Raw genomic sequence first — 144,179 nt, 5'->3', positions numbered from 1 at the left:
AGCCAGGTTCTGTGTCCATGTTGTCTTGCTAGGTTCTCCAGATTCTCCAGCCAGGTTCTGTAGCCATGTTCCCTCGCTAGGTTCTCCAGCCAGGTTCTGTGGCCATGTTCCCTCGCTAGGTTCTCCAGCCAGGTTCAGTCACCAGGTTCTAGTCAGGTTCTCTTGCCAATTTCTGTAGTCAGGTTCAGTCCAGGATCTTTTGCCATGTTCTCTCGCTAGGTTCTGTCTCTAGGTTCTGAGGACAGTTTCTGTCCAGGATCTTTTGCCATTTTCTCTCCAGCGAAGTTCTTCTGTCTCTAGAGAACGTTCTGTGTAGGTTCTGTGCCTAGGTTCTGTCTCTCCCCCCCTTTTTTATTTTTTAAATCAGCAGCCACCTCTCGGATTGGGTTGTTTAAGACTCAGAAGAAGACTGGCAAGCAATGATAGTGAGCATAGCTATAAACATAGTGGATGGAGCGCACAAGGAGCCCCGTTCCTGTAGAAGGTTGCCGGCCTCTTCAGTCAAGGGATTTCAGCTGTCCTCAAGTGGGTGATTTGGTTGTCCTTGTTGATCTGGTTAGCGGGCGGCATCAATGGCGACGGGCTTCCCAGATCGTCAGCATGTTGAAGGGCTGGATCATGGGTCCACCAGGGCCGTGCTTGATGGTGGTGTCGGTGTCTGGGTAGGAGTCAGCTGTGCCCTCTGGGTCGGCTGATATGGATGATACCGGGAAGGAAGAGGAGGAGGCAAAGATGGAGGGTGGTGTGACATAAGGTTGGATTAGACGGTCTGGAATCCACACAGGTGAGCCTGCATCCTGTGGAAATATACAAGCATATCCTCTCCCCCAGTTTAAAAGTACATCAGGTCCCTCCCAGGCCCCTGTAAGTAAGTCTTTCCATTTGACGAAATAAGTGAGTTTCTGCTAAATGAAAGTTTCTTTTGCTGATTTACTCAGAGTCCTCGGACTTGGCTGAGAGAGTAGCTTCCACTTCTTGCTTTTCTACCATCTTGGGCCTCAGTTGTTAATTTCTTCAGCTGACCCAATGTTGGCACCTCAGTCCCTTGCATAGCCTTTCTTTTCTTCTTTTTTCCACTTTTCTGTCATCGGGGCAACTCTAAGTCTTTGGAACAATGGGACAAGGAGCTTCTCTGGGTCCATTGTGGTGACTCACGTAATGCATTTACTCAATCCAAAGCAGGCATTAAAAAGAAAAACTCCAAATGCTCTCTTGTATCCATTTTAAGAGTAGGATTGGTGCTTTCCACTATTACCTGAGTCCTGATCTATCACCCCAGAGAAAGCTTGCCAATCCTGCACTTTCCCGGGGTGGAAAGGCTGCAGTGGGGTTAAGGATAAGGCTCCTTGGGCCTACCTTCTCCCATGCCTTTACATTTGCCTTTCCTTCCTCAGAAAAGCATGGACATACTTCTTGTATAAAACGTTCCGTCTGACTGGGCGTAACCTTAACTCCTCTGCTAGCAAGCATGTGTGTTAAAAGATCAATACAGAGTCTTTTTTCTTTAGACTCAGTATGGCACATCTTCTCAATCTAAAGATCTATACAGAGTCTTCTTTCTTTGGACTCAGTATGGCACATCTTCTCAATCTAAGTTCTGTACTATCCACCTTCTTACCCTACTTATCCTCTATAGGGGGGTCTGCAGCACCCTGGTGGAATCCTATCCGTCCTGAGTGTGGGGGTTCTCAAAGGGAGGGGGCTTACCTAGGGGAATCCTGTTCCAGGGGTTCCCAAAGGTGTGGACAGAGTCAGCGAAGACTATCCACCCTCTTCCTAAGGTGGAGTCCTATCCGTCCCAAGTGCGGGGCACTTACCTAGGGGTCCCTGTTTGGGCGCCATATGCTGGGGTCCAACCCCAGCAGGTCCAGGGGTTCCCCAAGGTGTGGATGGAGTCGGTGAAGAAGGAATGACATGGAGGCAGCGTTCAGGTGATCATCATAGCCAGGTTCTCTAGCCAGGTTCTATCCAGGTTCTCTAGCCAGGATCTCTAGCCAGGATCTCCAGCCAAGTTCTGTCTAGGATCTCCAGCCAGGTTCTGTAGCCATGTTCTCTCCATTCCTTGCCCCTTACACTTATATTTATTAACTCCCTGAGGCAGCAAGAAATGATAACCAGGCCCCAAGTAACAGCCACAAGGAATGGGTTTTGTTAAGCTGAAGATAACATGATGCCGTAAGTTGTGTTTCGGCTCCTGAGCCCTAAAGTGGAACAACCCCGGCCACATCCCCATGAAACCACATTGAGGGATGCCGAAGCTGACCTCAAGACCCGAAATAATGATTTACCGCCTTTACCTCACTCTTCACCAATCAGTTTTACCTACCACCCCCAAATCCCTTACTCATAATGATTTAAAATTTCTGCTCTATAAAGCCTCTTGTCTCTAAATTGTCAGAGAGTTCAGGTTTTTACAGCACAAGCCAACTGTTCTCTATTGTGTAGCACTAGATAATAAACAGTACTTTCTTTCACTGCACCCCCATGTCAGCATAATTGGTTATCTGCAGTGACAGATGGATAAACTCTGCTCGGTTACAATAGAGACAGAAGTTAGCACCTTGGACTGCCATCAGAAGTAAATATGAGAACTGAGGACATTATAGTTCACAGTTGTTAGATGCTCCACATGGTCAATGCCTAAAAGCAATCAAGCTGCCATGTCTGGCATTACTAAACTTTTGGATGATTTTCAGAACTATGCTTAAGAATAATGACTAGTATGCTCACTTTTAGTGATAGAAGCTAACATTTAAAAAGAAATTTTTATAATGGCTGAGATTTCCTTGAAAATAATTCAGATTAAAAAGTGGTGGGAGGTATATGGAATGATAGTGTCAGAATGTTGGCTACTGTGAAAGCTAGTGATGGATAGATGGAATTGTATTATTATTATTTTTTTTGCTTTTGTATTTATTTGAAACTTTCTAAAGTAAGATATAAATGAGATGTAAAAATATTAAGAATAACTAAGTAAAAAGAATAGTGCCTAGTATAAACATAGATGCAAAAATCCTCAACAAAGTATTAGCAAACCAAATTCAGCAATACATTAAAAAGAACTTACACCATAAATAAATTCAGTAAAGTGTCAGGATTAAATGGGACTTATTCCTGGGATGCAAGGTTGGTACACTATCTATAAATCAATTAACCTGATTCACCACATAAATAAAATGAAAATAATATGAATCATATCAATAGATCCAGCATCCATTTATGATAAAAACTCTCAAGAAAGTGGAAATAGAGGGAACGTGCCGCAACATTATAAAGTCCATATATGACAAACCCACAGCTAACATCATACTCAACAGGGAAAAACTAAAAGTGTTTTCCTTAATATCAAGAACAAGACAGGGATGTCCACCTTCACCACTCTTATTCAACTTAGTACTGGAAGTCCTGACCATAGCAATCAGACAATAAGAAAAAGTAAAATGCATCTAAATGGAAAAGGAAGAAGAAAAATTATCATTATTTGCAAATGACATGATACTGTTTAGAGAGAACCCTAAAGATTCCACCAAGAAACTACCAGAACTGATAAGTGAATTCAGTAAAGAAGCAGGATACAAAATAAATATCCAGAAATCAGTTGAGTTTTTATACACCAATAATGAACTATAAGAAAGGGAAACTAATGAAAATGATCTCATATATAACTGCATAAAAAATTAAAATGCCCAAGAATAAATTTAACCAAGTAGGTAAAAGATCTGTACTCAGAAAAGTATAAGACACTGAAGGAAAAAACTGAAGAAGATACAAATAAATGGAAGCATATACCTTGTTCATGGATAGGAATAATTAATATCCTTAAAATTTCCATACTATCCAAAGCAATCTATAGATTCAATGCAATTCCTATCAAAATACCAGTGGCATTTTTTACAGAACTAGGAAAAATAATCTTAAAATTTATATGGAACCACAGTAGACCACAAATAGCCACAGCAATCTTGAGAAAAAATAACAAAGATGGAGGTATCACACTACCTGATAACAAACTGTACTATAAGGCTATAGTAATCAAAACAGCATGGTACTGTCATAAATACAGCCATATAGATCAATGAAACAGAAAAGAGACTCCAGGAATTAACCTACACAGTAGGGGATGTGTAGGGAGGCAGCCAATCAATGATTCTCTCTCATCGTTGATGTTTCCATTTCTCTCTCTCCCTCTGCCTTCCTCTCTGAAATCAATAACAATATATTCTTAAAAAAATAAAAGCTTTTGCACAGCAAAGAAAACCACCAACATTTTTGGCTTTTTTTTTTTTAGAAAGGGAGGAAGAGGGTGGGGGAGAAAGAGAAACATCAATGTGAGAGTGAAACATGGATCAATGCCTCCTGCACACCTTCTAGCAGGGATTGAGCCCCAAAACTCCGGCATGTGCCCTGACCAAGAATCGAACCAGTAACCTTTTGGTGCACAGGATGACGCCCAACCAACGGAGCCAAACCAGCCAGGGCTGCAGGGTTTCGAATAGAGAAATAAAGTGGTAATATGACTTACGGGTTTTTTGATTTGTTTTTCATTTTAGAGAGAAGAGAGAGAGAGAGAGAGAGAGAGAGAGAGAGAGAGAGAGAGAGAAAGAAACATTGATCGGTTGCCTTCTGCATGTGCCCTGACTGGGTACTGAACCCGGGTATGTGCCTGACCAGGAATCAAACCCACCACCTTCTGGTACATGGGATGATGCTCCAAATGAACCACACCGCCACACCAGCCAGGGCTTGTCTTATGTTTTAAATATGAATCACTCTGGCTACTGTGTTGAGAAAAGACTGTAGGTGGAAAAACTAGAAACAGGAAATAGGGATACCAGTTATGTGCTATTGCAATAATCTAGGTGACAGTTGATATTAGTTTGGAACAGGATAGTGAAAAATGGTTGGATTTGGAGTATATATTCTAATATATATTCCACAAAGCGGAGTGGAACACCCCGAGCTGCTGCCCTCAGGCGGGAAGCTGGTGGGGGTGGAGTATGGATGAAGGGGCCTCAGAGCTGGATTTGCAGTAGATATTCTAATACTCATTTTAAGTATTAGAAGCATTCCTAAAAAGTTGTGTATATAACTGATTCATATTTGAAATCTATCAGAATAATTTATTATTTTGGAGAAATATACAATAAATCTATAAGAAATAAACTTTTAAAATAATCTATTCATTATTCCCTAATTTCAGTTTTTGGTGCCATTGTTTAAATATGTTAGAGTTTTCTAAAAGCACAATACACCAGATTTTACATAAAACATAAGATCCATTTATTTATTTTCTTTTTCCTATCTTTATTGGGGTATGATGGACAAATAAAAATTATATTTAGTTTGTATAACATAATTTTATATATGTACCGAGGCCTGAGGCACGAAGCTTCGTGCATGGGTGGGGGTACCTCAGTCTGGTCTGCGCCCTCTGGGGATGTCCGACTGCCAGTTTAGAGGTTAGAAAGAAACTTTATGAGAGAAAAAAAAAAACGAAACAAAATAGAGGCCACTCCAAGCAAGGGTGGGTTCTGAGGAGCTAGGATTAACTTTCTGCATGAAGATTCGCCAGGCCAGGGAAGAGGGAAGGAAGGAGTGAGTGTGTGTGTGTGTGTGTGTGTGTGTGTGTGTGAGAGAGAGAGAGAGAGAGAGAGAGAGAGAGAGAGAGAAAGACCCCCAAACACTCCAGACTCTTGTGTTCTAAAGCACAAAACTTTGCTTTCCCCACTTTTATCGCATGTCCAAACATTTACCATTGTGTACTTCAAGCAATATATAGTAGGGAAGGAGAATGCAGGCTTAAAGCAAAGGGTGGGGTTGTCAGAAGTGAGTATCTCCTCTCGTCCCCCCGCTAAAGCTCCTCGGGGGCCTGTCTCTTTGCAAATCCACATTTATCTCTTGGCATGAGGGAGGTTAGGGAGTGCAGCACTATCCTGGGAGGGGAAGGTCACGGGGACTGCATCCATGGCGCTCGCCCCAAGTTTCATTTCCTCACACTCCCAGGTCACTTTCCACCCCACCACTGATCCAGTTAATGGGGTCGGATGTCTGCAGCTGGATGCTTCCAGGCGGAGAGAATGCTGGGGGCTGGGTGGTCCAGCTCTGAGGCCCCTGCATCCATACCCCACCCCCACCAGCTTCCCGCCTGCAGGCAGCAGCTCAGAGTGTTCCACTCTGCTTTGTGCCAGACTCAATCCGACTGGGTATGGGGAGAGCTCTCCTGCTCTCTGGCCAGGCTTGCTGTCCTGGGCTGCTGGGGCAACCCAGGATGCCAAGCCTTCCCTCCTGCTCTCCGGAGGAATAAAATATGTCAATTTGCATATTCCCTCCTTATTGGCTGTGGGCACCGCCATCTTTATTGCAGAGTGATAGTTAATTTGCATATTACTCTTTTATTGGATAGGATAGTATATATGTATATATTGTGAAGTGATTACCATAATGAAGTTAATTAACATATTTGTCACCTCACATAGTTTACTGTTTGTTTGTTGTTATAGGTTGTTTTGTTTTTGTGTTGAGAACACTTAAAATCTACTCTCTTAGCAAATTTCCAGTATAAAATATAGTATGGTTAACTATAGTCAACATACTGTACATTAGATCTCCAGAAATTACTCAACTTAACTGGAAGTTTATACCCTCCACCAACATCTCCCCATGTCCCCCATCCCTCAGTCCCCAACCTCTGGCAAACACTCTTCTACTCTCTGGTTAATTATATTCTACATATAACTAAGATCATAAAGTATGTTTTTCTTTGGCTTATTTCACTTAGCAGTATCTTCCAGGTTCATCCATGTTGTCAGAAATGGCAGTATTTTTTCTTTTTGTGGCTGAATAATATTCCATTGTATATATGCACAACATTTTCTTTATTCATTCTTCTGTTGGCAGACATTTAAGTTATTTCCATATCTTGGCTATTGTGAATAATGCCTCAGTGAACATGGGAATGCAGATAGCTCTTTGAGATAGTGATTTTATTTCCTTTGGATATTTTCCCAGAAGGGAGATTGCTGGACCATATGGTATTTATATTTTTAATTTTTTGAGGACTTTCTTTGTTTTCATACTGGCTGTACCAATGTAATATACTTTTAATTTTGTCAATACCTCTTAAAGATAAGGGATACTTTTTTGAATGGAATTAAAGAAGTCTATTCTCAATGGCACAGTATCAATTCAAGTATATTCATGTTTTATGTCAGATGACACAGAGAGAGTATGGCTGGCTGCTTGGGCTATACCTTGCAAGATATCTCTACTGGGTTTCCCTGCTATCTGAAAGTAGAGTGTTCCTATGTAACCTTTTATAAGCCCAAATGACATAAAGGGAAGAAGCAATTAGCTTTAACTAATTTGTGAGCACAGGTACTCACAGACACAGTTGAAATCTATGGTGACTGAGTGTAGATCCCAAGAAGGAGCTTCACCGCCTGCCATGCTAGCTGTTCAAGGTTTGCGCTGCCTCTATAAAAGCTTGCTGCATTGATCAGACAGTCAAACCTCAGAGGGAAGGTAGGAGCGGGTGGGGGTAAGGGGGGGGAGATCAACCAAAGGACTTATATGCAAGCATATAGGCCTAACCAATGGACATGGACCACAGGGGGGTGAGCACGTGAGTGGGGGAATGGGGGGGAATGTGGGGATAAGGACACATATGTAATAACTTAATCAATAATTTTTTTTTAAAAAAAGCTTGCTGCAAAATAAACACTGAAAGCTAGTTTTCCTTTTTTTCAAAAAAGCGAAAAACCTCTTTGGATTTCTTTAGGATAGCAAAATCCAGATATTAATGTGGATCTTTCATAAAAGCTGAAGTGGCAAAAGGCAAACTTTTGAAAAGCAGGGGATACCTATATAGGGCATGTGTGTGTGTGTGTGTGTGGGGGGGGTATGGTGTGTCACAATGCATACAAGTCTACTTATCAGGGATTCGATAGGCAATGTTTACAATGAAAATTTTGCTAGATAAAAGTCTCCTTTGGTATAAAGAAATTATCAAAAATAATTCAACTGAATTATCTTAATGGGCTATGTAATCTGATTGTAATAATCAGATGCATCCATTGCTTCTATAGAGATGGAGCTGTCAAGAAGAATGAGATCCTCCAATCCTTTCAATGGCATGGCACTGGAGAAATGGACATATTGCTGTACTCTGAATCCCTTACTTTATATAAGGTATCAAAACTTTTTCCATTTCAATTTTTTCTCGTGAAAGACATGTTTAAACGTCTTTGATTATAGTATATTGTTATCTTTAAAATTGACACCTTCTTTTAAAGGGGTTGCTTCTGAATTAAGGAGCCCCTAGTCCAGTGGTCGGCAAACTGCGGCTCGTGAGCCACATGCGGCTCTTTGGCCCCTTGAGTGTGGCTCTTCCACAAAATACCACGTGCAGGTGCGCACGTACAGTGCGACTGAAACTTCGTGGCCCATGTGCAGAAGTCGGTATTTTGTGGAAGAGCCACACTCAAGGGGCCAAAGAGCCGCATGTGGTTCGCGAGCCGCAGTTTGCCGACCACTGCCCTAGTCCAATTGTCAACATGCTCAGAATCCATCTTTTACATGGGCTATTTTCCTGAGAATATTTTCCCAAGTGATTGATTTTATCCATTAGATTTTCTTTTAAAATTTCCCATTTAGACAGTAATATTTCTGATTTCACCTAAAATTTGTGGGGTGTACTGTATTTGGAACTTACAGTTCTGTTTACTGAGTACAGTTCACATGGCGACATATGTATTTTTAAAATTTATATAATGCATTTCAAACCACTCAAGGATTAAGGCTTTTATATTCTTTTTTAAAAATATTTTGTTGATTTTTTTTACAGAGAGAAAGGAAAAGGGATAGAGAGTTAGAAACATGGATGAGCTGCCTCCTGCACACCCCCCACCAGGGATGTGCCCACAACCAAGGTACATGCCCCTGACCGGGATCGAACCCGGGACCCTTCAGTCCACAGGCCGACGCTCCATCCACTGAGCCAAACCGGTCAGGGCAAGACTTTCACATTCTTAATTTTAGCTAAGTACATCCTAAATGTCTGCCAGGTCTTACCCACGCTAAGGTATATTAAACAAACCTGTTGCTCTGGGATTAGTCACATCTCACTGACTTCACTCACTGATTAACAGGGCCGAGTAAAGGTCAGTTGTTTCCAAACAGGGCAATGAAGTATTTTCATGCATTTAACTGATTTCTCAAATTGTAATATGAAACCTGCCAAGAAAGAATTATAAGTGGGAACCAAAACAGATTTCTTTAGTTTCAACCCACGACATTAAATCTTGTCATACCTCAATTTAGTTATTCCCTTAATGCTGAAAGGATAACCAAAAATATTAGAAGTCTTGAAGTTAAAAATACAACTACTTTATAGCCCTCTAAAATAAAGAACACAAAACAAAATGGCCATTTGGGAACATCAATAGAAGTTCTTTCCCATATTCCTTTATTGATATTCCTATGATTACAACTTACATAAAGTGCTTATATTTTGAGAGACAATTTTAGATTTCCAAGTGCTCTAAGTTTTACCTTTTCTATACTATAACTACTAGTTATATTTTATAATACTTAAAAAATTATTTTGCTGCAGATTTTAAGAAATTGGTTAGTTTTTAAAACTATAGATTGTACCAATAATATGTTCCTAAAGGTGTAGAATGGCTTAAACTTGTTTTGAAGTTCAGAAACTGAACATTGCTTAAGTACTGTGGCTGACCCATTATGTTTTAATGTGCAAGCCTTTTAATGATGAATTTCTGAAGCACTCTGTGGGAGTTACCATGGACACTAAGAGGCACTCCAATGCCAAATCAGATGGATAGAAAAACAGTTCTTTTAATATATGTTTTAGGTATCTGCAGACTTCCAGAACTGGCTATGTGACAAATAAATCGGACTTCGCCTTCATTTATCAGAGTTTTTCTGACAGCATTTCAGCTACACATTTATGTTTCATTCTCTTCTGCACTCTGCCTCAGTCCATATTTTATCTTCATGAAAGACCTTACAATGAGGACACATAATTGCCTAAATGTTAGTTAGCCCTGAAAATAAGGCCTGTATTCAGGATTGGACTGGCAGATAAGGAGAGATTTGCTCAGTGTGTCTCCTATGCAGGGAAGCCCTACCTATTAAATCTTGGGGGGAAAGACTTATTTCTGCCTACACCCTTTTGTTTGGTAAGTGTAACCTTGCATGCATTCTTGTTGTATTTTTGTGGTTGTTGCTATGCATACTCTAAAATAATGAATTTAAAATCTATTGATGTTCTGCGGGGCGGGGGAGAGGGGTGAGCGGAACTTCTTTGATAGGGATTCATTATGGCATCCAGTTGTTAGACTTATCAAGCCTATTCAGTTATGAAGAGATTTGATATACTGAGGGAATATCATTATTCTATTATTGCTATAAAATGTATTTTACTTTATTTACTTTAATTAAATGTTACGGAATGAGTTTGGGGCAAACTAGGATTTTCTCTCTACTTATTACACAATAATTACTCATTTTCATTTTCGTCAACTATTTCTCAAATATTTAAGTACATTTATAATCATGCATTACAATTTTGCTTCTGTAATAGTGTTCTAAATCTGCTCTAAGATGTTGAACTAACAAAGGTCCTGTCAAAAATGTATGTCTTTCCACAGTCTAGTCATGTAATTATTTTTACCTTTGGAAAAACTAAAATTTTATTACTATTAGGCCTATACAATTGAAATTCATTCCATTTCTATGAATGCTCTATGTCTCTTTGAGAGATCAAGCCACTAAATATACATAATTCAGCAGTGTTATATAACATTATTCTTTGTCTTACCATATCAATTACCTTTATTTAGGCTACATGTTCAGAATTTCGCCTATATTGGCAAGACTACTGTTTGTTTTTATCTCTATAGCAAACGCCCAACAGATACATTAGGAAAATAGGCAGACAGCTGGTAAACAGACTCATTCCCTGCCTCAGGGCTGAAAAAGCAATTCATCAAGTCCATCTTTCCCTAGATCTTTTCACATCACCACTATTTCCAAATCTTCTCCTTTTGCCCTCTAAGGATTTGAGCACATCTAATATATAAAAGAAGCTGAAACCAAACTTGTACTTTATCAGTTTTTATGTTAGTTGTCTGGGTTTTCTTTTACTCAATTCTGTAGCATGCTTCTTTGCTTTTTATTGGTTCTTCTTTTTATTTTTTAGCATACAACTCTAATTTCAAAGACTATTGTTATGAAGGTTGTAAACAAGATATTAAAATTTTTTTTTTTAAATCCTCACCCACAAACATGCTTAGAGAGCGGGGTGGGGGGGAGAGAGAGAGAGAGAGAGAGAGAGAGAGAGAGAGAGAGAGAGAGAGAACACCCATCAATGTGAGAGAGAAACATTGATCAGTTGCCTTCTATACGTGCTCCATCTGGGAACTGAACCTGAAACCCAGGTATGTGCCCTGACAGGGAATCGAACCAGCAACCTTTCGGTGCACAGAAATACGCTCAACCAACTGAGCCACTTCACCCTGGCTGTAAACAATATATATTCTAAACACAGATACATATCAGCATTAATTTCAATGCAATAGTAGAATTTTTCAAATAACATTTTTATTAATCTTTTTGGTTTGGATGAAATCAGAATCACAGTTAGAGAAATACAAATAATGTTGAAATTATTACCATGTGCTGAGGCAAGTGGCAATCTCATGGAAGGACAAAAGCCAGGGTCAGTGGTGACCAGCCACAACTGTAAATTACATTAGAGTAGGAAGATACTCCAGAGCCAAGAGCAACAAGGCATCATGATAATAATGACAGACACTATTTGTGGACACTCACTATGTTTCAGGCATTATACTTATTATATACTAGAGACCTGGTGCATGAAATTTGTGCATTGGAGGGGGGGGGACACTCAGCCTGGCTTGTGCCCTCTTGGAGTCTGGGACCCCTCACTCCTTACTGCGGGAGAAGCTCCCGCCACCGCTGCTGCGCTCCCCAGCTATGAGCCTGGCTTCTGGCTGAGTGGCACTTCCCCTGTGGGAGCTTACTGACCGCCAGGGGGCAGCTCCTGTCTTGAGTGTCTGCCCACTGGTAGTCAGTGCATATCATAGTGACTGGTCATTCTGGTCATTCCACTGTAATGGTCGCTTAGGCTTTTATTTATAGATTTATACCTTTTAGTACTAACAACAGTGGCATAGATATATGCCAGAGTCCCCATTTTATGGTATAATTATTCAATCAACACATATTAACTGTAATAATGGCATGCCAGGCTCTAGGGATATCATGGTAAACAGGATTCTTGTTCTCATGGAGGTTCTGAGTGATGAGCCACTTACTGAGTCTTAGAAAGGTTGTATAAGTAGCTCAAGACCAGTCTGCATGGCTCCACACCTACATAGTTACCTTCTACTTTATATTAAAGGTGGCTGTGAGGTAGTAATCAGAAAACAGGTGGTAGTCATAGTCATAGGAAACTTTGTGCCAGAGATCAAAGTCAGTTGGACACTAGGTAAGTAAGTAGGGTTCCCGAACATTGCTGCTGAAAGTCAGAGCAAGAGACTGTTCTGTTTATTAAGGAAATTATTAGAAAATAAAGTAATCATAGGGCGGGGGGGGGGGAATGGACACATATGTAATACCCTTTGTAATACTTTAAGCAATAAAATAAAATAAAAAAGAAAATAAAGTAATCAAGTGGGATGAATGCATTTTATCATATACCATATCATTATTAGAGTTCAGTGGCTCACAAAAGAGATATAAAACAATACAAACAAATGGATAACAAATCTGAACATTCTCAGTGTTCTTTGCAGGCCCTTTTTCTCCTCTGGTAGCTTAATTATTCATTTTCACAGGGGTTTGTCATAGATTCTCTTCTCACTTAATATATAGGTGGCCTTCTGTATTGGTGGATTTCACATCCGTGTATTCAACCAACTGTGGATCAAAAATATTCAGGGGGAAAAAAATCCCATAAAGTTCCAAAAAGCAAAACTTGAATTTGCCACCTGCGAAGCACTATGCTGAATCCATGCTAATGAAGTGATGTGTAGGCATACTTTGCTTTAGCCTATATATAGATACAGGCTATATACAAATACTGTTATCCTATCTAATAAAGAGGTAATATGCTAATTGATGCTCATGCCATTGCAAAGATGACGGTGTCCACAGCCAATAAGGAGGGAATATGCTAATTGACCGCCCCACCCTCAAAGAGGTCGGTGCCCACAGCCACAAATGGTGGCACCCAGTCCCCACAGCCCCACCAGGGCACCTGCCTCTGGAGTCCCCCAATACCCTCAGCTTCCCAGCCACCCAGGGCTGGCCGGAGGTGCAGGCAAGCCTTGGATGGCAGTTGCCCAGCTGCCCAGGGCCGCCCGAGGCGCAGGTAACCAAGGTCAGCTGAGGCTTGTGCTGCCAGCAGTGGCAGCAGCAGAGGTGTGATGGGGCGTCACCTTCCCCTGATCGCTGGGTTGCCTCCCGCCCCTGAGGGCTCCTAGACTGTGAGAAGGGGCAGGCTGGGCTGAAGGAACCCCCCTCCAGTGCATGAATTTTCATGCACCGGGCCTTTAGTTTTATATAAGGGACTTGAGCATCTGTGGGGCCCTGAAAGCAATGTCTCAGAGATATTGAGAGATGACTCTACTCTCCTTGGGTAATTTTATTAATTCACATAGTTTTTATCTCTCTGGCTCAGCTCCCTCTCCTGCTTCACATACCCAGCTGCTTTCTGTATATGCACATCTGGATACCTTATAGGATGCTCAAATTCTCCATGTTCAAACTCATCATGTCCTTCTTCTCTGAATAAAGCCTACTGCCACCATTTGCCTCTCTCAATGAGTGGTGCTACCATCTATCCAGCTGCTCAATCTACAAATCTGAGAATCATCCTTGACTCCTGACTTTCCTTAACACTTAAATCTAATCTATCACCAAATTGTATCAATGTTAACTTGTAATTATTTCTCAAATAATTTACTTGTCTTCATCTCCAATAGCCTCTCACTAATCTAAGCAATATTGTCTTTCTTCTGAAGTATTGATAAAAAGCCTTTTGTCACTGGCCTCCAGGCCTCTAGTCTTGCCTCCTCTCCAACACTTTCTCTGCACTGAAAAATGTTTTTTTTTGGTTGGGTTGGGTTTTTTTGTATACTGAAAATTTTATATCTTTTTTTCTGAAAACCCTTCAATGATTTCACAATGCCTTTGGGATAAAATCCAAACTCTTTATTATAATCTATCTAGCCCAGAGAGATTTGGACTCTAATACCATCTCAGTCTCATTTTGTGTCTCTTTGCACCTTTGCTCTAGCCATTCTGAACCACCTTCATTTCCTTGAATGAAAATGCTATCTCTTGCATCCTACCCTTTTCACAAGTTTTTCCTTCTCTTTGCCTTGCTGACTTCTGCTGATTGTTGAGCTCTCAGGTGTAGATATTATCTCCTCCAGAGAGCTTTCTCTGACTCCCAAGTCCAGTTAGGTTCCCCTTTCTATGTTCCCTTAATCCAGGGGTGGGCAAACTTTTTGACTCGAGGGCCACAATGGGTTCTTAGACTGGACCGGAGGGCCGGAACAAAAGCATGGATGGAGTGTTTGTGTGAACTAATATAAATTCAAAGTAAACATCATTACATAAAAGGGTATGGTCTTTTTTTTTTTTTTTTTTTTTTTTTTTTTAGTTTTAGTCATTTCAAAAGGGCTGGATCCAGCCCGCAGGCCATAGTTTGCCCACGGCTGCCTTAACCCCTTATATTTCCTCCATTATATCAGTTACCTCTCTATAATTGTACTTTTACCCTTTCCCCTTACAACACTATAAATTCCATGAAGGCAAGAACATGGCTGCCTGTTGACCAGTGTGTCTCTACAACCTAGCAATGTTCAGCATATAGTAATTTACAAACAAATGCTTAAAAAAGGAAAGGTTAAAGAGATCAGGATTTTCGAATTTGGAGGACTTTGCATAATCTTAATGGTTTGAAACTTATTGTATAAATTAATCAAATGTGCTAGCTAGAAGGGACTCAAGAAATTACTTTGTTCAACCTCCCACTCAATGTAAGAATCCCCACTACATTATCCTTTAAAGAGAGCCTTCTATCCTCTCTAGGGGTGGAGAATTCACTATTTTGCAAGATAGTTACTCTTATTGATGGCTATGTCTTGTTATTTAAAAAAAATCTTCCTCATTGGAACATTTTCCTGCTGTAACTTTCATCCATAGTTTTTCTGCCTTCTTGAGCAACACAAAATTAATCTTTTCCTTTTGTCATTTAAGAATCCTTCCAAATAGTTTAAGGCCATTATTATGTACTTTTTAAATCATTAGTTCTCAAGCTTTAATGTGTAACAGAATTGCCTAGGGAGCGTGTTAAAAATGTAGATTTCCTGGTCCCATACCCAAAGATTGATTCAATAGGTCAGGAATGGAACTCAGGAATCTAAATTGTAATAAGAAACCCAGATAGCCCATGGACTGAGTGCCAAGAAACAATGCCTAGAAAAAAATATTTTTAAATTGTCCCAATTAACGGTGTCCAAAAGACTTGATCTTCAAAGTCACTGGATATTTGTGTTTATTCTCTTCAAGTGTAGCCCCTGTGCTGGATTCAAATATTCAAATGTATTTGGACTAATAAAAAGTAGAGTGAAGATATTATCTTCTTTAACATGCTTTATGTACTTCTATTGAAATTGTACATAGTTGTTGACAACAAATTTTAGTAGATGTGTCACATTATTGAGTGTGGTTTTGTTAACTAAAACCTGTTAGGGCAGGGATGAATTACAGGGAATGGATGAGCCAAATGTCACAGATAAGAAAGAAAAAGACGGAATGGGATGAGATGATAGTAGATGATGCCATATCCTGAAGAGGGGTAGCAGTATATAGTATTTCCACCAAAGGTGGCACACAGACTTCTCAATAATTCCAGTTCCCCTCTTCCATAGCCCATGAAATCTCTCACTGCCAGCCATTTGCGAGAGCTGCTGCTCATTGTCACCTACTGATCCTTTCTCTGAAGTCAGCAAATTAACAATCTGCTTTGCCCCTGATTAGAAAGATGGTAGATCTGCTTAATCCACCATAAGAATCAGCATTCTGTAATCAGCCCTGCCACACCAGAAGGAGCTGGAACCTTGGCCCACTTCTTTGGAAACATTCTTGATGTCTAACAGACTACTGAGGGTACCTTGGCATATTTGTGGAAGATGAGCTAAAACTCTAAAAATAGCTGTGAGCACAATTCTCCCACATGCATACAATTTGAATAGGTTTGGCAAGATGCTTTTAAGCTATAAAAGTGTCATAGAATGTTATGAATTGGCTTTACATGCTTCAATGCACCCGGTGTACAGATTAGCACTTTCTGTTATGATACCCAGGCTCTGCGCCCTCTGCTCTAAACAGCAGGAAAACTTTATGAGCCATAAAACCTTTCTTGGTTTTGGCCTTAGGGCAGTAAGCAGTGAAATTTAGTTGCTCACAAGGCTGGACTCTGTGGCTCCCACAAATCAGGGAAGGGGGGGGCAGTCACATTGAATGAAATTAGTTGTTAATGTCTTCAGATGGAACTGTAAGTCTGAGAAGGGACCCAGGGTTGCAAATCATAAATGTAGAACATGGCAGCTTTGGGCTGAATGCAAGGATGGAAAGACAATTCCTAACTATGATGTAGAGAGAATGGAGTTTAGAATGTGATTCTGAGAAAAAAGGATCTTTATATTGCAGATGTTAGGATTAAAGTATTTCAATTTTCACGCACATAAATGTGTGCCTCAAAGGGGTTGGGACCAGACTCTATAAAGTGGTACTCAGGAGCCAAATATAAGGTGGTGAACATGAGGCTAATGTGGTGTTCACCTTTGTATTCCTCTAACCATGGAACAAAATATGTTTTCATGTAATTATACACCCACTTTTAATACTGGGAAAGGGTAGCCCCCTTACCCCAAAAAGTGGCCCAGAGGGAGACAGGCTTCCTGAAGGGAAAGAAGCACAAAAGGGACTTACTGCACACTCAGGACAAAGGTAATATTATCAGTGCTGGGACCTTTGAGCACTACAGGAGGAAACATGCGTGTGGTGGGATTGGCTCCAGGCACACAAGCGAAGGGGAAGAGGGTTGGATGCGAAGCCACAAAGCTACTTGGGTTCTTCCCTCTCGTTTGTCCTTTTCTGCTTCTGCAGCGTGATCTCCAGGTCCCTCTGCTTGCAGGTAGCAGCAGAAAGCCAGCCACGTTAGCACATCCCTTACCTGAGCTGCTCTGCTTTTTCATAGTCTTCTGTTGGGTGACCTTGTGCTGGTTATCACAAGTAATGGCCACAGAAGTGGCACAGAAACAAAACATTTTTAAAATACATATATGTTTATTGATTTCAGAGAGGAAGGGGGAGGAAGAGAGAGAACTATCAATGATGAGAGAGAATCATTGATTGGCTGCCTCCTGCACGCCCCGCACGGGCGATTGAGCCCGCAACCCAGGCATGTACCCTGACTGGGAATTGAACTGTGACCTCCTGGTTTATAGGTCAACGTTGAACCACTGAGCCATGCTGGCCGGGCCAAAATACTTTTGAGTATCTACTGTCTACCAGAACACTGATATAAATTTGACACAGTCCCTGCCTTTTAGGAATTTATATCTTCTACCTTACACCCGTTAGAGTGGCCATTATCAATAAGACAAGCAATAGCAAGTGTTGGAGAAGTTGTGGAAAAAAGGAAACCCTTTTTCACTGCTGATAAGAATGTAGACTGGTACAACCACTAAGGAAAGCAGTCTGGCGATTCCTCAAAAAATTAAGAATAGAGCTACAATATGACCCAGCAATCCCACTCCTGGGTATATACCCGAAAACTCAGAATCATGTATTTGCAAAGATACATGCAGCCCAATATTCATTGCAACATTATTCATGGTGGCCAAGACATGAAACAACCAAAGTGTCCTGCGATAGAGGACTGGACAAAGAAGATGTGGTACATGTACACAATGGAATGCTACTCAGCCATAAGAAAGGATGAAATAGTGCCATTTGCAACAACATGGATGGACCTTGAGAACATTATACTAAGTGAAATAAGTTAGACAGAAAAAGCTAAGAGCCATATTATTTCACTCATATGTGGGTTATAAAACCGAAAGTTATGAACACAAAGAGCAGTGTGATGGCTGCCAGAGGGAAGGGGGTAAGGGGAGAAGGAGGTGCTGATATAAGGTGACAGGAAAAGATTTGACTTTGGGTGGTGGGCACATGATGTAATATACAGACCTTGTAACATAGAAACCCACACATGAAACCTACATGTTCATGTTGAGCAATGTCACCCCAATCGATTTAATAAATAAAATAAATTCATATCTTAGTGAGAGGAAACAAGACAAAAAGGTGATAATATATTGTAAAATTAATGTGATAGTGATGAGCACAGAGGGTTTTGAGAACAAAGTGAACTGGAGGGAAGCCAACTGAAGATGAGCTAAAGGAAGGCTTTTTGAAAAAGTGATGCCTACACTGAATCCCAAAGGATGAGTAGTAGTTACCCAGACTGCTTGAGGAGGTCAATTCTGTCAAGAGGAACAGCATGGTATGTGGCAGGAAATGTAAGTAATTCTGTATGGCAGACTAGAGCATGAAGTATGAAGCAAGTAAGTGGTGAGAGATGAGACTAGAGAAATAGGCAGGAACCAAACCCTGAAAGGTCCTATACGCCTTGCTAAGGCAGCTGAACTTTCTTCTGTAGGCAATAGGGAAGTTGGTAAGTGACCATTTTTGATAAATCGTGCTGGCAGCAGCATGGAGGATAGAAAAGACTAGATACAAGACCAGAAGCATAAAGACTATGCAGGAGGCTGTAATAGTCCAAGAGAGAGATGACTAGGGTCCGAACAAAGGGGATGCATTAGAAATGGCAGGAAGGGGATGAGATTGAGTTTGTGACCATTGAGGAAGAATTTTGTTATTGTCCTTGTTTTGTTTTGATCCAAGACTGACTTTGACCTTGAGGTCAAAGTGGTTGGCAGTAGAAAGAGGGTAATGAGATGGTGTGATGAGGCATCATAAAGCTTATTTTAGATCAGACATTTGTTGAAAATGATCTTTTAAAAATACTCTTTTCTGCTCAGCTTGCAGGAGTAACCATTTGCTGGAGATTGCTTGCTTAGCTTGTTGAGCGTTAATAACTCATGTGGTTTAGCCTGCTCTAGGCAATTGTGCAGTGAGAATAAAGCAAGTTAGGGTCAGAATGAGGAAGAAGAGCTCTGCCAGCTGTCTCCTTTTCCTCTCTCCAAAAGCACAAATACCCTCTAAGCAATCCCACTAAAAAAGAAGCTTTCTGTTCCAGAAATCTGTTTACTTTGCAAAGGAACAGTCCAGAAGACCATATGAACTATAATTGATGATAATATTTAGTTCCGTAAGCACAAGAACAGGAAGAAGAAATAACTAGAATAAATGTTAAATTATTAGGGCCTAATACAGGGAATTAAGCTTTTTAACATTACAGATTGATATATCCATGTAAAAATGAATCTTGTGTAAAAAGAAAATCAGGATAAATGGTATATCAGATTATGAAATAAGGTTATGATAGAACACAATTATACAAAGCACATCCATGAAACTGAATTCAGAATTCTTAATACTGAATAAATTAATCAGGAAGAATTAGGTGATATATTATGCTTGAATAAGAATAGAGAAGAGATCTCAGGCTTAGATTACATAAATGTAACTGCAATTATTCTTAAATATGGATGTGAAAGGAGACTTAAATGTTAAATTAGCACTAGATGTCAATCAAATGTCAAGGAAATAAGGAATAAAACTAGCAATGTGAGGGAAATAAATGTCTAATCTGTTTCCAAGTCCTGTTGAGTCCTCCTATAAAATCTTTCTTAAACCCTTGGCTGGTTTGGTTCAGTGGATAGAGTGCCAGCCTGCGGATTGAAGGGTCCCAGGTTCAATTCCACTCAAGGGCACAGGCCAGGTTGTGGGCTCCATCCCAGTAGGGAGCATGCAGAAGGCAGCCAATCAATGATTCTCTGTCATCATTGATGTTTCTATCTCTCCCTTCCTCTCTGAAATAAATAAAAATATATTTTAAAAAATCTTTCTTAAATTTGTCTCCTAAACATTTGCAGTACCTCCATCTTAGTCTACCATAACAGTTTATTCCCCCACCCCGTCACAGATTCCCCCAGCTTAAACTCAAAGAACATAATGACACCAGATCCTTTTTGAGAAATTTGTTTAATGAATCCAATCGAATCACCTCTTTCTGACTTCAAGACCATCCATAACCCAGTGCCATCTTACCTATACAAGCTTATTTTCCATTCCCCCTAACAGACCACATTTGCTCTGGTTAGGCCATGCTGAATACTATCTCCAAAGCACTACATGCTCATCTCTGTCTTTGCCCTCCTTAAGGTATCATATCCTTTCTGCTCTGTCTGTGCCATTAGCCTTCAAGGCTCAGATTGAGTTCCAACCCATCCAAAAGATTTTTCTTTAACTCTCTTACTTCTCTGATTTCACAATACAATTGTAAATGGAATAACACACTCTGTAGATAATTAAATTATTTTGTAAGTATTTATTAAATGGAAGTCTTGTTTCTTCAAATATGTTGTAAACCCATTGAAGGGATATAATTCAATATTACCTCAATTATTTCAATGGGTCTAGCCCCGTGGATGGCAAACTGCGGCTCGCGAGCCACATGCGGCTCTTTGGCCCCTTGAGTGGGGCTCTTCCTAAGCCTTAGGAGTACCCTAATTAAGTTAATAACAATGTACCTACCTATATAGTTTAAGTTTAAAAAATTTGGCTCTCAAAAGAAATTTAAGTCGTTGTACTGTTGATATTTGGCTCTGTTGACTAATGAGTTTGCTGACCACTGGTAGACCATTTTATTCTAACATTTTGACCCATTTTGATAGAGTAGATATTTGGACCTAAGGACATGTTGAATTCTTGTTTGTATGTACAAACATTTGATTCAGAATTACATTTCACTGACTATTTTTATTGAGAAAGCATATTAAGAGTGAATTCAACTGACCCAATTTAATCTTCAAAGCAATTTCCTAGTAAATGCTATGGAAACATTTAAATGTTTTCTGTATTAATGTTTATTTTACTGAAATTTTAATCATAAACTAACTTTTCCATGTTCATCTTACAATGAATATCACATTTTTATAGAGGTATAAGTAACATATAATAAACTTCAAACATTGAAAGTATACAATGTGATAAATTTTGGCATATGTATACACCCATGCAACCATCACCACAATTAAGATAGTGAATATACCCATCAGCCCCCAACCCTAACCTTAACCTTAACCCTAACTCTCTTTCAATGTTCCCACTGCCATATGCCCCCCAGAAAAGCACTAGTCTGCTTTCTGTTTGTATAGATTAGTTTGCATTTTTAAGAGTTTTACGTGAATGAAATCATATATTATGTACTCTTTTTTTCTGGCTTTTTTCACTCAATGTATTTATTTTGAAATTCATTTACATTGTTATGTTGTATCAATAGTTCAATCCTTTAATTATTTAAAGGTACTACATTGTATGGACATAATACAATGTTTCTTTGTCCATTCTCCTATTGATGGACACTTAAGTAGTTTCAGTTTTTAAATATTCATGGTTAAGTATTTGCATGTATATAAGTTGTCATTTCTTTTGAGTAAATACAGTAAGTCCTCACTTAACACTGTCAATAGGTTCTTGGAAACTGCCACTTTAAGCAAAATGAAGTATAAAGAAACCAATTTTACCATAGGGTAATTGATATAAATGAGAGTTAAGTTCCTACAGCATATTTCTGACCCCCAAAACATCATCAAATTTCTAAATAAAGACCCCAAACACTTTTAATATTAAATATTGAAATAAATGTGAGCTATACATACATTTAAGAAAAATTAGCAAAAACAAGTAAGAATTACTTTCTAACCCGCTGGTTCCAGCTCAGAGTGATGGGTAGCTAGAACCTCTCCCAGTAGCTCAGGGTAAAAGGCAGGACCCACCTTAGACAGGATAACAGAGCACATCATACACACACATGGCAGATTATAATTGTAGATCACGCAGGGAGAACAAAGGATAACATATTTAACTGCAGCAGTGTTTGACTATATTCTGCACAGTGAGAAAACCTGAAGTCATTTTCAAGGTCCACCATTTCTTACTTCTTTTCCGTCGGGTCAAGTTTCTAAGCTTTCTAAATCTCCATTTTCCGGCTAATAATAAGAAAATAGGATTCCACTGAGTCTCCTATCTACTTACTCCAGGACTTCTGTGAGGATCAAATGAGATGAGGCATGGGAAAACACTTCACAGACATTTGCTTAAAGTGTAAAATGTTTCCACCTGTCTATAAAGCAAGTCGTGTTCCTGGGCTGAAGAAACTGCAAGGAGTCTAGTCACTAGAGCAGTGGTTCTCAACCTTGGCTGCACATTACCTGGGAATCTTTTTAAAATCCTGATTTCTGGGCCTCATCCTCCGGAAGTTCTGTTTCTTTGTTATGGGGTGGGGCCACAAATTAGTAACAAAGAAACAGAATTTCTGGAGGATGATGCCCAGAAATCAGGATTTTAAAAAGATTCCCAGGTGATTCTAATGTGCAGCCAACGTTGAGAACCACTGCACTAGAGAGAGGAAGCTGGGTGTTGCTACGGGACGTGACGTCATTACCCAGTACCCACAACCACCATTCCTGGGCTGGGTGCCACATTTTGCTCCATGGCAGCATCGGCTGCGATTTGGTGGGGTGTCGATTCAGTGGGGTGTTGCTTCAGTGGGGTGTTGCTTAGGGGTAGTGGCAGGGCCAGGGTCCCATTTGGGGGAAGCCAAGTGTTGCTTTGTCGGCACAAGGTCCACGCTGCTGTTTCTCTGTAAATGGCCAGTGAGCATCACGGCAGCTCCTGCGTTGAGTGTCTGCCCCCTGGTGGTCAGTGCACGTCATAGTGACCAGTTGGATGGGCAGAGGGACACTTAACATATTAGCCTTATATACCAGTATATATAGATTCCTTTCCTAATGTTTTCTTTTTTTAAATTTGATTTTATTTACTTATTTATTGCTAATCCTCATCTGAGGATATCTTTTCATTGACTTTTAGAGAGAGTGGAAGAAAGGGGAGAGATAGAGAAACACTGATGTGAGAGAGACACATTGATTGGTTGCCTCCTACATGGCAGGGGATCAAGCCTGCAACCGAGGTGCCCTTGACCAGAATCAAACCCAGGACCCTACTTTGGGCTGATGCTCTATAGACTGAGCCAATCTGGCTAGGGTCCTTTCCTAATATTTTCTCTAATGAATTTAGTTTCCCTTCTCATCCCTCTTGATTCTGGAAGTTCTCAATTAATACTTGAATTGATTTTTGATCTAAGAAAGATGAGGTACAACATTCCTTTCTGACACCAGTGGGTTTAAATAATTGTACTTTACTTACTAATTCATTCAAGTGTCTGATTCTCAGTTTTGTTCATTCTGTGGGTCATGCATACGGCAAATGTAATTTCTTGCAACATATTCATTTTCATTAACCCGTGTGGCCACGAAGCAATTTTGACAAATTGTAATTGTTTCCTGTATTTCTTTTTCTGAAGTAGAGTCTATGACAGATAAACATTTGTGGAGATTTCACTAAGACAATTAGATTGTTGACAGATTGTTCAAATGGAAATGAATGTAAAACAGATGCATAGGATATTCAAATTAATTATAACTGAATATCTTCAAGCATTCTGATAATTTTGCTGGGTAATTTTACTGGCTATTAGTGAAAAGATTTCAGTAACTCTGGAGATGGTGGGGTGGCAGTGGCTTGCATAGTTAGGCTCAGGTTCTGAGAATGGACTCCTAAAATCCAAGATTGATTAGCTTCATATGACCAGTGTTATACCTTTAGAATTCCACCTAAAACCAAAACCTGTATTTCAAAAATGAACTTTAAGGTTGTTTCATGATCAAAGAGTTTTCCACCAGCTATACTTAAGATATTTTGGCGATCTTGGCACAACCTCAAAGAATGATGGAACAGAATGCGGAGAACTTTTCCAAGTTGTGTAAGGCGGCAGTTTGGCTGGGACCCCCACACACACTGAAAAGAGAGGCTTCCTTGAAAACATTTGAAAAGTCTTTTCTTATTTTGGAATTCTAAATTATGGCAACAATGCACAAGGGCTCAAAACTCAGTGCACTTCTTCTGCGCTGAGATTCCTCCCCAAATGATCCCCAATCATTTAACCAGTCAACGATTCCTGAGGCACTTGTGGTAAGCGTTTCCATAAGGCGCCTGTCCTAAAAGCTGTTTCAATATATTCTGAAACGAGCTCCTTTCACCCCATCTAATATATTTGCCTTTGTTTCGCAGGAAGAAAAAGGTGAAGCAACTTAGGGATTTGGGGACATACGGCCAAATGACCTACAGTTAAGCTGGTGTCGCTTCGCAAGATTTTGGTACCCAAAGCAACGGAACCGGGATTTAGCATCCTTCCTCTGATCACACATTTCTTAAAGCAAGCGTTCTTTCTGCACGTTTCAACATCCTCAGTTCCCTACCCAACACCTCCTCCAAGCCCGCCCCCCGGTTCCTTCCCACTCTACCTCGCCCCCCCACCCCGCCCCCAGCATGCGCATGCGTCCTAAGAACCCCCTACACTCACGGCAGAAGCTGAGAGTATTGTCGGGGGCTATTCTCTCTCCCAGGAACATGGCGGCGAGTCAGGGAGGTGGTGGTAACAGTGGGGGCGGCGGTGGTGGTGGAGGTGGAAGTAGCGGTGGTTGTGGCGCTGCCGGAGGAGGCGGTGGAGCCGGAGGGGGAGGCGGCGGCGGCGGGACCGTGGTGCTGCCCATCCCGGTACCGACTCTTTTCGGGCAGCCTTTCCCCAACGGGCCGCAGTGGAACCCGGGGAGCTTGCAGCCTCAACACACCGCGAGGAGCCTGGACCGGGCCCTGGAGGAGGCGGGCAACTCCGGCATCCTGAGCCTCAGTGGCAGGAAACTCCGAGACTTCCCGGGCAGCGGCTACGACCTGACGGACACCACCCAAGCAGGTGACAGGACGGGACTGTGGGGCGGCGAGGGAAAGCGGGGCTAGGAGCGAGGAGGTGGGGAGAATGGGTGGCTGCGTGGCTGCGTTGTTGGACTCTGCTGGTCTGGGCGGGTGCACGGGGAGGCGATACCGACACAGTCCGAGCAGCTTGTGAATGTGGGGGGCAGAGAAGGGAATAGGGGAGGGGGAGGAATGCTGCTTGAAGGATGTATGAAACCGGGTGTTATGTGGGGGGTGAAAGAGCGTTATTGTAAAGCGAGTTTCCCTAGTAAGGGGTGGGGAGGGAGGTATTGACACCTTCCTTAATGCACTTCTTCCAACTCTCCTGGATGGTCCCATCTTTCCAGGAGTGGGGGAGAAGAGACAATACATAAAATCATAATCTATACATATTCCTTAAAGGCATACGTGCCTGCAAGAATGGTATATCCCTTTTCCTAGTACAGCAGCAGTATTGCCACGGTTTTTGTGTTCTTATTTTGTGTTTTGTTCGTCTTAGAATATGCTTGCCTTCTTGTCACGTATACCTTAAAGACCGACATTTTTCATTTTTCCTGGTGGTGAGAAGGTAATGGTGCTTAAATTAGTATTTGCTGCAAATTAAATCATTAATCACATGTCTAGTTACCAGGGGCAAGAATCCTTGTTTCATGTTAGTCTTAATTTTTATAGCAGAAATAGCCAAAAATTTTAAGGACATTTTTGAGAAACAATGAACTCCATTCTTTATGGAGATGTGGGTTAATGGCTTATCGTTTTAGATGAAAAATTGGCTATTGTAATGTTCTTCATATACTTACTCTCTGGTACTCTTTGTTGTGGATTGCATTTTTTGTTATGAATGCACTCTCTTTCCCCTCTGCCTTATAAACCAATGCTGAATATTTTAGGTGTGTTTGGATGTAATGAAAGGGTTTTTTGCTTTTCATAATCTTTAAATTTGTTATTTATGTCTTTTTTCATCTGCTTTGCTGAAAGAGATCATGGACAAAATTACTTTAATAGTGTAGCAATTTTGCAACAATGTAGTAAGTAAATGCACCCATAATGAGAAGTAATAAATGGCTTCTTATTTTCATAACAAGATTTCAGTGTATTCAGTCTCTGGCTGTTAAATCAAAGTATGTGTTTGGAGAAAGGTAGGGAGAGGAGGACAACCTAAAACTGAATTATTCCACCCAATTATTCTTTTAGGAATTACCCTAAGAACTATAAATGTGTAATTGATCACTGATTCTGTATTTTGGAAAGCATGTTTGAGTATTTCCTCCTTCACTCCGAACAGATTTCCTAAACAGTATGTTCACATATTCATGGATACATTCGCAAGATATTATACTACTTGGTATGTTCTTCAAAGGCTTCAAGATAAATGGTTTCAAACTGTCATTATTGGGATATATTGTTTTTTTTATAACCTTTAAAGGATCTCTCTGTATGTATAAGTTTAAGCATCTTAGCTTGGCATTCAGGGCTTTCTTTTACTGTCTGGCTCCAATTTACTATTGCAACTTTACCTCCCCCAAAGCTCCTACATAGAACCCTCTGTTCCAACTAGGTTAACTCCCTGCCCCTCAAATATTTCTGCCTCATCTTTGTACAAGGTCATCCACATGCTTGGGATTTACTTCCTTTCTCCACCTATTTAATTTTGTTCAAGGCCCAGCTTTTCCAAGAAACTGTCTCCAACTCCCTTAGTACATAGCAATCTCCTGTTTCTTTGAATTCTCATGGTATTTATTGTCTTTACCATTTACTTGCTAGTACTGGCTTTATTTTCTTTTTATGTTTGTATCTTGCTGTCTCTGAGGAGATGACGAGCTCTTTAAAGGTAGGGAGTAAGTCATATACTTGGCTAGTCTTGTCATTATATATTGCTTATGTTGTACTTGATAATATTTTTCATAAATATGAATATCGTGTGATTATAATTGTTGGCTTTTAAGCCCTTCAGTTGGTTTTCTGAGGCAGGCATTAACAGAAACCAGAACCATATTTGTTCTTGGTAAAGCATTCATTTATCATGAACTTTATCAGGGTCTAGAGCAGTGGTTCTCAACCTTCCTAATGCCGCGACCCTTTAATACAGTTCCTCATGTTGTGGTGACCCCCAATTTCATTGTTACAAATTGAACATAATTAAAGCATAGTGATTAATCACAAAAACAGTATGTAATTATATATGTGTTTTCTGATGGTCTTAGGCGACCCCTGTGAAAGGGTTGTTGGACCCCCCGAGGGGTCGCGACCCACAGATTGAGAACCGCTAGTCTAGAGTAACACAGGACTTTTTGAGATAATTCTACTTCATTTTACTTTTTTTTCCAGGTGAATGTATGTTCCTTGTGGGAACACTTCAGAATTTAGATGAGAAATCTGTGAATGGCTCATTTGCCATCTTTTTGATAAAATTCAGCCATGAACTATTTAGGGGCAGTATTTTAGTGTGTAAGGAGATTAGTATGTGTTATATATAAGTGAAAGGTGAAAGTAGGTATAGTGGAACAGAAGAAAAATAGAGCATGTTTGAGATTTTACATACATACGCACGCATATACACACAAACACATATACATAGATGCATTGAATATCCTTTGTTTGATTAGCAGTTGTTTGTTGATATTGCTATAATTAAAATGACTCTCAGTGGGATAATGGTTCAGAACCAAACTGCTTAGACTACCATATAATGGTTTATTGGATTGGGAAGAGCCTGGAAAAAGGAAAAATAGGAAGCTATTCTGTTAATGTAGGTGTGAGGTGGTGAGAATCTGGGTTAAAACAAAATTAGATAAGAAGAGTACATTGATAAATTTTCAAAGGAAGCAGGGAAGGCTTTTTGCATTATTTTGCTGTTCCTTACATATACATAAGATGAAATAGGCCAGTGGTTCTCCACCTTGGCTGCACATTAAAACCACAAGGGAGTGTTTTTCTTAAACAAAACAAAACTATCCCTGGGCCCCACCCCAAACCAATTAAATCAGAATCTCTGGGGCCAAGAGACTTTTAGAAAAAGTCTTCCTAGTGCTTCTAATTTGCAATCAAATAACTCTAAATAGCTTACTTTTTAAGGCACTCAAGATGCATTTATTGTTTGAATGACTGAGAACTGATTAAAGTTTACTGACAAACCTAAAGCCAGTAGTTAAGAGGGTCAAAATCCAAAGTAGTAACTAAGTGTTTTAGAAGTTCTAAATATTCTTTTAAATTGACTTGTGTGAATCAGAGACTCATTTTTTAAAAATCATATGGTGTCTCTAGTGAATAAAAACTTCCCAGGAAGCTATAGTTTCTTCAGTTCCCACACATTACTCTGGTTTACATTTAATACTGTTTGGTAAGTTTGCATTAAGAAAATAGTGCCCCCCAAATATGTAGCAGCAAAATCTTGTTTTCTCTATTAATAGTCTTGCTATGATGGAAAATGGACAGTAGAAGCAGTTGGCATAGTTGATCTTCTGTGTCTTTTTACCTCTCTACATTTCTGGTGCTTGTTTTCCTTCACCTGCCCTCTCCCTCCTGCTGCCTTTCTTGTTCCTTTTTCCCTCTTCAGCTTCACTCCGCTTCCTTTCCTGGGTTGGAGCTCAAAGCCAACTAATTATTGCAGCCCTTCCAGGAGATTAACATTTAAAAGAAGAGTTTGCTAATTTCCTTGAGTCTCGAATTGATGGTTTGTGCTTGCGACCTTTTTGAAAAGATCTGCCTGCCTGACACGTTTTGATTAAAATCATCACCCCTCTAAAGACATAAAAACAGGTGTCAGTAAGTTGATAACTCATTTTAGGAAAGTAGCTGACTCTTGTAATGTCCCATCTTTGATGACCTATAGGTAGGCTTGGCAAGACAAAGGGAAATTGCCTAGAACTTTTTCGTCTGTCTGGATACTGTGATAATCTGTTGGCTTTAAGAAAACTTGATAATGATTTTAGTGGCTACCCTAAGTCATATTTGACTTTGTCACCCATGCTACAAATAAGTCTGAGCCTACTTGCAGCTGCTCCCTCTGCTTTTTCATACCTCTTTATATCCATAAACAATAGGTCTGTGAAACAGATTTATGAAGTCTTACATACATCTGATTGTGCTGTGTCCTGATTAATCACATGTTTTCCTGTAAACCAAGAGTCAACTCTAGTATTTCCTACATGTGCTGGTTCACCTCTTCAACTGTGGGGCATGGTGCATTGTATCAGGTTGTAAAATGGAGCCAGATAAACTTTGCAGCATCTGATTTTTTTTTAAATGGACTATTATTTTTTTTTAGAGAGGTTTTATGTTCACAGCAAGATTGAGCAGAAAGTACGAGTTTCTACACATGCATAGCCTTCCCCATTATCAAATCCCCCACCACATGGACACATTTGTTATAATTTATGAACCCACATTGACACATCATTATCACCCAAAGTCCCTGGTTTACATTAGGGCTCACTCTTGGTGTTGGACATTTTGTGGGTTTGAACAAATATATAATAACATGTATTCGCCATTAAGTGTTGTATGGAAGAGTTTAACTGCCCTCAAAACCCTCCGTGCTTTTCCTGTTTATCCCACCTCCACCCCTCCCCCCCAATTCCTGGCAACCACTTATCTTTTTATTTTGCAACATTTGATTTTGTTACATAGGTGAAGGCCCTCTCAGTGCATTCAGTGGAATGAGTTTGTGATTTTGTGGCCTGATTCAAATATCTGTTTTGTTTTATGTAAGAAATGTCTCCCTGAAAAATTGAATGTGAAGCACATTTTTGACAATTGACTCACATTTTTAAAATATATTTTTATTGATTTTAGAGAAGAAAGGAGAGGAAGAGAGAGATAGAAACATCAGTGATGAGAGATAATCTTTCATCAGCTGCCTCCTGCACGCCCCCCACTGGGGGATCAAGCCCGCAACCCGAGCATGTGCCTTGTCTGGAATCGAACCTGGGACCCTTCCTGCGGGACCCAGTCTGCAGGCTGACGCTCTATCCACTGAGCCAAACTGGCGGATATTGATTCACATTTTAATTGCTCTATATTGACTTTGAGTTACTGGACCTTGTAGTTATTTATTTTATTCAGTGATGAATTCTTCTATAGCATAAACAGTTACCTTTTAATTTCTTCCTTTTGCAAGTTAAAAATGTTATCTTAAATTGGAGGGCACGTTTCTCATTAAAATAATAGCGTTTATATGGTTCTTTATAAATTTTGAAGCAATTTCATATATATTATCCTATTGTATCCTAATAACCCTGTGAGCTTGGCAGAGTACAAAGTACTCCTTGCTGAGAGAAGTTAAGTGATTTGCCCAAAGTTAAATGGCTAGGGTATGGCAGAGTGTGGGTCAGCAGCTAGATTTTTCCAACTCTAGCACTCACTATTTCCATTGTAACACATTTTCTCCTTATAGCAAAGCTATTAAACACTATGCTAATAAATAGCTTATTTTTTTCTGAAAAAATAAGTGCTTGTTGAACTTCATAGGTTATATAGTTTTGTTTGTGTACAATATTTTTTGTTTTGTGTGTGGTGTTTGCATAGCTTGTCTTCATGTCTCTCTTTCTGATGATTTTAGAATAGACTCATTAAGCAAGCATTTGTCGAACTCCAACTTTGGAAACATGATTGTGGTCAATAGAAAAGAAAGACATGGTTTTTGTCCTTGGTGTTATAAAATCGTTGAATGTGTTCAGTTATATGTGTCAGGATTAAAAAAGAATTATGTAACAGTATTTAAGATTGTACACTTTTACAAAGTATACAATAAGTGATGTGGAACTGTGGCATAAGGCTTAATTTTATTGGGGGTTAAGTTAGTTTGAGAAAGCTTCCTGTAAAGTTAGGTATTTCCTGACTCTTGAGGTAAACAATCAGTATGGGGTCAAGTTTTGATTAGGCAGGAGGGACAGTTGCAGAATTTCAGGGGAGAAGTTGCATGGTGGATACAGAGTTGACAATGACATTGTGCGTTGAGGGAAGATGTTAACTAAGGCTTGTTCTGTGTTTTCTCAAACACACTCAGAGGCTGAGAGGTGGGAACTGGTGGAGAGTTCAGTGTTAGAATGCAAGAGGAGGAGGGAGGGACCTTCTTTTGAGTACATGGGAAGCAAGGACCGGATGGGGAGCTGTTAGCTATGAAAGAGAGGAGTAACCTGACTTTTGCAAACATGAAGGTGAAGGTAGATGTCTGGGGTCACTAATGCCTTACGTTTTAATCTTCAAGACGTGAAGTGGTATCATCAGGGAAAGCAAGCTTGGTGAGCACAAGAAGGGTATAAAGTAGAGCCAAATGCTTTAAGGCGTCAGTATGGAGAATAAGTCACAGTTTAGAATTAGGCCTGTGTGGTAAGCAGCTAAATTAGTTGCTTTTGGAATATCTGAACTTATCATGTTTTCAGAAAAAAAATTTATATATTGTATTACAGGCATGAGAACCTAAGTGGTTGATTGGGATATTTCAGAATTGGGGTTATAGGAACACTTTTCTTAAAATTTAAATTTTTGATTTAGATTATTGGTAATATAAACAAGCATTTGTATATTCATTATCAGAAGCATAAAGGTGGGCAAAATCCAGAACCTTATTGACAGTGTAAGAGATAATGCTAGGGACACTTTTCACAAATGCAAGCAATTGAGAACTTACAGCATATTGATCCTGGGAGGTGGTATTTGTTTAAGTTTTAAGATACACAGTGAAACTTTGCAAAAAGGCATATAACTCTCTCCAAGCCCATCCCAGTAGCCCACTTTAAGGGATGCTTAAACTGTGTGATGCCCATGCTCTTTCTACAGAGACTGTTTACCGTCATGACCTAGAAAGGGAAATATTTTCATTTCTTTTTTCTCTACACTTTGAGTATATTTGGATATTTCTTGAAGCATTGTAATACTCTTAATCAGTTCTTGAAGCGTTTCCTTTGCTTCCCTTTTATAGAAAAAATAATAATCTTACACTCCAGGGAACCATTTAATGTAATTAAAGGAAACTGTACAAGTCAGTTTTATAACAATTTAAGGTGTGTTTAGTCTTACCTTAAACTAGTGCACTCAGTCTGTTAAAGGTCAAATTTTAACTTTTAATATTTATATTTCTCCTGTTTCAAATAAAATATAAATCAATAGCATTCCACTTATAGAATACCAGTCAATGGACTGTAATGGGTAAGTTAAAGAATGGAAAATTAAAAAATGAAAATTTTTAAAGAAAAGTGTGGTTCTTTTCTAAATAGGGAAGTAAGTCCTTTCCTGTTTGCAGAAATTGTTGATTCTGTGTACTCTCTTATAATTTGTCACAGAGATTGTTGTCACTTTGTCTTTAAATTAATTACTTCAGTCTCAGTAGACCTTTATGTATAATATTAGGGCCTCAAGGTGACAAGAGGCAGAAATAAAGTAACTGTGGCATAAACTTTTATTTAAACTCTGTGGAGTTTAAATTCTGGGACATTTGTGAATTTGGATTTCACAAAAATGGATTAAAAAATGGCTTCATTAAATGATTATGTCCCTAAGAGATTTTAGAATGTGCAGTGTAGAATTTTTCCCCTCTTAAAATAGTAATTAGAATGTGTAAATTCTTAATACTTTGAGCTAATTGGTTGGGGATGTCAGTGTCAATGGGAAATCAATTACTTTTAAAGATATTTATAAATTAAAAATACTAAATTGACCATAGATAATTGTCTCTTCAAACTACTTTAATGAGTTTGTGAGAATAGATTTGTCCTATCTATTTTATGTATGTGGACAAGGTTGTAAAGTTGCTGCCTTTAAGGAATTATGATTTCATTGTGGTATAGAATAAGTATTCACGTATCTATTATATCGGCTAAATTGCTGGTTCACAACCTGGGGAAGACTGGCCCCCAGGGAATGATATTTATTGTCACAACTTGGGGTTGCTGCTGACATCTAGTGGGTAGAGGCTAGGGATGCTACTAAGGCTCCAGCAGTGAACAGGACTTCCCCAAACCACAAAGACTTATCTGGTCCAAAATACCAATGATACCAAGATTAAGAAACGAAGTGCTAGTGTAAGATAAATGTCATAAGTGAAAACAAAGTGCAATGCAGTTCAAAGTGAGAGAGATGACATCTTGTATTGGTAGAGCATCAGAACGGGCTTTATAAAGGAGACGGAGGATGGGCCTTGAAGGAGGATCCGATTTTATAATTACTCATAAAGGGAGGAAACGAAATGAATATTGACATCCCAGAGTCTCTTCAAACTTAAAATATCAATAAAACAAAACAACTCTTGTTATTGAGCCCAGACCCCCTCGTCATCCAAACCGGAAACTTGGGAATGACTCTGGACTCTTCCCCTCTCTTACTGTCTTTACCTAGTTAGGAACTGAGGTCTGTGGTCATAGCTCTTTGAATAGCTTCCAGATCTGTTTCCTTCCTGTCTGTTCTCACCACCATTGTTGTTCAAGTCCTTCTCTCCCTCACCATTAACTGGACTCATCAACAGCTATCCTGCATGATCTATCTGCCTCACTCATGGTCAAATCCAGTTAGTCCTTCACATTGTAGCCAGAGTACTCTTTCTAATATGCAAATCTGATTGTCACTTGTAACTACTAAAACACCTGGAGTGAGTAAACCAGCTCCTTAACAATAAATGGCTTATTCCTTGTTTTGAACACTTAAAAATGTGAAAACAAGCTAATTCATAAACTATGCTTTATATAACTGGTGATTTTTATTTATTTTTTATTTTTTCCCATTACAGTTTACATTCAGTATTACTTTGTATTAGTTTCAGGTGTACTGTATAGTGGTTAGACAATCATATACTTTCAAAGTGACCCCCCTATATTTTCAGTACCTACTCGACACCATACATAGTTATTACAGTATTACCAACTATATTCCTTATGCTGTGCTTTAGGTTCCCATGACTATTTTGTAACTACCAATTTGAGCTTCTTAATCCCTTCACCTTTTTCACCCAGTCCCCCAACCCCCTCTCATCTGGCAACCATCAGTCTGTTTCAATTTTGTTTGTTTGATTTTTTTTTTCTTCTTTAGATTCCACATATAAGTGAAATCATATGCTATTTGTCTTTCTCTGACTGACTTATTTTGAGACAAGCCAGTAAGCCAGGACAAGTGGAATAGGGAAACTGAGACAGATAGCTGCACACACTGACATCAATTTACAGCAGAAGCAGGAGGTCACCTCCCTACAAATAATATCTAGGTCTCAGTTGTATTTTAGCTCCAGACCCAGAAAAGCAGCGAAACCAGGTGGGCGACACCAGGACCAGCTGTGATGACTGATGACTCCCTGCCCTGACGCTGACCAATTAGTGAAGACCCGGAAGGAACACACCTAGAAAACTGATGAATTTTCTGTTGAAACCCTCCCCTGAAACCTCCCCTAAGCTTCCTGCCTGTGAGAAAGAAAGCCTCAAGACAAAGGGTGCAGCTCGTGCTCTCCCTCTGAGGACCCCCCATTATTCCCTTTCCCCTCTTTTCCCCTCACTTCTTCCCCTATAGGCATGCATCTCCGAAACCCTAAGGGACCTCATGAGACTTGCAACCTCGGGAGCAATGGGCAGCAGCAAGCTAGTCCCCTGAACCTGTTCCCAAGACCCCCTTTTCTTTGACTTCCCAGAGAGCGAGGGCAGCCCAGCCTAGGTTCTCCTGTTGCTTCTTCTATACTAAACCCTTTCTTATTTCACTGTCCCCAGCTTTAATAAATGTCCCCTCATAGTCATCTGGACTCCTGTTGTGAAATTTTTCCTGCACGAAGTCAATAACCCACACACTACTGGCTGACCCTAGGCAGATCCGCCAAAGACCAGGATCCTTTTCTGGTAATAATTATTCTATACCTCTGTTATAGCAGCTGCGATCCTGTGCTACAATGAACACATTTCCTGTATTGTAGCATTCACCATTAATTTACTGACTTCTGGAAAAAAACAAAACACTACCCCAATAAGCACATACATGGATTTCAGAAATGTTAACATTAGAAGAAAATTTGCATTGTAAAATAAAGAATATGGTATTTATTATTTACATTTCTCTTATTGATTTTGAAGTTCTTTAACACTAGAAAGACGGAAATTTAGTATATACCTATATTGCCCAAAAGCAGTTAAAATGACTGCATTGTGAAAGAATAATATCGGAGCACTCTTCACTTATGTTCCTTAGCTTTTCCAATAACTCACTTCTATTCAACATTTCTTTCATGAATTTAAGGCGCAAAAGAAATACAATAAACAACTTATTAGAACAAGTATCACTGCATAAAGATTCGAATAACAAGTACTAGTTTAGCTAATTGAGCAACTGCAACTTATCAAGTATCGACAATTTATCATGTACTTGTATGTTATCATGTGACGGTAATCGAAAAAAAAGTGAAAACTGTTATTTCAATACAGAGCCGACCTGGTCATATAAGAAATTTACTCAATTCAATAATAAGAGTCATAATTCCCCCCCCACCCCCAAGCAGTCAAAATGACTGCTTTTGGGCAATATAGGTATAACACATATATATATACCGGAAATGAAGGAGGAGGAGGTAACTACAATTATTAATAAATGCATTCATATGTTGTAAAAAAAGTCACGAAATTCTAAGACATTGTGTCCTTATATACATAATTGTTTTTCTAATTGAAATTAAAAAACAGTCAAAATTTCTTCCTTGGGCAGTCTAGTGTTAAATATAGTTACTTTGTTGCCACTCCAACACTTTCCTTAGCGGTATAAAATAAGAAAGAAGCATGGCAATTTTATATGCCGCCTTTTGTTCTATGTGTGTAACACAGCCTAGTGGAATGGCCCTGCCATGGTACCTTGATGATCATGCGCATCTCCACAAAGTCCACATCGACAAGGCTCAACCACAGTGTACAGTGCACTTATTAAGTAGGTGTTTAACTAGTTTGTTCAGTTAAGCCTCGGTGCCTTTCCAGGTCCTCCACATCTTGTCTCTTCCCTTTTCCCCTGGTCTTCCCACTACTTTCATATATGTACCCTCTTCTCCAGTCAAATTGGACTCCTCATTGTCTCCCTGACTTTTTTTTTAATATTTTTATTGATTTTTTACAGAGAGGAAGGGAGAGGGATAGAGAGTTAGAAACATCGATGAGAGAGAAACATCGATCAGCTGCCTCCTGCACATCTCCCTGCTGGGTATGTGCTCACAATCAAGGTACATGCCCTTGACCGGAATCGAACCTGGGACCCTTCAGTCCGCAGGCCAACCCTCTATCCACTGAGCCAAACCAGTCAGGGCCCTGACTTTTGTTTTTACTGCTTTGTTATATTATTTAAAAAATGGAAAACTACTAGAAAAGAAATAACAGCTTATTATTGCTTCATAAGGAGATATATGATTATTAAACTTTAACTGTTGCAAATTAGCTATGTTTTTTTCCCTATGTTTTTAATTATTGCCATATTACATCATTGGATATGTTTTTTATTTTAGAATAGTTGGCTGCTTTTAAATATTTAGGTTAACTAATAAAATTGATATTAAGTAATGTTTATGACATTAATATGTTTGGCATGGAAAATATGAAATTATAAAATGCTTTGAGGATTAATATGTTTTAAAAAAATTCTACCTTTACAAATCATATTTGTAGTCGAAGTTTAGGAAAATGGGGAGATAAATGCACATTTTGAACTTAGGTTTAGCAGTTTTCCTATCAATGTAGCTGTAAATTGTTTAAAATTGTGTCTTCACATGGCTTGGTCTAGTTTTATCTTCCTACATTTGTCTGCTGTCTTCCATTTGCCATCAGCAAAGCTAAGGTCATGATGAATTTCCTACCTTCAGGTTGCGAAGTTTATCATCTTCAGTAGGATCAGAGCTGAAAGGCCTTCATAAACAACTGCTGTTTATGTTCACTGCTTCTTGTTTTGTAAAAAGCCTCATCATCTCATGACTAAATTTTCTCAACAGTTATCAATAGAATGTTGTTGCCTCAAAAGTCTTCCCATTATAGTCTATTGTATACTTTTTCCAAGTTGTTCTTTTGGCATTTTATTTATGCCACTGTTCCATTGAAGAAAAATATGTTATATCATGATTTTTAGGGACTGCCTAATAGTCTGTTGTATGAATGTGCCATATTTAATTTAACCATCCCTCTTTTGTTAGATGTTTAAGTTACTATTTAATATGAGCATACAGCCAGGTGCAGTTGCAATGAATATATTTCCTCTATTGTAGCATTCACCATCAATTTAATTACTTTTCTGGAAAAATATAAACCTATCATAATAGCTTTATATTGCTTCCCCCAAGAGGAATTTGAACTTGAGAGCAGATAATGCATTCTATACAAAAATTCCCTCTAGTGTTTGGTTCAATGCTATGCCTATCTGCAACAATTGATAGTAAATGCTTTTCAAATTTCTAAGCTTAAAATTATGGAAAGAAGCATGGCAATTTTATATGCCGACTTCTTGTTCAATGTGTGTAACATAACTTAGTGGAATGGCCCTGCCATGGTACCTTGATGATCATGCACATCTTCACAAAGTCCATGTTGACAAGGCTCATCCACAGTCTGATTCAGATCTTGGAGGAAGAGCCTGTGATCCTCTGTGGTACATGACAAGATAGACAGATGACACAAGATCATTTCTTAATCACTTTCTTATCTTGTGGGAGGCTGCCTCAAGGCTTATTGTCTCCTTCCCTCATTCTGGCAAGACATGGGACATTCTTTGTCCAGCAGAAAGTCTAAAGTTGCAAAGTTGCAATCTAGAGTTGACTCCTAAGTAACAGAGCAACCCACTGTGCATGTTGTCTGTCACTTGGTCCCTTCAACAGTTTTGTGTTGTGGAACTGGGACATGCGCACTAACATCATACTGATCATGCCTTTTCTGTCTGTGTTTGTGATAAACTGAATCCTTTTGGTCTTACTAATAGCTGCCAGTGTGCTGCTGTTTAGGGGCCACTTGTCCACTTAACATAAACTAATGGGATTTTCTTTGGCATGGTTTGTGGAATCTGTCATTTTATAATTAGTCAATTGACTTTGACTTGCTTTTAATTTCAGCACCCAATATTTGTGCTTTGTTGTTAAATAGCTCAAGTAAGGATAATCTCTAAATATAGTATTTTTCTTAAGGAGCACAGTATATAGTATACTGCACGTATAATTTGTCTTAATCTGGACATATCCAAGGTGAAACATTTAGTTTCATTTAGCATGGTAGCTCCTCCTCCCCTTTTTTTAAAATTATAACTCTCCTTTAAGGACTACAGTACTTTTTTGGAATCCAAGGCTTGCTAGTTTCCCTGGGGAATCAGTTTGATGCAGAGTTTTATTATATTACATTAGACTTTCTTTTCTCATGCAGTAGAAGGGTACTTAGGTGTCTTAATTAAGGCAAATAAAAAGTATACTGTATAAGCAGATCCATTTGATTTTCAGTGGCTAATTGATCTTGACCCAGGCAGAAGGAACATTAATGTCAGATTAATTATGTGTCAATTGTGATGTCTTGGAGATGACATGTTTTGCCATTGCTTACTTCATTAATCAGACTAAGTATAACAATTCCGATTTTATAGTTTTTGGTTTTTGCTTTAAAAGTAACTTGCATTAAAGTATGATTTCGACATTATAAATCACATACGTTCATAGTAATCTCCATTTTAAAAATTATGACATAGTAGAATGGCAATATAACATGACTCAATATAGTGATAAAAGTTTGGTAGCAGAACAAGTTGTGCCCCATAAAAATTAAATGATTATATATAAATCAACTTAAGCCTGTAATTGTCTTCATATATCATTCTTTTTTTTAAAAAAAATATATTTTATTGATTTTTTACAGAGAGGAAGGGAGAGAGACAGAGAGCCAGAAACATCGATGAGAGAGAAACATCGATCAGCCGCCTCCTGCACATCTCCCACTGGAGACATGCCCGCAACCCAGGCACATGCCCCCGACCGGAATCGAACCCGGGACCCTCCAGTCCCCAGGCCGACGCTCTATCCACTGAGCCAAACCGGTCCCGGCTATCATTCTTTTTTTAAATCCTCACCCAAGGACATTTTTTTCATTGATTCCAGAGAGAGAGAGAGAGAGGAAGGGAGAGAGAGATAAACATCAATATGAGACAGAAACATTGATTATTTGCCTTCCATAAGCCTTCCAACTGGGGGTCGAACCCACAACCTGGGTATGCTCTAACCTGGAATTGAACTCGCAGTCCTTTGGTGCACAGGATGATGTTCTAAACAACCGAGCCACACCATCCGTGGCTGCATATATCATTCTTATGAATTGAATATATATATATTTAGAATTCTGTACACCTTGTAAAACATAATACCTTTAAAAGAGTATAAGATTAATTATGTTTTTCTTTTAACAGAAGCAATGCCTGCTTATTGTAGAAAATTTGGAAAATAAAAGCATAGAAAAGAAAACACAAATCACTCGTCATTCCACTAACCTTGAATAAATATTGAAATGTTGGTATGTTCTTCATATCCCACATTCATTACCTTGTGCATACCTGTAGGTCTTTATATGTATACTGCAGGCCCGGTGCACAAAAATTTGTGCACTCGGGGGGGAGGGGGGTCCCTCAGCCCAGCCTGTGCCCTCTCGCAGTCTGGGACCCCTCGGGAGATAACGCCCTGCTGGCTTAGGCCCGCTCCCGGGTGGCAGAGGGCAGGCCCAATCCCTAGGTGCAGCCCCTGGTCGGGCTCAGAGCAGGGCCGATTGGGGAGTTGGGGCGCCGCCCCCTGTCATGCACAGAGCAGGGTCGATCAGGGGGTTGGGGAGCTCCCCCCTGTCACGCACAGAGTAGAGCCCATCAGGGGGTTGGGGAGCTCCTTCCTGTCACGCACAGAGCAGGGCTGATCAAGGGGGTTGAGGAGCTCCCCCCTGTCACTCACAGAGTAGGGCCGATAGGGGAGTTGGGGCACCGCCCCCTGTCACACACAGAGCAGGGCGGATCAGGGGGTTGGGGCGCCGCCACTGTCACACTCAGGGCAGGGCCAATGGGGAGGTTATGGCTCTACCCCGTCGCACACAGAGCAGAGCCCATGGGGGGCGGGGGGGGGGATTGGGGCACCGCACCTTGTCACACACAGAGCAGGGCCGATCAGAGGGGTTTGGTCGCTGCCCCCTGTCATGCTGATCCTGGTGCCAGGAGGCCTCGCTGCACCGCTAATCCCGGTGCTGGGAGGCCTCGCGGCTCCGCTGATCCCAGTGCTGGGAGGCATATTACCCTTTTACTATATAGGATAGAAGCCTGGTGCACGGGTGGGGGCCGGCTGGTTTGCCCTGAAGGGTGTCCTGGGTCAGGGTGGGGGTCCCCACTGGGTTGCCTGGCCAGCCTGGGTGAGGGGATGATGGCTGTTTGCAGTTGGTCACACACCCTTCAGGGTGGGGGTCCCCACTGGGGTGCCTGGCCAGCCTGGGTGAGGGGCTGAGGGCCGTTTTCAGGCTGACGGGTGACTGAAGCTCCCAACCTGTCCTTTTTTCCTTTTTTTTTTTTTTTCATTCTGGGCCAGTTTTAGCTCTGAGGCTCGGCTCCAGCTATGAGACTTCCACTGATGAAAGCAGGTTTCTGGCCTTTGTTTACCTTCTGTATTTGAAACAATGTTGCGGTCCTGCTGGCTGAAGCCCGGGGTTTTGTTTAGCTTCTATTTTTGTAACATAGTTGCTTAGAGTGCAGCTGAGAGGCTGGCAAGGCAGGGGGGGAAGCTTTGGCTTCCTCCATCACTAAAGCAAGCAAGCCTCATGTTAGTTTCCAGCTGCCTGGCTGCCGGCCGCCATCTTGGCTGTCAGTTAATTTGCATATCTTGCTAATTAGCCAATGGGAAGGGTAGCGGTCGTACGCCAATTACCATGTTTCTCTTTTATTAGATAGGATGTATGAGTATATAAAATGTACATTTTTAAAGGAAAACACTTGATTCGTACTGTTTACATAGTGTAACATTTTTATTGTCTTGAATTTATTGGGCTGATGTTGGTTAATAAAACAATGCAGGTTTTAAGTGTATCTCTGTATATAAAAGCCTAAGCAACTGAATTACTGAATGACTGGTCAACTGGTCGCTCTGATGTGCACTGACCACCAGGGGGCAGATGCTCAATGCAGAAGCTGCCCCCTGGTGGTCAGTGTGATCCCACAGCAGAAGTGCTGCTCAGCTGACCAACCGTCCTGGCGGCTCACCAGCCTGGCAGCAGCCACTAACTCTCTCAGTAGTCTTGCAGGTCCAATCTCCGGAGAACAGACCAGGCACCAACGGACCGGCACTGCCGGCAGGGTCCCGACAGTGCTGGCAGCCTCCTGGAAGTCAGCCTTGAGCATGGTGGCTGCTTCCCCTCCCTATATGCTCCGCAAGGAAGAAAGGATATAAAAGCGGCCGCCAGGTAGCTCCTGACAACCAGCACGAACATCAGAGGGCAGATCTGGATCACAGGCAGGCAAGGGTGTCCCACCACCCACCTGGAGGGCCGATTGTGTCCTGGTTCCCCCACCCCCCTTCTTGGGCTAGGCGCCAGACCCAGGGCTCACGGCTGGTGAGCGTTTATGCGGTGGTGCGAGCCTCTCCTGATCAGGACTGACTCGGTGTGAGGCCACAGCAGGCACAGCGGGGCCGGGATGAGCGGGAGCGGCAGGCAGGCGCAGCAGGCAGCATTGGACTGCCTGTTTCGGCCCAATCCCCACAGGCCACGCCGAGGGACCCCACCCATGCATGAGTTTGTGCACAGGGCCTCTAGTAGTTTTATATTTTAAACTAGAAGCCACATGCATGAAATTCGTGCAAGGGGCTTGGCTCTCACAGCTGCAGTGGCTTGCCTCGGCCCTTGCAGCCCCAGCTTCGTCTGGAAAGTTGTCTGGAAGGACGTCTGATCTAATTAGCATATTATGCTTTTATTATTATAGATTATTATAGTTAAATGACTGGAACATTCTTATTTCCACATTAAGGAATTAAGTCTATAATACATTTTTAAAGGCTGCAAGAGATTTGTTGGACATTTAAAATGTTTCTAATGTTTTATTTTAAATAATCTTAAAATGCACGTATTTATGCATATTTATTTGTTTTTTAAAACCGCTAGAAACTTAATTTTAGACCAATGGGTATTAAAAAAATAAAGAATCTTGATTCATATTGCCAGAATTGCTTTCAAGACAGATTATTTCATTTTGAGTTCCCATCAGTGATGTATGGAAGTGCTCAATTCAAAGTAGCCTTGCCAACACAGAGTCAAACCTTTACATCTGTTGGGTGAATTATGGTATCTTATTCATTATCTTTCTTTTGATTAACAGTGAGATTGAACATTTTCATGTGTCTTTGATGATTTTAATTTTTAAGTCTGTTTGTGTCCTTGGCTGAGGTTTTATCTATGAGTCGTTGGTATCATTTTGCTTTTGATGGACTGCAGTTTTCCTTTCTTTTTTATGTAGCTAAATCCAGAAATATCTTTATTTGTGAATTATTCCTTTATCTTATACTTGGAAAGTCTTACCCCATTATAATATTAAATGACTATTCACTAAAATATTTTTCTAGTTTTTTTATGGTTCATTTTCAAGTTTATCTTTCTCCCCCATCTGGAATTATTTTAGTAAAAGTTATGTGATGAGGTTATAACATTTGTTTTTTGAATATAAGAAGTTTTTAAAAAACCATTTAATAAATAATACCACATTGATTCAAAATGCCAAATTAACAGTACAATAATAAATTTTATAAGGGTTAAACATCACTTTGATGTCTGAATGTCATTACCCTCTTCATTAATCAGTTTCTTGGTGAAACTGAAATACATTGTAGAATTTCCTACAGATAACTGTGCATAGAACTGCCCTCTTCCTTTTTTTAAAAATAAAGTCTTGTCCTTCCACGTGGCTTAATAGTTGTATGACTCACAGCCCTTTTCTCACTGAGCATGCATGTAATCTACCCTCTGGTTAGCAGCTGTGGTTTCTTTATGCAGCATCTGTTTTTGTTTGCACCCTTGCTTCTCAAAGTGCCTGTGCTCAAATGAAGCCTTCTATGATTGGTTGCTGCAGGTCAGTGAGGTCTGCTTATTGTTTCTCATAATTGTTGGCTTTAAAGCATTTTTTCTTCATTTTTTTTCTAATGTCTACTTTACACTTTTTTCTCTGTACTGTACGTAACGGTTAATATTTTAACTCATCATGGATTAGCTTAGAAATTCTGTAATGTGTGCATTTTACTCGGTCAACAAGGCGTCAGTGTTATAGACTGACTTTTCATTATCTTGTCCTGAATGACAGGACAGCACCCTTCTGTGGAATAGTGAATCAAGAAATCACCTGTTTTTGCAGAGAGCATCTGTTGAAAGCACATGCCAGAGCCATGGGGTTGTCATTTCCCATCAGACTCCAACATCAGAGTCTCTAATACTTCAAAGCCACTCTCCATTCTTGCATGACAGACAGCTGCGGTGCCTCCTGTTTCCCTGTTGCTTTTGTCTCTAGTCCTGACATTTCTTCTAGATGGAAAAATAGATAAGGAAGTATTAATATTTAAGACCATAATAATCAGATTTTAGCTCACATTTGAGTAATATCAGTTACTGAAGAGCACAGATTTTTATTTTATGTTGGGAAATACTTGGTTAATTTTATGCTCTCTTAAAGACATATAATTCTGGTATATGTTTTCCATGTCATAGGAACTGAATATAATTGTTTCCATCACTTTATTTTTTATCTTTATGAACATTTATATTATTATGTACAAATTGATACCCCCATTTCTATTGTTTCCTCTAAGGATTTTAGATTGTTGCAGAATATTTACTCATTTTCAATAGCTCTGAGATAGTGAGGAATAATAAGTGATTTTTAAAAAATATATTTTATTTATTTTTTTACAGAGAAGAAGGGAGAGGGATAGAGAGTTAGAAACATTGATGAGAGAGAAACATCGATCAGCTGCCTCCTGCACACCCCCTACTGGGGATGTGCCTGCAACCAAGATACATGCCCTTGACCGGAATCGAACCTGGGACCCTTCAGTCTGCAGGCCGACACTCTGTCCACTGAGCCAAACCGGTTAGGGCTAATTAAGTGATTTTTGACCATGTTTTATAGGTAATAATCAGTAGAATTATTGATACCCCCCATTTCTATTGCTCATATCTAGTTTAGTGCTAATCTTGCTAAATAACAGTTACCCTTTTTCAGTCTGTAAGAGTTGTAAACTTTGAGGTATACCACAAAATGATGCAGTACTGGTTCCACCACAACAGCTTTGTAAAAAGTATAATTTCAGTAGAAGGAAGTGGGGGTGATTCTTTTCTAAAAGTTTCTTTCAATGAAGTGTTATTATTAAGCGGATAGTATTTGGTTCTAGAATGGAACAATGATTTGGACTGCTTAGGGTTGGTGTCTGATTGGACTTTTTGCCTATCCTAACACCTAGTGCCTACTTCATAGGGCTTAATGGAATTTTGTTTGAATGAATTACATAAATTATGAGTCAAATCAGGATGTTGCGTAAGGATGATGAGGTTTGGAAGGTGCGGATTAAGATTTGTCTGCCTCTATCTCCAACTCTAAGTGCAGGACCACAGAGAATTTGATACTTAAGATATTTATTTTACTTTAGATATTATCTGAGGCTGCAACTTCTAATCTGCTTAATAAGGAATGTACATGATATTATTGGGAGATAATTTTCATGGGTCTTATATTTTTTTCACATCTTGTGAGTTACTAACCTTTGTTCAGGTCTGTCTTTTAGAAGAATGAGATAGTTTCTTTTTCCAGAGGAAAGGAAAATCATGGTTACTGTCCAGTAAAATAAAGATGTCTCCCTTTGAAGAAAGTGCAGGCATGCTTACTATCTATTATGAAAGATCTGGGTTCCCTTAGCTCAGAGTTCCTATTCTGTAATTTGATGTTCTGCATGTGCAAACATTCATCGGTACTCATCTGCGTTGCCCCTGTGAGATTTGGAGGGCAAGGGGAACTGATACAAATATGTCACTCATGGCACTTGCTATGCTGTGAGTAATAAAGTCCTTTGGAATCTCATGCCTTCTGTAAGCATCCATACAACTGTGTTAGACTAACTCAAGCATGTCAAACTCGTGGCTCACAGGCCACATGCTGCCCACAATGAATATTTTTGTGGCCCAGCTAATATAATGGTATGTAAGAAACATTTTCATAAAAATATCATCACTTAATTTTTACAATATCCTGTTATACATAAGTAGAGGCCTGGTGCACGAAAATTTGTGCACTGCGGGGGGTGGGGGGGTGGGGGGGTGGAAGTCCCTCAGCCCGGCCTGCTCCCTCTCACAGTCTGGGAGCCCTCAAGGGATGTCCTACTGACAGTTTAGGCCTGCTCCCCACAGGGAGTGGGCTTAAGCCACAGTCTGCCCTCCCTATGTGGGAAGCGACCCTTCCATCAGGGGAAGGCGACACCCCATCACGCCTCTGCTGCTGCCACTGCCAGCCTTCGTGGCTGCCTGAGCCTCGGCCCTTGCAGCCACCGTGGCTTGCCTGCACCTCAGCCCGTCCCTCGTTGCCCGAGCCTTGGGCCCTCGCAGCGGCAGCCGCCATCCGCAGCTTGCCTGAGCCTCAGGCAGCTGCTGCAACTTTGTCCAGAAGGACATCCACTCTAATTAGCATATTACCCTTTTACTAGTATAGATTATTAATAACGAACTACATTTGCTAATGACTGATTACTATAATTGTGTTGCATTCATTTCCCTTATGCACTTTACATACAGGCACACCATTTCTATCCACTAATACTAGCAGCAAGGAATGTACATGATATTATTGGGAGATATTTTAGCAGCCGATTGCCACGTCATTAGCCTTGGACTGACTTGTTTGGTGTGCGCAACAGGAAATGTTTCACTTTCAGAGAACGAGAAAAATAGGTTTATTTGCGTTACGCTTATTAATTTGTGCAGTTATTCAGTGTCTGGTAAGTTAATGTTCAAGAAAAAATATTAATTTTTGTTAAAACCTTCCATTATTTTATGTTAAGGGTGACTCATTTATTTCAGTCCTTTGTATTCCACATGCCTCTATCGAAATAAACCTATGTTTCTATGAAAATTGAAGCTTTTTTTTTTTTGCAGCCCACATAAACTTAAACCTTGTTTATTTTGGCCATTGTTAGCCTTTGAATTTGACATGCTTGGACTAACTTGTAGACTTACAAGCAGGGTAAAGTTTCAGATCCTTCAGAGTTCTTCTTTTTTAAAAGAACTGAATTTATTGCCTGGTTGGTGTGACTTATTGGTTGAGCATCGACCTATGAACCAAGAGGTCAGGGTTCTATTCCTGGTCAGGGCATGTGCCCGTGTTACAAGCTGGATCCCCAGTGGGGGGCATACAGGAGGCAGCTGATCTATGGTTCTCTCTCATCATTGATGTTTTTCTCTCTCTACCCTTCCTCTCTGAAATCAATATAAATATATTTAAAAGAATTTGAATTTATTGGGGTGACATTGGTTCACAAAATCATACAACTCAATAAAACATCATCTGCACACATCATGTGCCCATCGCCCCAAGCAAAGTCTCTTTCTGTCCCCCTTCCCCCACTTTACCTACCTCCACCTACCCCCTACTCCCCTTTCCCTCTTGCTATTGCCACTCTGTTGTTTGTGTTTTACATATGTGCTTAATCTTCACTTCCTTTCAACTAGCCCTCATGTCTGACAGCTGTCAGACTGTTCCATGTATCCATGCCTCTGCTTCTATTTTGTTTATCAGTGTATTTTTTTTCATTAGATTCCACATATAAATGAGAGCATATGGTATTTGTTTTTCTCTGACTGGCTTATTAATAATCTCCGAGTCCACCCATGCTGTTGCAAAAGGTAAGGTTTCTCTTTTTACAGCTTAGTAATATTCCATTGTTTAAATGTACCACAGCTTTTTTATCCACTTATCTACTGAAGAGCACCTAGGCTGTTTCCAGATCTTGGCTATTGTAAATAATTTTGCAATGAACATAGGAGTGCATACATTCTTTTGAATTAGTGTTTCAGGTTTGTTAGGATATGTTTCCAGAAGTGGGATTGCAGGGTCAAAAGGCAGTTCCATTTCTAATTTTTTGAGGAAATTCCACACTGCTTTCCATAGTGGCTGCACTAGTCTGCATTCCCACCAAGTTCCCCGGAAGTTCCCTTTTCTCTGCATGCTTGCCAGCACTTGTTGTTTGTTGATTTATTGACGATAGGCATTCTGACAAGTGGGAGATGATATTTAATTGTGGTTCTAATTTGCATCTCTCTGATGATTAGTGATGTTGTACATTTTTTTATTTGTCTCTTGACCATCTGTATGTCCTCTTTGGAGATGTGTCTGTTAGGTCTTTTGCCCATTTTTTATTTGGATTGTTTGTCTTCCTGGTGTTGAGTTGTGTAAGTTCTTTATATATTTTGGAAATTAACCCCTTATCAGATGTATCATTGATGCATATGTTTTCCCATGCAGTGGGTTGCCTTTTCATTTTGTTGATGTTTTCTTTTGCTGTACATAAGCTTTTTAGTTTGATGTAGTCACATTTGTTTACTTTTTCCTTTGTTTCCTGTGCCCAAAGAGATATGTCAGCAAAAAATTGCCTCAATAGCTGTCTGAGATTTTACTGCCTATGGTTTTTTTTTCTATGATTTTCGTGATTTACATTTAAGTCTTTTATCCATTTTGAGTTTATTCTTGTTTTTGGTGTGAGTTGGTGGTCTAGTTTCATTTTTTGTATGTATCTGTCCAGTTTTCCCAGCACCATTTATTGACGAGACTGTCTTTACTCCCTTGTATGCTCATTCAAATATTAATTGATCATAAAGGCATGGGTTTATTTCTGTGCTCTCTGTTCTGTTCCATTGATCTATATGCCTGCTCTTATGCTAGTACCAGACCATTTTGATTACAGTGGCCTTGTAGTATAGTTTGATATCAGGTATTGTGATCCCTACAACTTCATTCTTCTTCCTCAAGATTGCTGAAGCTATTTGAGGCCTTTTTTGGTTCCATATACATTTTTGGAATATTTATTCTAGATCTGTGAAATATGCAATTGGTATTTTAATAGGAATTGTGTTGAATCTATAGATTTTTTTGGGTAGTACAGGAATTTTATTGATGATAATTCTTCCAATCCGTGAACATGGTATATGCTTCCACTTATTTGTATCTTCCTCAGTTTCATTTTTCAGTATCCACTAATTTTCTGAGTACATCTTTTATCTCCTTGGTTAATTTATTTCTAGGTACTTTATTTTTTTGTTGTTGCAATACTAAATGGAATTGTTAATTTCTTTTTCTGCGAGGTTATTATTGGTGTATAAGAATGCCACCAATTTTTAATATTAATTTTGTATTCTGCTACTTTGCTGAATTCGTTTATTAGATTTAGTAGGTTTTTAGTGGAGTCTGTAGTTTTCTATGTACAATACCATGTCATCTGCGAATAATGGCAGTTTTACTTCCCATTCGGATGCCTTTTATTTCTTCTTGTCTGGTTGCTGTAGCTAGGACATTCAGTACTGTGTTGAATAAGAGGGTGAAAGCGAACATTTCTGATCTTAAGGGAATCTCTTTTAGTTTTTGTCCATTGAATATGATGTAATCTGTGGGTTTGTTATATATGGCCTTTATTATGTTGAGATATGAACCCTTTATTCCCACTTTGCTTAGAGTTTTTATCATAAACTAGATGCCTGGTGCACAAATTCATGCACTGGTGGGGTCCCTCGGGGTAGCCTGCAGAGATCGGGCCCCAGCTTGCACCTCCAGCCTCGCAGCCCTGCAGCCCCACATGGCACCCTGCCTTGGCCTGGTGCCACCTCCTCACCTGCTCCACCATCCCTCCTGTGGGTTGATTGATTGGGGCTGGGCCTCTGGTTGCCATCTGTGGGGCAATCAGGCCCCTGCTCACACCCACCTTCACTTGGCGTCGCCCACTCACCTGCTCCACCATCCCGCCACGGTCCTGTTCTCGTTGGGGCCCATCAGGGCCGGCAGCGCCTCCACTGCCGCCCGCTGCCAGCCCTGTGTCACCAACACCTGCCATGTTCTGTGCTGCCCCCTGGCAGTCAGCACATGTCATAGCGAGTGATCAAACTCCCAGTTGAATGACTGCCCGAGGGGACAATTTGCATATTAGGCTTTTATTATATAGGATGGGCACTGGATTTTATCAAATGCTTTTTCTGCATCTATTGATATAATCATGTGATTTTTATCCTTCATTTTGTTTATGTGATGCATTATGTTTACTGATTTGTGGATATTGTACCAACCTTGCATCTGTGAGATAACTCCCATTTGATCATGGTGTGTGAACTTTTTAATGTATTGCTGGAAGCAGTTTGCTAATATTTTGTTGAGGATTTTAGCATCTGTGCTGATCAGGGATATTAGCCTATAACTTTCTTTGTAGTGTCTATCTGGTTTTGGACTTAGGGTAATGCTGGCCTCATAAAAAGAGCTTGGAAGTCTTCCCTCCTCTTGAATTTTTTGGAGTAGTTTGAGAAGGGATAGGTGTTTGTTCTTCTTTTCCTTCAGATTTTTTGACAGGTACTCCACACAATGGTTTTCCTATAAAATGTTACCACCCTTTTGAAGAAATTTGTTTAATGAATTTTCTTTAATCCTTGTTTATTGAGTTGGTTGAAAATATTGAAAAATTAATAAGGGTCCACTCTTTAAGGAGCCAAGAAAGCTATGTGTTGGCTCAGACTAAACAGTTCTGAATTGGTAAATTAAGAACAGCTGAGAGCTTTCTAATAGTGTTCATTATTTTCATAACTAAAAATTGGGACTTGAAGTAAGATTTATGTTCTGTTTCCTATGGCAAGAAGCAACCTGGGATATGAATGTGGTTAGGAGATTTAGAATTTCTCTGACCCTGCTTTGTGGTTCCAATCGAGCAAGTTATTTTTAGTCTGGGACAGGAAGTCACGATCTTGTGTAGGAGAAGTGGAAAAGCACACATAGAATATGGGTTTGAAGTCATATCTGAGTTTGGAACCTTAGTGCTGTCAGTTATTACTACTTTTATAAAGATTGGGCATACTACTTAATTTGTCTTTGCTTCATATGCATAATGAGGAATAATAGCTACCTCAGAAGGTTGCTATGAAGATTAGAAATAATTGTGCAAAGCCTATAGCATTTTGATCTAGCATATACGGGGTATGAGTGTGTGTGTGTGTGTGTGTGTGTGTGTGTGTGTGTGTGAGAAATAATTACACCAGTTCCACTTAGATCAATTTTGATGTGAATTTAGAGTTCTGATTTTAAATGATTTCTCCACTTAATACTCATGTTCCTTTAAGCAGAAAATTCTATAATGATACCTTTGTTAATGATGAGTATGTGTTCTAACAACACACTTCATTAGGCGTTTTTCTAGAGGTAAAAATGTGTCAGATTTTAAAATATTATTCACGCTTTTTTAAAAAAAAAATAAGAGAGACTATAGCTATCTATATTATTAAATATCCCCTAAAGAAGACTCTGTATCTTAGTTTAAGTTTTAACAGTCTGTGACAAAAACTGTACACCCTTTTGTACACTGGTTAAGATAAAACTAGTATAAGTATTATAGTATAATACAGAGATTTTCAACCAGTATGCTACTGCAGGCACAATGATGTGCCACAAGAATTTTTAAAACATGCACTACCTGACCACTTAGTCAGGGGCACTGACCTCTTTTTCCTTAGATTGTCAAATAAAGAAATGACAACAGCCAGCACAACAAGAGTCGTTCGGTGTGAGTGAATCAAAATTATACCTATGTTTTGGTCAGATGAGCAAAAAAACATATTTTGGTGTGTCACAGAATTTTAGTAATTAGTTTAAGTGTGCTATGAGATGAAAAAGGTTGGAAATCGCTGGCATAATAGTATAGTTTCTGAAACTCGTTTTTTTTTTAATACCGTGGCAGAAGTCATAGCCAATAGGCTGGGAATTGCACTGCATGGCAGATGGACCCGTCTGTGGCTCCTGTGGCTGCAGCTGGGAGGCAGTAAACAGATTTCAATTCCATCTGACTTCTCTCCTCCCTTCCCAAGCTTCCCTGACCTCTGAAGCTCAAGAGTGTTACAGAACATAATTTAGATCAGATTATTTAAAATGATCTATTAATTTCTCTAACAGGCTCCCAGCAGTTTTACAAGGAGCCTTTTAAAGGGAGGCAGGAAACAGTACCCAGTAATCTGTCTACTGTTGAGTTACTGCCAATACTGCTTGATATGATTTATGATTAAAATCAAGACAGAAGAAAAATAGTTCAATGTTTATAAAGGTGCTTATTCTCAAGGACACTAATTAACTGAGATACTCCCTTAATGCTTAAGAAAAATAAATACGCAGCTATTTAATTTTAAAGAATTATTATAGATTCCCTCATTAACTCTGATAATTTTTGAGAAGTATGTTAGTTTCCTGTGGGTGCTGTAATAGTTTACCACAGACTTGGTGGTTTAAACAACAGAAATTTATTCTCTTACAGTTCTGGAGACCATCTGAAATGAGTCTTACGGGGCTAAAATCAAGATTTCAGCAGGAGCATTTGCCTTCCATTCCTTGCCTCTTCCAGCTCCTGGTGACTGCTGGCATTCCTTGGCTACATCACTCTAGCAGTGATGGCGAACCTTTTGAGCTCGGCGTGCCAGCATTTTGAAAAACCCTAACTTAACTCTGGTGCCGTGCCACATATAGAATTTTTTTTGATATTTGCAACCATAGTAAAACAAAGACTTATATTTTTGATATTTCTTTTATATATTTAAATGCCATTTAACAAAGAAAAATCAACCAAAAAAATGAGTTCGCGTGTCATCTCTGACACGCGTGTCATAGGTTCGTCATCACTGCGTCTAGTGTCTGCTTTCATTCTCACATGGCCTTCTCCTCAATGTGTCTAGTCTCCCCTCTGCCTTCCTCTTTTAAGGATACATGTGATGGTATTTAGGGCCCATCTGGATGGTCCAGGATAATCTCATTGCAAGATTGTTAATTACGTCTGCAAAAATTATACTTTATAAACCAACATTCACAGGTTTTAAGAATTAGGACCTGATCTCTTTAGGAGCCACCATTCAGCTCACTACAGGAAGATAAGGAGCAAATTCTTATTTCCTTTTTCGTGTGTGTATGTGTGGGAAAGGTGAAACATCTTTATAACTATCTTTCTCCAAGTTCTACTTGTCTCATTAAAAGGCAAGTTTTAAAGTTGTGAAATGAATCTCCTCATAAGGAACCATATTAAATAAAATATCAATTTGGCATTATTTTTCTTGAGTGTAGTATGTTCATTATTAGTCATATTATTCTTGTTGCTCTAGTGTACATGTTGATTAAATGACTTTTTAAAAAACATGCTTTTATTGATTTTAGAGATAGAGGAATGAGAAATAGAAACATTGTGAGAGAGAAACATCATCAATTGGCTGCCTCCTGCACACCTCCTTCTGGGGATGGAGCCCACAACCTGGGCATATGCCCTGACCAGGAATCAAGCCAGGGACCTCTTGGTTCATGGGTCGACACTCCACCACAGAGCCATACTGGCTGGGCTAAATGATTTTTAATGTTATAAAATCTCCCTTAATTGTACATCATAAGACAAAAAATTTAAATGAGAGTTTTATGTATAGTTATCATGGATAAAATTTAAAGTTAGTTTTCATTTTTTAAAGGAAAATATGATGATACATACCTGGCAGGGGAGACACCGTGATCATGAAGGTGGTTTTCCCAGGGAGAGGCTTACCCATTGCACTCCGGATATGCTGGCCCCTGCAATTTCCCCAAATGTGGGAAACTCAACTGTATAATTTGTGGAAGTGGGGGACTTGTGTTTGTGCTTTCCCCTATTTAAAAAAAAGGAAAATAGGAGATGCTGCTAGTGCGAGGTAGTTCAAGAAATTAAGATACAAAGTGTTCTGTATAATTTCCCATCTTTCCTTCCATGGTTGTATTTTCCTTTTGGCACTGTTCTTCTGTTTACCCAATTCTTAGAAAGAATGTTTATACAGATTCAAAATCTGAAAAACCCTTTAAGATTCCCTTAATTAGAGGTTTTATAATAGCTTGAATTTTAATTTTGACTTTATTATGCTTTGTTTATTTGACTCAGTTAAATTAGAATAATAATTATAATTTTAAGTGGTATTTACTAAATAAATATATTAGTCATCTAGAAAATAGTTTATGAATGTAAATTTAATTAAATTCCCTAAGGGAACTCATAATACTTTTATTTTTATAATTTAATCTTTTTTGAAGACAAAATAACATAAAGCATCACACAATAATATGTAAATTATTAAAATAATACCTTGATATTATTTAAATGATTGTATTTATTTATTTTTAATATATTTTTTATTGATTTTTAGAGAGAGAGGAAGGGAGAGGGAGAGAAACATAGATGTGAGATAGAAACATCAATTGCTGCCTCCTGCACGCACCCTACTTGGGATCCAACCCAAAACCTGGTCATGTGCCCTCCTGGCTGGGAATCAAACTGGCAACTTGCCCAATCAGTGTGGCTCGGTTGATTGGGCAACAGGACAGTGCCCAATCAACTGAGCCACACTGGACAGGGCTATTTGAATTATTTTATTAAAATCACTCTTATTATTATTTTATTTTTTTTAAATACTCACCTGAGGATATATTTTTAAAATGGTTTTTTTTTTATTTTAGAGAGAGAGGAAGGGAGAGGAAGGAAGGGAGGGAGGGAGAGAGAGAGAGGAAGAGAGAGAGAGAGAAACATCTATCGGCTGCTTCCTACATGTCCCCCTATTGGGGATCGAGCACAAAACCCAGGCATGTGCCTTGACTGGGAATCGAACCAGCAACCTCTTAGTGCATGGGATGACTCTCAACCAAATGAGCCACACCTGCTGGGCCACTCAATATTAATACTGATATTTGGGCTTTAATCTCCCATTACTTCTTTGAACACTTTTGTGTTTTATCTTAACCATTATTTTCAGTCTTTTCTACTTGCTGTTGATTTGTCTACTCAGCTTATAAATGTTGGCCTAATGGCCCATTCTTGAATTCTTTTCCAATTCAGTTACTCTGATGTTAGGTGCTGTCTTCTGTTTCTATGATTTTATAGTACTAACATATTCCCACAACTTTCAATTTTATATAGCCATCCTAGAACTCACTTCTGATATCCAGAATCAGCTTGACTAACTGACCATTTTACAACCCCCCATTTGGAACTCTTTCAGATACCAGGTTTATACACATTTAAAATTGAACCCTTGATTCTAACCTCTGCTTCAAAAAAAAACCCCAACAAAACCCTCCACAGCAATAACAACAACAAAAATCTTGTTCCACTTCCTACACTTCCATTAAATAAATAGTGGCCCGGTGCATGAAATTCATGCACAGGTGTGGGGGTGTCCCTCAGCCTGGCCTGCACCCTCTCCAATCTGGGACCCCTCGAAGGATGTCCTACTGCCGGTTTACAGGGATCAGGCCTAAAACAGCAGTTGTACACCCCTCTTGCAATCCGGAACTGCTGGCTCCTAACCACTTATCTACCTGCCTGCCTAATTGCCCCTAACCACTCTGCCTGCCAGTCTGCTCGCCCCCAACTGCCCCCCACTGCCAGCCTGCTCGCCCCCAAATGCCCCCCTGCCAGCCTGATCACCCCCAACAGTCCCTCATGCCAGTGTGCTTGCCCCCAACTGCTGCCCCTGCTGGCCTGCTTGCCCCCCAACTGCCCCCCCTGCTGGCCTCCTTGCCCCCACCTTCCCTTCCCACTGGCCTGCTCACCACCAACTGCCCCCCTGTTGGCCTGCTCACTCCAAACTGCCCCCCCTGCCAACTTGATCACCCACAACTGCCCTCCCCTCTTGACCTCTAATCACCTCTACCTTGGCCCCACCACCATAGCTTTGTCTAGAAGAACGTCCGGAAGGTCTCCTGGAAGGTCTCCCAGTCTAATTAGCATATTATCCTTTTATTAGTATAGAGGCCTGCTGCATGGGTGGGGGCCGGCTGGTTTGCCCTGAAGGGTGTCCCAGATCAGGGTGAGGGGTTCCCTTGAGGTGTGGGATGGCCTGGGCAAGGGGCCTGTGGTGGTATTAAAGGCCAGCCACACCCCCATGGGGTGAGGGTCCCTGCAGGGAGGGGTGTGGCCAGCCTGGGTGAGGGCCTGAGGGCTGTTTGCAGGCTGGCCATGCTCCCCAGCAGGGACCCTCACCCCATGGGGGCATGTCCAGCCCGAGTTGAGGGGCTGAGGACTGTTTTCCGTTTTCAGTCTGGCCACGCCCCCTGGTGATCCAAGCCCCCAGCCCCTCCTTGAGCAGAGCCCAGGCCCTCAGCCACTCCTTCAGCAGCGGCCAGGACGGGCGGGAAGCTTGGCTTCCTCCATCGCCCAGGGCAACCCAATCCTCCTGCTGCTCCAGCTCCATGGCCGCCGCCATCTTTGTTGGGTTATTTTGCATACTTTCCCTGATTGGTGGGTGTAGCGGAGGGATGGTCAATTTGCATGTTTCCCTGTTATTAGTGTAGATATTGTTTACCAGTGATAGGCCAAATCGTGGGTGCCATCCTTGATTCTTACCTCTTGTTTACTCCACTGTATTATTTTTGGATACTTAGTACTAGAGTTTATACAGAATAATAAACTGGGCATAATTTTGGTTTTAGAATTTCAGATTAATTGTAAGCAGTAATTTTTAACTTGTAGGATTCTGAAGTTATAAGAATAAGAGACACAACCCTGAATGTAAAATAAAAAAAGCAATGACTTATTTTTTTCTTCCTTGATACAACTGCATGATGCTTGGGTGTCTAGAGTAGGTAAGCCCGGATACTGAGAAAATTCTGTTTCAAGTTCAGATTTTTGTTCCTTGTAATTCGGACTATCCTTTTATATAGTTATTCAGAATCTTATGGTGGAAGGAAGAAGGATCCAAATTAATTTTCATATTATATAATCAATTGATGTTTTCTTTTGCCAATTATAAAATTTGGCACTAGGTGAGTATACACACACACACACACACACACACATATATATTTATATATAATGTTAATACATGTATATTAATGTTCTGAGTAGAGAATTTACTACTTTGCTAAGTAAATAGGACTACTTCCCTCAGAGTGAGAAAGTTGAGCATTAGTAGGAGGCTGTTCTTATGATGGCAGATCAGAAACTAAATGGGTACAGTAGCTAAGCTACAGTGTGGATGTTTTTTTCTGACAGAGGTAAATAATTATGTTACGTTTTTAACCAAATAAGTATAATAAACTAGTATAAGCAAAGTATAGTTCCATGATAAGGTAGCTAGCTAGTGTGACAATTGTTTAGGCAGTGATTCTCAACAGGTGTTGGAGAGTTTTCACCCCTGGGGACATTTTTTGGCTGCCAGGACTAGAGGGTGCTCCTGGCATCTAGTAGGTAGATGCTGGAGATGCTGCTAAATATTTTACAGTGCACAGGGTAGCCCCACACCACAAATGGTGATATAGCCCCAAAGGTCAACAGTACTTTCAGAAACTCCTTAAGGGTGTTTTTTTTTGACCTGCCACATGATCACCTAAATATTTTTCAGAATTTCATTTAACATATAAACCTTTGATAGAGGTGTAATGGTTATAAAAATTTCATGATTTTATTTTTGTGAAAACTTCAACGAATGGAAGTATATTTGTGTGTACTTGGAATAATTTAGGAGAGGAAAGAATCAGGGATGAATGCCAAGTTTCTGGCTTGAGCAACTCATCAGGATGTTGGTGACATTATTTGAAATGAGAGAAACAGATGTGTGGAACAAAATCTTCAGTTCAGATTTGACCTTTGTAGAATTTGAAGTACCTGAGAGATATCTAGAGGAAGTCCTAAAGATCAGAATTTAGGTGTTCAGACAGATCTTTAAATTGAAATTTGTCAGTATATGAATATAAACTAGTCCTGAGATTGGAGGAAATCACCCACCAGAATGTATATCTTTTTTTAAAGTATATTTTTATTGATTTCAGAGAGGTAGGGAGCGGGAGAGAGAGATAAAAACATCAATGATTAGAGAGAATCATTGATCGGCTGCCTCCTGCATGCCCCCTACTGGGATCGAGCCCTCAACCCGGACATGTGCCCTGACTAGAATGGAACCATGACCTCCTGGTTCATAGGTTGGTGCTCAACCACTGAGCCACGCCAGCCGGGCATCTTAAGAAGGAAAGAGTACCTTATAGCACAGTGCTTAGGAACACCAACATTCACAATATGAGTGGAGGAGAATCTAGCAAGAGACTAAAAAGTAGCCAGAGATAAAATAGGAAGTGATCCAGAAGTGTAATCTTCCAAGCCAAGGGAAGAGAAATGTTTTTAGGTGGATGAGTGGTTGTTGATATGGAAGCTGTTGTTGACTTTGGTCATACCCATGAGAGTGACTAGAAACCCAATTACAGTGGGTTGCAAATTCCATGTTAAGTAAGAAATTTAGTTGTGTTGTAGATGTATGTAAATTTGGCTGTGAACGCCTTCAAGGTTATAGTGAATAATGTTTTATAATACATTAAATAATTGCTTGGATTCTAAGTGATTCAGCAAATATGAAAATAGTTCTGTATTACCACAGATAAAGGTGTATGTTTGACACTAAAACATTACTTTTGTTTTTCAGACCTTTCAAGAAATCGTTTTGCAGAAATTCCTTCTGATATCTGGTTATTTGCACCTCTTGAAACATTAAATTTATACCATAATTGCATTAAAACCATTCCTGAAGCCATTAAAAACCTGCAGATGTTGACGTACCTTAACATTAGGTAAGGAAGTAACTTTTGGGATACATTTTGGTTTTTATCATAGTTTTAATCCTTTTAGTAGCAAAGGAATGTGCTTGGTTTGGCTATGTAGCCTATATTTATCTCAGTAGTATCTTATTTGTATTTTTTGCATGTCCACACTACTGTATAGGCCTTTAGTCTTTATTTTGAGAGCAATGCTTCTCAAACTAATGTGCACGGGAATCACCTGGGGATTAAAACAGGATTCTGATTTTATAGGTCTGCAGTGGGACCTGCATTTCTAACAAGCCGCTTGGTAATGCCCATGCCTGCTGGTCCTTAAATCACTTTGAATAGCAAGGCTTTACATCAGAAATATTTTACTGAAATCATAGCACCACAATACCGATTTATTTATATGCACCCTCAGTTAAATAAACAATCGTTGTGATATTTTTCACGCTCCTGTGACTTTCTGTTGCTACTTCAAGCATGGATAGATTGGGATGGGAATGGTGGAACATTAAGAGGTGGATGACAGTTGATGTTAATATTGAATACGTGCTTACTGTGTGCCTGGCGGTGTTACAAATACTTTACACATATTACCTCATGTTCACAACAGCATTTTGAGATATGTACTTTTATTATCCCTGTACTTTTATTACTACAGATGAGGAAACTGAAGCACAGAGAAGTTAACTATTTGCCCAAAGTTCTATATAGGGTGTCTCCCAGAAAATGTATAAACATACTTTGAATAATTATTAAGGCAGTGTATATTTCATTTCGCCCTAGCCGATTTGGATCAGTGGATAGAGCATCAGCCTGTGGACTGAAGGGTCCTGGGTTCAGTTCCAGTCAAGGGCACATGCCTGGATTGTGGACTCAATCCCCAGTAGGGGCCGTGCAGGAGGCAGCCGATCAATGGTTCTCTCTCATCATTGATGTTTCTATCTCTCCCTCCCTTCCTCTCTGAAATCAATAAAAAATATTTTTTTTTTAATATATTTTATTGATTTTTTACAGAGAGGAAGGGAGAGAGATAGAGAGTTAGAAACATCGATGAGAGAGAAACATCGATCAGCTGCCTCCTGCACATCTCCTACTGGGGATGTGCCCGCAACCCAGGTACATGCCCTCGACCGGAATCGAACCTGGGACCTTTCTGTCCGCAGGCCGACGCTCTATCCACTGAGCCAAACCGGTTTCGGCAATAAAAAATATTTTTTAAAAAAATAAAAATAAATAAAAAATGAAATACATTTCATTTTCAAGTGAGATACTTAAACAGTGGATAGCCCAATTGATATTTCTTTTCAGATTTAACCCATTGGAATTAATAATTATTCTAAGTATGTATACATTTTGGGAGACACTGTGTGTGTGTGTGTGTCTGTGTGTGTGTATAGCCAAGATTATAATAAAGTAATATGGCTGTAGAAATCTCATTCTTAAGCTATTACTCTATTTTTGTAACAGAGTGAACATTTAATAAGAATAAGAATGCCCTGTTAAATGAGTGACATTGAATGGAAACTGCTGTATTGTGACAATTTTAGAATTGTTTTCTTATTTTTCTTTTTTATTGAGTTGTAAGGGATAGTTTATTTCCCTTCCTTAGCGAAGTTAATTGTTTAAACTCCCATATAGGGAAGTAGTAAATATAAGTAATATACAAAAGTAATAATGTTCCTTTCTTGTTGTGATATATTAATTATTACGTATGTTTCCCCCAGTGGTGTCACCTGGTTGTACATACTATTTTAACCGAAACTACTTTACACCTTAAAATACATGAGAGAGATTATTTCCATAGATGTCAGTCATTTGGGTGCTCCTTTCCTTGACCTGGCTTGGGAGAAGTTTGAGGAAAGTGAGGAAAGTTCGTCTTTGTTTCATTTTGTTCTTTTATGGAAAAAAAAAAGGTGATTTGTTCAAAATTGAAGTACATTTCTATATTAACACCTATGGTGTATGTTAGAATACAGGCATGCCTCAGAGATATTGTGGGTTCTGTTCCAGACCACCATATTAAAGTAGGTATCTTTTTGCTGGTGGAGGGTCTTGCCTTCATTTGTAGAAAATGCAACACCTGTGAGGTGCAATAACTCTAAGCACAATCAAACGAGGTATGCCTGTAACTTTATTAAAACTCTCTGATCCTTTCTTGTTTTGATCTATAAAAGTTAACTTCTGATTTTTGTTTACAGTCACAGACATTTTGAACAACCTCTATTGAAGTAACATTTGTTCTAGTGACTAACTTCCTTTGACTGTCTCTAAAACATGTGGCCAAAAAAGTAAAGATAATGAATTACTATAGTTATGTATAAAGAAATAAAGTCTGCAGAAAGCTTACTGTGGTAATTCAATGAACCTGCTTATTAAGGGAAGCAAATAAGTAAGTTTTTAAATGTGTGGTTTTTTTTTTTTTATCTGAGGGAGATTAGAATGTTTGTGTATGTGCCATTATTTTTTCTACTTTATTTTTTATTTTGGTGAAAATATCTTTGAGAAACTTTTAAGATGATTTTTAAGCTTCCCCCCCCTTCCTGTATACTACCTCCTTTTTAAGTAGAATCATGCAGGAAGATCCTTGTGTGCTTCATCTTGCTTGATCCTAAAAGTGTCAAGAGTTGTGACAGGCCCCTAGCATACTTGACATTCCAGCAGCCTGGCCAGGATTCCTGTTCTAGTAACATTGTCTTTTTTTTTTTTTTTAAAGTCTACTGCCAGGTCTAAAGCCAGTCTAATCTTTCTGGATGTCCCCTGCAGGCATAAAATGGGGTGAAAGTTTTTGAAATCCTCTGTTAGGGTAACACTGGGCTTTTGTTGTACACAATACACAAAATGTTAGGTACATACAAGTCTATAAATATCACTTTGAAAAACAGGAAAAATAATAGCTCATTGCTCATGAATGCTTGGTATAGTATGTAAATGTAATGGTACACTTTATATAGTTTGGTAGGATTTTCTTAGTCCATTCGGGCTGCTATAACAATACCATAGACTGAGTGGTTTATAAAACAACAGAAACTTTTCACAGTTCTGGAGGCTGAGAAATCCAAAATCAAGGTGCCAGCAAATTTAGTGTCTGGTGAGGACCCGCATCCAGGTTCATAGATGGCCATCTAGCTGTGTCCTCACATGATAGCAGGGGTTAGGGAGCTCTCAGGGGCCTCTTTTATAAGGCTCTGCCCTCATGACTTAATCATCTCCCAAAGGCCCCAACTAATATCATCACCTTGGGGATTAGGTTTCAACACTAATTTCAGGAGAGGGCACAGCATATTCAGTCTATAGTGGGGATCATTTAGATCAGTCTGTATTGGTGTATGAATTTGACCACAGTAGTCTGAGGGTAAGGAACCCAGGGCCAGATAGCCTGGATATGAATGCTGGTTTTCCCACTTACCAGCTGCGTGACTTTGAGGAGTTTAATATCTTTTTTTCACTGTTTCATCACCTGTAAAATAGGCATCATGATAGTATTTATCTTTCTAAAGTAGATTGTTGTGAGTGTTAGTTGAGTTAATTCATGTGAGGTGTTCTGAACATGGCCTGGCACATAATAAACACTCAATAAATGTTAATTGTTGTTGTATTTAAGTGTATCTACAGAGATAAAAATGTATGAACTTTGAGCAGCGATAAAGGTGCTAGTAGGCTGTTCTACCATAAACTTATAGAAAAAGGAAATAAGTTAGGCTTATTACATGTTTTCAAAGATATAATCCTATTCATTCTTTCATAAATTTAAACATAGTCGTACATGCAAATTCATCCTTGGAGCCTTATCCTTGTTAAAGGCATGGAGTTACTGATTGTAGTGAAGTTATAGTAGAGAGAAAGGTTCTGGCATTCTTCAGCTCAGAAGAATGATTCTGGGTTTTGAGAACTGGTGGTGTATAATGTCTCTAATAATTACCTATCTTGTGGGGTTAATGTGAGGATTAAATGAGATAGTGCATATAAAGATTTTAGTCTGATACAAACTAAGCTTTCATTAAGTGATAGTTATAATTTAGTCAGAGCTTCTTACTTACTTTTGAGGTGATTTGTTCTTTTTCAGCATAACATATCAGGTTTCAGACATACTTCTCATAATAAGACTTTCTTATTCTTTTCAGTCGAAATCTTTTATCAACGTTGCCAAAATACTTATTTGATCTTCCTCTTAAAGTTTTGGTCATCAGTAATAATAAACTGGTATCCATTCCAGAAGAAATTGGGAAGTTAAAAGATTTAATGGAATTGGTGAGTAAAACAGTTGTATTGATTGTATATAATATACATAAATACATGCCTTTATATTTTGGAATATTACTCATTTCTTTATGTAATTTCACTCTAATTTTTAAGAAAAGAATAACTTGATATATGCCTAAGTTCACTTTAGGAAAATTTCTAAATGCTATTGCTTATCTGATTTTAGCTCACAGCCAATAAAAGCTGATTTGTTCCTCAGTCCTCAGCAGAAGCTTACTTCTTTTAAGAAATGCTTTTCAAATGAATAAGCATTTGTCTGCCCATTTTGTGGAAAGTAAAGGTCTTACCAGTAAAAAATACAGGTTTTTTTAAGGTTTTACAGGGCTGCTATGAGAGCTTCAGAGAAAGGGGAGAAACAGTAGAGTGAACAAAACTCATGTGATTTTATAACAGTTTTTGGGACCAAGAGGCCATTATATACAATTGATTGTAGAAATATAGGAATAATTTAAAGGACATTGAACTCTGAGAGGAACATAGTCAGATCTTCATGGCATTGAGCTAATTTTCACATTTATATTACTTCCACTTTATACAATATACCATGCCGTTTATTTTTATCTTGTTTTATCTTGAGTAATGCTTTCCTAATACATGGATATTTAAAAAATATTCTTTTTTTAAAAATATATTTTATTGATTTTTTACAGAGAGGAAGGGAGAGAGATAGAGAGTTAGAAACATCAATGAGAGAGAAACATCGATCAGCTGCCTCCTGCACATCTCCTACTGGGGATATGCCCGCAACCCAGGTACATGCCCTTGACCGGAATCGAACCTGGGACCTTTCAGTCCGCAGACCGACACTCTATCCACTGAGCCAAACCAGTTTCGGCTAAAAAATATTCTTAAGTGCAACTTTATTATGTGTGGATGGCCAAAAATTTTCTTGAGGAAGTTATTTATAATTTTATAATGGGAAATTAATATGCTAATAGAATGTAATTAGCAGAAATTTCAGGAATGTCTTGCTTTTATTCATTAAGGAATACCTGCATGTGCAATCATTGCACAAGGAAACTTCCTTGAACTTAGTCCTGCTATGTTTTAGAACCAGATAATTTTAAGGTTGAAAGAGATCTTATAAATGATCAGATATAAGCACTCCCTAATGCAGGAAATCCTTACCACTCTAGCTGGATATGTTCAATGGTGGAAAGTGTGTGTGTGTGTGTGTGTGTGTGTGTGTGTGTGTGTGTGTGTGTGAGAGAGAGAGAGAGAGAGAGAGAGAGAGAGAGAGAGTCCTGAATCTTTTTTGCAAAACCATTTGTTATCCTTTTTATTTTGCACTAAAATCTGTGCCTCTATCATTTTTATCTACTGGTCCTCGGACTACCTTGCGAAGTATAGATCATGAAAACTTTGCTTCCCTTCTGATGTTTGTAATCTTTTGTGTGTCTACTCTCCATTTTTCCAAACTCTAAGGCCTGTTTGTCTGTAGCTTAAACATCGTTATTACTTTTATTCCTTTTCATATTTCTGTTCTTTATTACTTTTTCTTTTTAACTATTTCTGTCTCGAAAATGTTCTCTTTTATTAAGGTCTCTTTTAATGTTATACTCACCAATGAACAATCAGTTCATCTGAACAATGAGTTCAGATGTTGATCTAACAAATTTATAATAAAAGAGAACCATTACTTTCTTTGACCTAGATACTTAATATTTTTAAAGATTTTATATATGTTATACTTTTAGATTCTGTGGCTCTATTGTTTCTTTTTCTTTTTTTCATTCAATTTTTGGACCTGTGTTCTAAATTATATTACATGAGATGGTTTTAGGATAAGTGAAGTTGCAAAAATATTTAGGATTTTTAGATTTTTTAAAAAAATTATCTTTATTGTTGAATGTATTACAGATGTTCTCCCCTTTCCCCCCCATTGACCTCCCTCCATCCTGCTCCTCCCCTCAGGCCTTCACCACACTGTTGTCTGTGTTCATGGGTTATGCATATAGTCATATAAATTCTTTGGTCAATCTCTTCCCACCTCCCTTCCTTCCATCTGAGATTAGCCAGTCTGTCCCATCCTTCCATGTCTCTGGAACTATATATTCTAGTATTTTTATTTAAATGGGATATTTGTTACTAGAACCCCATTGATTTTCTTTGGGTCTGCCTGCCTGTGTTCACTGGCCCAAAGAAATACACAAGCAGGAGTTTAAAGTATAGAGAGAGAAAATAATTTAATAATAATTGTCTCTCCAATACGGAAACAGGGCACTTTAGCTCTAAATAAAACAACTCCGCGATGGCATGTATGTTACAGATAATATAGGGCTAAATCACAAGATACTATGGGTTAGGGGTTCCGGATCATGCTGGGAGCTGATTGGTCAGAAGTGAGGTAAGGGTAATCATTTCTTTAGGCCGTGAGGACAGCTCTGACGTCTTTTCTGACCTCCCTTTGTTTAGTCTCATAGAAAAGTAGCCAAGGGGTCATTCCGCTTTAGGGCTCAGCAACTGAAACATAGCTTAGGTCAAGATGTTATCTTTAGTCAGCCAGAGGTCCAGGCCTTGTGACCATTAGGTCTGGACTACTATCTTTGTCTGCTTCAGAGGTTGCTGATTATCTGGGGGAAAGGCTAGTTCTCTAGGGGGTATATATAGAGAGAGGGATATGATTTCTAGAGCTAGAATTTATAACTAAAATTAATCAAAGTCATATTTTAAAATATTAAATATCATAGTTTTACTAGGCATTATAAAATTATTGTGCTATAAGCTCTTGAAATCAGTAATAGTGGATATATAACATTAGGATGGCTAATTGACAATTATAAATCACATAGTGAATTTGTTGGTTTACCTGTCATTAGAATATTTTCCTATGACACTATTCCACAAGAATTTGGTGGCCAACTACAGTTAAATTCTGTCATTAGAAGCCTAGGAAATACTCTCAGACCTCCAACCCCCAGCAGAGTATTTTGTAGAGTATCCATTGGTTGAATGGGTCAGTTTCCTGTGCTTAGTTTTATTTGTTCTGGGAAAAGGTAGCTCTCTATCAAATTGCTATAGATTTTCTATAACAAAATCTTCAGTATTAGACACCTTTGGAAGAAAGCAATAGTATTTACTTTAGAGGACATTTTCCCAAAGTTTTATTATTTGTCATTTGGATAATAGTCTATTCTCAACACAGCCACTAAGTGGTCCTGTCCAAACATAAGTCAGGTCAAGTCATACCTCTTTTTAAAAGTTTCTGGTTCTTGCCCATATTTCTCTGAGTAAAAGCCAAAGTTGTTCTTAGTAGGTCAGGCACGCTTTGCTTAAGAGCCTTTCCGTTTATTGTTCCTTCTGTCTGGAATATGTTTTTCCTATTAATTTTATTTTGTATTGGTTTCAGGTGTACAGCTTAGTGGTTAGACAATATTTTTCAGTACCCTAACTGGCACCATACATACATAGTTACCACAATATTATTGACTAGGAATAGTCTTTTCTTATATATTTGCATGGATCACACTCTCAGCTCTGACAAGACTGCTGAAATAATAGCTTCTCCATGAGACAATTTAAATTGCTAATATCACACCCTACTATCAATAGCACACTGCCATTTGCCTTTGCCCTGCTGTGTTTTCTTAAAAAATAGCACTTATCATCTTCTAGCATATTATATAATCTCCCCGTTGCTAGAATGTAAGCTCCATAAAAAGCTGTGAGGGCAGGAATTTTTGTTTGCTTTATTCCTTGATGTGTCCCGTGGGGGAAGAAACTTTCCTCTACCCACAAGGTTCTTCTGGCTGGTCTAATAATCAGATAGACATGAGACAGGTTACCAAGAGAAAACGACCACATTTAATGCACACAAATGTATTGGGATTCCATGTACATGAGAGAGTCAGAGACCCATATTCAGGAGAGGTTCAGAGACAGAAAGGGAACATTGGTGGGTATATATGACATTCTGAGCTAGGGATGAGTTAATGTACCCTGGGGCTTCAGAAGGTCACTGCAGAGAGTGCCCATGTTCAGTGATTAATAGTTTGTCTTGCCATGTAGATTGATAAAAAGACATTTCTGATGATAACTCTTACCATGGGCCAGGCTCCTAATTTAAATTCTAGATAATTAAGGACGGGGAGAGGGGACAGTAGTTTCTCTTGAGCCTTCATGGTCTCAGTTGCCTTTAGCTCAAAATAATCCACATACCACTGAGGCACATTGGGGGTGGCACCTTCTGAGTTTCCATAGTCCCTAGCAACTAGATCAGTGCCTAGCAAATAGTTGGTATTTCATAAATATTCATTGTCGAATAAAGATGCCTTTGAAAGAAGTATGTAAGATACATTTTCCCAATAATCTTTAGGTTAAATGATTAGATATTCTTTAATATTTCTTTGAATTACCTTCCTGCCATTTTTACTTTAGATAATAATGAATATATCTTTCATTCCTTTCCCTCCAAGCTAATATAATGTCCAGTGAAAGTTGGAAATTGGGGGCAGTTGTGGGAGAATATGATTTTCATTTGCAGTGTGTCTGAAATGAGTGCTGAGATCTTGTTGCAGATGTTTTCCCTCTTTTGGTTGATGTGGTAATAAGAAAGGGGAGGGAGAGGAGAGCACAATTAACTTTAAGCTGTTATTTATCCTCTTTTTATGGAAATGTGGTATTGTTTATCTTTAAATCAGGGCTTGCATTTTAATTTAACCCTGAGACATTTCCTACTCAGATTTCCTAGATTGTCTTTGGGTTGTGAGCCATAAACTTTGTGTTTGTAATCCCTCATATTTTGCATCCTTTTGAGAAAGAGGCTTAGTTAAATCAATCCTGGCCATAGATTTTACTTCTTCAGCTCACATGTGTAAATCCTTGACTTCCTCTGCTTCTGCCCAACCAAGTATCTCAAAACAACTGTAATTAACAGATTATCACAATGGTTGATAGTTGTCTTTTATTTTACCTCTAAATTAAAAACACTTGGATCACCTTTACTTCTGGTTTTAGTTGATGAGAGTGGTCTTTAGTTGAGATTTTCAAATGGCAGATTGATGTAGTATTAAATTATAACCTCAAATTTTTGCACAAAAAATTCATGTTAAATATACTAGGTTAACATCATGATGTAATATAAATAGAAATCTACCAGATAATCCATCTTTAGAAAAACATTAAATGTAACTTTTGCAACAGTAGAGTAGATGATGCAGAGGATCAAATCAGCTGTTTGGAAGCAGAAAACACCCAATCAGAACACCAAAAACAAAAAGAATCCAAGAAAGTGAACATAGTGCAAGGAGCCTCAGGGAAAACTTCAGGTGTACCAACATTTGCAACTTGGGGATGCTGGAAGGAGAAGAGAACAAAGAATTGAAAACCTACTTGAAAAAAATAATGGAAAACTCTAACTTGGTGAAAAAAATTGATGGTACAAATCCAGGAAGTATAGAGAGTCCCAAACAAGGTGAAACCAAAGTGGCCCATTCAAAGACACATTATAATTAAAACTAGAGGCCCAGTGCACGAAGTTCGTGCACGGGGGAGTATGTCCCTCAGCCCAGCCTGCACCCTCTCCAATCTGGGACCCCTTGGGGGATGTCTGACTGCCTGTTTAGGCCCTCTCAGAATCCAGGACTCTGGCTCCCAACTGCTTGCCTGCCTGCCTGATTGCCCCTAAATTCTCTCCCCTGCTGGCCTGGTCACCCCCAACTGCCCTCCCCTGATGGCCTGGTTGCCCCTAACTGTCCTCCCCTGCAGGCCTGGTCACCCCAACTGCCCTACCCTGCAGGCCTGGGTCCCCCCCAACTGCCCTCCCCTGCAGGCCTGGTCGCCCCCAACTGCACTCCCCTGCAGGCCTGGTCCCCCCAACCGCCCTCCCCTGCAGGCCTGGTCACCCCCAACTGCAATCCCTTTCAGGCCTGGTCCCTCCGAACTGCCCTCCCCTGCTGGCCTGATTGCCCGCAACTGCCCTCCCCTGCTGGCCATCTTTTGTGTTGGAGTGATGGTCAATTTGAATATTACTCTTTTATTAGATAGTATGCCAAAGGTTAAAGACAAAGAGAAAATTTCAAAAGCAGCAAGAGAAAAACAGTTAGTTACCTACAAGGGAGCCACCCTTAAGACTGTCAGCTGATTTCTCAACAGAAACTTTGCAGCTCAAAAGGGACTGGCAGGAAATATTCAAAGTGATGAAAAGCAAGGACCTACATCAAGATTACTCTATCCAGCAAAGCTATTATTTAGAATTGAAGGACAGATAAAGAGCTTCCCAGACAAGAAAAAGCTAAAGGAGTTCACCGTCTCCAAACCAGTATAACAGGAAATGTTAAAGGGTTTTTTTAAGAAGAGAAAAAGATTAAAAAAATATAAATAATAAAATGGCAATAAGTACATATCTATCAACAATTACTTTAAATGCAAATGGATTAAATATTCTAATCAAAAGACACAGTGGCTGAATGGATAATAAAGCAAGATATATATATGTATATATATATGTGTATGTGTATATATAGTATATATCTTGTATATATATGTCATATGTACATATATATGTTTTATATATTATATATTATATATATATATATATTTATATTTATATGCACATACACGTTATCTACAAATGACTCACTTCAGATCAGAAGACCCACACAGACTGAAAATAAACAGACAGAAAAAGTGATTTCACAAAAATGGAAACAACAACAACAAAAATGCTGAGGTGGCAATACTTACACCAGACAAAATAGACTTTAGAACAAAGGCTATAACAAGAGACAAAGAAGGACCCAGCAATTCCAATTCTAAATATTTACCCAAGAAACCCAAAACACTAAATCAAAAGACATATACATCCATATATTCATTGCAGCATTATTTACAATAACCAAGACATGGGAGCAACCTAAGTGTCCATCAATAGATGAAGGGATAAAGAAGTGGAATATGACTCAGCCATAAAAAAGAATGAAATCTTGCCATCTGCAACAACATGGATGGATCTAGAACAGGGGTGGGCAAACTTTTTGACTCGAGGGCCACAATGGGTTCTTAAACTGGACTCAGAAGAAGGAGCTGCGGCCGTGTTTCCCGACGTTGCCATGTTAACACTGCTGCTGATGAAGGAGCGGAGGGGAGAGCGAGAGAACCCTCCGCTCTTTCGGCTCCGCAGGCCAGATAGAACAGCTGAACGGGCCAGATCCGGCCCGTGGGCTGTAGTTTGCCCACGGCTGATCTAGAAGGTATTGTGCTGAGTGGAATAAGTTAGAGAAAGATGAATGCAAGATGATTTTACTTTTATGTTGAAACTAAAAAACAAAATAAACAAGCAGAACTGAAACAGAGAACATTTTGATGGTTGCCAGATGGGAGGGGTTGGGGGGATAGGTGAAAAAGGTGAAGGGATTTAGAAGTACAAATTGATAGTTACAAAATAGTCACTGGGATGAAAAGTACAGCATAAGGAATATTGTCAATAATATTGTAATGACTAGGTATGTTATGGAATATGGAATTGGTGCGGAAGAGACAGTTGGACACTCTGAGGTTTCAGGGAAAGCCTTTATTCAAAGCAGCACTGCTGGTTCAGGGGACTCTTAAGATCCAGATCCTGAACAACTTAGACAATGAGATTTTCTTTTTATATATTTCTGAGTTTCTTTGTTTCCTAACTACCAAGCTTCTGTAGTGGACTCTCACAGCCCCCCTTCAGAGTCAGTTAGAATGGTTAACTTAGATTGTATCTAATGTCCATCCTGGATGGTGCCGGTGACCTCCCGCTAGTTAAGCTGTTGGTGTCAGATGGGTACTAGATTTATCGGGGTGATCACTTCGCAAGTTATATAAATGCCTAATTATGGGATTGTACACCTGAAACTAATATAATATTGTATGTCAACTGTAATTTAAAAATAAAAATATATTTTAAAAAGATAATTTTTTCTAGTTATTAGCCATGCACTTTAATTTAAGAATTGAAATATATCTGTATTTCTCAGTTAGTTTGTTATAATTTTATTTTCTTATTTTCCTTAGGATATTAGCTGCAATGAGATTCAGGTTCTTCCCCAACAAATGGGAAAATTACATTCACTTAGAGAGCTCAATATAAGAAGAAATAATCTTCATGCCTTGCCAGATGGTAAGATGCTCACTGTTTTTACTGACATGAGTAAAAGAGCAACTATGGAAAACTCAATTTAATTCTTTTTCATTTCTGCACAGAATTAGGAGATCTTCCCTTAGTCAAGCTGGATTTCTCTTGTAATAAAGTGACCGAGATTCCAGTTTGTTACAGGAAGCTGCATAATTTACAAGTAATAATTTTGGATAACAATCCATTGCAAGTACCACCAGCGCAGGTTTGTAATAAAAATCTATTACTTGTTTCTTCTCTTTTTATTCAGAATTATATCTGTTACTGGTAAATTGAAAAATCATCAGAAGTAAAAGTTAATTTGTTGTTGAGTTATTATTATCTAAGGGAGTTTTTCTGAGAAGTGGCTTTTTTACTTTGGTAGGAGTTTTATCTTAACTCTGGAAAATAGGATTTGAAAACCTAGCCATAAACATTTTGCTTGTGAACTGATAATTCTGATTGTTAATGTTATTTCAAAAGGATAGACTATGCAGTCTTTCTACATCTATGCCACTCAGCTGTATATCCACTTGAAACTTGTGTGAGTGATAGAAGCATTTTCTTAGCACTGATAGATGGAATCATAACACAAAGAACACTATACAAGTGTAAAAGTATTAATTTAGATTTTTAGTTTGAGGATTAAATCCATGTGGAATCCACTAAAATTATATTAAAGGAATACACTAAGATATAAACCTACAAGGACAAAGAATGAGAGAGAGAGGACAGCAGGGGAGAGATGGCTACAGAATTTTGGAAAAAGGAAAATATATGGAATAGTGGTAGCTAGGGTCTCTAATTATTACTGCACAAGAGTATCTGCTGAGGAGGCACATGGCAGTGAAACTCCAGCCTGCCCTCTACTTCCAAGCCATGTGCCCTGGCACAGTGTTGCATACATCTAGAAGAAGGGTTGCCTTTTTCCTTCTACAAAGGTACATTCCACTCATTCCAAAGGAGGTACCTTTTCTAATTCAGATCAAGTCTGACAGGAGTCCTGGTAGTAGCTGCCTGAGCATGACAAAGAAAGCTGAAACTTGTGTCTGCTATGGGAGAAGGCAACAAAAAATAAATTGATTTACTGTGTTAAACCTGGGGATGACTGGGGTATTCTTGTTGTTGATTATTGAAGGAAACATGTAGCTCTGAATATAGGGATGAAAGACTGAAAACTTGAAAGTCTGTAGAATGTTTAAGGCACTGCTGTTCAGTAGAAGTTTCTGAATGAAGGTGTGTAAGGGAGAAAAAGATTTTCCTTCTGTCCTTCTAAGTTATTCTGTCTGTTCTAATCATCAAATTTACATGAGACAAATTAATGGGAGAAAATAGCCAAAATTATTATGGATGTACATATGTGGGGTAAGAATACGGGGTCCCAGGACAAATCCTGCAGTTGAGGCTCATGTGCCCTCTACCAGAGAGTGGGGGGGGGGTGGTGGTGGGGGGTGGGGGGTGGGGGTTAATTTGGACTTCAAAGGGAAGGTAGGCAATTCACAGGTAGATAAGAAGGAGCAAAGATTTAGTAAACAAATTCTTTCCAGGTTACCCAGACACAGAGTGGGTCCAACAAACACATTTTGCAGGTTCCTTTCTGCCAAATTTAGTTCATGTTATGCTAAGGTGATCTCCCTTTCTGGAGCAGATTTTTCTGATTTTTTTTAAAAACAGGTAAGGAGGAGGTAAAAGGCTCCTTTAGTCTTTTGTCTCTTAAAATTACATTATCCCCCAAAGTGGTATTTTGTTTCTTAAAATAATCAATATCCCCAAAAGTGGTATTTTGAGGCAGCAAACTCTGCTCCCCTCAGTGGGAATGTTTTATAAACTGTGCTGTCCAGTACCATAGTCACTTGCCGCATGTGGCTACTGAGGACTTGAAATATGTACTGGTTGAAGGAACCAAAATTTTAATTGAACTTGATATTATTTTAAATCTTTTTAAACTGATTCAAAATGGATCATGAGCTTTAAACGTTTTTTTTGATTGATGAGAGAGAAAGAGAGAGAGAGAGAGAGAGAGAGAGAGAGAGAGAGAGAGAAGCCAATTTGTTGTTCCACTGATTTATGCGTTCATTGATTCATTGGTTTCTTCTTTTTTTTAAAAAAAATATATTTTATTGATTTTTTACAGAGAGGAAGGGAGAGAGATAGAGAGTTAGAAACATCGATAGGAGAGAAACATCGATCAGCCACCTCCTGCACATCTCCTACTGGAGATGTGCCTGCAACCCAGGTACATGCCCTTGATCAGAATCGAACCTGGGACCCTTCAGTCGGCAGGCTGACGCTCTATCCACTGAGCCAAACTGGTTTCAGCTGGTTTCTTCTTGTATGTGTCCTGACCGGAGATCCAACAATTGATTTTTATTTTGATTAATTGAAATTTAAATAATTTCATGTGATTAGTGGCTACCATTGGACACTACAGGTCTAAGATTTACACTGTCAGAATCTTGCCTCTAGCTCTGAAGCCACATGACCCCCCATTTGCATTAGCAGAAGCCTAGGGTTTACTCTGAGGAGTAGGTAGATTTCTCTCAGATTCCCTCCCTCTGCTCAGCAGCCAAATGACTATAGGTCAGCCGTGGGCAAACTACGGCCCGCAGGCCGGATCCAGCCCGTTTGAAATGAATAAAACTAAAAAGAAAAAGACCGTACCCTTTTATGTAATGATGTTTACTTTGAATTTATATTAGTTCACACAAAGACTCCATCCATGCTTTTGTTCCGGCCCTCCGGTCCAGTTTAAGAACCCATTGTGGCCCTCGAGTCAAAAAGTTTGCCCACCCCTGCTATAGGTTCTTGTGTTAGCATAAGCCTGGAATTTACTCTTTAGAGCAGTGCTGTCTATTAGAACTTTTTCTGCTGATGGAAATGTTCTCTATGTGCATTGTCCAATGTAGTGACCACAAGTGACTGTTGAGCACTTGAAAGTGTATAATGTGACTGAAAATTTGAACTTTTAGTTTTGTTTAATGTAATTAATTCAAATAGCCACATGAGGCTACTGGCTGCTGTATTGGATAGCACTACTGTAGGGAGACCGGAAACCAGAGTCAAGGACTTCAAGTATAGCTATGGGCAGAAGTGAGACCTTATACTGAAAACGATGAATGCTTACATAGGGAGTGGTGGGACCTTCCAGTAAACTGTCTTACTTGGCTCTCAGAATGCTTTCAGCCTGTCTTATTTATTTCAGGCAGGGTGGCTGGATTTCTCTCTTGGTTGATTGATTGAACTTGGAGAATATACTGATCTTTGAGGGGGTCTCCTGATGAAATGGCCAGTCCCTGTCTGGTCACTAGACAGTGAGGCTCACCATTGGTAAACTTCCCCCTCATACACAGAGGTTCCAGTTGACTTCTTAATTGCTTCACTCTTGAGGATAAACAGATAGCCACAGATCACTAGACATTTGCAGGAATAATGTCTAGCATGAAAGAGAGACCAAAACACTGAAAGCCTTCCATTGAAACAAAATGGGTCTCATTCATAGGAGTGACAATCAGAATGACTTCTCAGTAGCAGCATAGGAAGCTAGAAGATGTTAGAACCACATCTTCAGTGACTATGGGAATATTTATATCTTTCTGTACTCAAACTGTCAGTCAGGTATGAAGTAGAAAAAAGATAGCTTCAAACTTACAAGGTCTCAGAAATTTTAACTTTCATGTAGCCTTTATTAGAAAGCTAGCAGAGTTTGTGCTGTATCAAAATGTGGGAGTAAATTAAGCAAGAAAAATCCTTCATGTTCAAGATCGATAGATTTGCAATAGGCCTAGAGAGCAACCAGTCAGTTTGGAGTAGGGTGGTTATCTCCAAAAAGAAAAAGAAATAAATTGATAAATGACTTGATGTGTTTGTCAGTATGGAGAGGGATTTACAGTTTTATCATAGAGTTAGGAATTAATTAGTAATAGGCATACAGAAAATTATGCAAAGGCAAATGAGGTAATTAGTCACTTTAGACAAAACAAAAACTTGCAGGAGAAAGAAAATGTACTCCAACTTACGTGGTTCATCTGTGAATACTTTTTTACTCTCTATTTTGATTTAATGAAAAAAATCTGTATTATAATAATAGTAAATATTTGTATAGCACTTACTGTGCTCCAAACATTGTTTAAAATGCTTTATATGCATTAATTCATTTTTATCACATTAATTCATTTTTTATAAACAGGTACTGTCATTATATCTCATTTTATATATGAGGAGACAAGGGCATAGAAGTTAAGTGACTTGCCTAAAGTCACATGCTAGCAAGTGATAAATAAAGCCCAGTTTCAAACCAAGGCTATCTGACTCCAAAGTTTGTGCTTAACCACAATGCATACTTCTGAAGAGGGAGGAAATATGTTTATGTGAGTTTATGGTTATTGGAGATGGGAGGATGGTAGTAGTGGAATTGATATATGAAAGTGGTGGTAGTTATAAAATAAATCTAAATTCTCTTTTTCCTTAGTAAGACTTCAACAAATAGAGTCTATACTTGAAAAATAAAAATAAGACAGCAATAAAGCCATGTTATTTATAAATATGAAGGTAAATAGCAGAAAACCAAATAAAAGAGTTCAATGAGGGACTGGGTCTTGGTGATTGGAGGGGATGGAATGGAGAATTACTTTTTTAAAATATGTTTTTATGTATTTTAAAGAGGGAGGGTGATTGAGAGAGAAAAAAAAACATCAATGTGAGAGAGAAACATCGATCCGTTGCCTCCTGTACACACCCTGACTGGGGATCGAACCTGCAACCTGGACATGTTCCCTGACTGGGAATTGAACTGGTGACCTTTTGGTACATGGGACAGCACTCAACCAATTGAGCCACACTGGTCAGGGCTAGGATTAATATTTTGTTTTCAGTTTTATAATTCTCTGTGACTTTTAAAACTATGTACATGAAATACTATTATAAAAATTGAATTTATAAAAGAAAATAATTGATTTTAATTTAATTTGGTAATATAATAATTTTTGTTTGGTTTGGACAGATAATAGGATACATCTTAATTAGTAATGTGTTCAATTCTAATAGCTCAAATGTTTTAATTTTTGTTTTCAATGAAATTTTTCAGTGGTCAAGTCAGACCTGGTAACTATGAGATTTATCTAAGAAATGGTTCTCCTTTATACCTGGAATGATAATTACTTCTTAATGTACTTTTCTTACTATTTTCTTTGTTGATTATTTTTGTATGTGTTGGTAGGTTACGTGAGCTCATAAAACAATATCTTTCTTACAATTTTTGAGAGATACTTATTTGATATAACTCATGGAGACTGCAGCTAATCTTTGTAAATTTGACTTATCACTTCCTTACCACTCATTTTTATATAGCATACTTTCTTTCACATAGTATTTCACCCATCATTATTCTTTTTCTAGCAGCAATGAAAATAACTTTTCAAGATATTTATTATCTTAGTTGAATTGACCATTTACATATTATTTTATTCTAATTGGCCTACTCTCACACCTTTGAACAAAATCATTTTTCCTATATTTAAATTCTTTTTATTAGCTTTCCTCCAGTGTTTACCCAACCAACTTAGTGGTTCTGATGAGATTACTAAAGAATTACATGAATTTTGTTTTCTGTTCTCACCACTACAATAAATATATTTCTTTTTGCTTTTTTCTCATAAAGGCAACTCATAAATTGTAAATTTTATATTGTTCACTGGTTTGTACATTGTACTGTTAACAAAAAAACTTTAGTGAAATACAGAATAATTAACTTAGTTTTTCTAATAAGAACAGAGACAGCAATAGAATTTCAGTTGGTATCGCTGTTGTCAGTTTTTTTTCACCTAATGTCAGAAGTACAAATTAAGTATGCAGTGTATCTATCATGATCGTGATGTCTCAACATAATTTGAGGTTATTAAAATATATAAGTAAATTGGTAGATAGCATATATTTTGGACCTATATAATTAAACCTTTCTCCATTATTTATTGACAGATATGTTTAAAGGGTAAAGTACACATATTTAAATACTTAAGTATCCAAGCATGTTGCAGAATGGATAAGAAACCAGATTCTCTGGATCTTCCATCACTGAGTAAAAGAATGCCCTCCCAGCCTCTTACAGACAGGTAATGTAATATTCTTACAGTCTTGTTTCATGATTAGTATGTTCTCTATATAAAAGATATTTATTAATCTTGAGTGTACCGAATATATTTAGGCTGATTGTCTCAGTGTTAAATTCAATAATTGTTTGAAGTGAAATATTACCATCATAGAATAAACTTCTGGATACTAGAATCAACTTGGAGTTTTCTCAAAAAATTAATTATTATTAAAATTTTAATAGTAAAATGTAAACATTTAACATCATAGTGCAGAAATACTAATTTCTCAGTACTTGACTATTACTCCTATGATCATTCTATTGTACATTTGTAATAACTAGTAGAATTTGACTTTGACCTGAATTTGGCAGAAGAGCAAGGCATTTTTGAGTGCTTCCTTACTTTATATTTTTTGTATCTAGATCAAAGATGATTTATCATTGATGTTCTGTATGATATCAATGTTTTTATCCTCATGAGATTTTGAAATGATAGATTTGATATTGTTTTTAATTCATCTTTTGAAGATATAGATTGGTGTAATTATATGAAAACAATTCCATCCAACGGGATGGAAAATAATTGGGATGAGGTGAAACTATATTTAAAGGTTTGACATTGTATTTATGACAAAGTTTAGACTACTTGGAATAGCAATATAATAAGTACTGTTGTTAATAGTGCAAGCTCTGGAATTCCCAAATAGGTTTTTTCTTGAATTTTTTTCTGCTGCTTAAGTAGAATTAAGTATCCAAACATTAAATTTAGTTCCTAAAGATTCTTTTGTTTAATGTTATGAATGATAGTAAACCAAACGATTCTATAAAAGATTAGACTTAATTCATATTCTACTCTCTATTAGTCTGTTTTACATTTAGTTAAAAATGAATTTACTTTAGTAACTGCATTATTATATCAGTTATTTATTCTACAAATATTGGTAGCATGCATACTGGTTCAGGGTATGTTTTATTGAATGATATACATATTGGTCTCGGCCTTCCTGTAGCTCACAGTCTTAATGGAAGAGTCAGTTAATAAACAAAGCAAGGGAACACAATACACATAATTTCAAATTTCCTTGCTATAAAGGGAAGGAACATGTTTTAGGAGTAAAGATAGGAAATGTCTCCTTGGTATGGTCTGGTTTAATTCAAGACCTGACAGGAGAAAAAGTAGTTGTGTAAAGAGCGAGGGGAAGAGCATTTCAGGCAGAAATAATGACATGTGCAAAGGCCTTAAGTTAGGAAGAGGCTTGGTATGTTAAAAAAATAAGTAGCCCTAACCTGTTTGGTTCAGTGGTTGGAGCATCAACCCTTGGACTGAAGGATCCTCAGCCCCAATCCAGGGGCACAAATCCAGGTGTCTCTCACATCAATGTTTCTCTCTCTCTGTCTCTCCCACTCCCTTCCACTCTGTCTAAAAATCAATGGAAAAAAAAATATCCTCAGGTGAGGATTAACAAAACAAAACAAAACAAGACAGAACAGTACAGAACAAAACAAACAAAAAACTAAATGGAGGCCAGCATGGTTGAAGCAGAGTGGCTAAAGGCTAGAATGGTATGTGTTGGTTTTGGTTAGTAAGGACTCAAGTCACGTGGGGGCTTTTGAGGCTGTGGTAAGGAGTTTCAATTGTATTTAAAGTAGAGTGGGGAAGAACCAAGATGGCGGCATAGGTTAACGCCGGAGTTTGCTGCTTTGAACAACTACTTCAAAAGTGAAACTAAAAGAACGGACATCACCCAGAACCACAGGAATGCTGGCTGAGTGGAAGTCCTACAACTAGGAGGAAAGAGAAACACATACGGACACTCAGAGGAGGCGCAGTGCTGAAGTCAAATTCTGAGGTGCGGAGTGCGCGGAGCAGGCTGGCGGCAGAGGGCGCGGTTGGCGTTTTCAATCGGGAGGGAGGCGCAGACTCTGAGCGCCAGATACAGGCGAGTCTCTAGGGACCCAGACTCAAACGGGAGAAGCGAGACTGTCTGGCTTCGGTCAGAGCGAGTGCAGCTTTCTCTCCGAGCTTTGCAGCGGGTGCTGGGACTCAGAGAGGCAGAGCCCCTGGGGACAGGACTGAGAGCCGCCATCACTGCTCTCTCCGGCCCACCCTGTTGATCCTGTGCGACCCGCTCCGCCCAAGCCCTGCACACAGGCATTTGCCGGATAGCCTCAGGCAAACGCCAGATTAGCACCTCCCCAGAGGACAGAAGTTCTCTCACTGCAGACTCAGCTGATTCTCATAGCCACTTGGCCTGGAGGTCAAACCCTCCCTAGTATTAGCTACAACAATCAAGGTTTATAAGACTGCGAACAAAGACCACTAGGGGGTCCACCAAGAAAGCATAACAAAATGCGGAGACAAAGAAACAGGACAAAATTGTCAATGGAAGATATAGAGTTCAGAACCACACTTTTAAGGTCTCTCAAGAACTGTTTAGAAGCCGCCGATAAACTTAATGAGATCTACAAGAAAACTAATGAGACCCTCGATGTTATATTGGGGAACCACCTAGAAATTAAGCATACACTGACTGAAATAACGAATATTATACAGACTCCCGACAGCAGACCAGAGGAGCGCAAGAATCAAGTCAATGATTTGAAATGCGAGGAAACAAAAAACACCCAACCGGAAAAGCAAAATGAAAAAAGAATCCAAAAATGCGAGGATAGCGTAAGGAGCCTCTGGGACAGCTTCAAGCGTACCAACATCAGAATTATAGGAGTGCCAGAAGATGAGAGAGAGCAAGATATTGAAAACCTATTTGAAGAAATAATGACAGAAAACTTCCCCCACCTGGTGAAAGAAATGGACTTACAGGTCCAAGAAGCGCGGAGAACCCCAAACAAAAGGAATCCAAAGAGGACCACACCAAGACACATCATAATTAAAATGCCAAGAGCAAAAGATAAAGAGAGAATCTTAAAAACAGCAAGAGAAAGAAACTCAGTTACCTACAAGGGAATACCCATACGACTGTCAGCTGATTTCTCAACAGAAACTTTGCAGGCCAGAAGGGAGTGGCAAGAAATATTCAAAGTGATGAATACCAAGAACCTACAACCAAGATTACTTTATCCAGCAAAGCTATCATTCAGAATTGAAGGTCAGATAAAGTGCTTCACAGATAAGGAAAAGCTAAAGGAGTTCATCACCACCAAACCAGGATTATATGAAATGCTGAAAGGTATCCTTTAAGAAGAGGAAGAGGAAGAAAAAGGTAAAGATACAAATTATGAACAACAAATAGTCATCTATCAACAAGTGAATCTAAGAATCAAGTGAATAAATAATCTGATGAACAGAATGAACTGTTGATTATAATAGAATCAGGGACATAGAAAGGGGATGGACTGACTATTCTTGGGGGGGAAAGGGGTGTGGGAGATGCGGGAAGAGACTGGACAAAAATCGTGCACCTATGGCTGAGGACAGTGGGTGGGGAGTGAGGGCGGAGGGTGGGGCGGGAACTGGGAGGAGGGGAGTTATGGGGGGGAAAAAAGAGGAACAAATGTAATAATCTGAACAATAAAGATTTAATTAAAAGGAAAAAAAAATAAAGTAGAGTGGGAACTCATTGGACAGCAGGGGAATAACGTGTACTGATTTATGTTTTAAAAAAAAAACAACAACACACACCAAACAAACCTATCTTCGCTTATATAGGGAGAATAGATTGGAAGTAAACAAAAATAGAAGTAGAGGGACTAGTTAGGTTGTTGCAGTTCTTACAGGAGATCAAGGGGTCTTCAATAAGGTGATTGCAGTAGAGATGAAAAGGAGTGGATAGAATTGAAATATATTTTGAAGATGGTCTCTAGCAGTGTCACCCAATAAAATGTGATGTGAGTGACATAAGGAATTTCAAGTTTTGTTGTAACCCATGTAAAAGAAAAAAAGGTAAAAAAAAAGCAGGTAAAATTAATTTTAGCACTACACATTATTTAACTCATATCAAAAATATTTCAACATCTAATTCAAATAGAAAAATTAGTGAGTTTATTTCACATTCTTTTTTTCCTATTAAATCTTTGAAATCTGGTGTGTATTTTATTTACATTTACAGCATGCCTCAGTTTGGACTAGCTACATTTAAAGTGCTCAATAGCTATATACTCCTGGTGGCTGCTGTATTGGACAGTGCAGGTCAACAGAGTTTACTTCTGAGTTGGCTCTTGGGTGTGCTAGCCTCCCACTCACAGCTTGTATTAAAGTACCTAGAAAAATTCTTGTATGTACATTTCACTTTCATACTCATGTTCTTGCCTATATCGTTCTTACTACTTATAAAACCCTTCCATGTCTTGACTAGTTTGTAAATTGTTCACTCTACAAAGGTAGGCATTACAGTAAAGTATGTCTACTTTTAGAGTCAGACATAATGTACCCGTAAAGCCCTTCTCTGACTCTTCAAAACTATGTTCTTGTGTCATAATGTCTCTGGTCCTCCATATTCTTTTTCTTTTGCTCCTTAGTTTTTTGTTTTTTGGTTTTTTAAAATATTTTATTGATTTTTTACAGAGAGGAAGGTAGAGGGATACAGAGTCAGAAACATCGATGAGAGAGAAACATCGATCAGCTGCCTCCTGCACACCTCCTACTGGGGATGTGCCCGCAACCCAGGTACATGCCCTTGACCGGAATCGAACCCGGGACCCTTCAGTCCGCAGGCCGACGCTCTAGCCACTGAGCCAAACCGATCAGGCGCTCCTTAGTTTTCTTATATGTAAATCAAAAATAATCATATGGATGATATCAGGATTAAAGAAATAATGTCTATATAGCACTTAACACAATGCCTTACCCAAAATAATTCCTCAACAAATAGCTTATTATTATCATTATCATCTTTTAGAAATACACAGATGTATTTTAATAGTACATAGCATTATTGTGCAGTAGTCAGATGAATTTCAGCTCTAATCACTGTTTAACCTCTTAATTCCTCTGTGGACTGTGTAAGGTATTTCATCTCTCTGAGCTTGTTTATTTAAAATGTTAATAATACCCATTTCCTAAGCTTATTGTGAGAATTAAATGTGTGCTTGGCAATTGGTAGTTACAAAATAGTTATGGAGGTTATAAAGTTCAGCATAGTGAATATAGTCAGTAATGTTGTAATATATATGTACGGTGCCAGGTGGGTACTGGAAATATTGGGGAGGCCATGTTGTAAAGTATATAATAATCTAACCACTATGCGGCATACCCGAAACTAGTACAAAATAATATTAAATGTAAATTATAATTGAAAAATAAAAGTTTAAAAATAATGAAAATAATAGATTTTTAAAAATAATTTTGAAACCCACACTTGAAAGTACAGTGTAGGGCTCAATTTTTGTGTAAATCTGAAGTATTTAATAATAATAAAAATAATAATGCTAGTAGTAATATAAAAAAATAAATGTGTGTGCCCTAGCTGGTTTGGCTTAGTGGATAGAGCGTCAACCTGTGGACTGAAGGGTCCCGGGTTCGATTCCAGTCAGGGGCACATGCTTGGGTTGCAGGCTCAATCCCCAGTAGGGGGCGTGCAGGAGGCAGCCAATCAGTTATTCTTTCTCATCATTGATGTTTCTATTTTTCTCTCTCTCCCTTCGTCTCTGAAATCAATAAAAAATAAAATAAATATGTGCTTGGCAACTAGTTCAGTAAATGATATTCAGTAAATGTTACAATTTTTCCCCATGGAAAATTAACTTTTATAAGCTTTATTATCCTCATTTGTAAAAAGATACAGTGCATACATTACAGAATGTAATTAAAATGTAAGTATTAAAAGTAAAATATGAAGTACCTAACAGAGTGTAGATGCTCAACAAATATTAGCAATTATTGCGTCTTTTTATCCTTCAAGATTAAGCCCAAATGCCCTTTTCTTGGGTAAGGCCTTTCCTAACCTCACAAGGAGAATTAATTTCTCTTTTCTCACCGCACTTTATATTTACCTTTGTCATAGTCTTCAAGACATGTAAATATACTTATTTCACCTCTGGTCTGAGAGCCCTTTGAGGTAAAACATTTTTTAATTCATCTCATCTCAAGCATTCAGCATAGTGCCTCATAGTTGGCAATTACTTCCCTAAGTTTATTAATATACTCCAGAAGAGTATAAAGATCAGGTTTTTGGGGAGGAAATATAGCAGAGTGATTCAGATCAGGGACTTCAGTGTTAATCTGGGGATCAAATTTAGACTGCCATTTGCAAGTTGCATGTCATTGGGTAAACTGTTCAACCCTTCCTCGGATCAGTTTCCTTATCTGTAAAATGAGAAAACACCAACAATCTGCTAGAGTTTTTGCAAGGAATATATGAGGTATTGTCTTTAAAGCACTTAGCCCAATTCCTGGCACATGCTAAGGTGTCCATAGGGTGTATGGTAAATTTTCAAATTAAAGTGAAAAAATACTTCGCTACCTGGGTGGCATACTGTGTATTCAGAAATTTGCAAAGACAGCTCTGACCTCACACCAGAAAAATTGTTTATTCAATGATTTGCAAACTTTGTTTTGTATTTTCTCTTTTCTCGGAAATAACTGGAAATTAAATGGAAGTTATTCATAAAGCTAAAGCATATTTTTAGAGCTAATGAAGAAGAAACTATGAATTGAAGTTTTAAAATATTTCATCATTCTATGGTGAAATTTGTCAAACCAATGACAAAAACAGGAAGATATTGTATCAAGATGATTTTGTAGCAGGGCTATCTGCTTTTCTGAATCTCTCAGGAGAAATAAAGCCTACTATTAACAATTGACACTTTATAACAGAGCGCATGAAGGAAAAATATTTCATGAGGGACATGAATGAAGTGTTTTGTTAGGAATGTTCCTGACATTTTCCCCCTCATGTCCTTAAGGGTCTCAGACATCAAAAGTGTATATTCTGTATTATATAGGAAAATTTTAGGTCAAGACTATATTATCTATTTAAGAAGAAAACCCTAACTGTTCTTAGAATTTCTATTTCTATAGTATGGAAGATTTTTATCCAAATAAAAACCCTGGCCCTGACTCTGGAATTGGAAGTGATAATGGAGAGAAACGGTTATCTGCAACAGAAGTGAGTATTTTTTATTGCTGATCTATTTTATTTTAAAATTTTATTAGAGCTTTGAAATAGACACTTGCACATACTGACTTATTTTGCTTAAAAGTATAATCATTATTACATTATATGAAACCATACATGTACATTTTTAAACTCACAACAGTAAACCTTAACATACTAACTTTTGGTTTGAAAACTGGAAATGTAAAGCACATATTGAACACTTCATATGTTAATTTAAAGCAACTTAATTCTTTATCGGATTTTAAAATGCCTCATTGGTATTTGGGCTTTATTTTTTTCAGCCATCAGATGACGACACAATCAGCCTTCACTCTCAAGTCTCAGAATCAAATAGAGAGCAGACATCAAGAAACGATAGTCACTCCGTTGGAAGTAAACCTGATTCTCAGAAAGGTAATCCATATGATGTTCACTATATTTATTTTATGTACATAGCCCTTATAAAAAACTGACTTTGAAAAACAGTATCTTTGGCCAACTCTTTTATTGAGAAAACACACTTTTATTCTAAGCAGTGTCAGAATAAACTATTCATATTTTCTAATAAATATTATTTTATACTTAGACCAGGAGGTGTATGATTTTATTGACCACAACACAGAAGATGTAGCAGTTCCCGAACAAGGAGATGCACATATTGGATCCTTTGTCTCTTTCCTTAAGGTAAAGAAACAAATATTAATAACATGTTCTCCTTGATATCACAAAAATGGACCATACAATTTAAAATGATAATTTTCTTTTATATAAGGGAAAAGAAAAAGGTCCTGAAAAATCTCAGAAAAATGAAGAATTAGGAGATGAGAAAAGGTAAGCGCACACAGATTCTCAAATTGAAATGTTACTTATAAATATTTAAAATATATTTAGATATTCTTACTTGGAAGAATATAATTTTTGTTGATTTACCAATTATACTAATATTTAGGTAATTTGTGAATACTTTATTTGCTTGCATTCCTCAATTAAACTGAAAATTCTTGTAAACATTTAAATTGAGTGTCATTTATACATTGTTTTTCCCCTCAGAAGTGTAATAATGTCTCCTATGATTATTACTGAGGAGGACTGTACCTTCACATACATTGCCCATTTAAGCTACTTCATAAGCCTTTTAAATAGATGATATTGGCATCATTTGATGAAGAAGGAAAGCGAGACCCAGGTTTTCAAATGTCTGCAACTCATGTGTCCTAACTCTTAGTCTCTTTCATTGAGAAAATATACTTTAAGGGTATTTTCATATTTTATTAAAATAAGTGTGCTTTGGATCTCTTCTATATCATTTATCTTACAAAATGATGGAATATGACCTATGACATTTTTCCTTTTAAGTTCCTTCATTGAAGCAGAAAGGAAGGGAAGAGCATATTTTGAAAACCTACCACGTACCAGGATCTGTGCTATGTGCTTTCCCATGTATCTGGTATAATGCTCACTAAATTCTGCATAGTAGATATTGTCCTCATTTTTACAGATGAGGAGGTGAAGCTTGGAGATGGAAATTTCTTGCCCAGAACCACCTAGCTAGTATCCAGTAGAACCTAGTGTGTAAACTGAGCTCTCACTGATCCTGAAGCTTTTCTCTTTTCTCTACATTGTGCTTCCTCTAAATGACTCATTAGTAGCTTTTTAAGCGGTCATTAATCATGCCTGGTACATCATAGGGAGATACATAGCTTTATCTTATATTATTTATATTTAATTATTTTACTTTCTCACTTTATTTCACGAGGACAGTTGCCTAAACTTGAGAGTCACCACTGGAATGCAAGTTATGGTAAAGATAGAGTCTTAGTAGGATTTGATACTTTTTTGTTTTTAAAATAAATACTTCTGTTTGGAGAACAGTTTATTTTACAGTTTATTGGTTCTATTTGAATGATTAAAATTATATATTTTTTGGCACTTTTGCCAAACTTATTTGAACCCATTTTGCATTTCCTCTACTTAAACATTTTGTGGAGAGATTTTTAAGTTCAATATGAAAATTTCATGACATTTTATGTTTACTGATAAAGACTGGCCAGATAGAATTCTGTAGTTCTTATTATACTCACAACTGGGGAGTATGCATTACTAAAATTACTATGGCCATTACACATTTCAGAAATTACAAAAAAGTAATACTACAGTTCACTTTTGTTAGCCATTAATTATACTAATATAACCACTATGCTACATTTTCTGTTTAGTGGAAAGGATAGATATGCTTTTATATTCTTTAAATATTCCTTATTTCTTATTTTAATGTTTTAAATACACGGATGTTAAGATTTTAGCTTTCACATGGCATTAAAAACTAAACATGGCTTCTAATTCTGGAAGCAGGCATAAAATAGAAAGAGACTTTATTGGGGTGGTGGAACACACAATACAATATACAGATGATGTATTATAGAATTGTATACCTGAAACCTATATAATTTTATTAAACAATGTCACTCCAATAAATTCAATAAGTAACAACAATAATACAATAAATGAAAAAAATCTTCTGTATTTTTGGATAAACATGTATGTGTCACCCTTTAGACTTGGAAAAGAACTTGCAGAGGAAGAAGATGATGATTTGAAGGAAGTAACTGATTTGAAGAAAGTAGCCGCTCAGTTATTGCATCAAGAGCAAAAGAACAGGTATATTTTAGTAATGATATTTAAATTGGCAAATTTTACAATCATTAAATCTGATTATTTAAAGATTATCAAAGTATATGAAGTTTTCAGTAGATAATAGGGTCATTTTAAGAATTATTTGAAGGGATTAACTGCTAAAAGACAATAGGAAATACTTAGGAGAGAAATGTAAAGTTACATATATAATTAAGACAATTACTCACATTGTCATTATATTTAATTATTGGTTAGGTATCCCTTTTTTATTCCTGTGTGCTAAATAATTATTTATTTGTTGATATTTGCTTTAGGTCACTGTAGCATTAGATATATTGTAAGCATTTTTTCCCCATATATATGTCATAAGTATGTAGTATGCTTTTTATCAGATTCCAAGTTACTTCCTTTTCCAAGTTAGGGAAGTTTTCAGTCCTTATTACTTCAAATAGGTTCTCAGTCTCTTGTTCTCTCTTCTCCTTCTGGTACCCTATCATATGGACGCTATTATATACACTCCATGTTGTCCCTGAGGTCCTTAGACTATCCTCTTTTTAAAAAAATTCTTTTTTTTATTTGCTACTCTGATTGGGTCTGTTCTCCTACCTTATCTTCCACATCACGGATTTGTTCCCCTGCTTTATCTAGGACTCTTTTTATTTCTCCAGTGTTTTCTTCATTTCTGATTGATGGTTTCTATGGTGTGTTTTTTTGTGTGTGTTTTTTATGTTGTTGAAGTTCTCACTAAGTTCCCGGAGCCTCCCTAACCATTGTTTGAACTCAGTATCTGGTAGCTTGCTTGCCTCCAGTTCATTTAGTCCTTTTTCTGGGGATTTCCCCTGTTCTTTCATTTGGGGCATAGTTTTTGTGTTCCCATTTCACTGCCTCTCTGTATTTGTTTCTGTCTGTTAGGTAGATCTGCTGGTCTCCAAGTCTTGATATTGTAGCCTTATTTGGTACATGTGTGTGTCTCAGTAGCCCAGTCTTGCTGATCACCCAAGCAAAGTGCTCCAGGAATTTCCCTTGCATAGGTTATGTGAGCCCTCCTGTAGTAGTTGAATGTTGATTGCTTTTGTCTCATCCATGTGTGGAGTCCATCTTAAGCTGGTTTTCTGTGAGGATTGGCTTTCACCACAGTGTATGAGCTGCCGTTCAGATGCCGACCCCACAAAGCAGAATTTGCCCCTGCAGGTTATGATGCCTACTGAGGTCTTCCTTTGGATATGTCACTTGTGGAGCTGATTGGGTCAGGCTCTCACTCTCATGTCATCTGAATCTTGGCACCAGGTGTGTTGGTTCTGGGGCCTTTCGGAGGGACTCTGGTATAGGTCAATATCAGATACCACCTGGGACTGGCTGTGGGCTAGAAAGTGATCCACACTTTATGGCTGGCTGCCTTTGGGGGACCTAAGTGAGGTCACTCAGCAAAAGTCCCAGGGTGCTCCATTGCCAGGTTCCACTATGAGGTGCCTGCATACCTTTGTGGTGGGATGGATTCTCAGATAGTCACCAGGAGGAGGCTAGCAGAGTTTATCAGACCAAGGTTTGGGCATGTGAAGGGAGGGCCCTGCATAGGAATGATGGTGCAGGTCTGATATGTGAGGGAAAAATGGCCCCTTCTCTAGAGCCATCAAACTGTCCAGGATTCTGCCTGGACTTCCTTGAGAACTGCAGCTTAGTACAGCAGCACTGCCTGGAATTAGGAGGGTGTGTCTAGTGCAGTGTCGGCAAACCCCGGCTCGAGAGCCACATGCGGCTCTTTGGCCCCTTCAGTGTGGCTCTTCCACAAAATACCATGTGCGGGCGCGCACGTACAGTGTGATTGAAACTTCGTTGCCCATGCGCAGAAGTCGGTTTTCGGCCTGGGCGAGTCTATTTTGAAGAAGTGGTGTTAGAAGAAGTGGGGGTGTCGGTCGGTTGGTTGGGCGACCGGAGATGTGTCGCAGGCGCGCCGGGGGATACGCAGTGCAGGGAAAGTACATTGTTTTGAGGTACATTCGCTGAGGTCGACCCCTTCCAACTCTCTCATCCACACTGGTCTATCTGAAACAAGTATACAAGATGAGTGTGGATGGGAGAGTTGGAAGGGGTCGACCTCAGCGAACGTACCTCAATCAGATTGAGGGCGTTTTTAGCAAAGGCCAGCTTATGAGTACCCTAATTAAGTTAATAACAATGTACCTACCTATATAGTTTAAGTTTAAAAAATTTGGCTCTCAAAAGAAATTTCAATCGTTGTACTGTTGATATTTGGCTCTGTTGACTAATGAGTTTGCCCACCACTGGTCTAGTGGGTCCCCTGTCGGGTGCTGTGCTGGTGATGTTTGTGGGAACAGGGCAAATGGCCCCCGCCCCAGAACCACACAACTCAGTCTATGACACAACCTGAGTCTGCCTGGACATCTGCATAAGGGGCCCAGGCAGCTGATTTCTCCAGAGTGTGAGGTCAGTAGCGCAGTGCGACAAGGAGTTTGGAGGATGGGCCAATTACATTCCCCCAGGCTAATGTTGTATGGAGGGGAGTGTTGACCCATGAAAGATAGTGTCTGAGGTGTGGGAGTGGGACTCAGCACAAGACACTGGCAGTTGTCCCTTCAGCCTTCTCTCTTTGGTGCCACACAACCCAATCTCCTCACATGACTCTAGTCCACTCCAAGCTGCCCTCCTTCCTCTGGAGCCCAGGGTGAGTGGCTGTGAATGAGACCTTTTTTGTGCTGGACCTTGAAGAGGGCACTGGTTTTCTAGGAGATTCCTATCTGTTTGTGGTGGGAAAAGTTTAGGTGCTGCTGAGGGTCAGCTATTATTACCTTTTTCATATACTGAGAGTACTGCATTTATAGTTTTGAAATAATAAAGATTATTTATTTAAGGTATGGATGAAGATGTGGGTGGGAGAAATGGGTGAACTGCCTTTTCACTTTAAATAAATTGAATAAATATTTTTTAAAAGGAGCATTAGTGTCTACAGGGAAGACCTAATAGGAGTAGCCAACAAAGGATTACAAACCTTGTGATAATATCCTTGTTTTTGATGTGAATGTTGTTCTGTCCAACCTAAAATAAAAAAAGATATGAGATGTTTTGTGTTTTGAGAAAATTAAAAGAATAATTTTTATGCATTTAACATTGATATCTAATAAATGTAGATAATTTATTTCACTTAATTGAAAACAATAAATGTTTATGAATCACATGACCATGTTTTGGGACATTTAAAATTTAAGTATACTGGCATTTGCTTAAATATGCTTTGAAAAATACTTACTCTTAAAACTTATCAAATGACAAATGTGTGGTTTTAGGTTCCACTATTTTTTAATAGTCACTAGCATCTTTTTTTGTACAGCTACTACATTTATAGAATTAAAAACTATACTAGAAAATATCACTCATCTTTATCCCTTCTATATCTAATGAATCCTTATTACCAGTTCACATTTTTCTTCTACAATAACTTTCTGTCACCCTTTTCTATGAAGTTTATTTTCTCATCTTCTATGATTCATTTCTAATGAGCCTTTAAAAAATAATGTCTTTATTGATGTTCAAAAGAGGAAGGGAGAGAGAGATAGAAACATAGATGAAAGAGAAAATCGATTGGCTGCCTCCTCTTCAACCCCACTGGTGATCAAGCCCACAACCCGGGCATGCGCCCTCACTGGGAATCGAACCAGTAACCTCCTGGCTCATGGGTTGATGCTCAACCACGGAGCAATACCAGCTGGACTCTAATGAGCCTCTTTAAAAAATTAGCAACTTAGGAGGCTGTATATGTTTCCACCCATCTAATATAAATCAAGTATTATTTGCTTCCATGGTTCACTCCCGCTCTGTGTACCTTTAAAAATTAGTTGAGTTTCTATTTCCTCTACGTGGCAGGTGAAAGAATTATATTTATCATTATTGGCAGAGAATATTGATTTTATGAGAACACACAACAATATCAATTTCTCTTATTGTGTTAAGAATAGCATTTACACATATAATTTTATATTTTAACATTGTAATATATAACATTTCTATCTTTTCAATTTTCTGTTATCATATTAGTTTTTCATGTTTTCCTGTGACTTGAATTAATTTTTGTAGCCTAGATACAACATAAATAATGTTTCATAGGTCTTGTTTTTGTGATAGTTTGGTAATTAGTTCAAAACAGCACCTAGCATCTGACCAGTGTGACTCAGTGGTTGAGCATTGACCTATGAACCTGGAGGTCACAGTTCTATTCCCAGTCTGGGCACATGTCTTGTTTGTGGACACAATCCCCAGTAGGAGGGGTTCAGGAGGCAGCCAATAGATGATTCTCACTGATGTTTCTATCTCTCTCTCCCTCTCCCATCCTCTCTGAAATCAATAAAAATAAAATGAATGCTATCATCAATATTTTTTTAAAAATTTATAATCTATGGACAATTTAAATTATATCCCTAGCAAGTTCTGTTAATTGCTGAACTTAAACTGATCTCAGAATTTTTTATGCCAAATTTAGTATTTTTGCCATTAAATGATTTCTTCCCTTCTAAAATAAATTTTTATTGCTCACCTGTCCTAAATGTAGATAATTATAAAGTTTTATTTATAGTGTTATAATACTTGAATTTGAGTGAGTTCAAAAAATCAAAATTAATCTTGTAAAAGGATGTATTCCCCAGAGGAGTTGATGCAATTTGTCGATTTTTCCCTTTCACATTGTGTTGTGTTTTAGATTCCAACTTTATTAATGAATCTAAAATGCTATTTAACATTGTAACCAGCAGTAGTAACATTTATTTTTAGGTTTTCACACATTCCTTAGAATATTTTTGTTTGTTTGTTGTTTGTCTTGATTTAAAGGAATTTATCTGGGGTAAGATTATCCTTGCATAGCACAAAATACCACCTAGGATTCCTTCTTTGACTGTATACTACTTCACTGTTATTTTTTTGTTATTTTTATTTTTTTTTGCTTTTAAAGACTTTTTATGGATTTTTAGAGAGAGAGGACGGGATAGGGAGAGAGAGAAACATCTATTGGCTACCTCTTGCACACCTCCTACTGGGGATCAAGCCCACAACCTGGGCATATGCCCTGACTAGGAATGGAACCAGCAACTTGGTACAACTCCCAACCAACTGAACCACACGGGCCAGGCCACTCCTGAACTGTTCTTTACCTAGCTATGGTGGAAGGTAAATACAGTGTTAGCTCTCAGCTAAAAGAAGCCATGCATGTCCTCCAACTTAGAAGCAAGTAAAAATCTTCTTATTTTAGTTCAGTGATTATTTTCTTAAAGCAGCTTGCCCCTTGTTTATTAGTTCATACTATTTTATCAATATCTTTGATTGTCTAAGAAAGTTTATACTAGTACTTGGTGGATTTAACTATCCTAGGAAAGTAACAAGAGGATATTGTGCAGAATTATTAATCAAAAAGGGTGGGAAAAGAGATCAGCAAATAAAGTATCAAGTAGATAACTCATAAATGTTCAAAGTCTGAAGCCCAGTTATTTAGAAGATTTCCCCCTCTTTGTCTAAATGCATAGATTAAACTACTTTGTATTGACAGTTTATTGTTGAATTTTCAAAAGCTAATCTTTATCTTTCTTGTCAAAATATTGGATTATTTCTACTTGTATTTAAGTGAATTGAAATTCCCCTAAATCAGTGATCTTGTCTATATTAAAATAGCAATTCTGCAAGTCATAGTTTTACCTTCACTATAATTTTGGAAATAAAAAATTAACTATTGTCTTTAAATTGTCTTAATATTACTCTGTAAATTATTTATCCAATTCTTCACATATTCACCAACTTTACTTTTGTATGTTAGTATTAGAGGCATGGCTATTGCTCTTTTTCTTATACTGATGTTTTTATTATATGGATTTATAAGCAGATGTTTAGCTGGCTTCTTAAAATTTGTTTGGTTATCATCCTTAAAGGGTTACAATGTATGTGGGCTTTTGCAATGAATGTCTTGAGTTGACTGGTTCCCATTTCATGTTCATTCCTGCTAACTTATTCTGTTCTATAGTAGTTTCTGTTATATCTTTCTTTTTAATAATTATTTTATTTGCTTTTAGGTGTATCCTGAGAATTTTTACCTATTGTGAAAAGATGTGCTTCTGAATATTATGTAATGTGGATAAATAAAAAAGTGATTATGAAAAATTATATTGAAGTATAATTAACAATCATGGAAAATAAAATCAGATTTTGAGAAGTTTATTATTTTGGCTTAGAATTATAGAAATCATGTACATTACCTGTTTAGTATGATTTTTTTTTCTGATCATATGAACATTCCAGTTTGAGGAGCATCATGTTAACCTCAAGTTCGTTATAACTTAGCAGGTAGTTCTCTCAACCCTTGCAATCTATCCATTCATTCTTTCTGCTTGCTTTACTAATGATTTCCCTCTCTTCTCCCAAAATATCTTTCTTCTCCCATCTTTTGGTTTGGTTGATGCACATGAAATATGAATACAGACAGAGGCCTTTAGGTTATAGAGCATCATTCAGTGAAAACTCAGAGGACCAGAACAGTGGGACATGCATCAAGGCATCTGGAGTTTGTGGAAGCCTTAAGTATTAAAGGACCAGGTTGATGCAACTGAATTGTATAGTCTTGTACTTAAAATACAGTATCAGTAGCTGGATTAGGGAAATGTATTAATCTAGAATAAATAAAACAGATGTTTATTTTTACTTTGAGTATCACAGAGTAAAAGATTAAATATCAATGTACACAGCAAAATTTTACAAAGGAGAATTCTTAAATACATAAAATATGTTTTGTAGATAAGTGGATTTCAACTCTTTTTTCCCTTTCTGCTCCAATGTAACTCATATGCATCAGTTATCAAAATGCTAGTGAGTGTGGTGTCGGGGAGAAATCAGAATTTACTGTAGTGAAGGGCATTGTAGTTTGACCCACTCCCTGAAATGATTCTTACATTCTGAAATTCCTACCCCACATAGTACATACACACTGCTACATCTCCTTTTTAAAAGTCACTATTTAAAGATATATTTTTTTCCTAATAATCTTAGATATTTTATTACCTCAATTCTTCTGCATTTGGGGATTCAGCATAATTTTATTGTATGCCCATACAAAGAAGAATAAAGGTATCATTAAATGTCAAAATTGTTTGGTACCAAGCTACACTGCTTTGCCTATGATGCATGTCCTTTGCACCTCACTAAGGAAGCTCTACTAGATCCAAGGCTAGTGAGGAATCTGGGGTAATGGAAATTGGTTTCTTTATGTTAACCATCTTTTGTAATTACCAATTTATATTTATTTCATTACTAGAGGCCTGGTGCACAAAAATTTGTGCACTGGGTGGGGGGGTGGGGATCCTTCAACCCAGCTTGTCCCCTCTCACAGTCTGGGACCCCTCGGGGGGTGACCACCGCTGGCTTAGGCCTGCTTCCTGGGGTATTGGGCCTAAGCTGGCAGTCAGAAATCCTTCTGGCGGATGTCCACTTGCCAGCAGGAAGTAGACCTAAGCTGCAATCAGACATCCTTAGCGCTGCTGAGGAGGTGGGAGAAGCTCCCACCACCACCGCTGTACTGGCAGCAGCCAGCCTGGCTTGTGGCTGAGCAGAGCTCCCCCTGTGGGAGCACACTGACAACCAGAGGGCAGCTCCTGCATTGAGTGTCTGCCCCCTGGTGGTCAGTGTGTATCATAGTGACCAGTCATTCCCAGTTGTTCTGCTGTTAGGGTCAGTTTGCATATTACCCTTTTACTATATAGGATAGAGGCCTGGTGCACGGGTGGGGGCCAGCTGGTTTGCCTTGAAGGGTGTCCCGGATCAGGGTGGGGGTCCCGCTTGGGTGCCTGGCCACCCTGGGTGAGGGGCTGATGGCTGTTTGCAGCTGGTCACACCCCCTTCAGGGTGGGGGTTCCCACTGGGGTGCCTGGCCAGCCTGGATGAGGGGCTGATGGCTGTTTTCAGGCTGACCACACCCCCTTCAGGGTGGGGGTCCCCACTGGGGTGCCTGGCCAGTCTGGGTGAGGGGCTGAGGGCCGTATTCAGGCTGGCCTGTGGCTGAAGCTCCCAGCCTCTCCTTTTTTTCTTTTTTTTAATTCTGGGATTTATTTACCTTCTATAATTGAAACATTGTTGCCATCACTGGTGCTCCCAGCTCTGAGGCTGCAGCTGGCTGAAAGCTCGTATCTGGGGTTTGTTTAGCTTCTATAATTGAAACTTTGTTGCTTTTGGAGCTGTTGCTTACGGAGCTCAGAGCTGGGGACATGGCAGGCGGGGGACCTTGGCTTCCTCCATCACTGGAGCAAGCAAACCTCCTGGTCACTTCAGCTGTGTGGCTGCCGGCCACCATCTTTGTTGACAGTTAATTTGCATATCTTGCTGATTAGCCAATGGGAAGCATAGCGGAGGATGGTTAATTACCCTTTTTGTCTTTTATTAGATAGGATGTATTTTAGTAGTCAATATGTAAGTTTGATTTGAAATTCTTTTCTATCTACAGTGTTTTTATTGTTGACTAGTGGCCCATTGCATGAAATTCATGCCTGGGGGTGGGGCGTCCCTCAGCCCAGCCTGCACTCTTTCTAATCTGGGACCCCTCTGGAGATATCTGACTGCCAATTTCGGCAGGGATCCACAGGGATCGGGCCTAAACTGGCAGTCGGACATCCCTCTCGCAATCTGGGACTGCTGGCTCCTAACCACTCACCTGCCTGCCTGCCTGATTGCCTGTAACCCCTCTGCCTGCCTGCCTGATTGCCCCTAACCTCTCTGCCTGCTGGCCTGATAGCCCCTAACTGCCTCTGCCTACCTGATCACCCCCAATGGCCCTCTGCTGCCGGCCTGATTTTGCCCACAACTGCCCTCCCCTGCTGGCTAATTTGGTTCTGATTGGTTGGTTTCTATGCCAGTCAGCATCAAAAGCTCCACTCCTAGGTAGCCATTGGCTCCTCACAGTTCACCCAGATTTGGTTCTGATTGGTCAGTTTCTATGCCAGTTAGCGTCTCCAGGCTTGTCTCTGGGCCTGATCAGAGAGGTGGGGCTCATCAGCAGCCCCCATGGAGGACCGGAGAGAAAGAGAAAGAGAGGCGCAACTGCTGGCGAAGCCTGGAGAAGGAGAGAGAGGCAATGGCTGATCAATAGCTGCCATGGAGTCTGCGTATCAGACCCTGCCTCTCTCTCCCAGCCTCTCTCCATGCCTGATCCGCAGCCCCCTCGGCACTCAGTACTGGGTCACTGCGCCCACACCAGTGGCAGTTAGTGCTGGCTAGCCACGGCAACCCAGCACTGACTGCAGGACTGACTTCTGGTGTTCGGTCGAGCCTTCAGTTAGTCGTTACGGACCCTAGGTTTTTATATATTAGGATGTTTGAAGATTTTATCTATCCTATATAATAGAACCCTATTATGCAAATCAACTGGAAGGTGGAATGACCAGTCGCTATGATGTGCACTGACCACCAGGCAGTAGATATCACAGGAGATGCAGCCTGGTGGTCACTGTGTTCCCATAGTGGGAGCGCTGCTCAGGTAAAAGCCACGATCATGGCTGGCGAGTGTAGCGGTGGTGGTGGGAGCCTCCCTTGCCTCCTCTGCAGTACTAAGGAGCAGTGATCCCAGCTTCTGGCTGAGCAGCGCTCCCTGTGGACATCCTCCAAGGAGTCCCGGACTGCGAGAGGGTACAGGTCAGGCTGAGGGACCACCCCGCACCCTCCATCCAGAGCACAAATGTCATGCATCAGGCCTCTAATCCTATCTAATAAAAGAGAAACATGGTAATTAGCCGTACATCCGCTACCCTTCCCATTGGCTAATCAGGGCGATATGCAAATTAACTGCCACCCAAAATGGCGGCCGGCAGCCAGGCAGCTTGAAGCGAACATGAGGTTTGTTTGCTTCAGTGATGGAAGAAACTAACATTCCCCGCCTGCCTTACCGACCTCTGAGCTTCACTTTGAAACATGGTTACAAATATAGAAGCTAAACAAAACCCCAGAAACCTGCTTTCAGCCAGCCGGGATCTCAGAGCTGGAGTTGATACAGTGTTTCAATTATAGAACCCAAACTAACCAGATACCTGCTTTCAACAACAGAGGGCTCAGAGCTGGAGCCAGAGCTAAAGCTGGCCCAGAATAAAAAAAAAAAAAAGAATAAAAGGAGCAGTTGGAAGCTTCAGTCACCCGCCAGCCTAAAAACAGCCCTCAGCCCCTCACCCAGACTGGCCAGGCACCCCAGTGGGGACCCCCACCCTGAAGGGTGTGTGACCAGCTGCAAACAGCCATCATCCCCTCATCCAGGCTGGCCTGGCACCCCAGTGGGGATCCCCACCCTGATCCAGGACACCCTTCAGGGCAAACCAGACAGCCCCCACCCATACACCAGGCCCCTATCCTATATAGTAAAAGGGTAATATGCCTCCCTGCACTGGGATCAGCGGAGCCGAGAGGCCTCCTGTCACCGGGATCAGCGTGACAGGGGGCAGCGCCCAAACCCCCTGATCGCCCTGTGGCTCTGTGTGTGACAGGGGGCGGGGCCACAGTCTCCCTATCCACCCTGCTCTGTTCATGAAAGGGGAAGGCGCCCCAACCCCCTGATCAGCCCTGCTCTGTGCCTGATGGGGGGAGCTCCTCAACCCTCTGATCGCCCTGCGGCTCTGTGTGTGACAGGCTGCGGTGCCCCAACCCCCTGATCGGCCCTGCTCTGTGTGTGACAGGGTGCGGCGCCCTACCCCCCCCTCCCACGGGCCCTGCTCTGTGTGTGACGGGGTAGAGCCATAACCTCCCCATCGGCCCTGCCCTGAGTGTGAGAGTGGTGGTGCCCCAACCCCCTGATTGGCCCTGCTCTGTGGGTGATAGAGGGTGGCGCCCCAACCCCCCCCCATGGGCCCTGCTCTGTGTGTGATGGGGTAGAGCCATAACCTCCCCATCGGCCCTGCCCTGAGTGTGACAGTGGCAGCAGCGCCCCAACCCCTTGTCAGCCCTGCTCTGTGGGTGATAGAGGGCAGTGCACCAACCCCCTGATTTGCCCTGCTCTGTGTGTGACAGGGGGCGGTGCCCCAACTCCCCTATCGGCCCTACTCTCTGAGTGACAGGGGGGAGCTCCCCAACCCCCTGATTGACCCTGTTCTCTGCGTGACAGGGTACGGGACCTCAACCCCCCTGATTGGCCCTGCTCTGTGTGTGACAGGGGGCGGCGCTGCAACCTGCCCATCGACCCTGCCTTGAGTGTGACAGGGGGCGGTGCCCCAACCCCCCAATCGGCCCTACCCTGAGCGTGACTGAGGGTGGCATCGCAACCTCCTGATCCGCCCTGCTCTGTGCATGACAGGGGACGGCGCCCAAACTCCCCAATCGGCCCTGCTCAGAGCCTGACCAGGGGCTGCACCTAGGTATTGGGCCTGCCCTCTGCCACCCAGGAGAGGCCTAAGTCAGCAGGTTGTTATCTCCCGAGGGGTCCCAGACTGCGAGAGGGCACAAGCCAGGCTGAGGGACTCCCCCTCCCCCCCCAAGTGCACAAATTTTTGTGCACCGGGCCTCTAGTATATATATAAAAGCTTAAGCAACCGAACCACCGTTCAACTGTTTGACTGGTAGCTATGACACACACTGACCACCAAGGGGCAGATGCTCAATGCACAGGCATGGAAACATGGAACAGACTGGTGGGAGTGTGGGAAGAGATTAACCAAAGATCTTACATGCATACTAGAGGCCTGGGGCATGGATTTGTGCGCCAGTGGGGTCCCTTGGTCTGGCCTATGCCCTCTCACAATCCGGGACCCCTTGTGGGATGTCAGACTTCTGGTTTTGGCCTGATTCCCACAGGCCAGGCTGAGGGACCCTACCAGTGCACAGATAGTTTATTCCTTATAAAACTAAACTTTAAAATAGAAAATTTAGGTACATTTATATGTATAACAAATAAATATTAGGAACTCTTAAATAGGTTATTTATACTAAGGAAAGATAATAAATCTTTACTTTTGACTTTGAAATTAATACTTAGAATTATATAAAATTATGGACAAACAGTTCTCTCCTACAATAGTTTATTATTCTTTATTTTTCTTCATGTTTGGTTTTCTTTGAATACTGTTTCATTTGGTTATTAAAAAATGTGTTTAAGTTGTGAGTTTTTTCCCTCCAGATAATTTAACTTTAGTACTGGTTTTGTATTTAGAATTAAGGGTTTTTTTGGCTTTTGGCAAAATGATGATGGATTACATCAATATAACCCTATAATTTACTGTGCTGGGAAAACTAATTCAGTCTTAATGTTACCTAAACCATCTGCATCTCTTCATTGTCTGTCTTAGCCAAAAGTTAGATAGGCACAGGGCACTAGTGGCATGCCTAGAAGATATCCAAGCCTTGAAAATCTCTATATATAAAAGCCTAAGTGACTGAACGACCAAACAACCGAACGACTGGTTGCTATGATGTGTGCTGACCACCAGGGGACAGACAGTCGACCGGATGACCAGTTGCTATGATGTGCACTGACCACCAGGGGGTCAACACAGGAACTGCCCCATGGTGGTCAGTGCGCTCCTACAGCCAACCTCCCCAACCCCCAACCCCCATCAGCCCTGATAACTGGCCAGGCCAAGGGACCCCACCTGAGTACGAATTTGTGCACTGGGCCTCTAGTGCAGCGGTTCTCAACCTGTGAGTCGTGACCCCTTTAGGGGTCGAATGACCCTTTCACAGGGGTCGCCTAAGACCATTGAAAAAACCATATATAATTACATATTGTTTTTGTGATTAATCACTATGCTTTAATTATGTTCAATTTGTAACAATGAAAATACATCCTGCATATCAGATATTTACATTGCGATTCATAACAGTAGCAAAATTACAGTTATGAAGTAGCAACGAAAATGATTTTATGGTTGGGGGTCACCACAACATGAAGAACTGTATTAAAGGGTCGCGGCATTAGGAAGGTTGAGAACCACTGCGCTCTAGTGGGTTTATAAAAGAAGATGGATGAAAGAGTTGGTGAGCTTCATTCCTTCATAATAGCCAGTGCACTTATGGGCATCTGATCTAAATAATACTTAAATATTGTTTTCTAGAAAAAAAATTTCATGGAACAGATGCAGCTTATTATGGAGATCTTTTATATTATGTATATACTATTCTTTTTAATATGTTTTGGAATTAACGTGTTAACTTTTTAAAATACATTTTTATTGATTTCGGAGAGGAGGGGAGAGAGAGAGACAGAAACATCAATGATGAGAGAGAATCATTGATCGGCCTCCTCCTGTGCGTCCCACACTGAGGATCAAGCCCGAATCCCGGACATGTGTCCTGACCAAGAATCAAACTGTGACCTCCTGGTTCATAGGTTGATGCTCAACCACCGAGCCAGGCCAGCTGGCTTAATGTGTTAATTTTAATTATAGGATTCTTAATCATTCAACTTCTGTTACAAGAAACAAGACAAAAGAAAATGTGGAATGCGAAAAGAGGTATAAAATTATTTTAGTTCTCATTTAATATTTTATGAGACTTGATACTCTGACAGTGATTTCACATTTGTGGGTTTTAATTAAATAATTATTGATATTGAGTTAATATAACTAGATAGTTGAAAGAGGGAAAGTGTTGCAGCATGAGTTAAATTTACTTCTGGTATAAGCAAATTGAAAAAATGCTGATTTGATCTCCTTTTGTGCTCATATATGCATTTTGTCTTGATGATAGAATCATTCATTTACTATTTCAGCAAACGTTTAGTATATTACTATTACTGCCAGGAATAATGTGTTTCTTCATCATTGATTGTGTTTATTCTGTATGTTATTTACTTTTTTTCCTTTGCAATTGGGTTTTACTAAGTTCTTCTATATGAATACATGTTCTAAGTCCACATATATTAATTCCAGAGAAATAGACACCTTCAAAGTTTCTATTCATTCTTTTTGGTGGTTAGAAAATTTGCATTAGACTCAACTCCAGGGTCATTCCTATGGGAGTGTAAAGGACCAAGGCTGTGGGTGGGATATAGATGTATACATTGAGAGAATTAACATTTGTTGAATGCTTGTTATATGCATAACTCTTCTGAGTGCTTTAAATGTATTCTCACTCAATCCTAATCAATAACTCTATGACTTTGTTATTATTGTCCTTCCAATTTTATAAGAAGACTGAGACTCAGAAATTATCATAACTTGTTCAAGGTCACACAGCTAATAAGTGGTACAGTGAGGTTTCAAACCCAGTTTTCTGGCTCGAGAATCCCTAGTGTGTTTTTAACCACACTCTTGTTAACATGGTACTAAGAATACTTCGCTTTCTTCAGATCTTCTCATCCCACTGATGACTTTTTCAATCTACCTCACAGTCCAAATTTTACTTATTTTTCCCCAAACCTACCTTTTCTCCTATATATTGTGCCTGAGTGAATGTACCATTATATAATCACTCAAGTCAGCAACTTTGGAATCATCAGACATTCATCTCTCTCTCTTTTTTTAAATATATTTTACAGAGAGGAAGGGAGAGGGATAGAGAGAGTCAGAAACATTGATGACAGAGAAACATCAATCAGCTGACTCCTGCGCACTCCCCACTGGGTATGTGCCCACAACCGAGGTACATGCCCTTGACGGAATCGAACCTGGGACCCTTGAGTCCACAGGCCAGTGCTCTATCCACTGAGCCAAACCGGTTAGGGCATTCATTCATCTCTCTTATGCACCCCTCCCTGTCCAGTCAGTCACAGAAAATTATAGATTCTTAACATTACCAGCATCTATTTCAACCTCTCCATTGCAATTGTGTTAGTTCAGGCCCTACTTTTTCCCACCTGGATTATTGCAACAGCCTCCAGCATACTTCCTATCTTCAGTTTTGCCTACCTTTAAATCTATATTCTGCACTGATATGAGTGATGGTTCTTAGACACAAATCTGACTATACGACTCCCATTTATTAGTTTCTAATAGTTCTTTCTAGCTTTTAGGATAAAGCTGAAAGTGTTTGGCTTAACCCATAAGATTGAAGTGAGTTTCTGCCTACCTTCAGAGCTTCATCTCATGAACTCTTCCACTGGCACCTCTGCAGTTAGGAACAATAATACTATTTTATTTTTAAAGTATATATTTTTTGATTTCAGAGAGGAAGGGAGAGGAAGAGAGAGATAGAAACATCAATTGATTATTGATCAGCTGCCTCCTGCACGCCCCCTACTGGGGATTGAGCCTGCAACTCTGGCATGTTCCCTGACCTGGAATCTGACCGTGACCTACTGGTTCTTAGGTTGATGCTCAACCATGGAGCCACGCGGCCAGGCAATATTCTTTTCTTTATTCTGGCACAGTTTCACATCTGTTTTGTGTCCTGGTCTCTCTGTTGGGATTACCATTTCTTCTTCCCCTTTTCACTTACTAGTAGGCTTTCAGAATTCAGTTCAAGCATTAGATGACTTTTCATACCCAAGTTTAGATGCCTCTGTAGAGCTCTTAAGTTTTTTCTGTGTGTATTGTTCTTGTCTTTGTTACTTTGTCCTGTTAACTCCATCCACCTTTTTCTCCCGGGCTCTTAGCTTTGCTTCCTCAATTCAGGGAACCCCACAGGCCCCACCTTGGTTCCCCCACTTTGGCCTGTGGCCTGGAAATTCTCTTTCCTGCAACAGTCTGACTCAATTGTGAGGCTTGTCTTGTTTGTTACCAATGTCTAAGGGATAGATGTCTTTTTTTTGGCCTAATATTTAATGTCTTGAAAAGTATAATTTTATACATTTTGTCTGTTCTTTTATTGTTTTCATCAGGGTATAAATCTGTTCACTGTTAATTCTATGTTGGCCAAATAAATGCGAAATTTAATTTTTACATTTTATGTAATTAGTCAGTATTTAGTTTTAGTTGTTTTTCCCATATGCCTTCTCCACTCCAACAATTTTTCAGATATTTATGTGATTTTATCTTTAGTTATATTTAAATCTTTCAGTCCATTGATTTTGGTATTTGATATGATGTTAGAAATCTAGTTTTTTCCTTTCTCCCTCCCTTCCTGTCTCCTTTTTCTCACTCCCTTTTCTCCTGCCCCCTTTTTTTTTTCTTTCAGTATTTTATCATTGGTTAACCAGTTGTCTCATCACTATTTGTTACATAATCCATCATTTCCACAATGCTTTTAAATTTCATTTTTATCATAAGTTGTTCTAGTTGTGGTCCTCTATGTCTGTTCTACTGGAAAATCTATAGATGCTAAAGCTAGTACTAATGTATTTCTGTAATTTAATAGAATATATGTAACTTCCTAGTAGATAAGTCCCTTTATTATGTAACTTTTCTTGGTCATCCATTCTTCCAAATGAACTTTGTAACTCTTTTATCAGATTTCCAAAACAAGCCCAAAACTACTTCTTGTATTTCTAAAAATTATTATTGTAGTTCATTTCAGCTATCAGTTTGAAGGAAAGGTTATATCTATAATATTTAGTCTTTCTGTCCAAGAACTTCCCAGTGACTCAAGTTCCTTACTAGACAATTGTAATTTTTCCATGCGGGCCTTGTGCATGTCTAGTTAAGTTTTTTCACTAGGTATCTTCTACTTTTCCTTTCCTTTATAAATGAGGTGTTTTCTAATATATATTACTAGAGGCCTGGTGCACAACATTTGTGCACTTGGGGGCAGTCCCTCAGCCCAGCCTGTGCCCTCTTGTAGTCCGGGAGCCCTCGGGGGATTTCCAACTGACAACTTAGGCCCGCTCCCTACAGTCGGACATCCTTAGCACTGCTGCAGAGGCAGGAGAGGCTCCCACCACTGCTGCTGCGTTTGCCAGCCATGAGCCCAGCTTCTGACTGAGCAGCGCTCCCCTTGTGGGAGTGCACTGACCACCAGGGGGCAGCTCTTGCATTGAGCATCTGCCTTCTGGTGGTCAGTGCACGTCATAGCGACCGTTTGTTCCGCCGTTCAGTCAATTTGCATATTAGCCTTTTATTATATAGGATAACTTGTTATAATTAACATATAGGAAAGCTCTTAACTTTTGTATATTTTTCTATAACTTCTGTTAATAATAGACTTTTTATATTTTTCCCCCTTAAGCAATTAAATTTTCTATAAATTTTGGAAATTTGTTTCTTTCTAATTTTTAAATGTTCTTTTCTTACTGTACTGTACGGAAGTTTCATAACAGTGTTGAATAATGCTAGTAGGCATTTGTTTGTGTATTTTTTCTAAAGGAATTCTTTGTTCAAACCTGCTATCTAGCAATTCCATGAAGTTTACCTTATCCACAAATAAACTATATAAAAAGAATTTCTACTATTGCCCTATGTTTCAGAATGAAATGTTACAGGCTCATAATCAGTAATTCAATAAGCAAAAATAATTACTTGATTTTCTTTTTGTAGTTTTGGGTAATAATTTTGATATAATAAATATTATATGTTCTTTTTATGTCTCTAGATATTATATTTCTTCTGGACTCTGAAAAGTCCTTAGAGTAGTCCTATGCTTAGGGTGACATTAAGTAGGCCCATTTTGATGTTTTTTTTAAGGATTATAATAGGGGAAGTAAATGTGTTTTTGTCAACTTTAAGTTTTATATTATTAGTTCAAAGCATAGGCATGAGTAAATTCTTTAGATTTCTGGTAGAAAAGACAATTTTATAAAATCATATGCATTACTTCTCAGCCTTTTGGCTAAGATCCTGTGTATAATATCATATTCATAATGTATACCTAAGGGTAATTCTAAATATTTTAACATATTAAGGCATCTTTAATTTTTTAGTGTCTCAGCAGATGAAGTTAATTCACCATTATCACCACTCACATGGCAGGTAAGAGGAAATGAAATTATTATAATATCTATTATTTTGTTCTTATTTACTTAGTTAAAAGCAATTATCTTATTACAGCCCTTAGAAAATCAGAAGGATCAAACAGATGAACAACCGTGGCCAGAATCTCAACCTATAATCTGGCAGAGTGAAGAAAGGAGGCGGAGCAAACAGATTAGAAAAGAATATTTCAAGGTACTTTATTAAAGTTATAAAATTTACTTTGTAATTAGTTTTGATCTTATCAGTTTTGTTTTATGCTAATAAGGTAGAATGTAACTCTGGTTACAATATAATAAATGTGTCATTTTATCTTAATTTTCTACATGTATGTGATACAGATAACATGGTCCAGTTATATCCATAATATTTCAGTAATTCAAAATAATTAAGAATGAGTAGATCAATCTGAATTGTGGTTTGTCAAATTCTTTACAAGAAAGATGTAATGTTTTACACTGCTGGTTGTAGCAATATGTAGTAACTAGAGGCCCAATGCACGAAGATTCATGCAAGAATGGGCCTTTCTTCCCCTGGCTGCCAGCACTGCCTTCGCTCTGGCTGGAGCTGCCTTTTCGCCTTCCCATGCTGCCCAAAGGCCCAGAGCAGCTGGGGTGGTACGGAACACCTGCGTCCCACCCTGCCCCTGGCCACTCGGGCGCCTGCATATGCAAATTAACCTACCATCTTTGCTGGGTTCATTTGCATACTCACTCCTGATTGGCTGGTGGGTGTCATGAAGGTACAGTCAATTTGCATCCTTCTCTTTTATTAGTGTAAATGTTTTAAAAGAATTGCCCCAAAAGGTCAATTATTGGATTTGTTTCAATAAATAGCATGTATTTGCAATTAACATTTAATTGTTTCTATGTAAATACATGCTATTTATGTGGTTCTAAAAAATGATTAAAAGTGTTTCCCCTGCCATTTTCTTATATTCTTATTACATTAGTAGATTTCTTAAGGTGATCCTTTAAATTAAAAGCTTAGACCATCTTGATTATTCCAAAATTTTTTTTCTCTGTATTGATTAAGGTATTACATATGTGTCCTTATTCCCCCCATCCTCTCCCCACCCCACTCAAGTTCATGCCTTCACCCCCCTGATGTCTGTGTATCCCAAATCTTTAGTTAGCATAGTTTTAATGTAATTTTACTGTGTAGACATTTGTAAAGATTGTCATATTATCTATTTGTGGTTTAGGTCTGCTAATTTGCAGATGCCAGTCATTGGAATTGGAATAATCTTTAGTTCAAGTTAGAATCCATTATTGGAATTTCTGACTCAAATGAATAGTTCAAACAAGCTTCTCACCCATGAATAACAAATTCTGTTGTCTTTGTTCACCTTTTCTGTTTCCCAAAGCCTAATTTTTATTTAATAATAATAATAATTGCCCAGCAAGTGTGGCTCAGTGATAAATTTCATCCTTCAGCAAATAATTGCTGAATATTTTTAATGAGCTTCATGTTACCTGGTCAATGTGAGACATAATGAAGAAATAATAGATAGGGAAGAGGAAAGACATTCTAAGCAGAACCCTGTTCAGTAATGGTGAAATCTATTTATCCCAACCTTTTACAGATCTGTAGTTATATTTATATATTGGCATTTATTTTAAAGTCCTCTCTTTTAGTTTATGGAGCTTTGAACAGAGGCATTCAATAAAATGTAATAGATAAGACTTAATGAATGACTGATGATGTAGGGCAAATTTTAGTATTTCTAACTAATAAAAAAGATTTTACTATATTTATTTAATCTACTGGTATAATAAAAGCATACAAAGTCTATTTATCAAAACACTTAAGTATCAGACACTAAGTATTTTAAAAATATTGACCTATGTAACAACCCTATTAAATAAGACAATTATTATCAGTTTTATTTTACAGATGGGGAAGTTAAGACACAGAGAGACGATGTTCCAGTCACTTAGCTAATAAACATCTAAGTCATGATTTGAACCCATTGTATGCTATGCTGCCTGTTTACTTAATGTAGATAGCTTAATAGCAATGAATAAACACTTTCAAATCAATGCATTTTATTGTTTTAAAAATATTTTACAGGTGAACTTCTCAATAAAGTCTTAATAGAGGTTTTAGTGACCCTTTAAACAATAATTTGATTAATAGCATCATTTGTTGATAAGTATTTTATTTTTTACTAGAGGCCCGGTGCACAAAAATTTGTGCACTCGGGCGGGGGGAGGGAGGTCCCTCTGCCCAGCCTGTGTCCTCTGACAGTCTGGGACCCCTCAGGGGATGACCACTTGCTGGCTTAGGCCTGCTCCCGGAGGATTGGGCCTAAGATGGCAATCAGACATCCCTTTGGCAGCCTGGCAGCCCTCGGGGGATGTCAACTAGCCAGCGGGGAGCAAACCTAAGCTGCAGTCAGACATCCTTAGCGCTGCTGAGGAGGCAGGAGAGGCTCCCACCACCACCGCTGTGCTGGCAGCCATTAGCCTGGCTTGTGGCTGAGCAGAGCTGCCCCCTGTGGGAGCGCACTGACCACCAGAGGTCAGCTCCTGCATTGAGCGTCTGCCCCCTGGTGGTCAGTGTGTGTCATAGTGACCAGTCATTCCCAGTCTTTCTGCTGTTAGGGTCGTTTGCATATTACCCTTTTACTATATAGGATAGAGGCCTGGTGCATGGGTGGAGGCCAGCTGGTTTGCCTTGAAGGGTGTCCCGGATCAGGGTGGGGGTCCCGCTTGGGTGCCTGGCCAGCCTGGATGAGGGGCTGATGGCTGTTTGCAGCTGGTCACACCCCCTTCAGGGTGGGGGTCCCCACTGGGGTGCCTGGCCAGCCTGGATGAGGGGCTGATGGCTGTTTTCAGGCTGACCACACCCCCTTCAGGTTGGGGGTTCCCGCTGGGGTGCCTGGCCAGTCTGGGTGAGGGGATGAGGGCCGTTTTCAGGCTGGCCTGCGACTGAAGCTTCCAGCCTCTCCTTTTTTTCTTTTCTTTTTTTTATTCTGGGATTTATTTACCTTCTATAAGTGAAACTCTTTTGCTGTCACTGGCGCGCCCAGCTCTGAGGCCGCGGCCGGCTGAAAGCAGGTATCTGGGGTTTGTTTAGCTTCTATAATTGAAACATTGTTGCATCTGGAGCTCAGAGCTGGGCTGCGGCAGGCTGGGAACCTTGGCTTCCTCCATCACTGGAGCAAGCAAACCTCATGCTCGCTTCAGCTGCGTGGTTGCCAGCCGCCATCTTTGTTGGCAGTTAATTTGCATATCTCCCTGATTAGCCAATGGGAAGCGTCTCAGAGGTATGGTTAATTATCCTTTTTGTCTTTTATTAAATAGGATGGCTTAAACATACCTCCGATAACCGGTTCTCAACCTGTGGGTCGCCACCCCATTGGCGGTCGAACGACCCTTTCACAGGGGTCGCCTAAGACCATCCTGCATATCAGATATTTACATTATGATTCATAACAGTAGCAACATTACAGTTATGAGGTAGCAATGAAAATAATTTTATGGTTGGGTCACAATATGAGGAACTGTATTTAAAGGGCCAGAAGGTTGAGAACCACTGTCCTATAATATTGCTATTTTATAAGTTGCTAAGAGATCTAATAAAATAATCTTTGAAGCGTCCATTACATAATCGTTATTCAACAAATGCTTATTTCTTCCATACAAAGGTAAGCTTCAGTCACTGGGAAATATTTTGAGATCTGTAGTTCTCCTCAGTAGTCAGAAGATGTCAGTGTTAGGACACTTGAACAAAATTGAACTATTATTTCCTAAAATGTAAAAATAATTATAAAGTTTAGATACTACTCTCTAAGTTAAGTATAAACCATTATTCAGAATGTCCAGTATTTTCATGATTAAAATATCATTGAAGCATTTAACTGGAATAATCTAATAAAAATATCATTGATTTCCATGAGTGTCTTTCTTTCAAAAAGAAGTTCTCTTAATTACCTATCTTCTGATAATCCAAAGGGTTATTCATAAGATAAATTATCCGAAATAAATCTGGATTTATAGTTAATTAAATATTAAAATATGCTACTCCAGGGATTTATATCAAATTATCACTGAGGTCGCTTAGGAATGGTTTCTTTTGCTTTGCTATGTTATGAAACATACAGAGTATTGTGCAGTTTTTGCTTAGTGCATATAAATGACTGAGCCATGGGATTTCTTTGTATTACATGGTAAATTATTTATGGTGCTGTTATTCAGTATATTTATTAAAAGTGTGTGTGTGTTTCGCTCAATTATCACTTCTAGTTGCCAAGAGTAATTTTGAGTAGTATGTTGTTTAGAGAAGCCCCTGAAACTAGGTAAAAAATGTTTCAATATATTGGCCAGATTATATGAGTAAGTAAATCATTGTAGGAGTGTCACATTAACTCTTTCAGACTCCCTGGCCACTGTCATGTACTACTCTAGTAAATGCAATTTAATGCCCTTGTTGCCAAAATAAAATCACTGCATTTCTCAAAGTAAAGCTAATCTAAGAAAGACATTACTTTATTTTAAAATCTTTTACAGAAATGAATTCATATTGTTTTAATAAGATACACAATAAAATATGAAAATCAAACCTCTATAAATTATTTTTCATATAAATGAATAGCTTTAATTTCTTATAAAAAATGATAGCACATGAATTTTCTGAATGTATTTGACAATTGACTTTTAACCCAAAAAAGTTAAAGAACGTTAGATTAACTATACTTAGTTACTTTTAAGGATTATTTGATTTCTTGAAATGTCACTTATATTTGCCTTGAAATGTATCTCATTACTATTGTTGTACCTGGACAACCAAGAGGTCTTGGGCTGCCTGTCACCACTTGAGCCAATTAAGCAGAGACAGGGTTGAATCATATATGAGCGTTTATTCCAATAATGCCAACAGTATGGGAGAGCAGTAGGTCACCCACAAAGATCTGCTTTGACCTCCCCTTGCCATTTAGCTGGTTATACACACACAAGAGGGAGAAGATAGCTATGCGCAGCTGCGAGCTACAAGTATAGCATGGAAAGGGGAGGGTAGACTCTGCAATCCGGCCTTCAGGAGCTCAGAGTACCAAAACAAGGTGGCTAATCTTCTATGATGTTACAAACAGCTCAGCCCATTCCTGGGACTGGAGAATGGTCAGCGTTCCTGAAAAAACTCCTGGAGGGGGTCAAGGTCCAGGTGCAGCAACCAGATCAAAGTGTGTCATGTCCTTGGTCTGTGCTCAAAAATGTATTTCTTTTTGGAGTAATGAAATTGAGGCATCTTATCTTTCTACTGCCTTGTTTCATCCTCCATTTTCCCAGGGTCTGTAAGAAAACTTCTTACTAATTATTAGACACCTGTGGATTTATTCTCATTACATGTTCTTCCTCACTCTCATTTCCCCCGTTAGTGCTATCATCTCATATCTATGAGATTAGTTTTATATGGAAAATGTCTTGTTGTTGAACTGTATCAGTCCTGGCCTATTAAATTTTCCTTTATGGATTTTGGCTCTGAATTCTTTTAGGGAAAAGGAGTGTCGGATCTCTTTACTACTTCCTGTTGATGGGTGGTAGAATCCTGAAGTCCTCCCTGTCTGACAAGTGAAAAAGGGAGCCAAAAAGGGGAAAGCAATTTTAAGTGAGGCCGATAGACCATTCATGTTTCATTGACTTATTTATGAGTCCAAACTGTTGAGTCTTATTTTTAGGACACAGTGATGCAGATGGCTTCTACAGTGAGGCCCATACTATTTGAGTAATCAGTTAGTTAAGCAGGGACATAAGCATACATTCTATGAAACAGAAGAACACGAAACATAAGGGCTCATGTATACAGTAAATCATAAACCAGCTGAAAAGATTTCCAGATGTAAGGCTTCTGCTGGAATGAAATCACACAGTGACAATCTGATAGATTGCTGTTAGAACATCTCTGGTGATGTCATCAGGTGCTGAGGTCTGTATGGCATACACAGACAAACCTTAAAAAAAACTTCGAAGCCCAGTCGGTTTGGCTCAGTGGATAGAGCATCAGCCTGTGGATTGAAGGGTCCCAGGTTTGATTCCGGTCAAGGGCATGTACCTTGGTTGTGGGCACATCCCTAGGAGGGGGTGTGCAAGAGGCAGCTGATCGATATTTCTCTCTCATCGATGTTTCAAACTCTCTATCCCTTTCTATTCCTCTCTGTAAAAAATCAATAAAATATATATTAAAAAAAAAACTTTGAAGACAGTTAACTGCATTGGAGTTCTTTACCTACAATTGGGTATTATGGTTTCCATTGAAACACAATTTTCTCCCTAAGATTACCCTCATTTTCATCAAAGAGCCAAATCAAGACTAATCTGTTTACTGTATTAAGTTGAGTTCCAGTTTGGCCTGATTAATTTGCATAAACACAACAGGAATGGCAATTGATTATATAGGCTTTTAAAATCTGCTTTGCTGGATCTCACAAAGTTAACTCTCAGGGCAAAGAAGCCAAGCTGCACAGTTGCCATCAGACTTTGCAATACCGATAGGGTTGGGTAAATTCCTCAAGTTGTTGAGGTTCCCACAGGTGTCTTGAGGTTCCTTCTTGCTATCAGGAAAGTAACCTTTGTCCCTTACCTGGAAAGATTGCCATGAACCATGTGACCAAGCAAGGTACCAGGCTATTTATCTAAGGGGCTTATCGGCTTCAAAGTCAGTCTTCATTCTTAGAGCTTTCTGGTGACATCCAGAGTCCTAGGATGTCTCTCTCAGACATGACATTCTAGCAAAGTGCTGGTTAATAAAACTACAATTGGAAACTGCCTTGTGTCCTGTTATGAAGAAAACAGATTCTTATTGGATTTATGCAAACAAACACATTGCCATGAGAACAATAATACTCATTAAGAGTTTCCAAATCAGGTAGGGAGAAAAATATAAATGCCTCAATATTGCTTATGAAAGTATAATTTATTAAAGTGCTTTACGAAAAGAAACAAGTTTTCTTATGTCTGGAAAGCAAGAAGGTTAAAAATCAGTAATACTTACAAAAAATTATAAAAGCTATAATTATTTTTAATTCATTCAGTCCTATAGTCAAATTCTTTTTTCCTGATTTTTCTTGCCAGTGTTTATATAAATCCAGATACTCTATAGAGTTCTAATAATTTTCATCTAGTTCAAGGGGATGATCTGAAAGTTTATTCTCCAAGATATGTAGCTTACGATAAATCAGATTCTTTTCCATGGATCTTTCAGAAGATGTAACATTTTTGTAAATGTATCAGAGTAAAACAATGACTGTCTGTAAATGACAGAAGAATTTTAAATGACACAGTTATAGATCTAATTACAATGCAATTCACATGGTACCCTTCCCTTTTAACAGACTGGAAAAGAACCAAACAAATTTTGTATTAGTTTACTTTAGATATATGATTTAGTATACCTGTAATTTCCTTTTAAGATTTCTCTTCACAACCCTTCTGTGATTTTTCACAAACCTTTGTATCCATTTAGAAATAACCAGTTTTAGAATAACCTACTTTCTTTTTTCCTTTAAAATTCATCTTCATACCTCATTCCTTCTATTATCAAAACTATACAACTTCTTTCCAATTATTTAGAATTCTTAACTTTTAGAAAAAAATCTTAGGTGACAAGTAATATTTCTCAAATTGGCAATACATTCACATTTTTTAAGAGATATATTTCAAATAAAATGTATGATATATTCATTAATACATTTAAGGCCATTCTCCAGCTTCCCTGCAATAAGAAGCCCAAAGTAGGCAAACTCAGATCAATTAATATTTCATTATCCTGTTATTTCAAAATACCTAGATATTTAATAATTTTTTATTATTTAAATCAGCAAGACTCTAATGTTTTAAGCTACCTAAGTTACTAAAGACTTTGGAAAACTATATTTAGATAAATATAATCATACTAGAGGCCTGATGAATTCGTGCACAGGTGGGGTCCCTTGGCCTGGCCAGTGATTGGGGCCATTGGGGCTATCTCGCCCAGTCTCAATAGGGGCCAATTGGGGCCAGCCGTACAGGTGGAGGGACTGCAGGAGGTTGGCTGTGGGAGTGCACTGACCACCAGAGGACAGCTCCTGCATTGAGCATCTTCCCCCTGGTGGTCAGTGCATGTCATAGCGACCAGTCATAATGGTCGCTTGGGCTTTTATATATATATATATTGTAACACTTTATTAAAACCCTTCATTTTAGTTATACCTATTCATTATGTCTTAACAACTATGAGATTTTAAAGTCAATTATTACCCAAGGCATTTTCTTGGCAAATTTTGTAACAAAGATAACATGACCTTGACAACTTTTATGAGGCTGGAGAAAAGGCGAGTGGGAGGGGGGGTTTACAAGAGTTATTTCCCATATCTATATGTTTGTTTTCTTCTGAATAGAATCCTTATGATGTAACAACATGATATCTTGCATATAAGAGATCTTATCACCCTTTAAAACAGAAACAAAAACAACCTCTAAAGTAAATAAATGAGTACTCTCAAAAGAAGGGACTGGGACACTAGCCTTACAATCTTATCTCATACCAACCTGCATAGCAAATGACCTTCACAAGGTCTGAGTGGCACAAAGCCCAAACAGCCTAGACAGGATTCCCAATGTTCATGAAACAGTGAAGTGCAAACCAAGTCCCCAAAAGATAAAGAAAATAACATCTGTAATCAAAGTTACATTACAGAAAGACAAGAACTCTTACTAGCTAAGCGTTATGGGTGGCTGATGCCTTGAAAGGGAGAGCAGGGAGTAACCTGAGATAAAGAACTCTTGGCAGCTGCTGGGAAGTTCCTGCTAACTCTGCCATGGGTTCGGCAGCTGGAGCCCCCAGCCAAGGAATGTGCCCCATCTTTAAATTAAATTAGACATTAAAGAGACACAAAGCAACAATCAACAGAGACTCTATGTTCAATATTTACAGGCACGCACAACCACAGACAAGCTTTAGACTATACTCTTTGTCTGTCCAGTCACAGAAACCTCAGAATGCCCTGCGTTTAAAAAACAAAACAAAACACTGAACCAGAGCAAAGTCTCTCCTCCCAGAGCGGATCAGACTAAGGGCTCGGAGACCAGACAAGGACCTCTGGAGGTCTCTTGCCACCAGGACCTGATCAGGCTCACCCAGTAAATGCATGCCTTACGCAGTATATGCTTCCTTACAAAGAAGCCCAGACAAGAAGCAGCAATGCTTCTCGTGCTATATAAGCACACTTGATTCCTCTTGCTCTCTTACAAAAAATGCTTGATTCAACTTAGGTGGGAGGACGAGGATTGCTGGAGCTGACAGTGGACTCCACAGGAAACTTCCTGACAGCGTTGCAAGTAAAAATGTCCCGATTTCAGCCCCAGGAACCCCCCAGTCCCCCCAGCAAGCAGGATCTCCAGTACTTACCTCAGAAGAAATCCCACTGGAGGTCCCGGCAGAGTCGCCAAATTATGTAACCGGACAACCAAGGGGTCTGGGCTGCCTGTCACCACTTGAGCCAATTAAGCAGAGACAGGGTTGAATCATATATGAGTGTTTATTCTAATACTGCCAGCAGTATGGGAGAGCAGTCAGTCACCCTGGAAATTCAGCTCTGACCCTCCCTTGCCAATTGACTGGTTATATACACACAAGAGGGAGAAGATAGCTACGTGCAGGTGCGAGCTACAAGTGTAACATGGAAAGGGAAGGGTAGAGCCTATAGTCCGGCCTTCAGGAACTCAGAGTCCAAAAACAAGGTGGCTAATCTATGATGTTACACACAGCCCAGCCCGTTCCTGGGACTGGAGAATTGTCAGCGTTCCTGAGAAAAACTGGAGGGGGTCAGGGTCCAGGTACAGCAACCAGACAAAGGGTGTCCTGTGTTCAAAAATGTATTTCTTTTTGGAGTAATGGACCCATTGAGGCATCTTATCTTTTTACAGCCTTGTTTCATCCTCCATTTTCCCAGGGTCTGTACGAAAACTTATCTGTAGTTAGTGAGGTGAGTATTGGACAACTGTGGCTCTATTCTCATTACATGTCCTTCCCCACTCTCATTGTGACAAAACCTTATAGTGACTCATAAAATACATCTAACTTCATAAATATAGTATAATATTTTAATTTAAAGACTAACTATATATATATATATATATATATATATATACATATATATATTTATGATCATAGTTACTTTTATAATGGAATAAGGAAGCCAAGTGGGCTTGTGAAATAACCTGCTTTATTCTGAGTCAGAGTTTGTGTGTATTTACTATCTTTCCTGTGAAATTAATGTACGCTTCAGAGATGAACTGACCTTTCTGTTTCTGAACAGGCCTTTATTGTGGTTTTTAAGTTTGGCTGTAAAAAAACTTCAGTTATTCAGATTAATATTAACCGAGGACAGCTGAGTAGAATTAGTAAAAAGTTGGCCTTATAGAATATTTTCAAAGCTATGTATATATTAGGTTTTGGACCTTTAAATATGTACAGTAATGACAACTTAGTAGCATCTTTCTAAGTTTTCATGTATAACAGGCATTTTTAACTAGAATAGTAGTTAAGTAACAATAATAAAAGTCTCATTACTTAAGTTATTGACTGCATCATCCTCTGTTTCTTTCCATTATCAATTATCCGCTCATTTTTCTATGTCCTTTTTACTACCTTCCATCTCATAAATAAGCTCAGATCTCTACCATTCTCCCAGATTCCCCTTTCAGCTATTGCCATATCTCTTCATATTAACCTGCTAAAGGCAAAATCCAGTGTAGCATTTGACAGTGATGACCACATCCTTCTTTTTGAAACTCCTTTCTTGATTTGTACCTCACATTATTCTTCCCTGATTTGTCTTTTCTTTTTTATGTTCTTACCTAACTTTCCTTCTGCTTGCTCTTTAAGGTCTCTTTCTTTTTTTATTACTCTAAAAACTCTGTGAAACTTTTATAACTCCAGATGTCTCTTATATTCATCTGGGTCTGAACTTCTTCTGGTCTCCAAACCTGTGTTTCTAATTGTCTTGGTGCCCTATGCGTATTTCACATTCAGTATGTCTCACCTTCCTGGCCCTGAATCATGGAACTTGCTCCTCCTTTCTATCCTATTTTTTAAAAAATAAAAAATATATATTTTTATTGACTTTTAGAGAGAGAGGAAGGGAGAGGGAGAGAGAGAGAGAGAGAGAGAGAGAGAGAGAGAGAGAGAGAGAGAGAGATTGGAAAAAAACAAACAAAGCCAAAACATCGACTGGCTGCTTCCTTCATATCCGCTATGGGATCAAGCCTGCAACCCGGGCATGTGCCCTGACGGGGAATCTAACCCACAACCTATCATTGCACGTGACCATGCCCAACCAACTGAGCCACACCAGCCAGGTCTGCTCCTTTCTATTTTTTAAAATATATATTTTTATTGATTACAGAGAGGAAGGGAGAGGGAGAGAGATAGAAACATCAATGATGAGAGAGAAAAATCGATTGACTGCATCCTGCACGCCCCACACTGGGGATCGAGCCCGCCACCTACGCATGTGCCTTGGCCGGGAATGAACTTTGACCTCCTGGTTCATAGGTCAATGCTCAGCCACTGAGCCATGCCGGTCGGGCTTTATTCTTTATTTTTGTTAGTGGTAATGTTATCTGCTTTATTGTCTAAGCTTTATACCTCAGTCCTTCTCGTCTTTCCCCCTCTCATTCCCTTGCCTAATTGGTCACCGGGATGTTAATTGAACATCTTTTTTTTTTTTCCAATCCATCACCTCTTCTCCATCTCAGTTACCCTGGCTTTTGTTGAAATCCTCATTTTTCTTTTGTATCTGGGTAATTACAATGACTTCTTTTTTAAAAAAAATAGTTAGATGTAATAACTTCTTAATGCTCCCTCCCTTCTCTAGTTTCACAGCTTTTGAGAGATTCCTGACTTAAATTTCTTTATTGGCTCCCCATTATTAATAACGAAAGTTTGGACAGCTTAAAAATTTCATGGGCCATACTTACCTACTTCTCTAAGTTTTATTTCCTGTCACAATTCACTTCCCTCGTTAGTCACATTACTTTGTTTTCTGCAGAGGCTGAGCTTTTTTATTTCTTTGTGCTTTTCTTTTTCTGGGAATCCCATTAGCCCTTTCATTTCTGGTAAATTTCTACTAATTATTCAGGATTTAGAGATGGAAGCATATAACATGGTGGTTGAGAACCTGGGCATCTAGAATAGTATCTTTTTTTTTTTTTTACAGGATTGTTATAACTATTGAATGATTTAATGTAAAGTGCTTAGAGTAGCACTTGCCACAGAGTATACTCTTTTTTTTTTTTTAAATATATTTTATTGATTTTTTACAGAGAAGAAGGGAGAGGGATAGAGAGTTAGAAACATCGATGAGAGAGATCGATCAGCTGCCTCCTGCACACTCCCTACTGGGGATGTGCCCGCAACCAGGGTACATGCCCTTGACCGGAATCGAACCCGGGACCCTTGAGTCCACAGGCCGACGCTCTATCCACTGAGCCAAACCGGTCAGGGCCACAGAGTATACTCTTAATAAATATTATCTTATTCACTCAAATGTCCCTTTGTTTTGTTTTATTTTGTTTTGTATTAATAATCTATTATTGGATGTTAATTCTCAATTAGAATATGAAAGCATTTAGCAAAGATCAGGGGTGCCCAGCAAAGAAAGCCATGGTCAGGAATGCAGACTCTGCCCTCCACACTGGGCCTTCTGTGATACTTGAGTAGATGCTCGCTGTTGAGCTCCTTGCAAGAAAGGCAGTAGTGGAAAAGTACCTAAGCTGCCAGCATAATAGAAAACCTCAGTAATGCTCATTTTCTTCATATTGACATACTTGTAATACCCATTGATAGTAACCTCTTAGAAACACTCCAACAGTGCCTTTAGGGGTAAAATCCTGCATCAGTTTCCAGCTTGGCAGCTCCCTTATTTTGACATCCATGGGTTTCTTCTTTGCCGGTATGACTGATGCCATCGTGGAGTACTGTTGTCTGCTGTCCAAATGTCATTGTTTTGTTGGAGTAGAATAAAACCAAGAATAAGTGACATGAGTAGGGATCATACCTTGGGGTAGCAAATGGATTTATTCACACATTGCAGACTCCATTCAGTGGCAGTCTGGAACATTGGATTGAAAGCATATTGTAGCTTTGTCTGGGATCAGCTGGAAAGAGCAAGTACCCTGATAGAAATCACAAGAGAGACAGCGGAGACAGAGGAGGTTTGTATTTGTAACCCCCAATACTGCTCAGCCCCCAATTTGTGGTTGAGGTACCAGGTGGGCTATCTATTTTTTGAAGAATTATGGAAGATAAAGCTGCATAAGTCAATGGGGCCATTAAATACAACCTTGAATGCCAGGCAAAGTAATTTGGACATAATCCAGAAGTTAGTAGGGTTTTCCAACGGAATAGCCATGTGTTACGAGTAGTGTTTGGAGAAGGTTAATCTGCACTGATTTGCAAGATTATTGTGGTGGTGAGGAATCAGAAGTAAGAACACAGTAGTGGTTGTCATACTTGTATATCCTTGATTCTAAGAAGCACTTTTCACATACTAGCCTTTTTTGGCATTGACCATATCACCTCTATGCCTAAGTTTAAAATGAAGACAATAGTATTTACCTCAGAGTTGTTACGAAAATTAAATGGGTTAATAAGTGTAACACACATCAATCAGTGTCTGACATGTAAGACATTTCAATTAGTGCCTGGTATATCGTAAGTGCTGGCATAGTGTTAGCTATTATCACTATTACTATTATTATATACCCAATATATACATTTAATGTAGTGGTGGTGATTTGTTTTTTTTACCTGAAATCAGTAGGCTTCTTAATAATAGATAATGTTTTCAAATCGTGAGATTACAGACTAAATATGAGATAACGGGGGCTAGAATAGGATGATAGTTGTGAGAATTCAAAAGTAAGTCTGAGATAAAAACAAGTGACATGATGACATGTTGGATTTAGTGGATTAAGAAAAAAGAGGATTTAAGACAACCCTCGGGTTGAAAAACTGAATGAATGAAAAATGGATTGGTTTAGGGAGGAATTGTTACTTGATATACATAAAATACTTAAAACAATGCCTTGCACATAGAAAGTACTGTATGTGTTAGCTATTAGTAAGTAGTAGAACCATTTAAACTGGTTATGTAATTAAACTTAATATCACATAATTTAATAAAAATAGCAAAATATGAATAAACCTCGCATATAATTTACTAGTAGAGAATTCCCATGTTCAAGGAAAATTAAAGTATGTGTTTTAAATATTTTTCAGTATAAATCATCAAGGAAGAGTTCAAGTGGCAATGAAAATGATGAGGTGAGAAAAGAGGGTAATATTACCAAGTTTTTGAAATGTTTACTTTTCATATGTAGTTGGCTCAATCTGAGTAAAATGTAATCCATCTTTCAGTGTCTTTGTTATTGATTTAATGCCTGGGTTTTCTCCAGTAATAAAAACTGAGCATCATCATATAAGTATTAATTTAATCATATAATATCTGTATGTCCAATAATTCCTGTAATTCCAATAGTTTAATTTTAGAATTCTAACATTCATCTTGAAATTGAAATTCAGGAATTCAAAATTTTTACATTTTCCTAAATCAACCTAGTGGTCAGTTGAGATTTGTTTGGAATTTATTAAGCTCGTTCCACAAATTCTGTGTTCTGTTTTACATTTAAACTTACTAGTAGATTTCTACAGTTTGTGCATTACTATAATTTTTTTTACCTCACCATTTTAAGCTATGCAGCAGCCTAGAATTTTTCAAATGATAGTCTCATTGCATAGATGCTTAAGCTTTATGTATTTGGTTTGGAGGTATTGGTAGTTAATTTTATGTTGGTTCTTGGCAGGGCTTCTGAAAACTCCTTTAATTTTATGAAATGGAATCACGCAGAAAACGTTTGCTGAACTCTGAACTCTAGTGATTCAGCTTGGCTGTTCTCCCTGTCCCTTTATATTTTTGTCCACTTTGTCCTGCCTGCCTCAATATCTAATCAGTTATCAAGACATACTTTTTTTGATACTGAAATATTTTGAATACATCCCCCACCTGCACATCTGCTCTTTCTGTCCTGGCACAGGCCCTCATCATTTCTTGCCTTTACTACTGCAGTAGCTTCCTTGCACATCTGTCCCTTGCTCCAGTCCTTTCTCACTGCAGCCACAATGATGGTTTCAAAGAACACAAATATGATCAGGCCATTCCCTTGCTTAGAAAGCTTCAATGTCTCCCCATCACGTAGAGGGTAAATTCTAAGTCCTTAGTCAAGACCCTGCCTATATCAGCCTCAAATCCCGGTTTGCCCTCCTTTCACCTTACTCTCCAGAAATAGGGAACTGCTCAAAAGCTTTCTGCACTCTTCATTCATTGCTTCTGTGCCTTTGTTTTGTCCTCTCCTCTTGGAATGCTGTTCTTTTCTTTTTCTGGTAAACACCTACTCAGTTCTTATTGTTACTCAGGAAATTTGCTTTTCTCAACCACAGCCACCATCTCTCCAATTGCCCCTTATCTGTGCCTCAAAATATGCCATTCAGAGCTCTTCGTTTTACTGAGAGAAGGTTGTATTACCTATATGACTGAATCTATTTTCCCTCTAGACTGAGAGATCCTTGAGTGGATGTTTTTACTAAATTTCTGTATTTCTAATGTCTAGCACAGTCCCTGGCATATAGTAAGTAGTCAGTAATCATTTGTTGAATGGTGAATAAATGTCCTATGTGGTGTGCGTATTCAAGATTAAATGTTAAGATTTTTGTATTTGGTTGGTAGTAGTCATGCAAAAAACATGGGCTACTTAATATTACTTTATGCAATTAAATTTTTTGTGATTATTTCTAAGCTTATATTAGCTACACATATTTTTCCAGGTAAATGTTTTTATTTGGGGTGATGGAATTTTTGCATGTCTTCATGCACTTGCCTTGGATTGTAACATATTAATGCCATTTTCCATCAGAAATTTATCTTAACATATGGATCTTTTCTAAGAAATATGAAAAGGTTTTTCTTTTGTGATATATAAAGGAAATAAATTTATAGGAAAATATTATGTGAGTGGATAGCACTTCTAAAGCTTTAAAGTGCTTATGAATCACTTCATTGAAATACAGATTCTAATTAAGTAGGTCTTGGGTGAGGCCTGAGATTTTGCCTTTCTAACAAGTTCTCAGAGAATGCTGCTGCTGCTGGCTCAGAGACCACACTTGGAGTAGCAAGGTGGTAGACCGTATTTTCCAGATTTTCTGTAGCAGTTGATCAATTTTCAGTTTTCTTTTTATATGTCTAAATTATCATTCATATTTTAATTTCATTTTTCATCTTTTTATTTTTATATTTTAGCAAGACAGTGATAATGCTAACATGTCACCACAATCTCCAGTATCATCTGAGGTACAAGTTCTGTTTTTATATGTGTACATACGTTTCTTTCTTGTCTCTTCTCTCTAACCTCATCTTTTTTTTTTTTACAATGTAATTTATTCACCCATAATTTAGAAAGCCATCTAGGTTAATTTGTACAAACCTAGCTTATAAAGAATTCTAAGAACACCACCATATTTTTGTACAAATATTCATAATAAATATAACAAGTTACTCATAGGGAAATGCTTACAGATCAGAGAAAAGCATTTGATATATACAATTTTTATTTTGTATAATTAATCCATATTTTGAAATAAATTATAGAAACAGCTTTAAAGTTTTAAATTTTCAAAGTACTGCAGCATTGTGCAATGACCTTTGGTTTTTCTCATAGCCAATTAGGTCTGAAAGCAATGCAAGAGAAACTTCCTTTTTCCACGAGAAACATCCCTGCAGTGGGTTGTTCCTATCGACAGGAGGATACACATTTCCTAGCATCATAGACTGGGTTGCAAGGGGAGGATGGGCAGATGAAAGTTTGTGAGATTTCAACCAAATACTCTGGTGGTTTGAATGGTTGATTCTAATTTAGCTAAACCTATTGCTTTACAACACGATGCAAGTTTTTAAAATTCCAAACAGTATCTCTTCTACTTCAGATTACTTTATTTAGTGTTCTAAACATGTTTTGACATTAGTAAATAAATGATCATGCACTCATTTGGTGAATTCAGGACTTTGTCTAAATGTTTGGATGATCCAAATTCACCATATAACTCTGGTTAATTAGGTAGTATTTTTTTATATAGTTAGTGTTGAATATTTTTTAAAGCTAGGATTATTTGTTGTTTTGGATGAGTTGAATTGTAAAACTTTTAAATAGACTTGGACATTAATTTTATAAACATGTTTCTAAATTATTTATATGATAAGTAAAATGATTTACATTGTTTTGGAAAATAATTTAAATTAGGATATCCTAAAATTAGTCTTTGTCATATGCTTTTGTAAGTCTTTTACTTTCAGTTATAACAACTGTAAGCATATAAGTGACTACTTATTTGCCTGATTGCTTTGTGATTTTATGATCAATGCTTACAGGGAGAGTATTAGTGCCAGTTTTCTCAAGTAAATCATATTGTTTACATAACACATTTTGCTTGCATTTGGATAAATAAAATTTTGTCTGGGACTTAATAATATATTTTTTTAAATATATTTTATTGAATTATTTTACAGAGAGAAAGGGAGAGGAATCGAGAGTTAGAAACATCGATCAGTTGCCTCCTGCACACCCTCTACTGGGGATGTGCCCGCAACCAAGGTACATGCCCTTGACCAGAATCGAACCTGGGACCCTTCAGTCTGCAGGCTGACGCTCTATCCACTGAGCCAAACTGGTCAGGGCAACTTCATAATATTTTAACCAAAAGAATGAAGGCAAACTGTGAGGTAGCTCAACTGACATTCAGCTTGAACTGTATATCACATGTTAATCAGAAAATACAAATAAATAAATAAAACGTACTGCTATACCAGGCTAAAAAAAAAAAAAAAGAAAATACACAGAATCAGCAGAATTCTGGTTGCTTCAATTTCATGTGTGAACGGAAAATGATAAAATATATATTTGTATTGTACTTTACTGTTAACAAAGGCTTGCCTATACATTTGAACCTAAGAGCAATCCCATGAGCTGGGTATTAGCCTCATCATTTTATAGCTGAAGAGACTGATAACTTTGCCCAAAGACTCCAGTCAAGAAATGGTAATGAAGTGACTGAAACCCAGACTCTATACCAGCCGTGGGCAAACTACGGCCCGCGGGCCGGATCCGGCCCATTTGAAATGAATAAAACTAAAAAAAAAAAAAAAAAAAAAAAAAAAAAGACCGTACCCTTTTATGTAATGATGTTTACTTTGAATTTATATTAGTTCACACAAACACTTCATCCATGCTTTTGTTCCGGCCCTCCGGTCCAGTTTAAGAACCCATTGTGGCCCTCGAGTCAAAAGTTTGCCCACCCCTGCTCTATACACTTCACAGTAGTTGCACAAATGAAATACGATGCTCCTAAAATGACCTTATCTTACCACTTTACATTTACAAAGGGCTTTCTTTTAGTTATTTCAGCTAATCTTTGCAACACCCCATTTTAAAGATGAAGAAACAGTCACAGAAATTAAATGTTTTGCTTAAGACTTAGCTTAAGCTTTCTGACTCCAAGTTCAGATTTTTAAAAGTATGCCAGAGTTCTTTCCAAGCATGTAACTGTGTGAAAGCACTTTGAAGCAATGTACATTCTAATAGAAGACATAATAATTTATCATCTATCATTTTGCAACTCCTGTTAGTATGAATGTGTAGATTTGCCTCATATTATCCACTAAGTATCAAGTCCATGGTGGATACTGAGTAAATGTTGCTAATTTCACTCATCTTTTCATCGATGTTTACTTCATTTGGGGGGAGACATTAATTTCTTATTTATTCAAAAGTAGTATCTTTATTTTATACAATTCAGTAATTTAATTTTTAATTTTACTTATACTATGAGAGAGAAGTATTTAAAGGCTTATGTTATCAGGTCAATTAGCAAATATTTATACATCTTTTAAAAGTGAAATTATCAATTTGAATTGAAATGCATTTGACCTTTTCTGCTTCACTAATCATGCAAAAACATACTTTTCAAAATTGAAATGGATATGAATAACGATCTTAATTATTTTGAAAGAAAAGAGGTTTTATTTGTTTTTTTTTGTTTTTAGGAATATGATAGAACCGATGGTTTTTCACATGGTCCTTTTGGCTTGAAGCCAAGATCAGGTAAATATATATTCCGCATATAAAAGTTATTGGTTCTATGTGAAACTAGAGTTTCCAAACTTAACTGGGATTTGATTCCATAGTTTTAAGTACACATAGATTCTTTCCCCTCCCCTAAAAGTAATTTTCTCTTAACCTTATTTGTCTTTCCAATTCCCATTCCCCATTTCTTTCTTCCTCTTTACCTTCAAGCTCCTGAAACCTCAGCTTTTTGCCTTAGATATACTGCAGTCTTATTTCTACTCTACTGTGACTGCTATTAGAATGACCACTCTGCCAGCAAACCAAACACTGTTTGAAATTATAGCACACCATTATATTGTGGTTTTAAAAAGGGATCTTTTCGCATTTGGCAAGCCCAAAAGAAAATGGATCCATGTTACTTGGCAAGGTATTGAACTATAGTTTTTATTCCTGAATAAACTGTATTGACCGTCAAGAATAATTTCCTTTTTCTTTAAAGATAATAAAGGCTGATTTATGTTTAATAATTTTTGACCTGGATCATAAGTTTCTAAAAATGTAATAGTATGTTTAAATAAGAACATATATAGGCGGTAGAAATCGTTACATTTGTCTTCCCTGTTGTTTTCAATTATGCAGATAAGTAGATTTTAATTATATTCGGTAAAATCTATTTAGAATGTATTAATAAGTAATAGTGTTTTATGTAATTCTGCATTGATTCTTTTTATCATGCCTCTTTTTCCTACCGATGGTTGATCCTTCTTATTAGCTTTTAAATAAGCTAGGAAATTTCTGTTTTTATAGCTTTTAGCCGCTCATCTCGCCAAGAATATGGGGCAGCAGATCCTGGATTTACAATGAGAAGAAAGATGGAACATTTACGGGAAGAAAGAGAGCAAATACGACAACTTCGCAATGTGAGTCAGATTGACCTTTCAGATCTGCTTTGAATGGGTTTAACTTGAAAAATTAATAATTTATATATGGGTTTTCTTTTCAATGCTCTTTAAAATTTTGGATTGTATCATGATTTACAATATAAATATATAAGACATTTAGGTAGACTATCTGTGATTTATACCCATTTCTTTGTAGAATCTCGAATCCAAGTTGAAAGTAATTTTGCCTGATGACATTGGAGCTGCACTGATGGATGGGGTTGTTCTTTGCCATTTAGCCAATCATATAAGGCCACGCTCCGTAGCTAGTATTCATGTGCCATCACCAGCTGTGGTAAGATTTGTCTACAATTTTTAGTTCTCTAAAGGAAGATAAATATGCCTGAAAATACACTTTTTTTTTCTTACTTTACAGCCTAAACTGAGCATGGCAAAATGTCGAAGAAATGTAGAAAATTTTCTTGATGCTTGTAAAAAGTTGGGTGTTTCACAGGTAATTGTTTTTTTTTTCTAATAAAATAATCATTTAAATATTAATTTATTACATGCGTACTGGGGTTCTTATTCTTCACAATAGGAATGAATATTGCTCTTTAATCATGAAAATGATTACCTTCCATTGGTACCTTCTACTGAGTTCCAGCTTTAACTATAGCAGCTCTCTAATGAATGTTTTAAAGCTGCTTTGAAAGTCATTTAGAAAACAGCTGCATATATGGGAAAATTGACTCATCATATACATCATTGAATAAAAGTAACTTAGTGGCCATATTACAATTTGGTTTTGATTATTGCTGCTATCATTTTTCCTGCTGGAGGACATTTGGACTCCTTTGCACAATAACAGACTCTGATTGGAAGATCTGTATTCAAGGTGAACAGCGTTTTTATTTAAAAAAAATTTTTTATTGATTTTAGAGAGAGAGGAAGGGAAAGGGATAGAGTGATAAAAACATCGATGAATGAGAAACATTAATCAACTGCTTCTTTTATGCCCCCTACTGGTGATTGAGCCCATAACTCAGGCATGTGCCCTGACTGGGAATCCAACTAGTGTCCTCTTGGTTCATGGGTCAATTCTCCACCACTGAACCACACCAGCCAGGCAAGGTGAACAATGTTTTAAACTTTATTTAGAATGTCTAGTTGGAAATCTTAGTAACACTATGATAATTTCTCACTGGACGAAATTTGTAGGAATTGGCTTATGTTTTACGTAATAGTTGCAATACTATAAAGTTAACAAAGCTATAATGAAAATGAATAAGCAAAATATTGTTTTTTGGAAAATCTGATAAGCCTAATGTCAACATGACTGACTTTTGAGAGGACATGACATTGTTAGCAGATCACAATCTAGTTGTGCTTTTTAAAATTTAACTTTTAAAATTATTCTTATTGAGACATAACTGACATATAATAAATGTGTAAGCTTAAGATTTATAATGTGTTTATTTGATACACTTATATAATGAGTTGGGCTTGTTAAGCTCTCTTTTCAACATTGTCATTCAAATAGTCTAGTCTGTAGATTCCACTTTAACCTCTTTTCTCAAGTGAATAAATATAATTTATATGTAGAGAACCAGTTGAATTGCTATGTAATTTTGAAACTATATCCTATTCTCTTCTAATTATCTCTTCTCTGTGGTTGACATGTTTTAAAATTTTAATTCTTTTTTTTTTAATATATTTTATTAAGTTTTTACAGAGAGGAAAGGAGAGAGATAGAGAGCTAGAAACATCGATGAGAGAGAAACATCGACCAGCTGCCTCCTGCACACTCCCCACTGGGGATGTGCCCGCAACCCAGGTACATGCCCTTGACCGGAATCGAACCTGGGACCCTTCAGTCCGCAGGCCGACGCTCTATCCACTGAGCCAAACCGGTTTCGGCTAAAATTTTAATTCTTAACCATTTTTATTTTAGTTCTTTTTTTTTATATTTTATTGATTTTTTACAGAGAGGAAGGGAGAGAGATAGTTAGAAACATCGATGAGAGAGAAACATCGATCAGCTGCCTCCTGCACATCTCCTACTGGGGATGTGCCTGCAACCCAGGTACATGCCCTTCACCAGAATCGAACCTGGGACCCTTCAGTCCGCAGGCCGACACTCAATCCACTGAGCCAAACCGGTTTTGGCTAGTTCTTTCTTTTTTGCTGTTCTTCATCTCTTAGTGGAAAAATAAAAAATTAGGAAGGTTTTTTTTCCCCAAATAATATTGTATTATATAAATTTTTCTGTTTTTCCATTTTTGTTTTAAGACTTTTTCAGGGGAGGACTTCTCAATGAACATTTATTGAATGAGCGCATGTTTTCAAATGAGGAAAGTGAGGCACCAAGAGGTTAGGGAACTTGTCCATGGTCACACCATTAGTAAACACTGGAACCATGCTATGAACCCAGGTAGTCTAACTACAGAACCCACCGTCTTAACTTGGATACTTTTCCTTTACATGAAAGAAAAGCCAGTCCAACATATTACAGACACTTTCATGACACATTTGGCAAGGAGGGTACATGAAAAGGTCTTACAAATACTGTTCTCCTTAATGTACCATTGTCTTTTCTCTACACCTTGTTCTAGGGCAGTATTAGTGCCTCATCTATCCTCAACATAAGGACGGTGGGCTATGGAGGAATCAGTCAGTTCCCATTTTCTAAACACTCTAGTACAGGCAAGGGTTTATTTGCCATTTTTATGAATTCTTTTATGAAGTATTCTAATCTTTTGTCAATTCTTTAATTGGGTTGTTTTCTTATTGAGTTGGAGATTTCAAAGGCTTTTATCAGATGTATGATTTACATACTTTATATCTCAGTCTGTGGCTTGTCTTTTTTAAAAAAAATATGTTTTTATTGATTACAGAGAGAGAGAAACATTGATCAGCTGCCTCCTGCCTGCCCCACACTGGGGATTGAGCCCACCACCTGGGCATGTGCCTTGACCTGGAATCAAACCAGTGACTTCTTAGTGAATGGGATGATGCTCAATCCACTGAGCCACATTGGCCTGGCTGGCTTGTTATTTTATTCTTATGTAGTATCTTTCGAAGAACAGCTTTAAGTATTTTTGATGTAAAATTTATCATGGTGTCAAACTAAAGAAATCTTTGCATAATCAAAGTCACAAAGTTTTCCTCCTATGTTTATTTTTAGAAGTTTTATAATCATAGATTTTACATTTAGGTCTATGATCAAATTTCAATTTCTTTAATAGACATAGAGCTATTCTGTTTTTTTTTTTTCTTATTTCTTCTTGCATGAACTTTGGTGAACTCTGGTCTTTCAAAGAAATTGTCCATTTCATCTAGTTTGCCAAACTTATTTTAAAGTTATTTATTACTTTAATATTTATGGAATCTCTGTTTTCTTATTTCTGATATTGGAAATTTGTGTATTTTCTCTTTTTTTCTGACTAATCTGTCTAGAGGTGTGTTGATTTAAAAAAATCTTCTGTATTTGGCTTTATTGACTTGTTTCCTATTATTTTCTGTTTATTTTTTTCTCTCATCTTTATTCTTTCTTTCTTTCTACTTGCCATTAGTTTAATGTGCTCTTTTCTACTTTCTAAGGTGGGAGCTAAAGTCATTGATTTTGAAACCTATTTTCTTCTCTAATATATACTTCAGTGGTTATTTGAATAAATAAGCAAAGTATTAGGAGAACAACTAATGCTGCAGTGAAAATGGAGATAAAAAAGATAGTTTTTGAGAACTCTTGACAAATGGAATATTACAATAGTATTTGGTGAATGGTTATTGGAGTAAAGAAGAAAGAGAAGACTTATGGTTCTCAGGTTTATGTTAAGAGAGATTAAACAGTATATTATTCACAGGTATAGATGGATAAGTTAATTTAGTGAGGAAGTAGTTCTGTTATGGACACGTTAATTTTGATATGTCTGTTGACATCCATTTGACTGTATCAAGTGACATTTGTATCTGCAGTTCAATAGAGAGATCTTGGCAGAAAGTACATTTTTTAAAATAATCAGGATGGAGGATATAGTTGTTATTTTTCAGGAATAGGGGTCCAATCCTGCCAAGGTTTCTAGTATTTCAAGAAACACTGGATTTTTTTTTAAATGGACAACTAAAATACAGAACAACTATCATTCAGAACCACTTGAAATCTGGCTGAATGGAAGTCCTACAACTAGAGAAGTAAAGAAGAAAGCATATTGAGACTGGTAGGAGGGGCAGAGGCATGGAATGAGCTGGTCCGACACCCACATGTGGTAATTTTTAAACTGGGAGAGAGATACCTTGACTGTGGAGGTCTCCCGTAAGAAGAAAAGGGTCCCACCCCGACACCAGACCCCCAGCCCAGGGTTCCAGAGCTGGAAAGAGAAGTCTCCGTAACTTGGGGCTGTAAAAACTAGCAGGGACTGTGGTTAAGTGATTTGGTGGAGACCCAGGCAGTTCCTCTTAAAGGGCCGGTACACTGACTTACTTGCACTTGATTGCTCTGGGATCCAGCACTGGGGCAACAGCTTGGTGGCAGGGGAGGGAGGAGGAGGGTATCAAGGACATACGTGGAGGAACTGGATTGTCTGGCATCAGAGCAAGAATTTGGGGGCAGCTTTCTCCCAGACAGTGGTGCTCGCAGGGGTCATTGTTCCTATGCTTCGACCTCCCCCATTGTAGAGCTGACTGGCAGCCATATCTGAGTTTCCATGAGCCTGGCTCACACTGTTCACTCCACCCTGGTGATTCCCTGAGACTCTGCCCCATCCAATTTGAAGCTCCACTCAAGCTTTTCCATATGAATAGCCTTTTCTGGCTTAGGCTTCATATTTTGCTAAAATCTGTCAAACAAGCAGCAGCTGGTGTCAGTGTGCCCCATACTTATCAATAAGAAGCCCAAGACCTGGCACTACCATCAGCCTGCCCTGCTTCACAGCTTGGCTGCACCTGGGCACTTCGAAGCCCAATACAAGTAGCAGCCATCTGCAGATAGCCTTGTATCTCCTGCTGGGTGGCCCCAAGCAGTGGCTGACTTTGCACCTCCCGGGGTGCTCCAGAGCCAGTGCACCCGGTGGACAGCTTCAGACCATACCAGATTATAACTCTGCACATTCACAAGCAACACACTCAAGGAGCAGACTTAGTGAGCACCAAAGCCCCACTGAAGCAAGTCCTGCTTCATAGGAGTGTCTCCTGAACAGCAGCTCTTCCACTGTAGTAGTAGCTGGTCCTCACAGCCAATTGGCCTGGGGGTCAATTCCTCCCAGTGACACCAACAGCAGTCAAAGCTCAACTATAAGACTGCACACATCCCACACAGGGGAGCACTTAAAGTGCCCAGCTCAGGTGACTGGGGAGGCTGAGCCACTGGGCACTACAGGACACCTATTACACAAGGCTACTCTGTCAATCCAAGAGATATAGCAGCTCTACCTAATAAGTAGAAACAAACACAGGGAAGCAGCCAGAATGTGGAGATAAAGAAACATGTCACAAATGAAAGAACAGAAGAAATCTCCAGAAAAATGAGCTAAATGAAATGGAAGCTAGCAAATTACTGGATGCAGAGTTCAAAACAATGGTTATGAAGTTGCTCAAAGAACTTAATGAAAGCTTCAAGGGACTTAGTGAGACTTTCAGGGATCTTATTGAGAATTTCAAACACATGAAAAAGAACCAGTCAGAAATGAAGGAGATAAATGAACCAAAATGAAGAATAAATTACAGGAAATCAACAGTAGAGGATGAAGAGAAAAGCAGTTAATTACCTACAAGGGAGTGCCCATATGACTGTCAGCTGATTTCTCAACAGAAACTATGCAGGACAGAAGGGAGTGGCAAGAAATATTCAAAGTGATGAATAGCAAGGACTTACAACCAAGATTACTCAGCAAAGCTATCATTTAGAATTCAAGGTCAGATAAAGAGCTTCCCAGATAAGAAAAAGCTAAAGGAGTTCATCACCACCAAACCAGTATTACATGAAATGTTGAAGGGTATTCTTTAAGAAGAGGAAGAGGAAGAAGACAAAAAATATGAACAATAAAATGGCATTAAATACATATATATCCACAATTGTATCTAAAAATCAAAATAAATGAACAAGGAATCTAAACAAAATTACCTGCCCTAGCTGGTTTGGCTCAGTGGTTAGAGTATCAGCATATGGACTGAAGGGTCCCGATTTCAGTTCCAGTCAAGGACACATGCCCAGGTTGTAGGCCCAATCCCCAGTAGGGGGCGTGCAGGAGTCAGCCAATCAATGATTCTCTCATGTCATTGATTTTTCTATCTCTCTCTCCTTCTCCCTTCCTCTCTGAATTCAATAAAAATATTTTTTTAAAAAAATAAATGAACAAAATAAAGTGATAGTAAAATAGAACCAGAGACATGGAAACATGGAACAGACTGAAGAATCTCCGAGGGAAGGGGAGGTAAGGGGATGGGAAGATATTAACCAAATCCTGTATAATAAAATCCTAATATGCAAATTGAGCAAACTACAGAATGACCAGTCACTATGATGCACACTGACCACCAGGAGGCAGACACTCAATGCAGGAGCTGCCCCCTGGTGGTTCATGCGCGCCCACAGGGGGAACACCGCTGTAGGCAGGTGGTAAGGAGCAAGGGGTCCCGGACTGTGAGAGCCCTGTATTGTGAGAGGGATGTCTGACTGCGAGAGGGTGCAGGCCAGGCTTAGGGACACCCGTCCCCCACCCCCCAGTGCACAAAATTTGTGCACTGGGCCTCTAATATCTTATGTGCATATTACCTATGGACAGAGACAATAGGGTGGGGAAGGCCTGGGGCGGGGTGAAAACTGGATGGAGAGGTATAATGGGGGGGGGGGAAGGGTGACATCTGTAATACTCTCAACAATAAAGACTTTTTTAAAAAAAAATGTGTTTGCAGGTTTGTAAAACACTGTCCCACCCAACTAAAACACAGTTATGAACTAGATGGGGCCCATAGCTGGTCTGTCTGCCACTCATTCTGTTCATTACTCACTTGTTTTCCTGAGGTGAAAGATGTCCCAACTGAAGCAGTGGACTGCATTGTTTTTTTAAAAATAGCTACCAAATTTATTTGATGCTGTACACATACATATAAACCAGTTAATCCCTGCAGTTTTGATAGTGCTTTGGCAATACCATGGAGAGGACATAGTGTAAAATGAGAAGAGGGTGAACACAGAACCCTTGGAAAACCTTAGGAAGTTAGAAGAGGATCAGTGAAGGCTAATGAAACCTAATACAAAGTTGTCTCTAAACTTATAGAGTTGTGAAGATCAGATGACACATATGATGTGCTTAGAAGAGGAGGCAGTTGTTATTTTTCAAATTCTAGACTATTGCAACTAAGAAGCAACACAGCATCACTAGAAGCTGGAGGGAAGTACCCTTAAGCCAAGAAAAGTACTGAAGTGCTATATATATCAGATACCATGGACCTCAGAACTGGTAGAACCAGAGTGACCAATTTTGTACAAGACTGAACAGTTTACAGAGTGCCTCCCCATACTGACTGTTCTGTTTGTTTGTCACACAGTTCTATCTTCAGGATAAAGAAACTGAATCTCAAGAAATTTTAATACTTCAGATTATGTGGCCCATCTCCTGGCTGGAAATGTAGTGTTCTTTCTACTCCAACACAAGAGCTTAGAAAACATTTTAGCATGATCATCTCACTTTAAAATACTTGTTCAGGTGGATAAGATTAACAGGTCAAATACAGCCCATAAAATATAATATAATCCCATACCATAAAAGTCTACTTTTAAACACAGATATTTTAGATTAGAATTGTGTGCTCTGTGCTTGAAGTTTTATAGAAAGCATGTTTTAAAAATCCAATTTTGACTAATCTAGGCTCTACTGCACTATTTAAAAAAAATTTGTTCAGATACCACTTATTTTGTTTTTCAGGAAAGACTCTGTTTGCCTCATCATATTTTGGAAGAAAGAGGTCTTGTGAAAGTTGGTGTCACAGTTCAGGCTCTTCTTGAATTACCTACAACCAAGGCATCTCAGCTTTCTATAGCTTAATATAACATTTAAAAGTCATAAGTGTATAATTTCATTTATTTGAAGTTATTTCAAATATCTCAAATTCATGAATAAGACTGTCTAATTAAAAATTTATTAGATCAAGCCTTAGTTTAAAAAATTTTGTTAAATTAAAAAATCAAATTGATGCTAAATTTAAAATATGATTTCAATTTAACAATTCCATTAGGTTTACTTTTTTAATGTAGCATACATACCAGTTAACGTCTGGATAAGGTAATCTTTTTTTTTTTTTTTTTTTTTTTACCGATTTAAGCAATTCGACATTTGAGTTATTTAATACACTTCTAACTCTAGTTTATATACAATTTCTTTAATCTTTGGTCTTAGTTTTCTAGAAAAAATGAGTAGAGAATACAGAATTACGACTTTATATTAAATTCTTTTAGTATTATAGGTTGTTGCCAAAATATTTTCAGTTGTACTGTAGATTGTTTACATGTGAAGTGCCTGTGTAATTGATGACTCTTTTATAGTCTTAAACATTTTTGCAATTTCTTTTTATGTATTAATGGAATCAGTGAAACTTTAAAATATTTTAGTAGATTTTGTAGTGTCAGTAATATGTGAGGATTTAAATGTGCCTCACATTGTGATATTTGTGTTTTTTATTTAGTCCATTGCAATTTTCCTTAAATTGGTTATTTCATGTTGTCAAAAAGCAATATTAATATGCTTAATTTATGCTATTTAATTTTGCAAAACTTAATCATCTTTTAAAATGTATTGTTTGAAGAGTATTTTATTTCTGTATTGAAAATGTTACACAAAGCAGTAAGCTTTTTGAGAACTAGCAAAGTACTAATTATCAAGTACATTTTTATAAAACTGCCAAAGTTTGGGTTTATATCTTGACTTTTAAGAACATTACATCAGTGTGCTGCTTTTAGTTATATTCAGATTCAGAGAGCAACACTTGAGGAATAGGTTTATATTCAAAATCTGGCCATATGTGGAGCCTCTAAATGTTATGATCCTCAACTAACATGATGTTGAATTAAACACAGACCATTCCATGAATATTTTCATAAGTGTACTGTTACATAAAGTCTTTGTTTAATTTTGAGTTGGATAAATTTACTTTGGTAGTAGTGCAGGAATTTTTCAAAAACATTACTGTGATGAATAACTGTTTCCTATAGAAGAACCTTAGTATAATTACTTTTATAGTAGCCAAGCAAGTATCATATCTTAAATATGTGATTATTTGCACTTGTTACCTCCTAAAATGTATGCAACTTATTAAAAATGTTGGCCTGAGTGTTTCAGAGGGTATATAGAAAAGACAAAAACTATTGTGCCAAATGGTTTAATAAGGGCTGATTTAGAAACAACTCTAATATTTTGAATCAGTTGGCATGAAGCCATATAATTAAAATTTAGCTTTAGCACATAGATGTGTTTTTTTTACATTCCCCAAGTATCACATTGAAGTGTTTAAATAATTTAAAGGTTCCTATGACTATATGGTTTAAAATTAAATTAGTTATTACTTTCAGTTGGATCTAAAAAAAAAACCTTCATTGACATAATCTCCCTAGTGAAAATTTGAGTAATAAAGGTAAAAAATGACAAATGAATGCTTCAGTTGTTAGTTTCTATTGTATAAATTTGATAATGCTACAAATAAAATGACCATTAAAAGCTAAAGCAATCATTCGTACTGCTTTCATAGTTATGCTATAGGATTCTTCTTATTAAGCAATCTAGATTTTAATTGTTTTATAAGTATTTTCCTGTTTCATTGTCATTGAAATATTAGTGAAATTATAGGCCATGTCCTTATTGCATTTCACTTACGTGTCAATTAATTTTTGCTTTAAAGAGAAACTACCCTAGAACCCCACTGTAGCATTTTTTACTACAGAGCAAAATTCTACCTAGAATGGGTCCATCTGAAGTCCATTCCATGGAAGTTTATTTACTATAGTGCCAAAAGGCAGCACCACCTCTAAGGCAGTTTCACAGCCTAGTACCCAAGGACACATTGTATCAAGGCTTTGATGTATTTTTTTTTAGTAGCTTTTTGAATAATTGTAAATTTTTTATGGTCATTATATATTTACTTCATCAGTTTTGAATTGAGAATGATTATCATTATTTGAATTGGATATGTGATTTGAAGAGGGTTAAATAATCAAACAAATATTTTATTAGGCCCTAAAAATGCAGTACATGGCTACTTCTGCTAAATTTTATTACTGTATGGCACAAGAAAGAAGTGATGTTGGATAAGTTAGAATTGAAATAAAGAGTGAAAATGCATTACCATTTGTTTAATAGTTATCTTTACAGAATACTAGTTTGTTGACTTTTCTAACAGAATTTTTTGAAGAATTCAGAAATGTTTGTATTGGTCACAGATCTATCATGACTGATTTTTTCTGATGCATTTAAAGTAAATGGAACCCTAAATGTATAATACCGATGCAAACTGTGGATAAATAAAGTTGAATGAAAAAATTCATTTGTTTTATCTCTCTCTCTACCTTTTCTCTCAACATAACAGCATCCATTTTTGTAGGTATTTGATAGCTTGTGTCTATGTTCTCTAGTAAGGAAAACTAGACTTCAACATGATATTCAAAGTAAGTTGTTTAAGAGTCTAGGTTCATTTATATCATGTTATTTTTAGTAGGTAACATTTTATTTAGAAAGCAATAATTTTCTTGGATATCTTTTCAAAATAATAACACCTTTACTTAAGATAGAATCTTTATATAACATAAATAGTTTAATAAAAGGTAGGATAGGTCAAATTGTGATTATTTTTATTATAGATTTTAATGTGAGGTATATAATTGAATTACCCTTAAGTTATTTGATTAAAAGCTTAATCTTTAATTTTCAAAATCTAATTTTTAAGTAATCCACATATTAAAATGACTTTTTTTCATAGTTGTTATCTTAAAAGTAGAAAGTTATTCAGGTAAATATTATTAAATATAATATTGCCTCTGTTTTATAGTTTTACCCTGAATCTCAGATTTAAAGTATTACTTATATAAACAAATATTTGGCATTAAATTGTTTGAAAACTATTCTAAGTGTATCATAGAATTTTGAATTGTCTTATGCTGATCCTGATGGTCTAATGACCAACTTAATAAGGCTTTGTGGTGGTTCAAGCATTAATATCAATTTACTGTACAATAATAGTTCAATATTTTAGGTGATGCTTCAAGGTTTTTACAAAAGATACTTGCCCGGCTGGCATGACTCAGTAGTTGAGCATCAACCTATGAACCGGGCTCTCATGGTTCCATTCCCAGTCAGAGCACATGCCCAGGTTGCGGGCTCATTCCCCAGTGAGGGAGGTGCAGGAGGCAGCTGATCATCATTGATGTTTCTATTTCTCTCTCCTTGTCCCTTCCTCTCTAAAATCAATCAATGGATTTTAGAAGCTACTTAAATTTTTTTCCATAGGTTTCTTTTCTGAAATGTGTTTATTTGCTTTAGTAAATGTTGATGTTATACATGGAATGGTCCTAAGGTTCTCAAGAACTTATCCCAGTGTCCAGAGCACTCCAAGGAACTGAGTTCCATTTGATACATTACTGTATATTAGATTAATCTGAAAATGTCCAGTATCTTCTGTTCCTTAGGTATGATCTCTATTCCTGCATTTTAAAACATTTTTGAAAGTCTGTGTGCTTATGGTGTTTAAATAGCTTGGATTTTCAACAAGTAGGTGTGTGTGTGTGTGTGTGTGTGTGTGTGTGTGTGTGTGTGTATGTGTGTAATGCAAGCCTCCAGCTGTTTTAGCAAAGGAGAGTCTTACTGTATTGGAAAACCAGAGTTTAGGAGTTATGATAATGCTGGCAAGAGTAGTTTAAGATGGAAAGTTGTTGATTGAATCCTTTAAAAGATACCAAAATTTGTTAAAAAGAGAAGTTTCTTTAAAATGTGATTTTTTTTTAAATTCTAAAGAAATTGCATACTATTTTCTCAGACTATAAAATACATAATTTGAATACATGGCTATTTAAGACTAGTAGCCCGGTGCACAAATTTGTGCACATTAAAAGGGAATTAATTAGCAGAGATATTTTAATATTGCTATTTGCCCTTTCTCTATCATAGAAGTGTGAGAGATGAAAGGAAATTAGTAAAATGTATATGAAAATAATATATAAATTTATTAATAAATAAACAGTAACAAAAGGATATAACAACAGAGGCATGTTATAAAAACTACAAAAACATGATATAAAAAACAAAAACATGATATAAAAACAACAAAAACATGATACAAAAACAACAGTGATGCAAACAATGACTGATAAAGTGATTAAACTTTTTCTAATATCTCCCTGTACACCATGTTAAGAGTGAAAACACTTTCAGAGTGCTTGACTAATTTCCCTTGTGATGAAGTATTTAGAACTTTAACTGTAACGTCACATGCTCTTCAAACTCGAGAGAAAGCAACATATAATTGACAATGTGTGAAAATGGGTTCAGGTAGGAATATTTCTACTCTGTCTGGAGTTTGTCCTTGTGATTTATTAATAGTCAACACGAATGCTGGCATCACGGGAAACCATCGTCGAATCAATTTAAATGGCAGGCCAGTGTCAGATGGGGACAAATTAATTCTTGGAATCAGAACAACCTCTCCCTCTGCAGATCCTGTTAATACTTCAGCTTCGATAATATTAGGTTGTAATCTTCTGATAATAAATCTGGTACCATTACAAAGACCCCATTTACTATTGATATTTCTCAATAGCATGATGATTGCACCCACTTTCAATTTTAATTTATGATACAGCATTCCCGAAGGAGTAATACTATTAAGAAATTCAATGGGAAAATTTTCCTTTTCAGCATCAACTGTGGAATCAATGGAATCATCACTCAAATATGTGTGAAAATCTCCATTGAGTATATCCAAAATTTCTTCATTTAATTTTTGAACATGCTCATTTTTTGGACAAAGAATTGCACATTTAGATATATTTTTAATATTATCTATAGATACAGTATTTCCAAAGGTAGCTCAATAATAGATCCATTACAAATCATTTCACAGGGGATTTCAATAGTATCCATTCCTAAATGAAAAATGTTATCAAGTTTGCCATCTCCAAGTTTTACTAACCATTCACTATAAGCAGAATCCTCTGATCTCATATTTGTTGTACGAGACAACTTTCTGAAACATCTCCAAACATTGCAGTACTTTAAACTCGTTTGCACTATGGCCGATCACATAGCATGCGGTACAATACTGAGACATTGTTGAAAATCTCCTCCAAGAAGGAGAACTTTCCCACCAAATACAACATTCAAATTCAAAATTTCTCTTAGTAATCTGTCTATGGTGTTTATAGCATGACTGGATGCCATGGTGCATTCATCAATAATGAGAAGTTGGGCCTTTTTAATAGTTTTAGCAACTTCACTCTTTATATTGAGTCTAGAAATTGAAGTTTCATTTAATGGAATTGGTAATTTATATTGGGAAAGAAAGGTGCTTCCACTGAGAAGTAAATTTGCAGCAATTCCTGTAGACACTATGGGTAAAACAGTACCAACACGACCTCTAATATAATGTATTAAAACTATACAGATATGCAGGTGAATAGGATTCTTAGCTGGCAGGCCCCTGATAGCAAGCTGGCCACCTGTGGATTCCGTGAGGAATGGGGCTCCCTCCTCCCTCCTGTTAGGGTCTGCGGTGCATGTGAATGGGGTTCCTGGCTAGCAGGCCACTGACAGCAATCTATCCAACAGCAGATTCTATGAAGAATGGGGCTGCCTCCTCCCTACTGTCAGGGTCTGGTTTGAAGGCCAGACTCAGTACTTCCACGATCTGCTCTGAGAACGAGTTCCTGCCTGAAACTTCACCCTCCGGGAAACAGCTGGGGGAGGGCGAAGCCATTTCCAAGACAACCCCTGCTGGACTGACTTCCTTTCAGTTGGTGCGCTTCTGGCCGTGATGTTACACCCAGGGTTTTTATATAAGTAGATTAGAAAAAATAAATTCATTTTTTACTGTAAATCATTAATATGTGTCAAGTATCTGCATAAATGAGACATGGATTAGGTATGTACATATATAAATACATAGATTTTTCAAATAGCAAATTGAATTTTCTAAAACTGTTAAAATATCTCCATCACCTCTAATGCAAAGAAATACAAAGTAATGCTGTATAGCTTAGGAAGTAGTAATAAAAATTATACCCTAGAGTAGTGATATATATATATATATATATATCAATACCAATTGATTGAGTAGTTTAAGGGTGGGGTTTGAGAAGGACAGATGTTCTTTGAATGTTTGGTAAAATTCATCTGTGAATTTGAAGCCATCCAGTACAAAACTCCTGTTTGTTTGAGTCTTTTTCCATAACTGATCCGATTTCAGCTGTAATTTGTCTACTCAGATTTTGTTTCTTCTTGATTTCATTTTGTAAGATTGTATGTTTCTAGGAATTTATTCATTTCTTTTAGATTGTCCAGTTTGTTCATAATATTTTCTTAGGATCCTTTGTATTTCCGTGGTGTCGGCTGTTACTTCTCCTCTTTCGTTTCTGACTGTATTTATTCAGTCTTTTCTATTTTTCTCTTTTATTGTTGACAGTATTATAGATGACCTTCATTAGCCCCCCATTTGCCCACCACCACCCAACCCCCACCCTACCCTAGGCCTGCACCACACAATTTCTGTATCCATGAATTATGCATATATATATTCTTTGGTTAATCTCTTCCCATTCCCCACAACCCCCCTCCCCTCTGAGATATATCAGTCTGTTCCATGCACCCATGTCTTTGGACCTATTTTGTTTGTCAGCTTATTTTAGTCATTAGACTCCACCTATAAGTTAGATCATGTGATATTTGTCTTTCTCTGACTGGCTTATTTTGCTTAGCATGATGCTCTCCAGTTCTATTCATGCTGCCACAAAGAGTAACACATCCTTCTTTTTTATAGACACATAGTATTCCATTGTGTAAATGTCCCACAGCTTTTAATCCACTCACCTACTGGTGGGCACTTGGGCTGTTTCCAGATCTTAGCTATTATAAATAACACTGCTATTAACATAGGGGTACATACATTCTTTCTGATTGGTGTTTTGGGATTTTTAGGATGTATTCCAAGAAGTGGGATGGCTGGATCAAAGGACAGTTCCATTTTTAATTTTTTGAGGAAACTCCATGATGTTTTCTACTGTAGCTACACCAATCTGCATTCCCACCAGCAGTGCACAAAGGTTCCTTTTCCTCCACAACCTTGCCAGCATTTGTTGTTTATTGATTTATTGATGGTAGCCATTCTTGCAGGTCTGAGGTGATGATACCTCATTGTAGTTTTACTTGGTATCTCTCTGATGGTTAGCGATGTTGAGGATTTTTTTCATATATCTCTTGGCCATCTGTATGTACTCTTTGGAGAAGTGCCTATTCAGGTGCACATTTTTTAATTGGATTGTTTTTTTTCCCTGGTGTTGAATTGTGTAAGTCCTTTATATATTTTTGAAATTAACCCCTTATCCAATGTATCATTGGTGAATATGTTCTCTCATCCAGTGGGTTCCCTTTTAATTTTGTTGATGGATTTCTTTTGCTGTGCAGAAGCTTTTTAGTTTGGTATACTCCCATTTGTTTACTTTTTTTCTTTTATTCTCTTCCCCTAAAAGATGTATCAATTGGCAAAGACACTGCTACGTGAGATGTCTGAGATTTTATTGCCTATGTTTTCTTCTAAGATTTTAATGGTTTCACAATTTAATTCAAGTCTTTTGTCCATTTTGAGTTTATTTTTGTATATGGTATAAGTTGGTAGTCTAGTTTTATTCATTTTTTTGCATGTACCTGTCCAATTTTTCCAATACCATTTGTTGAACAGATTTTCTTTACTCCATTGTATGCTCTTGCCTCCTTTGTCAAATATTAATTGACCATAATGGCATGGGTTGATTTGTGCAGCCTCTGTTCTATTCCATTATTCTATGTGCCTGTTATTGTGCCAGTACCAGGTTGTTTTGATTATAATGGTTTTGTAGTATAGTTTGATGTTAGTATTGTGATCCCTCAAACTTTGTTCTTCTTTTCAAGATTGCTGAGGCTATTAGGGATCTTCTTTGGTTCCATATAAATTTTTGAAATGTTTTTCTAGATCTGTGAAATATGCCATTGGTATTTTAACAGGAATTGTGTTGAATCTATAGATTGCTTTGGGTAGTATGGACACTTTAATGATGTTAATTCTTCCTATCTATAAACGCGGTATATGCTTCCTCTTGTTTGTATCTTCCTCTATGTATGTTTTTCAATGTCCTGCAGTTTTCTGAGTACAGGTCTTTTCCTCTTTGGTTAAGTTTATTTTTAGTTATCCCATTTATTGTTGTTGCAATGGTAAATGGAATTGTTTTGTATGTGCATGTGTGGTGTTTTTCTTAAAATTTTTCTTTCTCATAGTTCATTATTGGTGTGTAATAATGCCATCGATTATTGGATGTCAATTTTGTTCTGCTACTTTGCTGAATTCATATATAAAATCTAGTTGGTTTTTTTTGGTGGAGTTTTAAGGGTTTTCTATGTACAATATCATGTCATCTACGAATAATGATAGTTTTACTTCCTCCTTTCCATTTTGGATGTCTTATATATTTTTTTCATGTCTGATTGCTGTGGCTAGGACTTCCGGTACTATGTTGAACAGGTGTGGTGAAAATAGGCATCCCTATCTTGTTCCTGATCTTAAGGGACATGCTTTTAGTCTTTGCCCATTGAATATGGTTTTGGCTGTAGGTTTGTCATATATGGCCTTTATTATGTTGAGGTATGATCCCTCTGTTCCCACTTTGCTAAGAGTTTTTATAAAACATGGGTGTTGGATTTTGTCAAATGTTTTTTTTCTGCATCTCTTGATATGATCATGTGATTTTGGTCTTTCAGTTTGTTTATGTAATGTATCACATTTCCTGATTTGTGAATATCGTACCAGCCTTACATCCCTGGAATAAATCCCACTTGATCATTGTTCATGATCTTTATAATGTATTGCTGGATCTGATTTGCTAATATGTCGTTCAGGATTTTACTATCTATGTTCATTATGGATATTGGCCTATACTTTTATTTGTGGTGTCTTTATCTGGCTTTGGAATTAGAATAATGCTGGCCTTATAAATATAACTTGGAAGTGTTCCTTCCTCTTGGATTTTTTTGGAATAGTTTGAGGAGAAATGATGTTAGTTTTTTTGAATGTCTGGTAAAACTTGCCTGTGAAGCCATCCAGTCCAAGTCTTTTGTTTGCTATTAGTTTTTTTATTATTACTGCTTCTTTTTTATTAGTTACCATCAGTCTATTCAGGTTTTCTGATTCTTTCTGAATGATTTTTGAAAGGTTGTATGTTTTAGGAATCTGTCCTTTTCTTCTAGATTGTCCAATTCTTTGTCATAGTATTTTTCTACAATTCTTTGTATTTTTGTGATGTCAGTTGTTACTTTGCCTTTCATTTCTGATGTTACGTCTTTTCAAAAATACTTTTTATTGATTTCAGAGAGGAAGGGAGAAGGAGAGAGAGATAGAAATATCAATGATGAGAGAAAAACATTGATTGGCTGCCTCCTGCACGCCCCACACTGGGGATTGAGCCCACAACCTGGGCATGTACCCTGACCAGGAATCGAACCTAGGTCATAGGTCGACACTCAATCACTGAGCCACACCAGCTGGACTCTGGTGTTATTAATTTGCATCCTCACTCTTTGTTTCTGGATGAGTCTACAGCTTTATCAAACTTGTTTATCTTTTCAAAGAACCACTTTTTAGTTTCATTGATCTTTTTTTTCTTTAGTTTCTATGTGATTTATTTTCACGCTGATCTTTATTATTTCCTTTCTGCTACTTTGTGCTATTCTTGTTATTCTCTTTCTAATTTCTTTAGTTGTAGAGTTGTATTTTTTTTATTTGAGCTTTTTCTTGTTTCTTGAGGTTGGCCTGCAATGCTATGAACTTCCCTCTCAGGATTTCTTTTGATGTGTTCCATAGATTTGGGGTTGTGTGTTCATTTTCATTTGTTTCCAGGAAGTTTTTTTTATTTATCCCTTAATCTAATTGGTAACCCATTCATTATTTAATAACATGCCTTTTAGCTTCCATGTGTTTGAAAATTTTTGAGTGTTTTTATTGTAGTTGATTTCTCACTTCATGCCATTGTGATTCGAGATGATGCTTGATATGATTTCAATCTTGAACTTGTTAATTCTCACTTTGTGTTCTAACATGTGGTGTATCTTTGAGAATGTTCCATGTGTACTTGAGAAAAATTCATGTTGTGCTGCTTTGGGATGAAATGTTCTGTAAATATCAATTAAATCCATCTGATCTAGTGTGTCGTTTAAGGTCGCTGTTTCCTTGTTGATTTTTTGTCTGGAAGATCTATGCAGTGATGTCAGTGAGTGTTAATGTCCCCTTCTCTTACTTTATTGCTATCAATCTCTCCCTTAAAGGTTTTTTTTTTTTTTTAATGTATTTCAGTGCTCCTATGTTGGGTGCATTTGTTATGTCCTCTTGTTGGACTGATCCCTTTAGTATTATGTAGTAACCTTCTCTGTCCTTTTTATGGCCTTTGGTTTGAAGTCTATTTTGTCTGATAAAAGTATTGCTATCCCGGCTTTTTGTTCGTTTACATTTGCATTGAAAAAATTTTTCCATCCCTTCACTTTTATCCTGTGTGAGTCTTTTGTTTAGAGGTGTGTCCCTTATAGACAGCATATATATATGGGTCATGTTTTCTTATCCATTCAGCTATCCTATGTCTTTTGATTGGAGCATTTAATCTATTTACATTTAAGCTTATTATTGATAGGTATTTATTGCCATTTTATTTATGCTTATGTTCATCTCTCTAGTTTTTCTTTTTCTTATAGTAGTTCCTTTAACATTTCTTGCAGTGCTGGTTTGGTGGTAAAAACCCCTTTAGCCTTTTATTTTTATTTTTTGTCTGGGAGCCTCTTTATTTCACCTTCAATTTTCAATGATAGCCCTGCTGGATAGAGTAGTCTTGGATTCAGACCCTTGCTTTTCATTACTTTGAATACTTCATGCCATTCCCTTCTGGTCTGTAGTGTTTCTGTTGTGAAATCAGTGGACAGCCTTATGGGAACTCCCTTGTAGGTATCTGTCTCTTTTTTATTAACCTTAAGATTTTCTCTTTGTCTTTAATGTTTGCCTTTTTAATTGCCATGTGTCTTTGGGTTCATCTGGATTGGACTCTCTGTGCTTCCTGCACTTATGTGAGTTTTTCCTTCACCAGTTTAGGGAAGTTTTCTGTCATTATTTCTTCAAACAGCTTCTCTATCCCTTGCTCACTTCTCTCTCACACTACCATCTCTATGATGAGGATGTTGTTACATTTCATATTTTCTCAAAATTCCCTTAAACTATCATCATGCTTTTAAATTATATTTTCTTTTTGTTTCTCTGATTGATTTTTTTTCCAACCTTGTCTTCTAATTCACTGATTCAGTCCTCTGCTTCCTCTAACCTACTGTTTATTCCATCCAGTGTATTCTTTTTTAAAATATGTTTTCATTGATTTTAGAGAGAAGGTAAGGAGAGGGATAGAGTGATAGAAACATAAATGAGAGAGAAACATTATTGATAGGCTACCTCATGTACACCACTCACTGTGGATTGAGCCCACAACCTGGGCATGTTCCCTGATCAGGAGTTGAACCAATGACCTCTTGATTCATGGGTTGATGTTCAACCATTGAGCAACACTGGCCAGGCTCCAGTGCATTCTTTATTTCAGCTATGTCCTTCTTCATTTCTAACTGATTTTCTTCATGATTTCTATGACCCTTTTCCTACTTTTGCACATTCTTAAACCATTACTTTTTACTCTGTTTCTGATCAATTCCTTGCCTCCATTTTCTGGAGATTCCTCCTGTCCTTTCATTTGGGGCCTGTTTCTTGTTATCTTAATTTTTGCTATTTCATTGTGATTGTTTCTGTGTACTGGTCTGTGTATTATATAGGATTGCTATGACTCCTAGCCTTGGTGGGGTGGCCTTTTGTAGTGGATGTCTTGTCAGACCCAGTGGTGTAGTCTCAATATGCTGAGCTGGGTGCTCTAGGAATGTTCCTTTTGTGGGTTATATGGGCCCCCTATTGAATTTGGATCTTGATTTCTATTGACCCTTTCATGGGTGGGCTTAATCCTCAGGCTGTCTGTGAGGCTCAATCCTAGCCATGCCATGTCAACTATTATACAGGTGCTGGCAGAGTAAAACAAGACAAAATAAGA

At 38.4% G+C, this 144,179-nt stretch overlaps 1 protein-coding gene across 4 annotated transcripts; it reads left to right on the top strand.

Annotated features, from left to right (window-relative positions):
* Nucleotides 1-24,742: 24,742 nt before the first annotated feature.
* On the top strand, nt 24,743-131,880 carry LRCH2 (leucine rich repeats and calponin homology domain containing 2; the record flags this gene model as incomplete). 4 transcript variants are annotated; one of them, XM_081115143.1, is made up of 21 exons in its annotated part: nt 24,743-25,126; nt 57,777-57,921; nt 62,019-62,145; nt 70,141-70,246; nt 70,330-70,466; nt 76,214-76,347; nt 83,302-83,389; nt 83,683-83,794; nt 83,967-84,064; nt 84,153-84,211; nt 85,937-86,038; nt 99,409-99,474; nt 103,755-103,803; nt 103,882-103,998; nt 118,066-118,110; nt 120,140-120,190; nt 122,936-122,993; nt 123,765-123,877; nt 124,056-124,193; nt 124,275-124,352; nt 131,761-131,880. In XM_081115143.1, exons 1-21 carry the CDS (start codon nt 24,784-24,786, stop codon nt 131,878-131,880), a joined length of 2,286 nt encoding a protein of 761 aa, XP_080971269.1. In that variant the 5' UTR covers nt 24,743-24,783. The 4 variants fall into 4 exon arrangements, with proteins under 4 accessions (XP_080971269.1, XP_080971270.1, XP_080971271.1 ...); XM_081115144.1 differs by lacking the exon at nt 99,409-99,474; XM_081115145.1 differs by lacking the exon at nt 120,140-120,190.
* Nucleotides 131,881-144,179: the final 12,299 nt, after the last annotated feature.

This window comes from Myotis nattereri (genome assembly GCF_964212035.1).
Source record: "Myotis nattereri genome assembly, chromosome: X".
In the NCBI taxonomy this organism is placed as follows: domain Eukaryota; kingdom Metazoa; phylum Chordata; class Mammalia; order Chiroptera; family Vespertilionidae; genus Myotis; species Myotis nattereri.
Note: the sequence above shows the minus strand (reverse complement) of the source record. Positions and strands in the feature narration are given on the sequence as shown.